The 144,179-nt window shown below is 35.8% G+C and overlaps 2 pseudogenes; one reads left to right on the top strand and one right to left on the bottom strand.

The window, feature by feature from the left end:
• Positions 1-13,321: 13,321 nt before the first annotated feature.
• Positions 13,322-13,789, top strand: LOC119533018 (annotated as a pseudogene).
• A 36,637-nt stretch (positions 13,790-50,426) lies between these two features.
• On the bottom strand, positions 50,427-114,074 carry LOC119533017 (annotated as a pseudogene).
• Positions 114,075-144,179: the final 30,105 nt, after the last annotated feature.

Raw genomic sequence — 144,179 nt, 5'->3', positions numbered from 1 at the left:
TGCCCCACCCAAATGTAGGTGATAACTCTGATGAGATAATTTCCATAGAGTTGTGGCCCCACTCATTCAGCATGGGCTTTGATTACTGAAGCAGTATATAAGTTGAGACAGCAGGAGCAAGTTGACACAGCCAAGAGGGACACTTCAAAGAAAGCACAGGAAGTAGATGAGAGACATTTTGAAGATGGTTGTTGAAAGCAGACTCTTGCTCCGGAGAAGTTAAGAGAGGACAAATACTCCAAGTGCAACTAAGAGTGACATTTTTGAGGAACTGTAGCCTGGAGAGGAACGTCCTGGAAGAAAGCCATTTTGAAACCAGAACTTTGGAGCAGACGCCAGCCACGTGCCTTCCCAGCTAACAGAGGTTTTCCAGACACCGTTGGCCATCCTCCAGTGAAGGTACCCGATTGCTGATATGTTACCCTGGACACTTTAAGGCCTTAAGACTGTAACCGTGTAACCAAATAAACCTCCTTTTATAAAAGCCAATCCATCTTTGGTGTTTTGCATTCTGGCAGCATTAGCAAACTAAAACAGCATCTTTTCAGACTCTGGACTTATAAACCAGGACAAGCACAACTCTGCTTTCAAATGTCCTTTATTCTTTTTTATATTCTTGATCAGAGTGACACTTTACTTGAAGATAGCTATTCTCTCTTGGGGAGTCCATGAGTTCAAAACAATTTTCATATTAATACAATGATATTTATGTTACCATGAAATGTGTTATCCAGGGATATCTTTAACTGTATCAATAAATACTTGTTTTCCAAAATTCTGAGTTTTGACTTCCAATACAGAGGATATCAGTAATTCAATTCACATAAACAGAGGCCCTTTGAGAATTTTACTCAATAAGTGCTTGAGTGTTAAAGGGACTCAAGCCTGAAAACCATGGCATTAGAACAAAACTTTTTATTAAAAAACATAAGCACATTTGCAATTTTATTTCGCAGTAAATGTTGCTCTTAGTATAGTCACAAACACCCACATTATTTACAACTTTTAAACAAAATAACTTCTATCTCACAGAGACAACTGTGGTACAGACAGTTGAGAAATCTTTTCCCAGCATTTTAGCAGACTCACAAAGCTGATGCTACAATTTTCTATTTCTACACAAATTACTTTTACATCTTTTTGTAAAAAGTGACAAAATGATCATGTTCATTAATATGACCTAAAGTCATGGCCTCTCTCTAGTATATAAAAACATAAAACTAAGAAGTAAAAGTAACTATGTTTTAAATTGTGCTTTGTAATCAATGTTTGAATGTTGCATCTTAGAAATTATCTAGATAACCAATAATTACTTGTTACATAAGTCATGTAATATTAAGTTTTAAACTACCTAAAAATTTTAGACTTTATTTTCAGGCTGATAATACTAAAAAACATAATTCCTGTGAAATAGTTTGCAAGAATAATGAGTCAATGTACTTGAACACATTATCTTAAACAAGATGTAGGAGTAATACTTGGTTAATTGATGAGTAAACCCAAATAAGTTTAGGAAAAACAAACAAGTAGAAAAAAGTACATGCTTAAATTACACCTAACAGTGATAAATCAGAGAAGATATAAATGTTTTTAATAACCAAAAGTATTAAACTAGTCTCTTATGCCCAAACTTACTTTTGGTATTGGATTCTTAAAATATTTTTAAATTTCCATAAATTATTTTTAAGTATGGCACATTTAAAATATTAGAAGTTCAGATTCTTCATTTCTTGGGAGCTTAGGAATGTTTTATTTATATAAGTCTTTATTGATCTTTATACAAAAATCAGAACAAATTTACTTAACTGAAGAAAATTTATAATATAATTTATAAATACCAGCAAGATATAAGATAATGTTTCAAGCTCACAATGACATGTAAAAGTATAGAAATATAAAACTTACAGTTTCAGATCTAAAACACTGGTCACAGAAGAAGAATAAGTTTAGAAAAAAAAATCTCATGGTTTCAGAGACCAAAGTGCTATTCTCTTTCCTGGAGGGGTGGGGGGTGGGGTGGAGGAGCAAAATTCATCATTAACTTGAGTTTTAAATGGGCAGACAGACAAACAAACAGTAGTCTAACAAAGTTATTTATTGTGTCTCATTCAATACAGAATGGATCTGTATTACTCATCCACAGAAATCATCAAATGGTCAGACCACAAAATCCAATTCCCACCAGTGGCAGTTGTAAATGAACAAAAACCAAAACACAAAATTATTAGAGATGGGAAAAAAACTAGAGAAAAAGAGAAAAGTTAAAGTTCCATCACTTCCTGGGATTCATTTCTTCAAGCAAAGAAAAGATGTTCCTTGCTTGAAGCCACCCATGAGGTATACTCCTCTGGCAAGGCTGTTTAGGTTCTTCTGGTTAGGGGAATCCATTGACCTTCTCTATGGATTTCCTCCAACCCTATTATAGGATCATTTTCAAAGGGGGAAAAATTGTGACCCTCATAAGAACATAAAATGAACACATGTCAGCTCAAAGGAGAATTCAAAAAGCAGAGAAATATCTAAGAAATAAGGAATTCTGAAATGAGGCTTAACAGGGCTGTCCACAAAGCAATAATCAATTGCATTAAACCAGATACAATGAATTTGCACTTCTACAGTGAAGAATAATTTGAATTATTACCAGTTTTCTTCAACTTACAGATTTTAAATTTACTCAAAGGTAATGAAAGGCCAAGACAATGCTAATGGATGATCTAGAGTAATCAATATATATTTATTTATTTATATGCCAATTTGAAGTTTTTATAATTTTTTCTGATAATTAAATAAAGGTTTATTTTGTGTATTTAATTGAAAAAATAAAGTCTTGTAAACCTACATATATTTTTAAATATTAAGTAAAGAAATAAAAATAAAGTAAATTTAGCCCTTTAGAAATAAATGCATTTTACACTTATTTTATATTTGAATTCTATTGATATTTCAATAAAAATAACTAAAATGAATGAGCATTGTGAACAAGATTCTATCTTAAATGTATTAAATGCATAAACACTTTTAATGTTTACAAAAACAACCCCCTGTGATAGATAGCAGTATTTTTATTTTACAGATGAGGGATCTGAGACACTTCCTGAAAGTCTGCAGAACTCATGTTGGAACTTAAGGATTTTGACACCAAAACTGTGAATTTTATCACTTTGTTATAGCTCCTTGACCTCCTTTGAGACACTAATTTTCTTAGAATAGGGAAAAATATTTATCATGCACAATATTTGCTTTCTTCTGGCACTCCACTAACTCATTTGCAACATGTTCACTACCTACTTTGCTGCTTACTTAGCTTTCTGACATTGACCAACTTTCCTAAACCTTTTGTGCCTCAGTTTCCTCACTAGCAAAGTGTTGATAATGTTCCCTACCTCACAATACTATTTTTATATGAGTTACTATATGGAAAGCTTTTAGAACATGTCTGGCAAAAATAAGTATCACATGTTTGCAATTGTTATTATGAATGTTATACTGTTGTTATTTGTGTGTGTGTCAGGGGTCAAAATATCCTTTTTTCAAACAACTTAGAGTGTTAGTTGTTAGTATCAACTTTGGAAAATCAGTCATTGACGGTCAGAATTTTTGACACAGATGATATATTTTACTATTTGTGAGAAAACTAGACCACAAAAATGAAATGAATGACTCATGTAATGATTTATTTATAAACCATACTTGCTCATTTTAGTTAACATGAAAATACATGATATAAAATTAGTTGAAAGCCTGAGATATAAATTCAGTCAGATTTGCTTTGAATCACAGCTTTGTCAGGTGTGTGTAAGGGAGTGTTAAGTACAATAATAACATGAGTAAAATATTTGCATACAGCCTTGCTCATAATGATATATCAATAAATATTAGTTAAATGTTGAATATAAAATTGTGTAGGTAAAACCAATGTGCTGGGAATAGACAGGCATTTAGAATCATAGCTTGAGAACAGAGAGATATTAACTATGGTATGATGCCCTAAACAATTAGTAATATAGTAGAAAATATCTTTAAATATATACCAAATGAAAAGTAAAAGAGTGTGAGTCACTTTTTAAAAAAAGTCTTGAAATATAGAGTAAGATTGCAATTCTAGTTCAATTTATCTTATGGACTTAAGTCTAAACTGGCTATTTTCAGAGCACATAAGTTAACTTTCCACCTGGTAATAAAAAAACCTCACAAGATATTCCCATTAAATAACTAATATAACCCCAGTAAACTTACCTCCCCCCAAAAGAACCATATTCACTCCCTAAAAATTTTATGCACTGATCAACTCTGTAGAGTTGTTGACTGTAAGTCAATTAAATTTTGGAAGACATGTACCAAAAATGATGATTTTGGTTTAAGAGTAAATGCTCTTAAATAATTCCTCCTGACAGAGATTATTAAATAGGGCCAATCCTTTATTAAGGCCATTTCTAAGTTAAAACAACAAACTCATGTCATTAACTGACAAGATATTTATCTTGCTATTGTCCATAGGAGGGAAGAAAGAAGGAATCATTCTGATCATCAAAATGTGGTTTAAAATTGATTAATGGTGAAAAGTATGACTTTGTTTTACACTACTTTGTGGTCAAGAAAATAATTTCTGCTGCTCATATTATAGTAAGCTAAATGTTTAGAGGAATAAAATATTGAAATCATTCTACCCACTATGAAAATTTTCTGTTTAGTACATTTATTGATGACATATGCCATTAGTTATTTTTTAATGGATTTTTAGAAATAAATCTGATTAAATTTTTCTGCTTTCACAAACTGTTCAACTTCTTACTAAGGTATTTCTACCTTCTCAAACTCTTAAAAGGAGCTAACCACTTTTTCTTAAATAAGTACACGCTATTGTCCTTATCAGAATTACCATCATCACTATCATCATCAGATTTTTTTTTTTTTTTTTTTTTACCACCATAATGACTTAGGTATTCCTTTCATATCTAAGTGCAGGATAGTCTCTTTAGTTTCAAATACACCTTCTGATTTCAAGAAACTAAATTTCTGAATCAAATATGAATTCATATAACACTTTGTGAAATGAATTTATATACAAATATTTTCAATATTTTCAATGTCTGCTTACATATATAGCCATACCATAATCTAATATTTTACTGAACTTAAGATGATATCTATAAATAACACTAAATGTTGGTGAATGTTCCTCTATATAAAATATATTTACTTAGTGTTAGAGTTTTACATCATGTTCCCTGATTACCCCTATACACATACAACCTACTTACTTCATAAAATGAATGTATTTTGAAAAGTGTCTGTAATGTAAATTTACTTTCAGATATGAAATTTCAAATACAGTTTGAGATTCATTAATTACATGGATATTAGAATGATTTTTTTGAGTGAAAAGAGTGGCCCTGCTGTAGACTAAAAAAAAAAAATTCAAACCATTGTTTAAGCTTTAAAAACTTATATTTCCAGATAAAGGGGGGAAAAAAAACAAAACAAAAAAAAAACCCAACACCTTATAGGTAACACTTATAATGTTTTTGAAAATCTGGCTTGGCCAAAATCTTAAGTATGATTTTTCAGGCCCCACCATAGGCAATAACAAAGGCTTTACTTGGCAGGCTTCCCAGGGGAAATTTGCCCATATCTGCATTCTTCTACTGGGACCTTTCTTTAAGCACCTTGCTGAGACCTCCTTATGAGGGAAAGGAGGGATAGAACTTGAAGACACTTTTCTCCACTCTCACTGGCTATTTAGTACTTTTTTACTCTTAGCCCCACTCAGCCCTTCTTCCAGCCCTCATAAAACTGTAAAACTGCAGACATATTCTGTTCAAAGGATCTCTTGGCAGTGAGGCATATCCCCAAATCTGTGCTGATCCATCTGAACCTCCCACAGTGGCACCATTTCATAGGAGCAAACAAGCATCAAGGAGCTGGTGCTTTTTCTGCAGGTCAATCTCTTGCATATACCATCATGGTAAGTGATTAAAGGCTCTACTGTTGTTTCCATTTTGGCTTTCATTGTTTTAATTGGCTACCTTCAACACCTATCAGCTCAGCTTTCAGCTTAACTATGGACAGTTCATTGATTGTAAGTTAGAAATCTTTAGAGATAGTACTAATGCTTTAAAGTAATTTACCATGTAAAGAAATTATTGTTGATTTAAGTCCTAAGTGGTTGCTATTTTAGTTTCCTAGGCTGCTTAAAGCAGATACCATGAAATGCATTGGCTTGTAAATGGGAATTTACTAGCTTATAGTTTGAGGCTCCGGATATGTTCAAATCAAGGCATCATCAAGGTGATGCTTTCTTCCCAAGGACTGGCTGCCCAAAATCCTTGGTTCCTTTGCCAAATGGCAAGGCACATGGCAGCATCTGCTGGTCTCTCCCTTCTCTTCTGAGTTTCCTTGCTTTCAGCTTCTTGCTTCAGTAGCTTTTTGTTTGTCCAAATTTGCATTTTCTTTTACAGGATTCCAGTAAGAGGATTAAGACCCATTCTGATTGAGGTGGGTCACACCTTAATTGAAATAGCCTTATCAAAAGACCCTACTTAGGATGGTCCCACACCCACAAGAATAGATTAATTTTAAGGATATGTTTTTCTGGGGTACATGCAGCTTAAAAACACCTTGGTTTCCAAAATCTATTTCTCTTAAGTACCTAGAACATAAACTCATCTAGGTGCAATAAAATGCTTGAGAAATGCTATATTTTTTTTACTAGAGAAGTTGTGGGTTTACAGAAAAATCATACATGAAACACAGAGTATGATTTATTTTGATCTACATTAACATTAAATAATATCTGTGATGATACATCATAATGTTTAGTAAGTGTTAACCATGACTTCCTTCTGCCTCTCTGAATATATATATATATTTATAGCGTATATAAATATGCATATATATGTGTATAAATATATATACATACATATGTGCATGTATATATATTTTCCAAGGTAAGCTAACTTTCAAAACTGGGTTTTAAAATTGAAACCAAGGGGAAATTAAATTTAAAAGATCCTTAATCAATAACATACCATTTGAACAATCTTCATTTTATATAAGCAAATCACCTCAATTCAGGAAATGGGGCAATACAGGAAAAGCAGTTTGGTTACTACAATCAAGTCTAAAATAATAAACAATGATATAATAATTGTGACATTAAGTGTATTTATGCTTTTGTAGGCCTTTAGAAAACTCTTTAAATATACTCAAGGAAAATAACATTACAAAAGCTACCAATTAAAGGTTCAATTTGCTGAGACAATTCTAATGGTTTTCAATTTCAGCTGTCAAAAGTCAGTAAACTGTGTCCCTTATTTAGAATCTCACATGGCTCTGGCCTTGCATGAGTGCTAGAGATTAATTGATTAATATAAGGATAATGTTAGACTACATCACATAGAAATTAAGGCTATTTTTCCCTTTTTCTTTCTTTTTGAAATAGAGAGGACTTTTGAAATCAGTCCTGGTGGTAAACTTTATATTTTCATCTATTTCACCTCTGCTGTTTTTAATCTTTGGAGATGGTACAATAGTGTGGTTAAATGTGCTAGCTTTTAAATTGAGCTACCTGGATCCTCATCGGAGGTATTTAGTTTATCAAGTGAGTAATCCTGGAGAATTTACTTTACTTCTTTAAACCTCAGTTTCCTCAGCTGTAAAAACAAAATGATAACAGTGCTTACTTTGTAAATTTTTTGTGAAGGTTAAATGTCATGCATTTAAATCTGCCAGTCTAGCACCTGCATATGCAAGTCCTCAATGAATATTATTTTTATTACTATTTGTTTCTCTTATTAGTTGTTATATGTAGTTGGTAATATGGACTCGTATATTTTCTACTTTTTTTTTCCTTAACAGAAATGAACAATTTGTAGAAAAACAGTTTTGTAATTTAAAATATTTGTCTAGGGGCTGAGAGTAACATTTGGGATGTCACTAAGTTAGAGGCCTTATGTTGATCAAGGAACAGAGACTGTTCATAAACAATCATGCTAACCCCTACAGAGAACATTTCTTAAACATTTTATTTTTAACCTTTCAATCTTGATTCTGTTTTCATAACTTTGTGTTTCTAGATAAACACAATAAATTAGTTGTTTGTACTGACTTGACTGTTCTGATTATTCAAATTAACTTCGCTATACATACATAGTTTTGCTAAAGTGACATAACCAAGACAGAATCTAAGGGTCCACTTTTTAGTGTATTACTTAAATAGAGAAGTATCATAGTATGAATGTAAAACAAAATGAGAAAAAGCAAACTGAGAAAACTTGTCCTTAAAAATGTTCCAGGGGCGGAGGCCAGCAGTTGTCTGGATTGGTGGCTGAATATCACATAACTTAGGGTTATGCATTTGCAGATGCTCTGGAGCAGGGATATAGAGTATGCAGACGTCTTCATTTTATGTAAGCAAATCACCCAAATTCAGTAAATGTTGGGGCAAAACAGGAAAAGACTACAATCAGATCGAAAATAATAATAATATAATAATTATGACATTAAGTGTATTTATTGCTTTTGTAGGCCTTTAGAAAACTATTTCCATACTCTGTACAAAAACATCTGCATGTGTGAAGAACTTCCTTTAATAATTTTCAAAGTCAAGTACTTTTCCTAAACTTTCCATCTTGTTTTATACTGAATATAGAATGACAAAATGCTTTGTGACATATTTGTAACCTAATGCTACAAGCAATTTATCAGTGAAGGGAAAGGAATAATATCTCGAACATTTCAGTCAAAATAAAAAAAAAAGTAAAAGCATTCTTTTTTTTTTGTTTCTGATGAAGTTTTGTGCAAGTTTGAAGAAAAACTAGAACTTATATCTGGAGTTTCCAATTACAAATATGCCAATTTACGAATAATAACTAGAATATTTCCATTCATCTGGGAACTGAGATGATGAAAGATAGCATTTATTTTCCCCTGAAAGAATAACAGAAAGAAAAAAACACTTCATAACATTCATCTCTGACTCGCTAGTAGGCAGAGTGATGGCCCCCCAAGATATGCTCCTCTTAGTCCTCAGAACCTCTACAAATGTTACCTTACATGGTAAAGAGACTTTGCAGATGTGAGTAAGTTAAGGATCTTTTGTTGGGGAGATTATCCTGGATTATTCAGTAGGACCCAATGTAATCACAGGGGTCCTTATAAAGGAAAAGGGTAGCAGGATAGTCATAGAAGGAGATTTGACGATGCAAGCCAAGCTTGAAGTGATGAAATTGCTGGCTGGAAGGGGTCCATGCAACAAGCGGACAGCCTTTAGATGTTGAAAAAGGCAAGGGAACAGATCCTCTAGAAGAAATACAGCCCTGCTGACACCTTGATTTTAGACCAAGGAGATTCATTTTGGACTTCTTACCTCCAAAAGTATAAGACAATAAATTTATGTTGTTTTAAGCCACCAAGTTTCTGGTAATTTGTTGCAGCAATACTCTTCTTGGTAGAACTATCTTGTTTTTCATTCAAGGAGTGGTTAAATTTATGTCTGAGAATTTATCATAGGTTTTGCTATATTTAGAATTATAGATTTCCTACCAGCCAGATATTTTTGAGCTACATTTGTTCCTCATCCTTTCCTATTTTCTCTTTGATAATTCGACATGTTTTTGATGAGAACTACAATACTTAAATGCTTTTCTGTTCCACATTTTTGCTAAGGCAGAGCCATTTCCACCTCAGGAGCCTGACATTACTATATATAGGGTGTCATCCATGCTTTCTTCTTACTGATTCCATGTTGTTTTTACTTTGTAGTTTGTTAGGGATGCAGTGAAGGAAGGATACAACATGAGGGCTTGGTAATATCAACCTAACCATTTTTTCCTAATGTTCTTCCTTGCTTCCATTTTATCTTCTTTATTTAAAGAGACAGAAAGTTGTGCACAACATACAGCCAATATACAAATTAGAGGGCAATTGCCAATTATCTTTATTAGATTATGTGGACATTTGAAGATGATTAAAGATGAATATGATTTGAAAGTAAAATATAGTAAACAATGGAAAAGACAAGGTGGATTTGTCCTGAGGGATTTCACAGGTACCAATATCTCACTGAACTATCCAAGGCTGGGGTTCTAGACATCAGCATTGCCAGCTGAATAAGTGAGTCGGCACTATAATTTCTCTAAAGGTTGGTTTTTGAGGAAGCAATATCTGGGGGACTGGTGAGATCCACAGGGCTTACCTTAAGCTTTGTTTTGCATAGCAAGGATACTGCCTTTGCTGAGATTTTATGATTATTGAAGTATTCAGATGAAAAGTTCTCAAGTCTAAGAAAAAGATAAACTCCTAGGTGTAAACACAGCTAAGAAACCTGAAACAGTTAAACTGAGAATGGGCTGCCTGCAAAGATGTAGATTCAGACTCAGCATCACGCAACTAATTAAAAACCAAAACACAAATCTGTTAGTTACCAGAGTTAGACAGAACTGAATAATTTGGTTTTAGTCAAATATTGGGGACTTGGGACCCTGCTGTCACTTCAAGGTGACTTAGTCCTCCCTTTTTTATGATAATTCCATATATTTTTTTGACTCTGAGAACAATTAAAGCAATCTTATTTCCTTTATTTTGAAGGAAACCACATGGTAGCTTTTACATACCAACTATAGCTTTCTTTTGGGTCACTAACATTAATAATAAATCTAACTGTTTATCTTTATTTAGTATTTAAAGCTAGCAGAAATTGCCTCAACCGTCTAAAGATCCAAGTAATAGGACATCTCAGATGCATTTTTTTTTTTTTTTTCCTAACAGGAATGGTTTAGGGAAGATGGTGTTGGCAATATCTAAAAGGCAAGCTGCTGGTAATCAAATCTGATATATCCAATTACTGGAAATACTTAAACATCTCTTCAAATTGTGCTTCTTTTCCATTCTCCACTGCCATGCCATAGTCAGACCTCATTATTTCTTATCAGGATTAAGACAGCAACCTCCTACTTGGTATTCCCTATAATCAATCTTGTGCTTCCTCTGATTTACCTTCCTGATGGTCATCAGAATGACCTTTCTTAAGCAGAAAATGCAATCAAGTCTCTGCTGAAAATTCTGCAATGCCTCTTACAGTCTTCAAGATAAAAGTCCAGACTCTAAGTCATATTATACAAGTCTTTGCTCACATAGTAACCCTAATGGCTCACTCCCGACTTCAAAGATCTTATCGTATACCATGATTGAAGTTACTTAGTTACTCTCAGTTTCTTGCTGAGTAAGCTCACTGTCTGGAATGCCCTTTAAATCCAAGCACTCCAGATTCATTTCTGACATCACCGTTCTGTTATTTCCAATTTTCCTCTTCCCTAAGATTTACTTTGTTTATCATAGCTTTATCACAATGCATTGCATTTACCTCTTTAATTACCTCTCTTCCTATTCAGTTTGATTAAAAGATCTTTGTCAGTGGAAGCTTTATCACCAGCTTCAAGAAAGAACTAGTCTCATTTTATTTATCTATTTTGGAATTAATGAAAAGATGTATGGATATTCAGATATTTTAAGAAATGTGTCAAAAACACAAAATCAAAGAAACTTCCTCTACATCAGAACAAATTCAAGACTGCACAATGCAGAATATTTCTTCTCTACTAACTAATTCTATAATATTTTGTGTTACAGTATTGTGATGGTTAGGTTCATGCGTCAACTTGGCCAGGTGATAGTACCCAGATGTCTGGTCAAGCAAGCACTGGCCTAACAATTGCTAGGAGGATGTTTGTGGCTGGTTAATAAACCAACAGGCTGGTTTATTAAATCATCAGTCAATTGGCTGCAGCTATGACTGATGACTCACCGAAGGGCACGTCTTCCACAATGAGGGAATGCAATTGGCTAGATTTAATCCAATTAATCAGTTGAAGACTTATAAGCGAGACAGATAGAGGACCTTCACTTCTTCTTTGGCTGACCAGCAAAGCATTTCCTGAGGAGTTTGTCAAAGTTGCCGGTTCGTTTCCTGAGGATTTCATCAGACATCTTCCTTGGAGTTGACAGTTTGCTGACTGCCTTACAGAATTTGGACTCCTGCATACCCACAGTTGCATGAGTCACTATTATAAATTTTACATTCATAGATACCTCTCATTGATTCTGTTTCCCTAGAGAACCCTAACACAGATGTGTACCCGGAATTGGATTTTTATAGGCATGTGTACTTCTTTGATCATCAGGATTAATTGTGCCATTCTTATGTATTTCTGTGGTATTGAAGATAACTCTCCATCAGGAATATTAAAGTAGGTTTTATATTCTTTAGGTAGAAAAACACATTTTAGTACTATTGTATATACTTAGAAGACAAGATTTTTCCCCCCACATTGTAAGAAAAGTACCTGAATCACAATGATGAGTAGCCTTAGAAAAATGTTGAAAATACCTTTCAAGTTACTCTCCCATGTCACCTTTTTCCATACTTATCACACTCCTTTATTCCTCCACTTTTATCTGGAAAATATCTGTGCATGTGGGAATGCATGGAAGTGTACACACATATATGTCTGTGGTGGGACAACTGCTCTGTCAATAACTATTATTTTAAGCAGTTAGTTTTGCTAGAGGCTATTCTGTGACACAGTGGTTAAAAGAAACTTCTGTCTAATTTGGTCTAAATCTTTTATGCTTTCTTTTTTATTCCTTTTTATTACATATGTCAGGTCTCCTATTGCCTGGGAGCTTCCTAATATCCTCATACTGGTTTGCTTTCTTCTCTCTCTCAGAACTTTTGTATTCCTCTCAATTTCTCTCTCTTTGGAGGCTGGGCAGAGCATAATTATTTAAGGAGTGAGCAAAATACATATTTGTTCCAATGATCATGGCTCTCACAGTTCTCTTTTATTCTTTTTCAGAGTTGCTGATATTTTCTGACTCTTCATTCAAGCATCAGAGATAAAATATGACTTAATTTGACTTCAGAGTATGAGTTATTAAACACATCTGAGTTCAAAAGCACATGTGTACATTTTTACATGGATGTACCCATAAACCTGAAGAAAAAAAAGATCAGATATAGGGGTTATTATTTTAAGCTTAATAATTTGAAATAATTTCCTCTTCCAACCCAAATTTTACTTTTGCAATTTAATCTTCACATTAAAGTGTGTTACAGTAAAAGTCATGTTTATGAAGTTTAAGAATTAATGGCATGGGCACTATTTTGTGGCAGTGAGACCCGCAAAGGGGAGAGCTGGGGCTACGGCAGAAGGAGCAGTGTGGTCGGTGGTGGCGAGTCGGCCTGAACCGACCGCTGGGAGCGCAGCCTCGGCCTCTGTGACCTGACGGCGCTGGCGGGGCCTCGGCCGGGAGAGGATTCAAGATGACCAACAAAGAACCTCTTCCCAAAAAGGTTTGACTGAGTGAAACAGACTTCAAAGTTATGGCACGAGATGAGTTAATTCTAAGATGGAAATATTATGCAGCATATGTGCAAGGTTTTGGAGGGCAAGTACGCAGCTCTTAACTCTAATGATGTAACTGGCTCAAGGGAATCTGAGGAAAAATTAAAGCAACAGCAGCAAGAGTTTGCACGCAGGGGAAACAGGCTAGCGACCAAGGAAGAAGAGATGCAAGAGAGTACTACTCAAATCCGGTACCTGAAGCAGGTCCAGCAGCCCAACTGAGATCAACAATGATGGACCTAGCCAACAACTTGGTTTTCCTAAAAATGAAAGGTGAACTGGAACAGACTAAAGACATACTGGAACAAACCCAAAATGAACCGAGTGCCTGCAGGTTTATTCCCGATAGGAAAACAAATCATACTCCCCAATCAAGACTTCCCTGACAGTCCACCTACGAGAAAGCTGTGGTGGGACAGCCAAGAACTCGTTTTCACAATAAGACTCAGACTTTTTGAGCCAAAAAACCCACATTCTTCAACTGTCCAGCTTGTAATGGTTAATGTAAAACTTACTGGATGAGAACTAGGCGGGGCAAAATGGCAGACTGGTGAGCTGTATGTTTTAGTTACTCCTCCAGGGAAGTAGGTAGAAAGCCAGGAACTGCGTGGACTGGACACCACAGAGCAATCTGACTTTGGGCATACTTCATACAACACTCATGAAAACGTGGAACTGCTGAGATCAGCGAAATCTGTAAGTTTTTGCGGCCAGGGGTCCTGCGCCCCTCCCTGCCAGGCTCAGTCCCGTGGGAGGAGGGGCTGTCAGCTCTGGGAAGGAGAAGGGAGAACTGCAGTGGCAGCCCTTATCGGAAACTCATTCTGCTGATCCAAACTCCAACCATAGATAGACAGAGACCAGACACCAGAGAATCTGAGAGCAGCCAGCCCAGCAGAGAGGAGACAGGCATAGAAAAAAAACAACACGAGAAACTCCAAAATAAAAGCGGAGGATTTTTGGAGTTCTGGTGAACATAGAAGGGGGAAGGGCAGAGCCCAGGCCCGAGCTCAGGCCCTGAGGCGCATATGCAAATCCCGAAGAAAAGCTGATCTCTCTGCCCTGTGGACCTTTCCTTAATGGCCCTGGTTGCTTTGTCTCTTAGCATTTCAATAACCCATTAGATCGCTGAGGAGGGCCCTTTTTTTTTTTTTTTTTTTTTAATCCTTTTTTCTTTTTCTAAAACAATTACTCTAAGAAGCCCAATACAGAAAGCTTCAAAGACCTGCAATTTGGGCACGTCAAGTCAAGAGCAGAACAAGGAGAGCTCTGAGACAAAACGCAATAATCCAGTGGCTGAGAAAATTCACTAAACATCACAACTTCCCAAGAAAAGGGGGGTGTCTGCTCACAGCCATCATCCTGGTGGACAGGAAACACTCCTGCCCATCGCCAGCCCCATAGCCCAGAACTGCCCCAGACAACCCAGTGTGACAGAAGCACTTCAAATAACAGGCACACACCACAAAACTGGGCGTGGACATTAGCCTTCCCTGCAACCTCAGCTGATTGTCCCAGAGTTGAGAAGGTAGAGCAGTGTGAATTAACAAAGCCCCATTCAGCCATCATTTCAGCAGACTGGGAGCCTCCCTACACAGCCCAGCAGCCCAGAACTGCCCTGGGGGGATGGCACTCACCTGTGACATAGCACAGTCGTCATCCCTCAACAGAGGACCAGGGGGTGCACGGCCTGGAAGAGGGGCCCACTTGAAGTCTCAGGAGCCATACGCCAATACCAAGGACTTGTGGGTCATTGGCAGAGACAAACTGTGGCAGGACTGAACTGAAGGATTAGACTATTGCAGCAGCCTTAAAACTCTAGGATCACCAGGGAGATTTGACTGTTAGAGCCACCCCCCCCTTCCTGACTGCCCAGAAATACGCCCCATATACAGGACAGGCAACACCAACTACACACGCAAGCTTGGTACACCAATTGGACCCCACAAGACTCACTCCCCCACTCACCAAAAAGGCTAAGCAGGGGAGAACTAGCTTGTGGAGAACAGGTGGCTCGTGGACACCACCTGCTGGTTAGTTAGAGAAAGTGTACTCCACGAAGCTGTAGATCTGATAAATTAGAGATAAGGACTTCAATTGGTCTACAAATCCTAAAAGAACCCTATCAAGTTCAGCAAATGCCACGAGGCCAAAAACAACAGAAAATTATAAAGCATATGAAAAAACCAGACGATATGGATAACCCAAGCCCAAGCACCCAAATCAAAAGATCAGAAGAGACACAGCACCTAGAGCAGCTACTCAAAGAACTAAAGATGAATAATGAGACCATAGTACGGGAGACAAAGGAAATCAAGAAGACCCTAGAAGAGCATAAAGAAGACATTGCAAGACTAAATAAAAAAATGGATGATCTTATGGAAATTAAAGAAACTGTTGACCAAATTAAAAAGATTCTGGACACTCATAGTACAAGACTAGAGGAAGTTGAACAACGAATCAGTGACCTCGAAGATGACAGAATGGAAAATGAAAGCATAAAAGAAAGAATGGGGAAAAAATTGAAAAAATTGAAATGGACCTCAGGGATATGATAGATGATACGAAACGTCCAAATATAAGACTCATTGGTGTCCCAGAAGGGGAAGAAAAGGGTAAAGGTCTAGGAAGAGTATTCAAAGAAATTGTTGGAGAAAACTTCCCAAATCTTCTAAACAACATAAATACACAAATCATAAATGCTCAGCGAACCCCAAATAGAATAAATCCAAATAAACCCACTCCGAGACATATACTGATCACACTGTCAAACACAGAAGAGAAGGAGCAAGTTCTGAAAGCAGCAAGAGAAAAGCAATTCACCACATACAAAGGAAACAGCATAAGACTAAGTAGTGACTACTCAGCAGCCACCATGGAGGCGAGAAGGCAGTGGCATGATATATTTAAAATTCTGAGTGAGAAAAATTTCCAGCCAAGAATACTTTATCCAGCAAAGCTCTCCTTCAAATTTGAGGGAGAGCTTAAATTTTTCATAGACAAACAAATGCTGAGAGAATTTGCTAACAAGAGACCTGCCCTATTGGAGATACTAAAGGGAGCCCTACAGACAGAGAAAAAAGAAAGGACAGAGAGACTTGGAGAAAGGTTCAGTACTAAAGAGATTCGGTATGGGTACAATAAAGGATATTAATAGAGAGAGGGGAAAAATATGACAAACATAAACCAAAGGATAAGATGGCTGATTCAAGAAATGCCTTCACGGTTATAACGTTGAATGTAAATGGATTAAACTCCCCAATTAAAAGATATAGATTCGCAGAATGGATCAAAAAAAATGAACCATCAATATGTTGCATACAAGAGACTCATCTTAGACACAGGGACACAAAGAAACTGAAAGTGAAAGGATGGAAAAAAATATTTCATGCAAGCTACAGCCAAAAGAAAGCAGGTGTAGCAATATTAATCTCAGGTAAAATAGACTTCAAATGCAGGGATGTTTTGAGAGACAAAGAAGGCGACTACATACTAATAAAAGGGGCAATTCAGCAAGAAGAAATAACAATCGTAAATGTCTATGCACCCAATCAAGGTGCCACAAAATACATGAGAGAAACACTGGCAAAACTAAAGGAAGCAATTGATGCTTCCACAATAATTGTGGGAGACTTCAACACATCACTCTCTCCTATAGATAGATCAACCAGACAGAAGACCAATAAGGAAATTGAAAACCTAAACAATCTGATAAATGAATTAGATTTATCAGACATATACAGGACATTACATCCCAAATCACCAGGATACACATACTTTTCTAGTGCTCACGGAACTTTCTCCAGAATAGATCATATGCTGGGACATAAAACAAGCCTCAATAAATTTAAAAATTTTTAAAAATCACTGCCCTCTCCCCTACGTGGGATCAGACACCCAGGGGAGTGAATCTCCCTGTCAACGTGGAATATGACTCCCGGGGAGGAATGTAGACCTGGCATTGTGGGACGGAGAACATCTTCTTGACCAAAAGGGGGATGTGAAAGGAATTGAAATAAACTTCAGTAGCAGAGAGATTCCAAAAGGAGCTGAGAGGTCACTCTGGTGGGCACTCTTACGCACACTTTAGACAACCCTTTTTAGGTTCTAAAGAATTGGGGTAGCTGGTGGTGGATACCTGAAACTATCAAACTACAACCCAGAACCCATGAATCTCGAAGACAGTTGTATAAAAATGTAGCTTATGAGGGGTGACAATGGGATCGGGAAAGCCATAAGGACCACACTCCACTTTGTCTAGTTTATGGATGGATGAGTAGAAAAATAGGGGGAGGAAACAAACAGACAAAGGTACCCAGTGTTCTTTTTTACTTCAATTGCTCTTTTTCACTCTAATTATTATTCTTGTTATTTTTGTGTGTGTGCTAATGAAGGTGTCAGGGATTGATTTAGGTGATGAATGTACAACTATGTAATGGTACTGTGAACAATCAAAAGTACGATTTGTTTTGTATGACTGTGTGGTATGTGAATATATCTCAATAAAATGAAGATTAAAAAAAAATAAATTAAAAAAAAAAAAAAAAAAGAGTAAATGGCCTAAAGTGGGATGGCAAGAGTGGAAATGTTACAGAGATGGAAAGATCCTAGAGTTTATAAAATACAACATAAGGTGTTTAGCAAATATTGGACACTGAGAAAAAAGGAAAGGATTAAGTAAAATACTAAGTAAAGTATTCATTTGGCTGAATACGAAAAGAACACACCATTAGGAAAAAATGGTTTGTTCTTTTTTATCTCCCAATTAAGACATCATAGACTTATCTATGAAAAATTCTGCATGCAGTTAGAAAAGTAGCTTTGGTATTCAAGGGAGATGCCATTCTGGATGCAAAAATTAGCATGGTACTGAAGCCAAGATGTTTCACAAATTGAAAGAATCCCCTAGAGAGTGTCTTAGCAAATACATTGAAGTTAGAATCCTGGAGGGTAAGTATATTTGTATATATAAAAAAATAGATGGAGACACAATAACAATACAGAAAAAGAGAATACAGCTTTAGCTAAGAAAAGAGAGACTTCCATGGAGAGTATGCTCAACAGAAATAAATGTTATAAAAGGATCAATGCATAGAGGGTTTGAAAAGCCTTTTGGTTTGAAAATTGAACAATATGGCATATCGTAGAGAACACTTCTTTTTCATTTATTCAAACCACAGCTACTGTAACTCTATGAGACTGGAGCATCAGCTCTTCCTGATGCATTATATTATCCACAACAGTTAGCACTTAGGCATGCAAAATATTCAATAAATACGGTACCTCCTATTTGAAAAACACAGTTGTCACTGGAAATAAAACAGGTTTATTGCCTTCAAGGGGTGTCCTAATTTGGTAGAAGCAGCTACTCCTATTTTAGGCAGAAATAATTAGAACCAACACACTAATATATTGAAGGTATTATGACAAATAATACAAGTCTTTACTGAGACATTGATAGTAGGCCTGAGTCTCAAAAATGAATAGAGTGTAGTTTAGGAGCAACTTAGGTATGGAATAGATAAGGCTAGATAGGTAGGTAGAAGCCAGAGAAGGAGAACTATATTGCAGAAAAACATTTTAAAATACTAATAATTTTCCCTATGTTTCTTTTCCCATTATCCTTGCCCCCATTCAAGCAGTAAGCCATTCTGTGCAAATTGCCAAAGTAAAGGAAGGTGAAATCATTTTCTAGACAGGAAACCAAGGAAATAGCAATATTCTAGAAACTGAAAATTATGCTTGGATATTAGAAGATAGTGCTTCAGACAGTCTCTCCTAGATTCTTTGTGCCCCTGCATAGATAAGGAACATCAGAATGGTTTCTGGACATGTAAGAATAGACCAGAACTTATAAACAGCTATGCAGTTAAGAGGACCATTTGGTCAGGGTCAAGACATCTCCAAAGACACCTGTCTGGGCAGATGAGGCAGAAGACAATCCTCCAGCTTTTGTCATTTTAAGGATACGTAAGTAATACCATCAAAGTCTGATTATCTACTTCCATTTTCATTCAAGTTTTAAACACCTCCCATTCTTTCACATGGTAAAATTTCAACAAGGGCAACTAAACCCTGTCTTTGACTCAATGTTTTCATGAAAAAGAAGGCTATGTTCACTTTCTTACCACTCTTTCAATTCACTAAGTGTTATGCTGATGCTACTTAGTAGTAGAAACAAGGAAATCTTTTGTAAAGAAGGAAATATTTCAGCAGTATAATTGAATAACTGTCCAAGTAAGACTGTTTTTGGCCTATCAAAAGGAAGAATGGCCTTTAAAATACCTAAGTTGATTGCATAGTATCTATTATTCTATACTTTTTCTCCATGCGATGAGAAAGTACTTATGTGAGTAATTATATATTACAAGATTTCACTGAATAAAAGTCAAATTAAACATCTCAGAGTTAAAGCTGAAGAGGCACTCTCTGTAAAAGATGGTCTAACATTAAAATAAAAATGTCTTTGGCACATTAGGAAAACTTTTGATCTCTCTTTTCTTTTTGTGCCTCCCTTCACATCTAATGATATACTGTAAGTTGATAATACATTATAAAATGACCTTCACAAATCTATAATAATGAGTGTCTAGAATGGATCATGGTATTATGGATTGCCCAATGAGTAAAGATCAGTTTTAATGAAAAGGCATAGTGAAACTTATTTGACCTGCCACTTCTGTATGTCCTTACAGAGAGTCACTGGAATGTCTCAAACCATCCATTGCCCATAACTTACCAATTTCTGATTTAGTACCTCTATACCTGCAGGGGAAAAAAAAAATCTGGAAATTTTAATCTTAGTTGTGGGAAATAAAGTTCGATGTAAGGCAAAGCAATAGAATTTCAGTGGCAATATATCAATTACAACCTGATTTATCAGTAATACCAAACAGATGGAAAGTAAGAGCATGCTTTTGTATTGTTCTAATTAAAACAACAAAACATCTTAAAGACAAAAAAAATTCCTCCTTACCAAAATAATTAAAATAACTTTACCAGGGGTGATGTCATCAACATGGCAATGTAAACAGCTTCTGAAAACTTCTTCCCAGATATTCAACAAAAAATGGGGATAACCCTGACTTGTTCAGACCTCTGAAGGAAGGTATAGACTGGAAAAGGAGCCTACAAATGTCAAAATGAAGAATAAGAAAAATATCAGAAATGGAAATGTCCCCATATAGGCTGTGGTGGTGGATGCATAACTGTGATTATACCAGGAGCCATTGATAATTTACTTAGGATTGATTGTATGGTGTGTTTGAATAAAACTGATTAAAAATAAACAGAAAGATACAAGTGCTGGAGAAAATGTGGAGAGAAGGATGTACCTATTCACTGTTGGTAGGGAAGTAGATAGGTGCAGCCCATCTGGAGGACAGTGGGGTGGTTGCAAGGAGGCTACGAATAGGGTTGCAATATGATCCTGCATCCCTGTTATTAAGTATATACTCAGAACAAATGAAAGTAGGGACACGAATGGACATTTTCACACTGGTGTTTATGGTGGCGGTATTCATGATTTGCCATGGATAAAAGTGGCCTAAGGGTACATAGACTGATGAATGGAAGGAAGAACTGTGATATATACATACAATGGTATACTGAATGGCTGCAAGAAGAAATGAAGTCGTGAGGCATGCAGTTAGGTGAATGAACCTCGAGGACAGTAAGCTGAGTGAAATAAGCCAGAAACAAAAAGACAAATATTATAATGCCCCACTAATATGAACTAAATATAATGTACAAATTTTGAGAATTAAATTTGAGAGCATAGCTTATCAGAGGAAGGCTTATTGTAAAGATTCCTAGATTGTAAGCTCTTATAGCAGTCACATGTATTCCTGAGTTGTTACAGTTATTTCTAAATTCTGAGATGTGAGATCTTTTTGTATAACCTGGTCATTCCCTGGAACTTTGGTTATCTGTGTGACACTTGAGATTCAGAACTAGAATTCCGCAGCTACAAAAGTCAGCATTACACCAAACAGCAACTGTTAAAAAAGCTGAAAAAGAGTTCAGACTTCAATTAGAGGTATGAATGAAGCTGATCTGGTTAGGACTAAGGCAAATTGAACTAAAGGGTGAAGGATGGTACTGACTATGTTTTAAAACTTCAACTTCAGTGTGATACCAAAGGAAGTGATGTTTATTTGGTGCAAAATTTATATTTTCTGCAGCACACCATCTAATTTAACTTGTATGGTCAGTTTATTCAAACACCATAATTACATGGAACCTTGAAAAGGGAGTGAGATCTTGTTGGTTTGTACAGGTTAGTATGATGTACCAATAACATGCCAGGGTATTTTGGGTGAATAATAAATAGTGTTTGCAAAGCACCCTTGAGGGACTGGGGAAAATGTGGAGATATTGAACTTCCACACCTGGGGAATTCCTGATATTCTCATAAGCATCAGGGACTACCAATCTAATGGGTCAAGCCCTTGATGTTGGGACTTGCCCTTATGAACCTACTCCTGCAAAGAATAAACTAAGCCTACTCATAATTTTGCCTAAGTGTCACACTGAGAGAACCTCTTATTGCTTAGATGTGGCTTTATCTCTCTCTAAGCCAAGTTGGCAGGTAAACTCACTGCCCTCTCCACTACGTGTGACATGACTCCCAGGGGCATAAATCTCCCTGGCAATGTAGGACATGACTCCCAAGGATGAGCTTGACCCTGGTAGAATGGGATTGAGAAAGTCTTATTTGGCCAAAAGGGAGAAGAGAAATGAAACAAAATAAAGTTTCAATGGCCGAGAGATTTCAAATACAGTTGAGAGGGCAAATCTGGAGGTTATTCTAATGCATTATATAGATATCCCTTTTTAGTTTTTAGTGCTTTAGAATAGTTAGAAGGAAAACCTGAAACTGTTGAGCAGAATCTTGTAGCCTTGATTCTTAAATATGATTGTATAACTGTTAGCTTTTAAGGTGAGACTGCGTAATCATGAAAACCTTGCAGCTGACATTCCATTTATCCAGTGTATGGACAGATGAGTGAGAAAATAAAGACAATAAATAAAAAAATAATATGGGGAGGGATGAGAGGTATTGGATGTTTTAGGTGATCTTTTTAATTTTAATTTTAATTTTTATTTATTTACTCTTTTTTTGGAGTAATGAAAATGTTCAAAAACAAATTGTGGTGATGATTGCAGAACTATATGATGATACCATGAACCACTGACTGTAAAATTTGGATGATTATCTGGTTTGTGAATATATCACAATAAAATTGCATTAAAAAAAGAAAGATAAAAGTGATGACTTCAGTTAGAACAGAGTACTTTCATCTCTACTTCAGCCAGCCAGCTTCTCCTGGAGAATTCATCAAAAATCATCATTGGAGTTGCCAGCTTGCAGCCTGTATGGAATTTGGACTTGTACATCCACAAAGTTACATGAGACATTTTTCAAAAATTTCATACTGTTTACGGATACCTCCTGTTGGTTCTGTTTCCCTAGAGAACTCTGACTAAAAAACAGACCAATAGGCCTCTCCTCCCTGCTCAGAGACATCAGAGCCAATCAGGAAGCACCCCCCCTCAAAGGTCTAAGTCGCAGTTCCACAGAGCCCATCCTCCAAGCCTCATTGCTGCAGTAACAAATGTACCACATCAATGCTAGGGGGCAAAATTGGTGGGGGGAGGAATAAGGGGTTTGGGATGTTCTGGGCTTCATGTGGTTATTCTTTTGGAGTAATGAAAATGTTCTAAAATTGATTGTGGTAATGAATGCACAAACATGCAATGAAACTGTGAGACTCATTGTATAGTTTGGATGAATTGTGGGGTGCATGAATATATCTCAGCCAAATTCTTTCAAAAAACTAAAATAAAATAATTTTATTTTCCCTAGAAAAAGTTTTTAAAATGTAATAAGCAAAGATAAGATGAGATACCTGCACAAAATTTAACCTGCTTGAAATAAATATATTTGCAGGAGTAAATAATCAATGGAAATTGTGTCAATTAACTAAACATCTATCTGAATGAATTAACTGTGGTTTGACATTGCGTGATAATATGGGTTTTGCTGAAATGGACTTTAATATTTTATCTATAATGCCATCAAAATAAAAATTAATAAATCAAAATCAGCATATTTCACAATAATACTTTTTATATAAAAATGTCCTAATAGTTAACTAACTGCATCAGACAAAATCCATGTGCATGATTTGCAATATCATACTCAATAAAGGTGCTAAAGTAGGCTGAGGCTGACTTTTCTCTCTGAAAGGAGTTAATATTTTTTTTTTCAATTTTGCTACTATGAAGAGTGATTCATATTTTAGCTTTCAATGTCATATTGCCAATACCCAGTTTTTATTGTCTTCTCTACTATAAAGGATGTCCTCTTCTTGTCAAGCTCAAAAGGGCACTGTGATGAACTTCACACGGTGTCAGCTCATGATCCTTTTTCTGTCAACATCTATCATGATACTGCAGAAAGTCTTTCCTACAGTTACCTCGATGAGGCTATTATATGATTAGCACTTACTCTGCGTGGACCTTACTGCTCAGACTTGCGTTTAACAGGAAAGTAAAAAAAAAAAAATAGAGACTTGCCTGTTCTGGTTAATGATATGCAGTAAGATATGTATGCCAAGTAATTATTTTTCAAAAGAATCCCACCTTTAAAAGTAAATTTGTTGAATTATTCAAAAGTATCAATAAATAGTGAGGATGGAACACAGTTGGTTCAGCTTCCAAACCTGAATTAAACTTTGCCTTACAGTGTCAAAATCCAGTGGAGTTTTGTCTTAAGAGGAAACTGATGTTCTTAATAACTTAGTGGGGAGATTGTTAGAGAAAAACTCATCAGGTTGTGAACTTCAGGTAGATAAGATGCACAAACTCAGTAAGGTGTAATTATTAAGAGAGTAAGGAAACTGAAAGACTAGTCTATGAAACAGTCTACTTTCCAAGTGAATATTCTGTGGCAGAGATATGGAAAATCAGGGTTATTACCTCTACTCCTCTCATTTTAGGAGACCTGAAAACACTCAGTTTTGAAATTAGATTGCCCTGGGTTCACTTTTGTGTTCTGCCACTTTCATACTATTGATGTGACACTGTGAGTAAAATTTAAAATGCTTGTCCTTTAGTTTCATCATTCTTCAAAAGATGGGTGGATTAGAGATATTTTTACAAAGTATATAGCATCTAGCCTAGTGATTTTTAACTTTATGATGATGATAATAATGGAAATGAAATTATTTTAAATAGTAATATTTATGAGGCTAGTTTAGCAATTCCAATCTCATGGCAGAGAGACCCTGTTGATCTTAAAGGCATATCGAAGTTTAAAGAACCATTTTTAGATGCTTGAGCTTATCATGGTGGTGAGCTTTCTAAATGACCTACTTAAAAATGAATTTTTGAGTATTAGATAAATAAGACCTTTCAAGTGATTGTAGAGAGGAATTTTTCTTTTTCAGCTTATGTAGAGATTGTTTCCCAGTTAAAAATCAGAGAAATTCCAGCTTCCTAAAGCAAAAAACAAACAAACAGACAAACAAACAAACAAACAAAAAGAGGTTAAGGAGAAACAATTTTAATTAAAGCAACAGGAGTTATTTTTTTCTTAAACACCTATACACCAACTTGGGTATTTACTTTTTGAAATACTCAGTACAGGGATACCTACCACTAAAGAGAGACAGACATGAATATTATCAGGCCCCCCTTTCTGTTTTTGTTTTGTGATCCAATACTTCTCTTAGAATGTCATTTTCATATTTTTAATTCAGTTTTCTCTATAGAACTAGAACCATATTCACAAAAGCCCTGGGAGAGAATATTTCTGGCAACACTACTCAGGAGAGATACCCACTTCCAGGTTGGAAACTCCTAAAGAGTTGCTTTTTAACTTGCATTGGATTATTTTGCAATCCTGGGACAATTATCTAGCCCAGGTATTTGAAACACCAGAATTGTGCCAGTCTTGGATCATTGCCTATTGCAGTGTTTAGGAACCTATGTTTTTCACCCTTCAATAGAAGTACTGTTTGGCCTGAAAGAGACCCAGTTCCCCTAGAAGAAGGGTAGTTATTAGTACTAATGATCAGGAAAAAATATATTCTACAATAAGAGCATAAAGTGTTTTATAGTTAGACGAAAATTACTTCTTAAGCTAGTGGCTAGGAATCTGCAGGTTCCTGTTCTTCAAACTCCATTCAGTGAAAAAAAATAAAATTTGTAAAAAATGATGATCGTGTAAGGGAAGACCAGAGGAGTAACGAAGAGAACAAAGTGAAAATGGGATAAGAAAGAGAAAAACAAGATGAAGGTATTGACTTTTTTTTTTTTTGGCTTAAACAATAGGAATTTATTGGCTCATGGTTTTGAGGCTAGGAGAGTCCAAATTTAAGGTGTCATCAAAGTGATGCTTTCTTCCAGAAGACTGTGGCATTCTGGAGCTGGCTGCTGCTGATACTTGGTTCTTGGCTTTATGTTCACTTGGCAACACACATAGTGGCCTCTCCTGGCTTCTTTGGTTCTCTCAACTTCCAGCTTCTTCCTGTGACTTTCTATCTGTGTATCAGAATTTCATTCTGCTTTTAAAGGGCTCCAGTAAAAAGATTAAGGCCCATTCTGATTGAGATGGGCCACACCTTAACTGAAGTAACCTCATCAAAAAGTACTATCTACAATGGATTCACACTTACATGAATGGATTAAGTTTAAGGACATGTTTTTCTGGGGTACATAGCTCCAAGCCACCACACTGGGTGACTCAATGAGGAGCTCATGCCTGGCTTCCTCCAGATTTCATCAAATGTGCTTTTCCTTTTGCTGATTTTGCTTTTGTATCTTTTTTTTTTTTTTTATTAAATTCAGTTTTATTGAAATACATTCACACACCATACCATCAACCATGGTGTACAATCCACTGTCCACAGTATGACAACATAGTTATGCATTCATCACCACAATCTGTCTCTGAACATTTTCCTTACATCAGAAAGAACCAGAGCAAGAATAAAAAATGAAAGTGAAAAAAGGACACCCAAATCATCCCCCCATCCCACCCCACTTGTCCTTTAGTTTTTATCCCCATTTTTCTACTCATCCATACACTAGATAAAGGGGGTGTGATCCACAAGGTCTTCACAATCACACTGTCACCCCTTGTAATCTACATTATTATATAATTGTCTTCAGGAGTCCAGACTGCTGGGTTGGAGTTTGGTAGTTTCAGGTATTTACTTCTAGCTATTCCAATACATTAAAACCTAAGAGGTGTTATCTATATAGTGCATAAGAATGTCCACCAGAGTGACCTCTCGACTCCATTTGAAATCTCTCAGCCACTGAAACTATTTCGTCTCATTTTGCATCCCCCTTTTGGTCAAGAAGATACTCTCAGTCCCACGATGCCGGGTCCATATTCATCCCCGGGAGTCATATTCTGCATTGCCAGGGAGATTTGGATGTATTGACTTTTAAGTCCAAAATCTATATATTTTTTCCCTGACAAACATTTATATCTTTATGCATTTGTGTGCGTACCAAATTTATACATTATTTAATTTACTTTAGATACATCTATGAATATAACCCATACATTACATTTAACTCATTCATTTCTAAAAGGCCAATTTAATAATCCTTTTGAGAAATTGCCTTAGAAGAAGGATTTTTGTATACATGCTTATTTGCATGTGGTAAAAGATGTATTACCTAGTCAGAGGATATAGTATATGAATGTTATTAGTTAAATTGTGTTCAGCCACAAATAACAAAAAAATGAGAAGCTGTAGCTTATAAACAATGAGTATATTTGCCTCACAAAAAATGAAGATCATAGGCAATCCATAGTGGTATGGAAGCTCATCAATGTCCTCAGTAACTCATGTTCTTTCCATTGTCCCAGTCTATTTTCCTTATCTTGAGGTTTTCATTACCAGGGTCACAAGATGTCAGTCACCTTTTTCCAGGTATCAAGAGTTCATTCCCAAAATGAAAAGGAGGAAAAGGGAAAGGGCAAAGAGCAAAAGCAGAGAAAGTACGCAAACTGCATTTCTTTTTATCAAATCTTTCCTGGAAGTCTGACCCAGCAAATTCATAAAGTCCGTTGGCTAAAACTGAATCATAATGTCCTCTGGCCTCATGTAAATCTGAGAAAATTGGTATTTTTAGTCAGCCATTTTCTCCCAAGGAAAATTAAAGCTATTTTTAGTAGCAAAGGAGAGAATGGAGATTGGATAGGCTATTACTTATATTGAGAGCACTATTATGACATAAATATATGATCTGTAATTTACATCCCACACAGACATTGAACTGACATCTGTTGTTTCAAGTGGAAGCAGTCATCAAAACTCATACTACCTATAGCAAGTTAAGCTGCTGTCTAAAGAACAGTTTTCAGTTTGCTATGTGTTCTATGTGATTTTTTTTTGAATTCCACGTAATTAATCTATGATGTAGGTTTATCTTTTTTATATATTTCAGAGTCAACTTTCATAGAATTTAAGTAACTTCCTCAAGTCACACAGCTAGAAAATGACAGGTTCAGGATTTTAACTCAGATATTTTTGAGTTCACATCTTCTTGTTTACCATGTTTCCCTTTCCATTCAGAACTTTCAGGCTGAACTATTTTGCCTTTTGTTTCTCCCTCAGGCTCACATTGATGTTCATGTCAATCAAACACAAACTTTTTCAAAAAGTACAGTTTAGACATAGCTTATTGTTAAATTGGTTTTTGACCTTGAGGTCTTTGGGAAATAAACCTGGAGAGACGTCAATACATTGATTATGGCTGAAAATAATGAATTAAAAAATAAAATAATTAACTAATTAACTAATAATTAAAGAAAAAATTTCTAGTGCATTAAATGTGACACAAGGATAGCAATATCTCTTGCAGGTATAGCTTTACAAAAATCAACCATGATTACTATAGTAAAAGATTGAGTTATAAATATGTAGTAGTCTGATTAATTCTGACAAGAAAATGTTTTTGAATGAGAATGAAATCTTTGAAGAAATTCTTGAAGCAAACTAAACACAGATATTTTTAAACTAAAATTCAATTTTGGTAATAGGTTTTTTTTTTTTTTTATATATGGCTATGACCATGAAATTCCTATGGAAATCCAAAAGTGTTAACATCATGCTTTCAATCAAAGAAATAATAAATAAGGGACTTTTGTAACTCATGAAATAATTAGAAAATGACAGAAATTGTTTTATTTAAAAATGAAAATAAGAAAATGCTCTATTTAGCATTCACTATAATCCATGTCCATTATGCAATTTGGGAACAAATTATCTGTGAACAATCTCAGCAAGAAATTTGGATATTATTTCCCTGCTGTATACAGTGGGAAACTGAGACTCAAAGAGGCTAAAGAACTTGTCCATGATTCCATAGGTAGAGTCAGAGCCAATATTGGAGAATGTGTATTTTGATTCCAAAGTCTGTAATAATTTCACCAAGCCATACTTAGAAGAGTAATTGCCTAGAGAGTTAAATGCAAAAATATCAGCTTATTGTATATATCTATATCTTTATACAAGTCATAAATACAGATTACAAGCAGATGATAAAGAACTTAAAGCCCTCGCTAAGAACTCTGCCTACTAGTTGAATACTTAACACTCTACCAATTATGAACAGACCTAATTATACTATTAGATCTTACTTCTCCACTATATCCATTCTGAAAGTAGAGGACTTGCATAAATGACATTCCCTGATTATTCATATTAGATGTTTCTCAAGTCATGATTCTGAATTGAAAAGAACAGTAACTTTTAAAACAATCTCAAGTAAAAAGAATATTTATTATAAGTGTGAATTGAAATGTTACAGATATAAAATAGAATCAGGCCACATTTAACTAAAAGCAAGAAACTGGAATGTCAAAAACAGAGATTATTCTCTCCATATCTCAGAAGATAACACTAATTTTTTTTAAAAATTAGTTTTACTGAGATATATTCACATACCATACAATCATCTGTGGTTCACAGTACCATCATATAGTTGTGCATTCATCACCCTAATCAATTTTTTGAACATTTTCCTAACTCCGAAAAGAATGAAAATAAGAATAAAAATAAAAGTTAAAAAAACACCTAAAGCATTCCACCCACCCCATACCACTCCATTTTTCATTTAGTGTCCCCATTTTTTGACTCATCTGTCCATACCCAGGATAAAGGGAGTGTGAGCCACAAGGTTTTCACAATTACAGTCACACCATGTGTTCCAGTTTGCTAATGCCACCATTATGCCAAATACCAGAAATGGATTGGCTTTTGTAAAGGGGGGTTATTTGGTTACAAAGTTATAGTCCTAAGGCCATAAAATTGTCCAAATAAAGGCATCAATAATAGGGTACCTTCATTGAAGAACACTGATGGCATCTGGAAAACTTCTGTCAGCTGGAAAGTCACAGGCATTGGCTTGCATCTGCTCTAGGGTCCTGGTTTCAAAATGACTTTCTCCCAGGACATTTCTCTCTGGGCATCTGGAGGTATTCTCTTAGTTTCTCCCAGGCAAATTCTGGGCTAGCAAAAGTGTGCTTTCAATGGCCATCTCTGAAATATCTCTCTTAGCTGCTCAGAGCTCCTTCTGTTTGTAAGCTCTTTTATAGGACTCCAGTGATTTAATGAAGACCCATGCTGAATGGGTGGAGACACAAATCCATGGAAGTAATTCAATCAGAGTTATCACCTACATTTGGGTGGGTCACATCTCCATGGAAACAATCCAAATATCCCAAAAGATTGAATTAAAAGATCATGGCTTTTTCTTGGGGGACATAATATAGCCAAACCAGCACACCATGTAAGCTACGTAGTTACGCAATTGTCTTCAAGAATCAAGGCTGCTGGGTTGCAGATCAGTATTTTCAGGTATTTCCTTCTAGCTATTCCAACACACTAGAAATTATAAAGGGATATCTATATAACGTGTAAGAATGCCCTCCAGAATGACCTCTCAATTCCGTTTGAGGTCTCTCAGCCACTGAAACTTCATTTTGTTTCGTTTTGATTCTTTTGATCAAGAAGATTTTCTCAATCTCATGATGCCAGGTCCAAGTTCATCGTCAGGAGTCATGCCCTGCATTGCCAGGGAGATTTACACCTCTGGGAGTCATGTCCCATGTAGTAGGGATGGCAGTGAGTTCACCTGCCAAGTGAGTTTAGAGAGAGAGGGGCCAAATCTGAACAAAAAAGGTTATCTGGGGAAGACTCTTAGGCACAATTATAAGTAGGCTTAGCCTTTCCTTTGCAGTAACAAGCTTCATAAGAGCAAGCCCCAAGATAAAGGGCTCAACCTACTAAATTGTTAGTCTATAATGTTTATGAGAATATCAGTAATAACCCAGGTGGGGAAGTCCAACATTTCCACATTTTCCCCCAGGTCCTAGGGGGGTAGGAGGGGCTGCAAATATATTTTTATTCTCTACCCACATTACTTTGGGATATGTTGGGATTTCACAGTGATCTGTACAAACCTACCAGATCTCACTTCCTATTCAAAGTTCCATGTAATTATGGTGTTTGAATAAACTGACCAGACAAGTTAAATTATTTAGTGTGCTGCAGAAAGTACAGATTCTACACCTTATAAAAATCTCTTCCCCTCATCTTGCACAGAAGTTGAAGTTTTAAAACACAGTATTTACCCTTTGGCCTGATTTGCCTTAGACCTTACCAGATCCACTTTATTCATATTTCTAACTGAAGTCTGGACTCTTTTTCAGCTTTTTGAATATTTGGTGTTTGAGGTAATATTGCCATTCAGAACTGCTGAGCTCTAGCTGTGGATTTCAGCTGTCACACAGATACCCAAAGTTCCAGAAACTGACCAGGTTATATACAAAGAGTTCAGCATCTTGGAATTATGAGATAACCATTACAACTCAGAAATAGATGTGAACACTGTAAGAACATACAATTTGGGGACCTTTACAATAAGCATTCCCCTGCTAACCTGTGCTCTGAGATTCAATTCTCAGAGCTTGCACGTTACAGTAGTCCATATTAGCTGAACTAATATGGATATCCAGTTCTCCAAGCCCCATTTGTTGAAGAGGCTGCTCTGTCCAAGTTGAGTTGACTTGACCGACTTACGAAAGATCAATTGTCCACAGATGAAAGGGTCTGTTTCTAAACACTCAATTTGATTTCATTGGTCTGAATACCACCACACTGCTTTGATCACTGTAGCTTATAAATATACTTCAAAGTCAGGCAGTGTAAGGCCATCCACTTCTTTTTTTTTTTCTGAAGATATTTTTAGCTATTCAGGGCACCCTGCTCTTCCACATAAATTTTATTTTATTTTTTCTATTTCTGCAAACTAAGTTTTTGGGATTTTAATTCATATTGAATTTTATGTATAAATGGATTTGGGTAGAATTTGTCATCTTAACTATATTTAGATTTTCAATCCATGAACACAGTATGTCCTTCCATTTAAGTAGGTCTTCCTTGATATTTTTTTGTTAGCTTTTTTTGCAGTTTTCTGTGTATAGGTTATTTTTATGTCCTTAGTTGAATTTATTCCTAAATATTGGATTCTTTTGGTTGCTATTGTAAATGGATTTTTTTATTGATTTCCTCCTCAGTTTGCTCCTTGCTAGTGTATATAAACAGTACTGATTTTGCATGTGGATCTTGTATGCTGTCACTTTGCTGTACTCATTTATTAGCTGTAATAGCTTTATAGATTTTCAGGATTTTCTGCATATAGAATCATGTTATCTACAAACAGTGAATGTTTTACTTTTTTCCTCTTCAGTTTGGATGCATTTTCTTTTTCTTGCCTAATTGCTCTAGCTAGAACTTACAGCACATGTTTAATTACGATGGTGACAGTGAGCATACTTGCCTTGTTCCAAATCTTAGAGGGAAAGCTTTGAGTCTTTCCCCACTGAGTATTATGTTAGCTCTGGGTTTTTCATATGCTGCCTTTGTTGAGGAAGTTTCCTTCTATTCCTGCCCTTTGAAATGTTTTCGTCAAGAAAATGTGTTGAATTTTTTCAAATGTCTTTTCTGCATCAATCAAGATGATCATTTGGTTTTTTCCCCTTTGATTTATTGATGTGGTTTATTGAATTAATTGATTTTCTTGTGTTGAATCTTTCTTGCATACCTGAAATACAACCCACTTGTTCATGTCCCATAATTCTTTCAGTGTGCTGCTGGATTTCATTTGCATGTATTTTGTTGAGGATTTTTGCATCTATATTTATAAAAGCGATTGATCTGTAATTTTCTTTTCCTGTAGTATGTATGTCTGGCTTCATTATTAGGGTGCTGTTGACTTCATAGAATGAGTTAGGTAGCTTTCCTTTGTTTTCAATTCTTTTGAAGATTTTGAGCAGGATTTGTACTAATTCTTTCTTGAGTTCTTGGTAGAATTCACATGTGATGTCATCTGATCCTGGACTTTTCTTTTTTGGGAGTTTTTATTGACTGAGTCAGTCTCTTTACTTGCACTTTGTTTGTTGAAGTCTTCTATTTCTCCTTGAGTCAATGTTGGTTGTTCATGTTTTTCTAGGAATTTGCATATTTCATCTAAGTTGTCTAGTTTGTTAGCATATAGTTGCTCATAGTACCCTCTCATTACTTCTTTTATCTCTTCAGGGTCATGTATGATTTTCTTTATTTGCATCCTCTCTCTTTTTTTCTTTGTCATCCCAGCTAAGGGTACATCAATTTTATTGATTTTCTCAGAGAACCAACTTCTGGTTTTGTTGAGTCTCTCTATTGTTTTCATGTTCTCAATTTCATTTATTTCTGCTCTAATCTTCATTATTTCTTTGCTTTGTTTGTTTTGGGGTTAGTTTATTGCTCTTTCTCTAGTACCTCCAGGTGAGAAATTAAGTCCTCTATTTTTGCTCCTTCTTCTTTGTTAATATAAGTGTTTAGGGCAATAAATTTCCCTCTCAGCACTGCCTTTGCTGCATACTATAAGTTTTGATAGGTTGTGTTCTCATTTTCATTTGCCTTGAGATATTTACTGATTTCTCTTGTGATTTCTTCCTTGACCCATTGGTTTTTTAAGAATATGTTTTTTAGCATCTACATATTTGTGAATTTTCCAGTCTTCCACCTGTTATTGATTTCCAACTTCATTCCATAAGTTCTGATAAAGTGTATTGTATAATTTCAAGCTTTTCAAATTTGTTGAGACTTGCTTTGTGGCATGACATGTAGTCTATCCTGGAGAATGATCCATGAGCACTTGAAAAAAATTTGTATCCTGCTGTTTTGGGATGCAATGTTCTGTAAATATCTGTTAAGTCTAGCTCATTTATCATACTATTCAAAATCTTTGTTTCTTTATCCTCTGTCTAGATGTTATTATCTATTAATGAAAGTGGTGTATTGAAGTCTCCAACTCTTGTTGTAGAGGTATCTACTTTCCCCTTCAGTGTTGTCCATGTTTGTCTCATGTATTTTGGGGCACTCTGGCTTGGTGCATAAATATTTATGATTGTTATGTCTTCTAGATGAATTGTTACTTTTATTAATATATAGTGTCCTTTTTTTGCGTCTTTTAATTGCTTTACATTTGAAGTCCAATTTGTCTGATATTAGTATAGCTACTCCCACTCTTTTCTGGCTATTTTTCCTGTGAAATATTTTTTTCCAGCTGTTAAATTTCAGTCTATTTTTTTATTTCCTTTGATAATTTAATAGAACACATTTTTCCTATTTGATTAAATTAAGTTTTTTAAATTCTTTTTAATTTTTTTATTGAGCTTGTTCACATATGATAAAAATATCCAAAGATCCAAAGTGTACAATCAATTGCCCATTGTACCATCATACAGGCTGTGCATCCATCACAATTTTTTTCAGTTTTTAAAACATTTTCATTACTCCAGAAAAGAAATAAAGACAAAAAAGGAAACTCCAATCCTCCAATACCCCTAACCATCCCCCCTCCATTACTGATTCATAGTTTTGGTATAGTATATTTGTTACTGTTGATGAAAGAATGTTAAAATACTACTAACTGTAGATACAGATTACAATAGGTGTATTTTTTTCCTATATGCCTCTCTATCATTACTTTCTACTTACAGTGTTACACATTTGTTCTAGCTCATGAGAGGGATTTCTAATATTTGTACATTTAATCACAGACATTGTCCACCAAAAGATTCACTGTTTTATCCATTCCCATCTTTTAACCTCCAACTTTCCTTCTGATGACATACATGACTCTGAGCTTACCCTTTCCACCACCCTCACATGCCATTCAGCACTGTTAATAATTGTCACAACATGCTACCATCACCTCTGTCCATTTCCAAATGTTTAAGTTCATCCTAATTGAGCATTCTGCTCATAATAACCAACTACTCCCCATTCTTTAGCCTCATTCTATATCCTGGTAACTTATATTTCATGTCTATGAGTTTACATTTATAATTAGTTCATATCAGTGAGACATTATAATTAGTTCATATCAGTGAGACACTACAATATTTGTCCTTATGTATCTGTCTTATTTCACTCAATATAGTGCCCTTAAGATTTCTTCATCAACACATTTTTCAAGACAGTTTTGTTCACACACCATACATTCCGTCCTAAGTAAACAATTGTTTGTTCCCTGTATTGTCACATATTTATGTATTCAGCACCATTGCCACTATCTATATAAGAACATCTCCATTTCTTCCACAAAGAAAGAGGAAGAGTCATGGAAGGTAGAGAGACAAAAAAAAAAGAAAAAAGAAAGAGAGAGAGAGAAAAAAAACATGACAGCTTGAAAGCAACAAAAGGAAAGACAGCATTAAACTAAAGATTCTAGAATAAAGAGTTAGACAGCGTCACCAATGCCAGGAGTCCTGTACCCTTCCCCTATGTCCCCCCTCCCCATATTCATTTAGCTTTGGTATATTGCCTTTGTTATATTAAAGAAATAATGATACAATGTTTCTGTTAATTATAGTCTCTAGTTTGCATTGACTGTATTTTCCCCCAATCCCACCCTATTTTTAACACCTTGCAATGTTGACATTCGTTTGTTCTACCTCATGTAAAAACATATTTGTACCTTTTATTGCAATTGTTGAGCACCTTAGTCTTGATCTTTTGTCTTTCATTCTGGTGTCCCAAAAGCTCCTAACCTTCCTCTTTCAACCATACTCACAGTCATGTTTGTTTAGTGTACTTACATTGCTGTGCTACTGTCTCCCAAAACTGTGTTCCAAACTTCTCACTCCTGTCTTTTTCTTTCTGTCTGCAGTGCTTCCTTTAGTGTTTCTTGTAGAGCAGGTATCTTGTTCGCAAATTCTGTCATTGTTTGTCAGAGAATATTTTAAGCTCTCCATCATATTTGAAGGACAGTTTTGCCAGATACAGGATTCCTCATTAGTGGTTTTTCTCTTTCAGTACCTTAAATATATCACCCCACTTCCTTCTTGCCTCCATGGTTTCTATTGAGAAATCCGCACATAGTCTTATCAAGCTTCCTTTGAATGTGATGGATTGCTTTTCTCTTGCTGCTTTCAGGATTGTCTTCATCTTTGACATTTGATAATCTGATTAAGTGTCTTGGCATAGACCTATTCAGATCTATTCTTTTGGGGGTATGCTGCACTTCTTGGATCTATAATTGTATGTCTTTCATAAGAGATGGGAAATTTTCACAGATTATGTACTCTATTATTGCTTCTGCCCCTTTTCCCTCTCTTCTCCTTCAGGGACACAAATGGCACATACATTTCTGCATTTTGTTTTGTCCTTAAGTTCCCAGAGGCATTGCTCATATTTTTCCATTCTTTTCTCTGTTCTTTTGTGTGTAGGCTTTCAGTTGCCTTGTTCTCCAGTTCCTGAGTGTTTTCTTCTGCCTCTTGAGATCTGCTGTTGTATGTTTCCATTGTGTCTTTCATTGTGTTGTGCCTTTCATTTCCATAGATTCTGCCAGTTATTTTTTGAATTTTCAATTTCTATCTTACGTACACCCAGTGTTTTCTTTATATATTTCAACTCTTGTCATTTCTTCTCTAAACTTTTTGAACTTATTTAGAATTATTTGTTTAAATTCCTCTATCTCAGTTGAAATGTAAGCTTGTTCCCTCTACTGGGCCATAACTTCATTTTTCTTAGTGTAGTTCATAGTTTTCTGTTGTCTATGCATCTGATTTCCTTGGTTACCCCAATCAGGTTTTCCCAGACCAGAACAGTCTCAGTTCTCAGAAGGAGGCAATATTATCATGTCTCCCTGAGTGAGTGTCTTAGAAGATTGTGAAGCCTCAAGTCACTGTGATTTTCCACTCAGCAGGTGGCACCTGTCACCCTTAGCTCCAGACTGGTGTAAGGAGGTGTGGCCCACAGCCGTTCTCCCTCAGGCTCTGGGGTCTGGCTCTGAATGGAAGGCAGGTAGTAGGGCTTGGCACCACTTTCTTCCTCTTAGGGAAAACACACTCCCTAGGGAAAGGTCATTTACATTTGAATAGTCCCCCTGCCCATGCTATCTCTACCCTTGTCTGGTTCAGAGCACTGGGAACTGAAAATGGCTGAGACTTTCTCCACTGAGTCAAAAAAGGGACAAAAAGCCCCCTTCAGGGCCAGTCTGTGCCCACTCTTTGGCTCTCCAAGGTCAGTCATCACCAAAAACCTCTGTCTGCTTGCTGGGTTTCATATCTTGTATTGAGCAGTCCACATTTGTTAATTAAAACCCCATTTGGAGCTCATCTGAGCTATATTCCCTTGCTGGGAGAGTGCTGCTCTCTAGTACTGGGAAACCTTGCAGTTCAGGCCATTGGGGAAGGGGGCTGCCAGCTTGAATCTGCAGTTTTTACTTACAGATTTTATGCTGCAATCTCAGACATTTCTCCAAATTCAGATTGTTGTATGATGAGTGGACAGTCACATATGTCCCCCCACAGTTATTCCAGATTATTTAATAGTTGTTCCTGGTTGTTTATTAGTTGTTCCAGGAGGACAAACTAGCTTCCACCCCTCTCTATGTTGCCATCTTCTTCCTTCTCCCAACTTTCAACCTATTTTTGCCCTTGTGTCTAAAGTGTGTCCCTTGTAGACAGCAGAAATATGTCCTGTTATTTAATCCATTCTGCCAATCTATGTCTTTTGATTGGGGAGTTTATTGACTAACATTTAATGTTATTACTCCAAAGGCAGTACTTTTATCTACCATTTTGTCTTTTGGATCTTTTATGTCATATCTCATTTTTTCTCTTTCTTTACCCTTACTGATAACCTTCATTTCTACACTCTTCTCCAGTCCTCTCTCTGCTTTATTTTTCTACCTGCTTGCAGCACTCCCTTTAGGATTTCTTGTAGAGGGAGTTTCTGGTTCACATACTCTCTCAGTGTCTGTTTGTCTGGAAATATTTTAAACTCTCCCTCATTTTTGAAGTAGAGTTTTGCCAGATTTAGAATTCTTGGTTGGCAGTTTTTCTCTTTCAGTATCTTAAATATGTCTGCTCACCTCCACAGTTTTTGCTAAGAAATCTGCACCTAGTCTTATTGAGCTTCCCTTGTAGGTGAGGGATTGCTTTTCTCTGGCTGCTTTCAGAATTCTCTCTTTGTCCTTGACATTTCACAGTCTCATTAGTAAGTGTCTTTGACTAGGTCTATTTGGATCTATTCTGTTTGGAGTATGCTGTGCTACATGAATCTGTAATTTAATGCTTTTTATAAGAGTTGGGAAATTTTCAGTGATTGTTTCCTCCATTATTCTTTCTGCCTTTTTTCCCTTATCTTCTCTTTCTTGGACACCCATAGCATGTATATTAATGTGCTTCATGTTGTTGTTCAGTTCCCTGTGACCATGCTCATATTTTTCCATTGTTTTTCCTATCTGTTGTTCTGTGTGTAGGATTTCAGGTGGCCTGTCTTATTATTTACTAATCCTTTCTTCTGCCTCTTGGAATCTGCTGCTGTATGTCTCCATTGTGTTTTTCATCTAGTCTATTTTGCCTTTAATTCCCATAAGCTCTGCCATTTGTTTTTTCACACTTTCAAGTTCTCCTGTATGGTCACCCTGTGTCGTCTTTATATCCTTCATCTCTTTTGCCACATTTTCCTTCAACTTGTTGATTTGACTTAGAAGATTTATTTGAACATTTTTAATTACATGTTTAAACTTCTGTTTCTCAGTTGAGGTGTTAGCTTGTTCCTTTGGCTGGGCCATATCTCTGTCCCTTCTGGTATGAGTCATGAGTTCTCTGGTGTTTAGGCATCTGATTTTTTTTGCTTGTTTATTCTGGAGTTCATTTTCTGTCTGTTGCCTAAAGTTTTCTTATTGTTTGGCTTTGTTCTCTATCTGTTCTTTGACATTCAGTTCAACTTATTCTAGACCTATAGCATAGCTTCTGTTTAACTGGTCAGAATTTTTTCAGCTTTTGTTTTCTGGTTCTTGCCCTGCTTATGGGTAAGTTTTTTTTGAGGAGGGTCTCCCCAGATAGAATCTCCCCTAATTAAATTTTCCCAGACAATACAGCCCCATGACTCAGGAAGAGGGTGTAATCAGTATCAAATTTCCTGGGGTAGATCCAGCAGGGTGCCAGCTTTTCCTGTGAAGCCTCTTGATTATGTAATTTTTTTGTACTGCCCAGCAGGTCTTGCTTGTCAGCCTGCAGATCCTCACCAGCATAAAGTGGTACTGCGCCTTTCATTCTCCACAGACTCTCTACCTGCCAAGTGCATGGTTGAGACAGAGGCTGAGGCAGATTCTGGGCTTAAATTGTTTCTGTTTTCCAGCTCCTGGTGTCTGAATTCTTTTGAATGAGAGCCCCATTTTGTGCTGGTCACTGCCCCCACTTTCTTAGGGAAGATATGCCCCTCCATGAATTATCTCCTTCATCTGACTAGTCACTCTTCTCTCAGACATTCCTTAACTCTGCCCTTGTCTGGAGTAGTGCTGACAACTGAAAAAGACTGCTGCTTTCTTTTTGCTAAAAAAGTAGAAAAAAAATCCTTTTGAGAGATAGGCCCCATCCCCCCAAGTTAGCCAATGAAGAGCCACGGTTGGTACCCAGCTCTATGTGCCCCTTTTCTTGGGGCACAGCCCTTTTCTAGTATCTGCACTCAGTCAACTCCAAACACCTCTGTTTTTGTTTTCTGTTTTTTGTTTTTTATTTTTTTTTTTTTTGCCATCAGCCCTGCCTCTCTCTGCCAGGGAGAGACCTCTTGGTTCCTTTTGTGCTTTCTCCAGGTTTATCTGTGCTCAGAACTTGTATTCAGCAGTCTGAATTTGTTAGTTAAATCAATAATTCTAGTTTGGTTGAGTTACCTTCCCTTGCTTCTAATAAAGACTGCCTTTTTTTCCCAAAGGTAAGTTATTCCAAACTAGCCTGCTATGCTAGTGGTGGAGGGACACTAGTCTCCACAGATTGGGAGACTTCACTTACAGTTCTGCACCGTGATCTTGGCCCTTCCATTCTTTCCAGATTGTTGTACCATGTATGTCTTGTCATGGAAGTCCCCAAAACAGTTGTTTCAGACTCTTTCTTGCTATTTACTACTTGCACTATAGGTGAAAAGAAATTCCACAATTCCCTACGCTGCCGTCTTGCCCCACCCAAAAGTGAGTTCTCTCTGAACAATACTTTTCAGTTCAAGAGCATTATCAGTGCAAAGTCTTTGCATCTCACTTTATAAATCATCAAGATGATCATTGTAACAGCACTTGTGTCAACACTATGATGAGAGCCTCCTCTGTATTACATGCCAAGTCTTTGGCATTAAAATGAGAAAATTATTCTCAATCTTTACCTACCCCATTGTTCCATTATCATATCTCTTATGAAGATTTTCTTGTCTGTGATCTTCCAGCCTCATTACTTCCAGGCACCTAACAAATCATTCAGGCCATTTGTCCTGGCTCAGGAATCCATGTATATCCATACTTCTGGCTACATCTCCATCCATTTGAGATGAACAACCAAGTGTACTACTTGCAAATCTGACTAATGAAAAGAATTCTCTTTGACACTATTCTTTAGGGCCAACCTTGTGTGAGATTGAAATGTGGAAGCATTGCATTTTATTTTTGGCTACTTCCAATAAGCACCATCAGTTGGTCAAAGGAAAACCCTTTCTAGAAGCCATAGAAGTTAGTTGAGGAATAAAGTGCTGGTACAAAAGATATAAGTGATGTTGGAATATGGACCTCCTGTTTATGTATCTTACTTGTGCCCTATGGCCTGCTCAGCTCTGATTCTTAATTTAATATGTCCATTTATAAAGACCTGAGTGGATTCCCCAAACATGAAATGACTGATCTCAAAATACGAAGTTTTGATGACAAGTACTGTCCATACAATCACTTGATGTTGCATGGATAGGTGCTCAATCTTTATCTGGTTCTAACGACATGCAAGGATGACATTTCAAATGGATAATTCTCTTCTGAAGACAGCATATCCTTACTTCATAACTTAAAAGGTCTTCACTAAGACTTTTTTCTTATATATCAAAGATATCTCCAGCACATTTGGATATGCTGCAGAGCAGCTTATACTTCAATAGGAACTTGTTGTGAATCCTCTTTTGCTTTGTGTTCCACACAAAGTCACCTGATAAATGGGTCAATGAAGCATTCCCCAATGCAGTATATACTGTTTCCAATATCCTGAACATCACTAACAAGCAATATATCACTTTCCTGGTAGTAGGTAATAAAAGTTGAAACAACTTGGCCATTCTTTTAGAGAGGAATGTTCTGACATAACCCTGAGTGCTGGACTGTTAAAATCTTTATTGATGTGGCAACTCTTAAATTATCATGCAGTTTATCTCCTACCTGAGGCAGCTAGGATATTTTTAGCATCCTGTTCATCATTTCCAATAAGAATAATGTCATTAATATAGTGGACAGGCATTTCATTCTTCAAAATATCAACACCTTTGTTATGACATAGCAGGAGTTAACATAGGGCCTAAGGCAGAACACTGATCATGTGCTGCTGTTCTTGACATAAATGCAAATTGTTTTTGATCCTCCCTACTTATGGATTTTGAGAAGAAATCATTTGCCATCTCAACAGCCATATATCAACAACCAGAAGTTTTGAGTTTTATGTGATTTACAGTGGCAATAATATCTGAATTCCTTCCTTTTTGCAATGCTGTTTCTGATTCTTTGCTGGCTGGGATAGAAATGGTCAGTTTCAGGAGTTTCTCTTTGGCCCTTCCTACCATAATTTCTCTTTATTCTTTTCCCATCTTGTAATGGTTTCCTGGAAATATGGCATATTAGATAGTCAAGCTCATCAATCCAAATATTCCTGTCTCTATTCTTGGGGATATACACTCAGCCTTTGTTTTCAGCTGTGCCAGCTTTATATGTTCATCTCTGGTCTGATTTTTCATAACACTCTCTCTTTCAAATATTATATTGAAGCCCACAGCTTTTATGAGTTCTTTCAGTTGACAGTTGACTCCCCTGAACCTACTATTTTCTTTTTTCCAAAACTTCTGTATTTATAATAGCAGCCATCCTGATTCATAGCATTATAATTATCATTGCACAAATACTTTCAGCTATCATGCCCATAACATTTTCTCACAACTCACCTCACACTTATACTGTTTCTCAGTTAACCTCAAGTTAAAACTTTTGTAATTCTAATGTCACTATATGCAAAGTGTTATTACTAACCCAGTTGCCTTCAGAGATAGGATCTTAATTGCCATGATGCTAGTGAAAATTCTGGCTCCACATCTTAATTTCAGGGAATTCTGTCTAGGGCTATTCCTGATACCAAGTGTCTTAGCCATAGTTCCCATATCAGCTGTCCCGAGGCAGAGGCTTTTGTTCTTCTGTCATGGTAGGGTTTGCCTTCACAGACATAGAGTGTGCTGCTATATGGTGTTTCATGGGATGCAGAATCAGATGCAACAGGTTTTCAGCAAATAAATGTCCACTTGTGATGGTTGGGTTCATGTGTCAACTAGGCCAGGTAATGGTGCCCAGTTGTCTGGCCAAGTAAGTACTGGCCTCTTACTATGAGGACATATTGTGGATTTAAATCATGAGTAAGTTGATTGCATCTATGGCTGATTAAATCTATAATCAACAAAGGGGACTGTCTTCTGCAATGAGAGACATTTAATTCTATTAGTTAAAGTCTTTCAAAGGAGAGGTGATGAATTCAGCAGTCAGAAGAGAGAATTTCCATCTCTATTTCAGCCATCCAGCCTTTCCTCAGGAATTCATTGAAAACCTTCATTGGAGTCACCAGCTTGCAGTTTGCCCTATGAAATTTGGACTTGTGCATCCCATGGTTGCATGAGACACTTTTATAAAACCTCATATATACAGATATCTCCTGTTGGTTCTGTTTCCCTAGAGGACCCTGACTAATATACTGCCTTATGCTTTACATGGTACTAAAGGTCCAAAAGAGCAGGGGAAAAGGATCCAGTATGGCTAGGCCCTCAGGAAGACCAACTAGCTAGGGTCAGGGTCAGTGGATGATGGCTTCACACACCCCACATCACACTGGAGAGGAGAGACCTTGTGTCACCTGAGTGCTGAGGTTTTATATACCCCAAGGATGGGGCCCTCCCATGAGCAAAAAAATGCATGCATCAGTCAATCTTTATGCAGAGTTCTTGCCCTCCTAAGAAGCTTGGGCTTCTTGTTCTTGGTTTTGAGATCAAGGTATGGTCAGGATTGTTCCATTAGACATGCCATCTTTCCCAAGGGTTGTAAAATGGATGTATCAAAACATCTGCACACAAACAAGCAAGAGGGAAAAAGGATTCTGATTATAATAAAATATAATCTTGCTTGAAAGCCTGGCTTTCCACCACAACATATTCACCACATTAGAAATTCCTGTCTTCTCCACAATTTTTCCATTCTCCCCTTACTAATTCCTCTTTTCTTATGCAGGAGATCCAAGCATGGTCTTTGCCAGTCCATTTCTCAGTGAACAAAGAGACTGAGAAATTCCTTTAGATGAACAACTTTCAACATAATCTAGATATCATTTTCTCTGTGCTCCTTTTCCAAAGAAAGCTAAATAATAACTTGCCAAAGATTACTAATTTAGGCCCATGAACTGTGTGAGAGAATGAAATCAGAGTGGGTATTTACAAAGCATGAGGTAATGAAAACCTGTTCAATGGTGAAACAGAGAAGAACAAAGAAAGATTTATTTTGTGAAAAACTGTTATCATTAGGGGTAAAATTACTTAAAGGTGATGAATCTGAGGAAAGAGTTAAAACACCGTGATTTCTGCTTTCAGATACATGGGACATAGTAATCTTGGCTTTTGATATGACGGCAAATTTTAGACTCTTAATATAATGTATATTCCTGTGCATACTACAAATATTTATTGAGCACAGCATATTGTTCTAAGACATGTGAAATACAATGATGTAGCAGACAGACAAGATCTGAGTTCTCATAGGTTTCAACCTTATAACATGCTTTATTATTAAATATGCAGAGCAGCAAAATAATGTAATAGTTAAAGTAGAACCAGCTTTGAATACTAAGTTTGTCATTTTTTAGCTTTGTAACCTTGAGCAAGTTATTCCATTTCTCTAAGCCTCATCTCTTTAGTTGCAAAATAGGGATAACAATATTTAGCTCACAGGGTTGTTGTGAGAATTAATTGATGTATATAAAGCAGTTCACACAGAATCTAGAACTTAACATTCACTAAATGGTAGCTTACTATTATTGAAATTTTATTATTATGATTTAATACATATTGTGATAACTGAACCTTTCTGTTCAAGCCAGAAACATTTAGGAATAATCCAAAGGTGAATAAAAGTACTTCCATTTATTGGTCTTTGTATTTCAACTGTGCTTTTGATTGAAAGACAGAGAAGTCTTGGGACTTATTTTTCTTTTTTTAGATGTCGTGTCACCTTTCAAATAAGCTAAAATTAACAGGAATTATGAGTCTATTATATCAGGAATTTGTTCATTTTTAGCAGCTGGTATTACATAGGTAATCACATATCCAAATCTTGTGTTTTGACTAAATTAAAAATACTTTGAAATATAATTTTGATTTGCTGAAATATAATAAATTGCCTGTGGTTGACAGTAAATATGAGTGTATATAGAATTCATTGAAGTTCAGTAGCAATATGATCATTGATTTGCTAGTATCATTAATGCTTTTTAAAAATACAAGAATTATGACACTTCATGTGAAATCCTGACTTATTGACTTAATTGAAGATATTGACAAATTCAAAAGTATTCAAACAGAAATTAAACTTTTGAGCATAAAATTGCATTTATTAGTTTATGTCTGAATCAAAAATGATCTAAAAACTTTCACTCTTCTCTCTGAGGACCTTGCACTTTCAAAGCATTAACTTGATATATAGAGCACTATTTTCTCCCTCTCTAATGAGACTAGTGCCTCAGGGTAAGTATAGAGGTCTGAGTCAGCTTTATCTACAGATCAATTACACTAACTACCTCCTTAGGAGCCTTTATTTGATTCCATTGCCCATTGCCTATCTTCAAAATTTGTTTTTAGTTTATTTTTAAGTTCTTGAATATGTGTAATTCTTGTTTAAAGTATACATACAAATAATTTTAATAAATTACCTTCTTATTCCCAGTGGAGACGTATTAATTTCCGTAAATTTTTCTCCATATTTTATACAAATAAATAAAGGAATTAATTTCAAAAGAGAAAAGAAATAATTGTCAATATTTATTTTATATTTATTGTTTTCTGTAATGTGGAACTTTAATAACTTCATGGAAATTATCTACCTAATTTATCATTAGCTAAGAAAATATCATAGAGACCTGAATATACCATATTTGAATGCCAAAAGTGAGGATTATAAAAATGGACAACTTGTCATTAATAACTTGATGTCACAAATCTTTGGGATAAATCTTCTCAGTAAGACCATACTAAGTAAAAAACAACATAAGCCAATATAAATTAATTTATTCATAGATGTAAATAAATAAGTGAGCAAACTAATTTTGAAATTAAAATGTTAGTATCATTTTGAAGAAGGTATCATAATCAGGCTCACTAACCTGAATTAGAAAAAAATTAAATTTCTATTCACGAGTATTTCACTCTACTTTGGAATAGATTAAACATTATATAGAATAAAATGCAGTTTAACTCTTAAAAAGCAATGTGTGCTAATAAAAGTGTATCTGATAAATTATAGGTTGATAAATTACTTAGAAGGTTCGGAACCACATATCTGATAAAGCGTTAGTGTCCAAATTGTAAAGAAATCTTTCAATATAACAACAAAAAGAAAACCAACCTAATTTAAAAAATGAGCAAAAGACTTGGATAGACATCTCTCCAAAGAAGATATACAAGCGGCCAACAAGCACATGAAAAGGGTGTTCAACATCAGTAGCCATAAGGGAAATGCAAATCAAACCACAATGAGATACAATTTCCCACTGATTTAGAATGGCTTCTATTTAAAAAAAGAAAAGAAAAGAAAATTAAAAGTATTGGGATGGATGCAGAGGAATAGGAACACTCATTCCTTTCTGGTGTCAATATAAAATGGTACAGATGCTGTGGAAGACAGTTTGGCAGTTTCACAGAAAGTGAAGTACAGAACTATACCATATGACCTGGCAATCCTATTATTGTGTATGTACACAGAAGAATTGGAAGTAGGGACTTGAACAGATATTTGCACTCCACTGTTCGTAGCAGCATTATACACCATCACCAAAAGATGGATGCAACCCAAATGTCCAGCAACCAATGAATGGATAAACAAAATGCTGTGTATGCATGGAACAAAATATTATTCAGCCAAAAAAAAAGGAATGAGACACACGGATGAGTTTTGAAGAGATCATGTTGAATGAAATAAGTCAGACAAAATGACAAATATTGTATGATCTCATTGATATGAAATAATTAGGATAAGCAAACTAAATTACCAAGTGAGAGGATGAGGATAGGGAATGGGAACTTAAGGCTTAAAATGTATAGATTTCCTATTGGGAAAGATATGGTAATGGATGGTGGTGATGGTAGTACAGCACTGTGAATGTAATTAATAGCACTGAAGTATATATCTCAATATGGTTAAAGAAGATATGTTAGATTGTATATATGGTAATAAAATAAAATATTTAAATAAATCCATGGAACTGCACTACACAAACAGCAAATCCTAAGTTAAACCATGGACTATAGTTAATAGCACGTTTATAAATATGTGCTTTCATCAATTGTTAGAAATGCTCCATACCAATGCAAGATATTAATAATAGGGTGGTATCTGGGATTTCTGTATTTTGTGCATGATTGTTCTGTAAACCCACAATTTCTCTAATAATAATAATAAAAAAAAACAGAGTGGTAAAAGGGGCAGAATGGACAAAAAATACATAGGCATTCCTTTTAGGCTAGTTTGCATGAAGTTTGGTATACTTAAATATAATTGAAAACAGAAGAATATTTTACTTTCCACTGCGTTCTTCAATTCAGTACAAAATTACAATGCTGAAACTCTTTGGGATATTCATTAAAATCAATCTTTTAGCTTGGTAAATAAAATTGTGAATATTAAATAAAATGTTTTCAAAGTTTAAATAGAAAAAGGTAATTTCAAATAGTATATGTGATCAATTTATATCACAAAACTGGACTTCAAGATTTTTGAATTTTAAAAATACTTAAATCAAATCATATTCTTATTCAAAGAAAAATATAAAAGAGCATAATGAAATCAGAATACTCTAGATCTAATTCTGCCATTTATTTTACATAAAATTGCGTATGTACTCTGTCATTATTTCCATGTGTATTTGAGAGCTTCAGGGACAGTTAGCTGTAAAACATAATCTATGTTCTGCCTCAGTTGTGTAGAATTGGCATTGTGAAGCAACTGAACAGCCATGGACTAAATTTTGCAGCCCCTACTTCATCTAAGTGGGACCATGTGGACAGGTCCTACAAATAGAATATGAATGAAATTCCTAAGGTGGCTTACAGGGATGTGTGCTTTCACCACCCTTGGATTACTTTGCTCCAGTTAGAATGAGATGACACTGAGATCCCAGGGGATGGAGGAACCACAAACGAAAAGAACTTGTGTTCCTTAATTACTGTGTGAAGAAAGCCATTCACAGACTAGGAGTAACTGCAAGGGACTGTTATGTGAACGAGAGATAAAGTTTCAAATTTTGAAGTCACTTATGTTCTGGGTTTATCTACAGTATTTAGCATTATTCTAACTAAAAAAATAAAAATGCACCATATTTTAAACACATTTTAATTAATAAATGGCTTATTAAAACATTACAAAATAATATTCTTTTCTGATCTAAAGATGGTATGTTCCTAAATATTATTAGGTAGCTAGTTAAAATGGTAATTCCCTGTAGGAAGTAGTGGTAAGTACTTATGTTCCTTTGCTTTTTTGTTTTATGTTTTTTATCTTTTGAAAGAAGAAAATAACATTTATATTGGATATCTTTCCAGAGAGACGAAATGAATGCATCTGAAAAGGCAGCAATCTATCCTAATTCTGTTAAGCATTGTATGGATAATATATGGTTACACCAAATTGTCTTGGCCTAAGTATCACAGTTCTAATACTTTCTTCTAACACTTACATATTCTTGTAAAGGCTAATAATATCCATCAGAAAAGGTCTTAAAGGCCTATTATTTGTCAGCCACTCTCTTTGATGCAAGGAGGGAGATCAAAATAGTCATTATTCTTACCCTCATGCTGCTCAGTTGATAGTGAGAAGAATCAGACATTAACCAAATAAAAACAAATCCATTATTAAGTGTTAAAGGAACATGATGAATACAACCTACATTCAAGTGTTCAGAAAATGGTTTGATAAATAGACCAATAGATAGATAGGTAGTAGAGAGATGGATAGATAGAATGGTATGGAAAATGTGGCAAAATGTTAAAATTGGTGGATCTGGGGTACCTGTAGGGATAAGGGTATGTTGTTCTCTGTATGGGGTTTGCATTATTTTCATAACTGTCCTGTAAATATGAAAGTATTTCAAAATAAAAAGTTTAAAACTAAAAGCAAGAACAAATGCACAGGAAGTTACAGAGAATAATATTCACACTGATGGATAAATATATTGCTTCATGAGACAATGTAACCAAAATACATAATTTTTATGGCAGAAACTAGGAAGGCTTGTTTGGGAAATTACATTGAACTAAGAGTTATGGGAAGAACATGTCAGGATCAGGAAGACCATATATAAAGGCTACAATGGGAATGTTTTTTATGGAGTTGAAGGAACAGAGAGTTCACATAGCGGGATCAAACTGAACAAGGGAAAATGGCAGGAGGTGAGAACAGAGGGATCTTAATAAATATTTAGGATTTTATCCCAAGCACAATAAGAAGCAAAAAGTTTTGGGGCATGTGAATGATATATTATTTTATATTTTTAAAAGAATATCCTGAATATTCTCTAAAGACCAGATGAAGATCTGGTCTTTAGATCTTCATCTGGTGTAGGTGGAGAGATGGATGTGATGGGTGAGAGTTGTTGATGCCTTGGGCTAGGGTCAGGGGCAATGGAAATGAAAAGAATTGGAATAATTAGAAATATATGTAAAAAAAAAAAAACTCTCCATCAAAAGGTTAAAAGAGATTAGATGCAAAAATAACAACTTGTGTAGTGTTCAAAATATGAGACAAAGTTTTAACATATATGCTTTTTTCTTCTGTGCAGCAATCATATGGGACTTGTATTAATACTGTGTCTTTTCACATATGACATAACAAAAGTTTCATAGATATGTGATCTCTTCAAGAAAGTTTTTCTGAACATACATTTTTTGAGGCAAAGCCGTTTCTTGGGCAGAATATTTAAATTTATTCTTTAATTCAAAGACAGCCTCTATGGTATCACACCCTAGGCTACATGCTGAATATACAAAACCAAACAGTCCAGACAGGGAGGTTTCTCTTTAGGAATGAAAGACAGAAATCTAAGTAATAAATATAATGAATATTATAACTATTTTTGTATAAGCAAATGGGGAGTATAATAGGGACAAAATTTCATGGTGGAGAGTTAGGTAAGCTGAGAAAAAATGAATAATTTGACTTTATATTTTAAAAGAGATGACTTAGTAAAGTGATACAATGAAAGAGGAATGCCAATATACAGAATTAAGCATTTTGGAGTGAGGAAAGTACACAGGTTTTGAAGAGAGAATGAACTAGCACTTTTTTCATGTGAAAAAAGAACCTTGTCATTGATCTTTCTTTGATCTCTTTTATGAAATGGGGGTGTGCGAGTTTGGATGCATTTTGTCCCCCAAAATGCCATGTTCTTTAATGTAATCTTATGGAGGTAGACATATTAGTGTTGATTAGGTTGGAATCCTTTGACTGAGTGTTTCCATGGAGTTGTGACTCAATCAACTGTGGGCAAGACCTTTGATTGGATAATTTCCATGGAGATGTTAGCCCACCCATTCAGGGTGGGTCTTAGTTGAATCACTGGAGTCCTATAAAAGAGTTCACAGACAGAAAGAGGAGCTGCAGCCAAGAGAGACACTTGGAAGAACACACAGGAACACAACCCGGGATCAGCAGATGCCAGCCACGTGCCTTCCCAGCTAACAGAGGTTTTCCAGATGCCATTGGCCTTCCTTGAGTGAAGGTATACTTGTGTTGATGCCTTCATTTGGATATTTGTATGGCCTTCAGACTGTAGCTTTGTAACCAAATAAACACCCTTTATAAAGGTCAACCATTTCTGTTATTCTGCATAACGATAGCATTAGCAAACTGGAACAGGGGTTATAAGCAGCTGCTTTAAAAGTACATTTTCATAATCACCAGTGAGTCTGTTTTGGGGGGAGGGTGCACTCTTCTGTGTGTTGACTATGTTAGTAGGAAAAAAGAGAAACAAGTTAGTTCAGGGTATAAAAGTTCAACACCATAAATGTGTGAGTGTTTGTGCATGTGGTGTACACATATGTGTATTTGTATGTGTGGTGTGTATGTGTACGCATGTTTATTAGGACATTGGTAGTGCATGCTATAGGTTAATAGAGAACTCTGTAGTTAGCTGAAAAGAGCCAGGGATTTACATCGGGAATCAGTTTCTAGATCCAATTTTGCTTTATCAGAAAGATTTTCGGCAAACTCCTTAAATTTTACAGATCCTAATTTCCTCACTGCATGGTCTGCTGTGACTTTGGTGCCCAAATCACTACTACTGTTAAGTCAAATAAGTAATAGTATTATTAGACTTTTCACAATTTTTCACGTTAGTCTGCTGTTCGTATTAATTGAAATTATCTTTTTTTTTTTAAAAATGAGCTGTTTGTGAATATGTCATTAAAAAAGGAAATGTTTTAAGAAGCACAAACCACATCATTCATTCAGTTTTAGCATAATTAGTTATAAATTATGAACTTTAATTTGAATATTGCTCTTAAACTATTATGTTCTATATACACCTTGAATAAATAATTTTGCCATTCCATATCTTGATTTCATCTTAAAAACAATAACTGCATTTATTTGGTTCTTACTATATGCTGAGTATTACTCTAGGAGATTTACATATATCCTCAAAACTATCCCAAGTTGGTATCATCATCCCCTTTTTATATATGAAAAACTGAGGACACAGAGGTTCACTAACATAGTCATAAATCTTATATGGTGAAGTCACTGTGAGAAGAAAATGAACTTAATTTAGGGAGAGATGTTAAATAAGCTCTAAATCACTCACAACCTTTAATACAATTTAAAATTTATTATTAGTAACATACTTCATGAATAGACCCTTCAAATTCCTTTTTTAATAAAGAAAATTTCTGTGTTGGTTAGCTACCTCTCCCTTTCATTACTTATCTCTGATGCAATTTTCAATAAAACATGAAGGTAGATAAGTATTGCATTGCATGAGTGGCTGCTCTATTTATTTTAGAAAAATATCTTCAAGTCATTTTTAAAATTTTGTTTATTTTGTTATGATTAAACAAGATTGTTCATATCTATGCAAAACAGAGTACTAGCTCCTGGACAAGTAAATTGGGGGTTATTCTTTCTTGAGGGCAGCACTCAAAATCATAATTATGATAATTAATTGAGCATCAAATATGCTCATGATGCTCATAAAGCATGAAGCAGGTGTTCGACTGTGTTTTCCTTTCAATGCATACCCATCTAAATCCTATGCTTTGCTCTAGGACTAAAAACCTGGTTTTTACTCTTTTCCCTGTGCACTCCAATTTACACCTGTGACCAATCTTTGTAATTGTCAGGAACGCTGCTGGTGACACAATTTTCTTCTATATGACAGTATCTATTATATTCTCTTGAAAAATTCCTGGTAAATGGCATTACCACAAGTGCCAGTCTACACGGATAATTAAAGTTGTCTATTCTTTGCCTTCAATTTTGGACACACATATTAGGAATGAGAATCATTTTGAGAAACATGAGCTCTGATATAATAAATGGTCAAATTATTAAAATGCTTTGTTCATTTTGTTCTACTTCCCTTAAAATGATATGATACTGTGTAGTGGAATTTGTTTACTATAATTCACTGAAATGGGAAACAGCAGGGCTGAGGAGTTGATTTTTGGGAGCATAGGTGAACACCTGAAATTTCAGCACTGACCACAAATAGAATCTTCTGCAGCTGGTGTGGTATTTTCTTCTCTACCTTTAGAAACAGACTGGCATAGATGCTGTATCAATACAAATAAATGGGGTCAGTATGAAACTGATTACAGCTGTTTCATCTTCAGTTGACTACTGCACTCATTGTAGTAATTACATTAGAATTCTGTGCATGAAGTTATGAATAGTTTTAAAACAAAAACTAATATGGCGAATGACTCTAAATAAAATTAAGAATGAAACTGTAATGAAATAATGTTTAACATATTTGCAAGGTCAAAAATGACATGGATAATATATTTCTCATGCATTAAACTGTAAGTATTTTTACCAACATGAGGTTAAACTAACCCCAAGTAGAATGTATGGATATATGTTATTTCATGTGAAAGAATGAAAATAGAATTTACTCTTCAATGAAAGAATATAATAATATTGAGTATGTTTTTGATCAAGAAATGTAGGCACAAAATTCTTTCCTTTGGCATATCCAGATTTGGACATAAAACAATATATTTAAAACTATTTCTACCTAGGAAATTGAAGTAAGGTTGTCCACCTCCATCCCTGATAGAACAACTGGGACAGGATTTACCAGGTGCCTATAAACAACTAAAGACTTGAAAAATATGAAACAAAGATTTTCATACATTGGGCAACATGTAGTGTGGTACAGTGATCTCTGAAAAAAGGATGGTGCATAAGGGAAGTCCTACAAGTATTGGATCTCACTGCCTGGAGAGAGTCTCTGCTAGCCTAAGCAGTCATGTGGCCTCCTCGGGAATATAAGACAGAAGTCGAAGTTCAGGAAGGCCAAAGCAGTTAGAATGTGTGGGGTAGATAACCATAGAGAAAGGGAGCTCTGGAGAATTTCAGAGGATTCTCCTGGAGTATTTGCCTAAGTACTGATTAACATATGCATATAAGCAACCTATAAATGCCAGAGAAAGAACCACAGGAAAGAGCAGAAGAAATCATTCATGGAACTCACACAGAACCACGAGTTTGAGTGGGAAGACCTTCTAAGATATAGGGCAGCTGATAGAATCCTCACAGGATGTTGCTTCAGTAATGGTGCTAATTAGCCATAGACTAAAGGCTCTTCAGGACTCACCTAACAAAATCTAAAAGACTTGAAAAGATGAATCTGTGTCTAATATCTTAACTGTGTCATAGAACAAAGTCCCAAATTATTTAAAGGAATAAAAGAAAATCTAGCACCTAATAATATAAATTCACATAGTCCTGCACCCAATAGAAAATTTCCAGGCATGCAAAGAAGCAGAAAATTGCAATGTATAATTCAGGAGAAAAATTAATCAAAAGAGAATTGATCTCAGGAATGGCAAAAATATTACCATTAATGGACAGCAATATTTAAAAAGTTCTTATAAATAATGTTCAGGTAGGTAGAGGAAAGTGTAAATATGACAGGGAGAGATTGAATGATGTAAAAAAGACAAAATTTGAACTTAAAAACTGAAATAGGGAAAAAATACAAATTTCCAGAAACAAATGTAGACTTGAGTTTAAAAATCTGTTACAGTTGGCTGAGTTGAAATTTAAAGCCTCAGTTACAAAATATGACTATGTAAAAAAAAAAAATAGCACACCAAAAGGTAATATATAGGAGCAGAAAAATGAGCATATTTTTAATTTCTCCTAACCAGCATTATAAATATTTCCATTTATTTGTGTCTATTCTATAAAATAAAATAAGAGTTTCTGTACACTTATGAATTTGTATTTATGTATATCACAGTTCATGGGTTAGAAGAAATAAGGGACTTATTAGAGATACATGTAAATGTAATTAAGATAAAGCAAGAATTTGGAAAGAAAAATTAGATTGCAGTGATGATAGTAATTGTTTGCTTATATTACCAAATTCATTTTCACTTTTTCAAGAAATTAATTGATAAATTAATGTCTGTTTATGAAATTTTTTTAAGATAATACAGAAGAAATGTAGTTTTATGAATAAAGCTGCAACAGTAGAGATCGTTTATTGAGAACCTATAATGTTCTGCCCACATAGCTACATTACTCATGGTGTCTCTAATTCTCACTACAATTCTAAACAGTAGGTGATAACCTCAGCGGGGAAGGAGAGAAGCCATGCAATTTACCTAATATGACATTGTAGTTCTTAAGTAGCAGATTATAGGTTCAAATTCAGATTTATTTCAAACCTCAAAGCCCTTTTATTTTCTCTATTACCTTTCCATTTCAATATATATGGACATTTTTAAATCTTAATTGTAATTTCCAGATTCATATTTTTATAATGAAAAGTATGCCCACTCCTAAAAAAAATACCATCAGGAATGTGAATAGAAGATAGCAGAAATCAGATACCAATTACTTTTCTTTTAAACAAAACCAGGATGCTACTTACGAGGAGACATAGCCAATAAAATTGTCAAATACTAGCTATAAAACTCATGATTTTAATTGAAAAATTTTTGAAATCCTGTAACATTTTTGGTCTACATCATACAATACATTAGTATATAAAGGTCAAGAAGTGAAAGGAAATATAAAATATGACAGCCATTTTTACCTCCTCCAGAATAAATATTAACACTTCTAAAATATCTGGATAATTTCTTCAGAATATGAGCATCACGTAATGTGCATATTTGAATGTTATGGAGAATACTACTAAGAAATTATTAATAATGTATGAGCAGTATACCCAGGATACATGAGGCTTTTTACATTTCATGTTATATTTAAACTGAAGGTGATATAAATAGAAAATAAAATCAGTTCATCAAGATGATCTAATATTTGTATGCTTTTTTAAATACATTTTTTTATTGTGAAATTTAACATATATACATAACAGTGATAAATTTCAAAGTACGATTTAACAAGTAGAGAGCAAATTTCAAAGAATGTTAACGGCTACTGTTCCACAATTACCTGTATAACTGCTCGTTAAATTGTACTTTGAAAGTTATCACTTTTCTGTATATGTATTATATTTCACAATAAGGAAATAACTGAAATTTGTATATTTTAAGAACATATTTTAAACCCTGAAGTTTTGGTTTAGTTAGTTTTTATAGCTAAATCTCTTTTATTTAATGCCACATTCTCTGATGATTCCTTTTAATAACCCAGAGTTATGTTCTGTTGTGAAGCCATTAACTAATGTTCTTTAGATATTTGGAAGAAGTAATGATTTTTCTTTTGTCCCAGATATTTTTATATGTAATCTCTAGTTAACTGAGCATTTCTTGAAACATCTGGATACTTAGATGTTTAACCAATGCCAGTCACGTGCCAGTAGGAAGAATATAATTATTACTGCCCTTAGTTTTGTGAAGTTATTGCACAGAAGTTTATGCAGATATACCCAGGATTCTATTTTCAAACAGAAACATACTCAAGAGCTGAATAGTTTAATTGGGTTTGTGCAAACCCCTTTAAATTATAATTTGGCACGAATGCTTTATTAAGGTAAATTGCAGAACTGGAATGAAACCATCAGAATGAAAAAAGCAGCTCATTAACTGATGTTACACTAAAACCGATAAAATTTTTTAAATGCATGAGCGTTATTCTCCTAACCATAACCTGAACCTGAATGATGCTGCATTGAATCCTATAGGATGAGTCCTTAGTGAATACCAGCCAGTTATTTTGAGTTAATTAAAGCAGTGTTTCCTGCTTAAATAAAAATAATGTTTAAGATAAATTATTTCCTTTATATGTTTAATACTGGAATTCAATTGCTGTGCTTTAGATATTAAGCTATTTTCTTCTTTGTAGGATGAAGAGTAGAGTCTTTCCCTGAAATAGGGAACATAAAAAGAGAAGCAGGTTTGCCAAAAAAAAGTAATGAGTGTCACAACCTGAGAAGGTTCTGAGATTTCACTCCATGTGGAAGCTAACAATTTAGCTTGCCACAATATGTGGATGATGACAGAAGAGAAGACATGAGACTCCTGAAGCAGAGACAAAAGATATTATTACACACAGCAAAGCAGGAACCAGTTTCAGTATATTTGCACCAGCTCCCTGACCCCCAGTTCCTGCTGGGAGGCACAGGACAGATGACACACATGCAGACGGTTGCCTTACAGGAGAGAAACCCAAGGCCAAGGGTCCAAAACTTTTGAGCCAGCAACAAACACTGTAGCAAACAATTCAGTTGCAGCAGCAGGTAAACTAGGCCACCTCCCTTCAGAGGGTGAGCATTTACCTGGTCTGTACTCTCTGTTAGTCTTGGCTTACTTAGTTTTCTGTGGGACTAGGTACAGAAAGTAGTATCAGGAGAAGAATAAACTTTGCAGTTTTGCACACTCAGCAGAAATGTGCAGACGCTCAGGGTCCATGATGCATGGACCTTCCCAGCCGTGAGTAAGCAACTTAATTTTTTGCTTACTCACTTAAACTGAAATCCTAATCTCAACCCCACAGATGTCTTCCTCCTTCAATAGAGCCTCCAATTCTTTCTTTGTAGGCTATGTTTAACTGTTACTGTTTACACAGGTCCCCACTTGCCTTGTGTTGGTCCAAGTGTTCCAGGAAGCAAAAAACAAGACAGGAATAATTGTGCAAAGATTTCATTAGGAAAATGCTCATGAGAGAAAATGGGGAGGAAGTTGGGAATCCTGGGCTAGTCATCAGATCACTATGCAAATCGGACCCCAAGTGAAGGACAAAGGAAAGGAAAGTTGGGTTGAAAAATCCTAGACCACAGTACAGACTAAGGCATAGTCTGCAAGTCTATTAAGGGGTCTTTGAACCAGAGCCACATTCAGAGGAGTCCAGTAACTCCCTGGAACTGATCTGCCTCAGAATCCTGCAGTGCCCCATCATTGACTGGGAGCAACCCATGAGAGGTGTGGTCTCTGCACAAACACAACAATGATTTCACAGCAGCGACTGGGGTCCTGGATCATTTAAACTCTACAGTTGGAGGTCTCTTTGTTTAATTAAATATCATTTCAGTGTTGTCCCTCCTGATGACAGAAAAGACCCTCATATCTCTTTAGGGTTTTACACTGTTGTTTGGACTTTCAAACCTCAGCTCCAACTTACATAGCTATTGGAAAGCCAGATAGATGGAACCTCTAATGGCTGAATTTGTTGAAATTCTTATTGAGGCAAAAAAAAAAAAAAAAAAAAAAAAAAAAAAATTCCTTATGAAATCCTCACAACATAAGAAAATAAAAGGTTTGAAATAGTTTACTGTAAGTCTATAGAATATTTTACAGAAATATGCTGTTAGCATTTTTTTATTGTAACAAAATAAACTTGATAGGAATTGAAGACAGAATAAACGTTTGTATGTTAGCTATGTTTACAAAGTGTCTCTTACAGTTTCTGTTATATGGACATTCAATATCTATTAGTTGACTAAATGACTGAATAAATCCATGTAATTTAAGTTATTCTCCTTTTAAATCAATAAACTCATGATTATGCTTGTCAGGGTTGAAGCACAATGCTGTGGATAAACAAATTTAAATGATTTAAAAATAAGTTGCATTGGACTCACTACACATTATTTACTAAATCTTTTTTAGTTTTTCATTTTCTTTTTTGAATTTTCACACAACTGAATTGCCTGTTTCAAGCAAGCATCTTAAGTTTGGTTTTAGGATGAGCTGTCAAAGATATACCTACATAATTGCAAAGTTTCATTTGTGGATTGATATATTACAGGAACCAGTGTGAAATTATTGTAAATCAATAAAATTTGTAGATTTTAGATGTTTTCTCTTTCCAAAATGATGAATGTTGTTCCAACTCTCTTCATTGGCTCAAAGCCCTTTATTGCTTCAGGGGAATGGCAGATACAGCATAGGGAATGGAAGTCAGTTCAAGTTCACTATTGTTTTAAAAACTCACAGGAGAACATTCTGGTCTGTAAATAAATCCAGACAGGAGGCTGAAGAGTTTCAGAGATGAAGCAGCTGTTAAGGCCTACTCGCTATACATTATACATGACTCCAAAATCTGGAAGTCTGGGAATAGAGGTCCTTGGATAGATTTGGGAATCCTGTAATAGGTGGCTTCTGCCCTGCTTCCCACTGGACGTAAGGTGACATGAGTAATTGGAAGAGTGTCATGACAAAGAATATCAAAGAAATAGGATTAATTGTGTGGTACATTTAATTAAGATAATCCTTCTACTCCCTTATCCTCATAGCCTGCTATGGTGTGAAGATCATTCAGAAATTCCATTGTGTCCCAGAAAGGTTACAAAGTCAGTGGTCTGGGATGGTTTTAAGATTGGGATGAAAAAGTTGAATAAGTGGATCTTTTATATATAGGTCATGGTGTTGGATGTAGATATGGACAACAGCAAGTGCCTGAATATGCCCTAAGCCAGGCAGGATGAAACACCTAAATGTAAAGTAGCCAATTGAGTCTCAGGAGCTTTATGTGGAACTCAAGCTTCATTCCAAAAATGTCATTATGATGTGTCAATTACCCCCATATACCCATGTGCTGCCAGAGGATAAAGCAAGGAGAAGGGACAAGAGAAAAACACTAAATGAAAAAATATTGATCCAGAAAAGGCTAACTTAATCTGAGAAAGATTGAGTTAGAACTAGAAATGCCCACATTACTTCCATGGATGGACAAATTCATATATGTTCAGAAAATAAGAAGATATTATTGCTCCAGAAGTAGATTGAGTTCATTTCAGAAACATAAAGAAAGTTGCATACGTGCATATTTATATTTGCTATTTGATTTTGTCTCTTGGAAAGTACTTTTTGTTTCTTTAATTTCTAATATATTTTTCAGTCTTCCTAATATTGTGTTTGGCAACCAAAATATGTTTAATAAATATTAATGATGATAGTATTTTGTATAAATTAGGTAAAATCTCTGTTCTCTGTAACAATAATCTTCCTTTCTTACCTCTTTTGAATATGCAATATAAGCTAGCATTGTCAGTGGAACTACTTGACATTGACTACTTGCTGTGGAGTTTCATAGATAGTGGCAGTAGTTTGTATATGTATTTGGACTGAGTTGCATGTGTGTGTATGTGTGTGTATGGGGGAGGGTTGGTGATGGCAGAAGTAGTATCTAGCTCTGCTGGTATGAATCTGTTATATACCCCACAAAAGTCATGTTCTTTTAATCCAGTCTTCTGGAGGCAGATCTATTGTGGGTGGGATCTTTTGATTAGGTTGTTTCCATGGAGATGTGACCCTACCCATTCAAGGTGGGTCTTAATCCTCTTTACTGGCATCCTCTATGAGAGGATAAGAGGCAAAGACAATTTGAAGATACCTGAGAGACACTTAGAGAGAAAACACCCAGAGACATCTTGGAGACAGCCATTGAAACCAGAACCAGCAGAGAAGTTAAGAGATGAAATCCAAAGTTTGCCCTGGAGAATCTAAGAGAGGACCCCCAGATGCTTAGAGAGAAATGCCCTGGGAGAAACAAGCAAGGACACATGGAACTGAGAGAGAGAGGCTAAGACAGAAGACTAGAGACATTTTGGAGAAAACAGTGGAAACCAGAAGCTAATCTTGGGAGAGGCCCAGCAGACCCTGACCATGTGCCTTCCCATGCGGCAGAGGAACCCCAGAAGCCACCAGCCTTTCTTCAGAGTAGGATCATCCTATTGATGCCTTAATTGTGACATTTTCATGGCCTTAGAACTGCAAATTTGTAAACTAATAAACTCCTATTGTAAAAGCCAATCCATTTCTGTTATTTTGCATTTCAGCCGCTTTAGCAAACCAGAACACTAGCCTTGTGAAAAGGTTTGGAAAACTCTGAGAATATCAATTTATAGCAAAAGATATGAGAAACATATTTTAATTTTAAAAATTGTAAAGTTAGTCCCATTTGATATTTCTGGGAGTCAACTTTTGCACTAATGCTACTTTTATCACTCAAATAGTGAAAATTGATGATTGCAACAAAGACAATGATTTTGGTAAAAGAGAGTGAATCTGGATTCCCAGAAGTTATTTGTGTTTGTGGGATACAGTGAAACTATATTATGGGTGAAGTTGAAGAGGCAAACTGTTTACAGTCTGTTTATAGATAAGGGATGATATTAAGTGCTTGTTAAAATATTTAGGAGAAAAAATAATATCATCTAAAAAAAGTTTTCTGAAAATGATAATTGTAATTTCCATGGAGATATCAGACAAAGCAGGTGTGTGCAAAGTGTTTTTAAATTTCCTATTTCAGATACTAAATTGCAAAAGAAGTCAGTGTCTTACTAAAGAAATTTGGAAAATAAGGTCAGATACAATCTTTGGCAATGTGTTTTTTTAGAACATACACCTGAGTCAGGGATCCAAGAAAGAAAGAAGTGATACTCAGCCTGCTGTGGAAATCACTAAAAACTAAAAATATGAGTTTACTTAAGGGATGGTGTCCCATTGCCAAAGAAGAAGACTATGACACACTACTGTTATTCTGCAAGAAGAGAGAAGTAGTTGAATAGAAGACCTCAAAAACCTGGCATTTTCAAGGCAAACACAATGCACCAAGAATTTTTATGGCTATTTTCAAACCACAGGATGGATTAGGTCAAGTGTCATACCACTTACTACATGGTAGGAAAAAGGTGTCATTCTAATATTAAGATTGAATATGCTAACATATAAGGTGGTAATAGAAAAAGGGAAAACAGATAATAGGATCTCCTTCAAGGGGAACTTGGAAGGAGTAATTGATAAAAAGAATATTTCGGTTCAAGCTCTAGCTGCCAGTCCAAGTTTCTTCCAAATCCCAAAACTGCTTTTAATGTGGTTGGAGAAAGAGGAGACAGTGAGCTAATCAATAAGAAAAGGAAGTGTAGGGAATTCACGGTAACCACAGAAACACTAGAAAGCATCATGGTGACAATATAGATGAGTGTTTGACACAATATAGGCCAGATTTGTCTTTTGGGAAAAGAAGATAGAGAACAAACCCTTAAAGAACAGACAGAAAAGGAAATTATCATCCTGAAGATAATGTATGAAATAAAGGAACTATATATACGAAAGAAAAAGTACCCAAGTGTAAGACCTATTGAAATGGGTTCTTAGGTTGAGGAACATTTGTTGCAAGTTGGGAATGATTTGAACGATCCAAGGAAGGTCTCTACAAAAAAACAAACAAACAAACAAACAAAAAACCTCATGACAGAGAAAGGCTATAACCTCATAGGGATTTGTGGGACATGGGAAAATGCCTGCACAAAGAATGGAAAGGAATTGGTGCTCAGTGATACTGTAGTATGGCTGACTGTTAATACTCTGTGGTTGCAGCAATAGAAATGCAATTGGGATGTAACAGAAATGTGCTTGGACTAGTTCTAAGCCCAGGAAATTTGGGTTAACTAAATTATTTGTTTATGAAACCAAATACAAAAAGGGCATACACAAAGTTGCTGTCAGTGATAATGGGTGTCATGTTGATGCTTTTAACAATAGTAGCAGTGATCATTACTGAACTTTTTTATTTTTCATTATTATCTCTCTCCACCTAATGGAATATAAACACTATTAGGTCAGAAGTCTTATCTGGACTGTTCATTGCTGCATCCATTGTATCTAGGATAGTGTGCAAATTATTCACTGAATAAATATTAGGTATATTAAATTAATGAATGCATGAATAAAATCACTATGCAAGAGTAATATTATATTTTGATCCTTTATAGGTCCTGTGTTAAGGGGGATCATTCTGTTACAAGAAAGATGAAGGGAAAATATCACAAGCAATGAAAATATCCAACATGATATTCAAAAGTTGAAAGTAGTTCAGTGAACAAAACTGACCTACTTTTTAAAGATCGAGTTTATCATTAAGTGTTTTGAGCATTGGTATTTATTACAGTACTAATTATGTGATTATAAAGCCTGAGATTTTTGAGATACGTGGAGTTCAGGACAGTAGTGTGAACTATGAAGACTAAGTATTTTTCACTGACCTTTGTGATTCTTTGTATGAATTTAATTCTATTTCTTAATATGCTTCTTGCTAAACCCAAATTGCCCAACGTACAGTTACTAAACCCTCATCCCAGTCTTTCAACCAGTAGATCTCATGTCATAACTACTGGAACCTCTCTTTCCCCATACTTTAAAAAATTGGAACAGTGAACCATTCTCAGAATAAGGTGAATTTCAACTGACCATTTCCTATAAATTCTTTAAGCTTCTTTCCCCTATAACTGTGACCTTAAAGTCACATTTGCAATGTTTTAATAAGGCCTGAGTTAATGGTTTTGGTTTGCTTTCTTTCTTCTATAGAGAAGACACAAAGAAAGTGATTGTGTTGATTGGTGCCAACTTTAATGTTTTCAAAGTATGTACTCAAAGTCACACCCAAAACACTTTAACAGTATCTTGACATCTTTTCTGTCTAGCGATCATATACAAAATCTTTCTAAAAAAACAGATGTAGACAAAAGAAATATTCTAATGCAGGGTTTTGTTCCTGAGGTTGTCCTAAATGGGTTCTTCAAACACATTTCACATTGCTTTGATTTGGGACATCCTCTAATAACTAAAAAATGAAAAGAGATGTTGAAAATATTCTAATCAGGATTGGTGAAATACCTCTGCATTCTCCCCCAGCTCTTCAGGGGGGGACTGAATATATATTTTTATTCTCCACCCAAATTACTTTAGGATGTGTTGCTATTTCATTCTAATCTATGCAGACCTACCATAGCTCACCTTCTATTCAAAGTTCCATGCAATTGTAGTGTTTGAACACACTGACTGTAGAAGTCATACTGTTTAGAAAATATAGATCCTACACCAAATAAACATCTCTTCCCTTGGTCTCACATGGATGTTGAAGTTTTAACACAGTCAGTTTCAACCTTTGCCCGATTACCCTTTGGTCTGATTTGCCCTAGTCTCAACTACATCTGATTCATTCATAGCTCTAATTGAAGTCTGGGATCTATTTCAGACTTTTTTTTTAACAGTTGCTGTATGCGTTAATACTGATATTCACATCTGCCAAGCTCTAGCTCTGAGTTTCATGTGTAACACAGATACTCAATGTTCCAGAGACCAGTCAGGTTATACATTAAGGGATCAACATCTCAGAGTTTGGAGACAGCCATTACAATTCAGGAATAGATGTGACTGCTGTAAGAGCTTACAATCTAGGGACCATTACAATAATCATTTCCCTGTTAAGCTGTGCTTTAAGATTCAATTCTGAGTTTACACACTGTAGTTAGTCCATATTGGTGAGGCATTATAGGCTTTGCCTTGGTTTCTGGCATACTTCACTCAACATGCAGTCTATAGGATCCATTCACCTCATTTTGTGTCTGACAGCTTCACTCCTTCTTGTAGTTGCTCAATATTCCACTGTATGCATACACCACAGTTCACCATTCTGTTCCTCAGTCAGTGCGCCCTTAGGCCACCTCCATCCATTGCAAATCATGAATACTGCCCCCCTAAACACCAGTATGCAATTGTCCATTCATGTCTCTACTCTCGGATCTTCCAAATACATACCCCATAATGAGGTTGTAGGACCTAATGGCCCCACATACTTAGCTTCTTGTGGAGCCACCACAGTGAACTCCAAAAAGGCTACACCATTCTGCCTCCTCATCAATAGTAAATAGGTACATCCCTCTCTCCATGTTTTCTCCAGCACTTTTACCTCTATTTATATTTTTTCCTACAATTTTATAAAGATATATTCACATAACATACAGCCATCCAAGTGTAAATCAGTTGTTCATGCCATCACCACATAGTTGTACATTTATCACCACACTCAGCACTTGAACATATTGATTATTATGAAAAAGTGTGGTTTTTTTTGGTGAATAATAAAAAAGATAATAAAAGGAAAAATAAAAATGTCATACAATACTATATAATAGTAAGGACAAAAAACAATACCGCTACCAAGAATCCCATATCCCCTTATATCCCCCTCATACTCATTTAGCTTTGATATATTGCCTTTGTTACATTTAATGGAAGCATATTGGAATGTTACTGTTGACCACAGACTCGTTTGCTTTGATTATGTTTTTTCCCAAATACCATCCCTTTTTCAACACTCTGCATGGTTGACATTCAGTTGTTCTTCCACATGTGAGAACATTTTTATATTTGTACATTTAGCAACAGTCATTGGCCACTCCAGTTTCTGCCAAGTTATACAGTCCCAATCTTCATCTATCTTTACCTCTGGTGTCATACATTCCCCTATCCCACCTCTTTCAGCTTTACTCACAGACATCTTTGTTCCATGTACTTACAATATTGTGCTACCATCACACAGTATTATGCTATCTCTTTCTGGATCTATACAATCAATCCTGCTAAACATTTCTTTAGTCATTCAGCATCAAATGCCTGATCTCTACTCTCTTTCTATCTCCTGGTAGCCTGTGTTATCAGCTTTTAACTCTCAAAGTTTGCTCATTAGTGTTATTTCCTATTAGTGAGACCATACACTATTTGTCCTTTTGTTTCTGGCTGACTTCACTTAACATTATGTCCTCAAGGTTCATCCACATTTTTATATGTTCCATGTCTTTGTTCTGTCTTATAGCTGCATAATATTCCATGATATGTGTATACCACAGTTTTTTTATCCACTCATCCATTGATGGACATTTAGTCTGCTTCCATCTCTTGGCAATCATAAATAATGCTGCAATGATTGTGGGTTTACAAATGTCCATTTGTGTCTTAGATTTCATTTCCTTTGAATATATACCTAGCAGTGGAATAGCTGAGTCATATGGCACATCTATATTTAGCTTCCTGAGGAACCTCTACACTGTCTTCCAGAGTGGTTGCACCATTCTACATTTCCATCAGCAATGAATAAGTGTGCCTCTTTCTCCACATCCTCTCCAGCACTTGTCATTTTATGTTTTTTGGATAATGGCTGTTCTGGTAGGTGTGACATGTTATCTCATTGTAGTTTTGATTTGCCTTTCCCTAATAGCCACTGAAGTTGAGCATTTTTTCATGTGTTTTTGAGCCATTTGTATTTCCTCTTTGGAAGAGTGTCTATCCATGTATTTTGCCCATTTTTTTAAAAATTGGATTACTTGTCTTTCTGTTGTTGAGTTGTAGGATCCTTTTATATATTCGGGATATTAAACCCTTATCTGATATGTGGTTTCCAAATATTGTCTTCCATTGTGTAGGCTGCCTTTTTACTTTTCTAACAAAGTCCTTTGGTGTACAAAAATGTTTGATTTTGAGGAGACCCATTTGTCTATGTGTTCTTTGGTTGCTCATGCTTTGTGCGCAAGGTCTAGGAAACCACCTCCTATCACAATATCTTTAAGATAGTGCCAATATCTTTAGGATACATTTTCTTCTAAGAGTTTTATGGTCTCAGCACTTATGTTTAGGTCTTTGATCCAATTAGAGTTAATTTTTCTATAAGGTGTGAGGTAGGAGTCCTCTTTCATTCTTTTGGAAATGAATATCCAGTTCTCCAAACACCATTTATTGAAGAGGCTGCTCTGTCCCAGTTGATTTGGCTTGACCACCTCATCAAAGATCAATTGTCTGTAGATGTGAAAGTCTGTTTCTGAACACTCAATTCAATTCCATTTGTCAGTATGTCTGTCCTTATGCCAGTACCATGCTGTTTTGAGCACTGTAGCTTTGTGATATGCTTCAGAGTCAGGTAGTGTGAGACCTCCTACTTTGTTCCTCTTTCTCAAGATATTTTTGGCTATTCAAGGCAACTTGCCCTTCCAAATAAATTTAGTTATTGGCTTTTCTATTTCTACAAAGTAAGTTGTTGGGTTAATAGACTTTTCACATTTGAAAATTATCAGTAATAAAATAACAACAGCCATTACTAAAGGTAGTTGTTGTTTTATTCTAATGCTCTCCTTAAGGCTCTACAACAGGCAAGATTTTTTTTTCTTTGACAAAGAAGAGTCTCAGAGCCTCTTGGAAATGAAGTACACCAGGTACCTCAAACTACTGATATTTCTAAGAATGGGCTACTGTGCACAAGCTTCTGAGCTGACAGTGCTTAGACAACTTATTAGGCGTCTCTAGGGAAACAGAACCAACAGGAGATGTCCATAAATATAATATTTTATGAAAGTCTTGCATGCAAACATGTGGATGCATGAGTCCAAATTCCATGGGGCAGGCTGCAATTCTGATGAAAGTTTTTGATGAACTCCTCAGGAAAGGCTGGCTGGCTGAAGAAGTGAAAGTTCTCTCTCTTCTCCCTTAAAAGTCTTCAACTGATTGGATTAAATCCAGCTGATTGAATTCTCTCATTGTGGAAGACACTTCCTTCATTGATGTAATAAGCCACAGATGCAATCAATTGACTGATAATTTAATAAACTAGCCTTCTGGTTTATTAAGCAGCCACAAATGTCCTTGCAGTAATCGTTAGGCCAGTGCTTGCATGACCAGACAAGTGGGCACTGTCACCTGGCCAAATTGACACATGAACCTAACCATCACAGTCCAACTCTTGTCAACTTGGAAGCCTTACACATCACCTTAAACCATGCTTAATCTCTAAATAGAACACAATAACATATGATTTGCCTAACAATATTCAGCTGTCCTGTGTACAACCAGAAACACACTAAAACTCTTCAGAATATGGTGCAAGTCCTTTGGTTTTATTCACTCTTAAACTTGATATTGTATAACTGCAATATATTGCAGTCTTCATTTCTGTAACTGGTCACATGGTCATAGTTCATATTTTTCGACTACCTTCTTGCACTACCCATTCCACATTCCCTTACCCTCAGCAAGCACCTCAGCTGGCTGTGGTTCTTTGCTTGGTAGGTGACCCAAATCTTCATTCCTGAAATTTCTGGGTCACTGGTAGTCCTGCCTGGATTGGGTTGTTGCAGTTTTCCATTGACTTTAATCAAGGGACATGGTAGTACTGAGAGACACACTAGGGGATATCCTGTATTCCAGGAAAACTCTTCTTTACCTCCATTGTGTAGTTGCAGTCCTATTTTGTGGAGAGCCGCTTCCCGGGTTGGGGCCTAGTGGACAGGCCGCGACCTGCTCTAGAGTTAGGGCCTGTTGGACACGCCGAGACCTGCTCTCGAGTTACCCCCGCCCATCGAGTGAGCCAAGATGGTGCCTGCATCCCGTTTCCGCATATGACGCTTAGGGCGGCGGTTGCCTGCTAGCCTATTGTACACGCTTACGTAGTGCCTGCACATTGGTTGTAACTATCGTATATAAGAAAGTGCCCGCGCTAGCCTCGGAGAGACAGCCCACAGGGAGCCGCGCCTGACGGCCGCATAGAGGTTGTTCTCCCACGGGGTGTAAAGCCTCGTGTGGAATATGTAACAGAGAAAGTTTTCTTCCTGGCTCCAGTAAAAGGCTTGCATTCACTGCCACTGTGTGCCTCAGGTGTCAGTTTGTCTGTGTCTCTCCCTCTTTCCCTCTGTTCTCCTTGCCGGCCGAGGACAGGACGCGTGGGACCGAGCGGGAGGGCGCCGGACAAGTGGTGGCCCGTACGGGGATTCGAACACTCGACCAAGCTCTGACCAGCTGAGCTGGTGGTGGACAGCGGACTTCCTGCGCCCGGCCAGCGCGAGAAGGTGAGTGCTCCTTTTACGTGAGAGTCAGGGCCCGTGGATTCTCAGGCGGTCCCGGGGACTCGGAAGAGCTCTCCGAGTGGTTGAAAGTACAGTGCCGACTGCAAGCATGGGGCAGTCTGAAAGTTTATCTTTGTTAGCTAAAAGTACAGTGCCGACTGCAAGCATGGGGCAGTCTGAAAGTTTACCCTTGTTAGCTCCTTTAAAAGCCCTCCTGAAGCAGAGGGGTATTTCAGTTAGGAAAAGCTCCCTACAGAAGTTTCTTTATGATGTTGAAATTTTTGCCCCCTGGTTTCCCTCCTCCGGCAGCCTCGGTCTGCCTTCTTGGCTGAAGTTTGGTCACGATATAGATTGGGCGCGTCGGACTAACGTTTGTCTGAATCCACCTTTAGTCCCTATATGGGAGACCGTTCGCGCGATCCTTGAACTGGGGGTTGGCCGCGAGCCACCCGGGAGGCGAGAGTGTGTGCAGCGGTCCAGGCACTTAGAGGAAGAGAGAGCCGGCGAGAAAGGGTGGACTGGATGCAGATGGGAGCTCCCACCTGGGCAATGTTTCCTTGACATTGAGAACACACTGCTAAGGGCAGCCACATTCTTAAAATTGTGTTCCATGTGTTACTTGAGAAACTCTCCTTTCTTACAGTAGGCATTTCAATGCTGTTGACTGAAATGAATACATTCATGTTATAGTACTGCTTTGAGGAAAGACTACATAATTTTATTCTCAGGGAAACATAGTTCATGATGACAACCATGTAGAAGAGGTGCTGAGTATATAAATTATATAAACAAAAATTTGATCTGGACAAAGGAGCCACGTCTTTCAGTTTGCTGTTGAATTGTACTATTAAGAAAATTTCCTATACTAGTAAATAAAACAGTATTTGTCTGCTCATACTTTTGACTCCATGTAAGACTGTCTATTTGCATAAGAGAAGGAAATGTCCTGATAAAGAGTTTGAGGTCTTGCTTTCCAGAGAGATGATTTAGAATTGTCTTTAAAACATAACATAAAACGAAACAAAAACCTCATTTTACTATCACAGTGCAAATCATTTCCATAACATGCACTGGAAAGTTTTTCCCTGATGGATTGTCTTTAGAGTTTAAAGGAATCTTATCATATAGCTGCATGCACTCTGTACTAAAATGGTGAACTCTTTTAATTTACAGATCTTTGTTTGCTGATAATTTTATTTTGCAGCGGCATAAAAATTTAAGATTGTGGATTAAAAGAAACTCTATAAGGTGGAAAAGGAAAAATTTGCTCTGAAATAATATTAATTTGATTTAGAAGCATTTAAAATCTTTAGGAGACATAACAATTCGAATCAGGGCTCTGGTTCAAATATGATTTTGATATAAAGCACATGGTGAGCTTTCTGTTTGAAAACAACCCTGTGTTGCTCCACCATTACTTAGGTTTTAAAGCTATAATTAAAGGCCTTAGCCATGCCCCAGATTTTACGCTAGCCATCTTGTAATTTCACAAGTATCCAAAATTAAGCTCCCCTTAATAATAACCTTTCCAGGGTAGAAGTCTCTCCCTGAGAAAAATGTTTTTCTTTTCTCTTCCAGCGCATCAATAACTCGTGCTATAACCCATCCGGAGACATCCAGTCCGCACACAACCGGAAGTGGAAAGCAGTCCTGCTTACAGGTTTATTCTATCACTAATCGTATGGAGTACCACTTAAATTACTTTTGGCTTTTCTTAATTGGTCTTCTGGCTTCGCTGTTTGCAGCCGGATTAGCAACAGTTGCCCCAAAAGATTGGAATCTGTTAGAAAGATCCCTGCTTGCTATAACATATTTGAGCATTGTAGGGCTTTTCACTTGGCTAGCTTGTCTCCCTTAACAGGGAAGAGCCTATAGCCTCTAGTATGGCCTTGTTGTACCTACTGCCATTTAAAGTTGCCACCTTACATTTTCTCCTGCAAAGTATGCTTAGTGAGCCAAGTATCGCTATCTTTGATCCTAATCCCCACCAACCTTGGAAATGGACCTTGGCGCGGTGGGAGGATTCCACAGTTGTACAAACCCAAGTTACGGCAGGACGACCTTCCTTTCTTGTCAACGCAACTGATCTGTTTCCCACTCCTTCCGTACGCCCCACTGGTTGGAATCAAGCCCAATATTACATGTGCCCATCCTCACACTCTGGAAGATCTTACTGTAATTCTCCCAACCAATATTACTGTGCATACTGGGGATGTGAAACATTATCCACTCATTGGAAGCCTTCCATCACTGATCATTACCTAACTCTAAAATGGGCCCCCTTGAACTGCGAACCACCTGAAGAACCCATTACCTGGGGTATCTATGGAGGCCATCACCACATTGCACCTACAGGTACCTGCTCACATTTAAATCTCAGTGTGCAACTTCCTAATGATCCCTCCTGGTTACTCGGTCGAACCTGGGGCTTTAGGATTTATTGGAAAGGAGTCGACCCAGGTTCCCTTATTCTTGTAAAAAAGGAGGCTGTACTAAAAAACCCCTCTGCCATTGGTCCCAATAAGGTCATTAACCGAAATTCACAGCCAACCACCCGCACCTCAGCTCCAATCACCCGTACCTCAGCTCGAGCCAGCCACGCCTCAGCCGCAAGCAACGCGACGCCAAAACCACCACCCAAACCTTCTCTGCCCCCCTCTCATTACTCCTCTCCCCTCCTCAGCCTTATCCAGGCAGCCTTCACCTCACTAAATGTCTCCTACCCCAATTTTACTTCCTCCTGTTGGCTCTGCCTCTCCACCACTTCCTCACTGTATGAGCCCATCGCCTCCAACTTCTCCTTTTCAGAAAGTGCAGGAGACAACCCCTCGGAGTGCAATTGGAATACCTCTACTGTCCCCCTAACTTTCCATTCAGTCTCCTATACAGGAAAGTGCATCCGCCCTCGTTCAAGTAACTCTCCCAATCTCACAGCCTGTGCCAGCTATTCGTCTCCCAGTAGCTCTGCCAAGTTTCTTATTCCCCACAACTCCTCCCAATGGCTCTGCTCCTCTACAGGACTTACCCCCTGTCTCAGCACGAATGTCATCAATGAATATAAAGAAACTTGCCTCCTAGTTGTCCTTCTCCCTAGGGTCTTATACCATAGTGAGGAAGACTTCTTCCTCCGCCTGGAAACAACTGCAGTTCCTGCCAAGCTGCAAAAGCGAGAACCCATCACCGCCCTCACGGTTGCCACCCTCCTAGGTCTTGCAGGCGCTGGTACCGGGATTGCTGCATTAGCCAGTCACAGTCTCGCCCTAACTCATCTCCGGGCTGCTGTCGACGAGGACATCCGTCACCTACAAGACGCTATTTCCCATCTTAAAACTTCTATTAATTCCCTCTCTGAGGTGGTGCTCCAAAACCGCCGAGGCCTCGATCTTCTGCTCCTCAAAGAGGGAGGCCTCTGTGCCGCCCTAGGGGAAGAGTGTTGTGTGTATGCCAATACCACAGGTCTTGCAGAGAACAGTCTAAAGAAGGTCCGGGAAGGACTCGAAAAACGTAAAAGAGATCGTGAGGCTGCCAGTTATTGGTCCAGTTTTTTCGCTCCCGTCCTCCCATATATCCTTCCCTTTCTTGGCCCCCTAATAATAATTATTCTAGCTCTTGCTTTAGGACCATGCATCATTCGCAGAATCGTCCAACTTGTGAGGAAGCAGACCGGTGCTATCTTTTACCAGCAACTCGCCACCTCTGATGACCACTGCTCCGGAGGATCAGCCAATCCTCCGCGACCCCGTCGCCATCGGTCGGCTCGACGGCCACGAGGCTTTTCTCGGTCGCAAAAGCATCGCACCGACGCCGCGCTCCGGCTTCTCTGAACTGTTGGACTTTGAACCTCCCTCCGCCTGTGACTCCTTCACCTAGCCCGCAGCAGCTAAGCCATCGACATTCGACAAGACGCCTTGTCACTGCTGAGCCCCCGACTCGCTGAACTATCGTTGATTCCCTTTACTCCTCCCTCATATTGAACAGCAGGCTCTCGACTGATCGATCCCCTTCGGGGTGGGGCACTCTGGGGCAGGGTTCGCGGCAGAGTCCATAGCCATATCCCGGATTCAGCTGATAGTTCCAGCAGTCTCAAATTTTGTCTCAGGCGAGTCTCGTAGGCGGGAGCCCGGTGACGGCCGCACGGGGCTCTGGCCATTGCACAGAGACGCCTAGTGACGCCTTTGACGCTGGATGCCACTCTCCTGTCCCAACTATCACTACCCAGTTACAAGGCAAAGTCCGGTAGGGAGAGTCACGTCGTTTCCAGCTCACGGGCTCTCCGGTCTCTATATGAGGTAAGCATTCTGGTCGGTGCCAGAGGTTCTGCCGTGAAATGGCAGGGGCCTAGTCCAGACTCCCCAAAGCACCAAAACATGTAGTGGGTCACTCAAGCCCACGGGAGTACACTCATCAATGGAGACACTGGGTGAAATATATAAAAAAGGGGGAGATGTGGAGAGCCGCTTCCCGGGTTGGGGCCTAGTGGACAGGCCGCGACCTGCTCTAGAGTTAGGGCCTGTTGGACACGCCGAGACCTGCTCTCGAGTTACCCCCGCCCATCGAGTGAGCCAAGATGGCGCCTGCATCCCGTTTCCGCATATGACGCTTAGGGCGGCGGTTGCCTGCTAGCCTATTGTACACGCTTACGTAGTGCCTGCACATTGGTTGTAACTATCGTATATAAGAAAGTGCCCGCGCTAGCCTCGGAGAGACAGCCCACAGGGAGCCGCGCCTGACGGCCGCATAGAGGTTGTTCTCCCACGGGGTGTAAAGCCTCGTGTGGAATATGTAACAGAGAAAGTTTTCTTCCTGGCTCCAGTAAAAGGCTTGCATTCACTGCCACTGTGTGCCTCAGGTGTCAGTTTGTCTGTGTCTCTCCCTCTTTCCCTCTGTTCTCCTTGCCGGCCGAGGACAGGACGCGTGGGACCGAGCGGGAGGGCGCCGGACACTATTTCTCCTTTATAGCCAGGATCAATCACCCCAGCTATTACAGTAATCCACCTCCTTGCCTGTTGATTCAGGGGCATGGAAAGCCCAATGTGGCCAGTTGTCAGTCTTAAATTCCACTTCAATGGAATTACTATTGTGTGTCCTGCTGGGAGCACTCGTCCTTTGGAAGCTAAGACATGTAGGGCAGCATTGCTTAAGATTTCAGGGACAGGAAACAAGAATTTTCCTAGTGGATCACTCATATTTACCCCCCATTGTCAGGATAAATCACTCCAGCCAGTACAGTAATTCCCTTCCTTTCCGGTTGATTCAGAGGCATGAGAAGTCCGAAATGGCCAGGTGACAGTCTTAACTTCCAGTTCAATGGAATTATTGTTGTGCCTCCTGATGGGAGACCTCCTCTTTTTTGGAACTAAGACCTGTAGACCAACAGAGCTTTAGGGGCATGAAGCAAAATTTTTCCTTGATTCCATTGGTCAGTATCTCTGTCCTTATGCCAGTACCATGCTGTTTTGAGCACTGCTGCTTTGTAATATGCTTCAAAGTCAGGTAGTGTGAGACCTCCCACTTTGTTCCTTTCTCTCAAGATATTTTTGGCTATTCAGGGCACCTTGCCCTTCCAAATAAATTTAATTATTGGTTTTTCTATTTCTCCAAAGTAAATTGGGATCTTAATTGGTATTGCATTGAATCTATAAATCAGTTTAGTTAGAGTTGACATCTTAATTGTATTTAGTCTTCCAATCCATGAACAAGGTATGTTCTTACATTTTTTTAAGCTCCTGTTTGATTTCTTTTAGCAGTTTCTTGTAATTATCTTTGTATAATTCTTTTGTGGCCTTCATTAAGTTTTTTCCTAAATACTTGATTCTTTTGGCTGCTATTGTAAACAGAATTTTTGTTTTTAATTTCTTCCTCTTGTAGCACATTACCTGTGGATAAGAACACTATAGATTTTTATGTTTTGATCTTGTAGCCTGCCACTTTGCTGTACTAATTGATTAGCTCAAATAGCTTTGCTGTGGATTTTTCTGCATTTTCTACGTATATAATGATGTCATCTGCAAAGAGTGACAGTTTTACTTCTTCCTCTCCAATTTGGATACCTTTATTTCTTTTTCTTGCCTAATTGCTCTAGCTGGAACTTCCAGCAAAATGTTGAATAACAATGGTGACAGTGGGCATCCCTGTCTTGTTCCTGATCTTAGAGGGAAAGCTCTCAGTCTCTCCCCTTGAGTACAAGTTAGCTGTGGTTTTTCCATACGTTGCCTTTATCATATTGAGAAAATTCCCTTCTATTCCTATCCTTTGAAGTGTTTTCATCAGGAAAGTTGTTGAATTTTGTCAAATGCCTTTTCTGCATTGATCAAGATGATTATGTGGTTCTTTTGCTTTGATTTATTGATGTGGTGTATTACATTAATTGATTTTCTTATGTTGAACCAGCCTTGCATACCTGGATTAAACCCCACTTGGCTGTGGTGTATAATTCTTTTAATGTACTGCTGGATTTGATTTGTGTATATTTTGTTGAGGATTTTTACATCTATATTCATTAAAGAGATTGGTCTATAATTTTCTTTTTTTGTATTATCTTTGTCTGATTTTTGTATTAGGGTGATGTTGGCTTCATAGAATGAGTTGGGTAGTTTTCCCTCCTCTTCAGTTTTTTTTGAAGAGTTTGAGCAGGATTGGTATTAATTCTTTCTTGAATGCTTGGTAGAATTCACATGTGAAGACATCTGGTCCTGGGCTTTTCTTTTTTGGGGGCTTTTTGATGACTTAATCAATCTCTTTGCTTGTGATTGGTTTGTTGAGCTCCTCTATTTCTTCTTGGGTCAATGTTGGTTGTTTATGCTTTTCTAGGAAGTTCTCCATTTCATGTAAGTTGTCCAGTTTATTAGCATATAGTCGCTCATAGTATCTTCTCATTATCTCCTTTATTTCTGCAGGGTCAGTAGTTATGTTTCTTTTCCTTTCCCATTTCTGATTGCATTTATTTGCATCTGTCTTTTTTTTTTTATTAGCCTAGCTAGGGGTCCATCAATTTTGTTGATTTTCTCAAAGAACCAGCTTCTGGTTTTGTTGACTCTCTCTATTGTTTTCCTGTTCTCAGTTTAATTTATTTCTGCTCTAATCTTTGTTATTTTTTTCCTTCTCTTTTCTTTGGGGTTTATTTGCTGTTCTTTCTCTAGTTCTTCCATGAGTGCTTGAGAAGAATGTGTATCCTGCTGTTGTAGGGTATAGTGTTCTGTAAGTGTCTGTCAAGTCTAGTTCATTTGTGATACAATTCAACATCTCTGTTTCCTTGTTGATTCTCTGTCTAGATGTTCTGTCCTTTGATGAGAGTTACATATTGAAGTCTCCAACTGTTATCGTGGATTATCTACTTCTCCTTTCAGTATTCTGAGTGTCTGCCTCATGAATTTTGGGGCACTCTGGCTTGGTTCATAAATGTTTATGTTTGTTATGTTTTCTTCATGAATTGACCCCTTTATTAATATATAGTGCCTTTCTTTGTCTCTTTTAATTGTTTTACTTTTGAAGTCTACTTTGTCTGATATTAATATAGCTACTCCCACTTTTTTCTGGTTGCTGTTTGCATGAAATATCTTTTTCCAACCTTTCACTTTCAGCATATTTTTGTCCTTCTGTCTAAGATGAGTTTCTTGTAGACAGCATATAGATGGATCCTGTTTTATAATCCATTCTGCCAGTCTGTGTCTTTTTATTGGGGAGTTTAATTCATTAACATTTAGTGTTACTAGTGTAAGGCAGTATTTTCTTCTATTATTTTGTCTTTTGGATTTTATATGTCATGTCTTACTTTTTCCTCTCTATCTTTTTACCCTTCCTAGTAATCTTCATTTCTACACTCTTCTCCAAACCTCTTTCTCCTGTCTTTCCTTATCAGACTATAGCACTCCCTTTAGTGTTTCCTGTAGTGCTGATCTTGTACTCATGGACTCTCTCAGTGTCTGTTTGTCTGAAAATATTTTACTCTCCCTCATTTTTGAAGGACTGTTTTGCTGGATACAGGTACTTGGTTGGCAATTCTTCTCTCTCAGTATGTTAAATATATCATACCACTGTCTTCTCACCCCCCATGGAGGAAAATGAAGAATCTCAGGCTCCAGATCTAAAATATCAGAATCTACATTTTAACCATATTCTCAAGTGATTCATATGCATATTAGTATTTGAGAAGCACTGGTCTAGGGTACTGGCTCTCAAAGATTAGCACACATCAGAATCATATAGAAAGCTTGTTAGATGCAGATAGCTGGTTTCAAACCATGTGTTGGTATAGAGTAAAGCCCACACTCCTAAGTGACGCTGATGTTACTGGTCTGGAGACCACATTTTGGGAATGACTAGAGCATTAGTGTCTCTCAACTCTGTAAGAAGAACAGTGCTGGTCTGTGTAGCTTAGAGTTACTTTAAGAGCTTGTTGAAACACAGATTCTTAGGCCTTAACCTTATAGATTCTGATTCATTAGACTTGGTATGGGACTTAAGAATCTGTATTTCTGATAAAAATCCAGTTTTTAATGATGAACAAGTGGATTTGGTAACCATTATCATAAGTCTCTCATTTAAGCATAGTATTTTCAGTGCTGGATTTTAGAAATGTTTATTATCAAATCCCTGTGGTTAAAGAGGACAGAGAAAATATGGTAGTCAATGTTAAGATGACATGTTATCATTTGCAAAGTTTTCACCCTGGAGGTTAATGATCCTCCAATTTTCAAAGACTTAGTGATTGAAAATATGTGCTTTCTACAATGACTAATTTATGCATGATATTTTGAGTTTGTCAAAGAAAAAAAATTGCATCTGACAATGTCAAGCAGGCACTTTATGCCATAAGGAAAGCTGTATGAAATAAGGAAGAGAGAGTGACCAGAAGGCAATTGTAACAGAGAGAGAGAGAGAGAGAGAGAGAGAGAGAGAGAGAGAAAGAAAGAGAGAGAGAATCTTAAGGCTATCACAACTGGGGAGAGAGACTGGGAGTTGAGCCACTCTGAGCCAGTTTTATTCACATACCATACAATCCATCCTAAGTGTAAAATCAATGATTCTTGGTATTATCACATAGTTATGCATTCACCACTACAGTCAATATGACAACATTCTCATTTCTTCCAAAGGAAAAAAAAATCCCATCCCCCTTATATGTCCCTATATTGATATTTAGCTTTGGTATAGTGCCTTTGTTACACTCAATGAAAGAATATTACTTGCGAACTATAGACCTTAGTTTACAATAATTGTTTTTTCCCATATAACACCCTATTATTAATACCTTGTAATGGTAATGTATGTTGTTCTAGTTCATTTGAGAACTTTCTCATATTTATACAATTAACCACCATAATTATCTTCTTTAGGTTTCACTAAGTTATACAGCCCCCCTAGCTTTCTTTCTGGTGACATCCATGACTCTAGCCTCACCATTTTCAATCATTCTCACACTCAGCTTTATAAATTGCACTTACAGTATTGTGCTTCCATCAGACAGTATCGTGTTGTCCATTTCCAGACCTTTACAATCAACCTTATTGAACATTCTGTTCTTCTTAATCATTAATTGACCAATCTTTGCTCTCTTTCTATTTCCTGATAACCTATGCTCTCAAATTTAACTCTCAGAGTTTGTTCGTTATAGTTGGTTCATATTAGTGAGATGATACAATATTTGTCCTTTTGTTTCCGGCTTATTTTGCTCAACATAATGTCCTCAGGATTCATTCACATCCTTGCCTGCCTCATGACATCATTCCTTTCTTCAGCTGCACAGTATTCTATCATGTGTATATACCACATTTCACCCTTCTGCTCATCAGTTGATGGACCCTTGCTACCATCCATTGGCAATTGTGAATAATGTCACCATAAACATCAGTGTGCAAATGTCTATTTGTGTCCCTGCTTTCAGTTCCTCCAAATATAGAACTAATAATGGACTGCTGGATCATATGGCAATTTTATACTTAGCTTTATGAGGAACCATCCACTGTCCTCCAGAGGGGCTGCACAATTCTACTTCCCTATGAGCAATGAATAGGTATAATTCTTTTGGCAGGAGAATTTTTAAATATTGCATTGAGCTAATTGGAATGTACTGCTGGGGAAGGTCAAACAATGAGTTGTGACAATTACATGGAATTATCTCCTGAGTTTACTATTAAGGCTAGGTGGAACATGTTGTATCTAGATTCTTTAAGGGCCAGGGTGAGGGAGGTCAGGGACTGAGATTCCAGAAGTCTATAAACTCTGATTTAATCAAGGTAAGGAGAAGTTAAGACCATCTTGGTCAGTAACACAAAAGGTAGGGAATCACAGTGTTCAGGTAAAATTCAACATTGTCAAGTTCTATGAATAATGACAACACAAAATCCTCAAAAGAAAAACTTAGGCATGAAACATCACTAAAATAATTGAGATATGTATTGTCAAAATTAGATAAGTATAAACCCTGAAATATTTCCTCTCATTAGTGTGTGATTCTTGGCAGATTATTTAACTTCTCAGTACATTAGAGTCTTAGATGGTAAAATGTGCATAATAGTAGAACCTGCCTCTCAGTGTACTGTGATTAAATGAGATACTGTAATTATCATTGCCATTGATTAAACAAATTAAGCCAAGTACAAGGAAAGGAAACTATTATGATGGTTTGATGTGTACTATAGGTGTTTTTTTTTTTTTTTAATGAGTCAAAGAACCAAAATATCTCTTATCCATCCAATCCTGCATTATCAAAACTAAAGCAAAAATAATAAATAAGCAGTACCAAGATCACAGAGAAAAAAGGTAGTCTGGGTTCCCTTGTCTTGTTTCCTTTCACCTTTTACAATTCAATGGGTAGAAGTCTGTAACTTGCACTCAAGCCTTATTGGATTGTTTATTTCTGACTTCTGGCCTAGTAGAAAAGTTTACTTTATGCACTGATGGCACTGGAGGAATTTAGAATTAATCAGGATGGTGCTAGTCAGAAGCAAGTAGGAGTTTATCAGCTAGTGAGATGCTATACTCTTCACAAATGATGTATCTTGACTTATTGGGAAACACTATATACCACAATACTAAGGAATCTTCTTGTCATTTCTGGAATTGCATTTTTGCTTAACCTTTATGAGCCACAGTTTCCTCTTCTGAATATCAGGGTAATATCAGTATCTTCCTCCTAGGTTTGATATGAGAAATGAGTCAAAATCTGAAATTCAAAGAAAACAGTTCCTGGAACATAAACAATCAATATTACCTATATTATTTTTGTTATTAGGGTTTCATATTGATATCTACATATCCACACCTTTTAAGAGACATAGGCTCCAGCAGTGGTCCACTGGTAAGATTCCTGTCATTTTGCTGTTAGTTTGGCTGTATACTGGGAGGGGTCCTCCAAAAGTACATTCTTTGACCTTCCAAATATCTGAAATTAATGGGGCCTTGGAGTTTCCATCTAAACTTTCATTCTTGGTCACATGAAATAGCCACGTGAATCAGTAACAGAAAGTTACTCTATTGCCTCTTTTATTCCAGTCTTAAGATTGTCAGTATGTTCAATGAATGGGATTGAATATCTCAGGTTGAAGGAAACACTGGGGGAAGGGAGAAGGTGATTTTTGACCTTATTCATACAAACATAACAACCAAACAACATAAGAAAGTTTGTTTTTCCTAGTACCTGGAGGTCTTTCCATTCTTTCCCACTCTTCTTTTGTACTAGGACCTGTTTTTTTTTTCTCTAGTGAAAGTTTTATAAATTGGAATTGTTGAGATGGGAGCAGGCAATGAGATTCATTTAGCATACATTCAAGATATAGATGGTCTGGTTATTTCTAAGAGGGATGTGGCAGCTAATTGTTTGGCTTTGGGTATTTATAAGAGATAGAGATTGTATGGGTTAAAAAACAGTGATTTTAGAGATGAAAAATGAAATTGACATGGAGGTGAGTGACTGGCACTAAATGAGCAATCTTTGGGGAGGAGAGCTATATTTAAAGAGAAATGTAAGGTTTGTTGCTTAGCATGTGATGCAAATCCTCTTACCCATCTTCTTGCTTAATTTCTACCACATTTGCATCAGAAGAGGTAGGGTTGCCACATCTGGGATTTTCCAAACATTGAAAAAAGATCACATAGTAAGTAGCTATGAAAATCCCTCTCTTGATCCTAGTGAACTTCAAAGAAATTCTGTATTCTAAGGAGTTTCTCTTGACAATATGTAGGCAAATGTGACAACTTATAGTCTATGAAGGGAGAAAAATGCAACTTTTTTTTCTGTGAAGTTGCAGACCTCCAAGTTTGGAATTATTGCATTGTAATATATGTGTAATAGTTTTAGGGCAATGACTTGAATAAACTGGGAACTTTTAAAAATCCCAAAGTCAAGATTACACCCCAAAACATGAAGCCAGAATCTCTGGGCATAGGACCCAGGTGATTTCATTGTGGAGCCAAGAAAAAATATCACTGCTAGATATTTTGTCATTGTCCGCGGTTTCCAAGTAAGCTACCTGATTTGAAAGCCTTCTAGGGAATAAAATGGATATGCGTTCTATTGGAACTTTATCACCTCACCTATGTTAGTCAAAAACTGCAATTTTCCTTTATTTTAGTTGTACCAAGGAATTGATATGAGAAACCTATTATAATAAAGTAGCACATTTTATTATTTTGTATTTTTTCCTACATATTAAAATAAACCAAGTTGAAATCTGTGATATATAAAGTCCTTATTAGCTAACAAGCTACTGATCCAAAGCACTGTGAAATTTATATGCAAATTTACATTCTAATTTCTAATATAAACTCTAATCAAATATTTATATTCAGAATCGATCCGAGTTAGCACCCTTTTCTATTTTCGGGGGAGTCAGTGTATTGTTTCAATTCTCTTTAATGGAGATGCATAATCTACTTAATTCTTCAACATCAATGACTGGAAATACAAGACATCAATATGTTAAGTATTTATAGTACATCTGGAAGGAGCAGCCAGTATCTGAAAACCACTTCTTGATTATTAATCCCATGCAACATAATAAGCTAGGATTTTAGTGAAGTGGAGATATTTATACTATATATATTATAATATATATATATATATATATAAATATATAATATATTTATATATATATTATTCCATTTATACTAAATGGAAGCCAAATAATATGTAAATTTTTGGATGGGAACTGTTCAGCCCTAGTACAGATTACACCAAAGAACAAATTAAGAACTCCCTCTCAAACTGCTCACCAACAACCTCTTGTACCACAACTGATCCATTCAGGCCTTTCAGTTCTTAATCTTGATAGCACATTGGAATTATCTAAGGACTTTTAATAAATACTCATGCCTGGGTCTCATCCCCAGAGATTCTTATTTAATTGGTCTGCAGCTCTACTGATTCTTGGGTTCCGTTCCCAAATACTGTTGTTTCATAGCTTTTTTTTTTAATTTTAATTTTTTTGAGATTGTTCAGATACTGTACAATTATCCAAAGATCCAGAGTGTACAATCAATTGCCCCTGGTACCCTCATACAGCTGGGCATCCATCACCATAATTAATTTTTGTTCAATTTTTAGAACTTTTTCATTACTCCAGACAAGAAATAAAGACAAAGAAGTGGAAAAAAAAGAAAAAGGAAAAAAAAGAAAAGGAAACTCAAATCCTCCCATATCCCTAACCACCCCTACTCCATTGTTGACTTGTGGTATTGGTATAGTACATTTGTTACTATTTATGGGAGAATGTTGAAGTACTGCTGACAGTAGTATATAGTTTTCAATAGATACATATTTTTTCCCTATATGTCCCTCTATTATTAACTTCTAGTTGTATTGTCATACATTTGTTCTGGTTCATGGAAGAGATTTCTAATATTTGTACTGTTAATCATGGACATTGCCCACCATAAGATTCAGTTTTATACATTCCCATCTTTTGACCTCCAACTTTCCTTCTGGTGACATATATGACTCTGAGTTTCCCCTTTCCACCTCATTCACACACCATTCAGCACTGTTAGTTATTCTCACATCTTGCTACCGACACTTCTGTTCATTTCCAAACTTTTAAGTTCATCCTAGTTGAACATTCTGCTCATACTAAGCAAACACTTCCCATTCTTTAGCCTTGTTCTATATCTTGGTAACTTATATTTCATGTCTATGAGTTTACATTTTATAATTAGTTCCTATCCGTGAGACCCTATAATATTTGTCTTATGTGTCTGGCTTATTTCACTCAGTATATTGCTCTCAAGGTTTTGTCATTAACCCACTTTATTTTTTTAAGATGGTTTTGTTCACATGCCATGCATTCCATCCTAGGTAAATAACTGATGGTTCCCTGTATAGTCACATATTTATGCATTCACCACCCTCACCACTATCTATATAAGGGCATTTACATTTCTTCCACAAAGCAGGAGGAAGAGTCAAAGAAGGTAGAGAGGCAAAAGAAAAAGACAAAAGAAAGAGGAAAAAAAAATGACAGCTAGGAAGCAGCAAAAGGAAAGATAACCTTAAATCAAAGTAGAATGAAGAGTCAGACAGCACCACCAATGTCAAGTGTCTCACATACCTCCCCATCCTCCCCTCTTATCTGCATTTACCTTGGTATATTGCCTTTGTTACATTAAAGGGAGCATAATACAATGATTCTGTTAATTATAGTCTCTAGTTTACATTGATTGCATCCCTCCCCCAATGCCTCCTCATTTTTAACACCCTGCAAAGTTGACATTCACTTGTTCTGCCTCATGAAAGAACATATTTGTATAGTTTATCACAATTGTTGAACACTCGAGGTTTCACAGAGTTACACAGTCCCAGTCTTTATCTTTCCTCCTTTCTTCTGGTGTCCCACATGATCCCAACCCTCCTCTCTCAACCATATTCATAGATATATTTGTTCAGTATACTTACATTTCTGTGCTACCATCTCCCAAAATTGTGTTCCAAACCTCTCACTCTTATCTTCTCCTATCACTCTGTATTGCTCCCTTTAGTATTTCCTATAGGGCAGGTGTCTTGTTCACAAAGTCTCTCATTGTCTATTTGCCGGAAAATATTTTGAGGTCTCCTTCATATTTGAAGGACAGCTTTGCTGGATATAGGATTCTTGGTTGGCAGTTTTTCTCTTTCAGTACCTTAAATATATCACACCACTTCCTTCTTGCCTTCATGGATTCTGCTGAGAGATACACACATAGTCTTATCAAGCTTCCTTTGTATGTGATGGATCACTTTTCTCTTGCTGCTTTCAGGATTCTCTGTCTTTGACATTTGATAATCTGATTATTAAGTGTCTTGGTGTAGGCCTATTCAGATCTATTCTGTTTGGAGTGCATTGCACTTCTTGGATCTGTAATTTTATGTCTTTCATAAGAGATGGGAAATTTTCATTGATTATTTCCCCTATTATTGCTTCTGCCCCTTTTCCCTTCTCTTCTCCTTCTGGGACACCAATGAACATGATACCTACTCTACAGGAAATACTAAACAGAGTACTGCATACAGAATAGAAAAGACAGGAGTGCATGGTTTGGAATACAATTTTGGGTGATGATAGCACAACAATGTAAGTACACTGAACATAGATGACTGTGAGTATGGTTGAAAGAGGGAGGTTATGAGCATATGGGACACCAGAAAGAAAGAGGAAAGATAAAGACTGTGACGTTATAACTCAGTAAAACCTAGAGTATTCAACAATTGTGATAAAATGTACAAATATGTTTTTACATGAGGGGAAACAAATGACTGTCAATCTTGTAAGGTGTTAAAATGGGGTGATACTGGGGAAAAAGTACAATCAATGCAAACTAGAAACTATAGTTAACAGAAAAACTGTATTATGCTTCCTTTAATGTAACAAATGCAATATACCAAAGCTAAATGTCTATAAGAGGGGGATAAAAGGGAGGGATATGGGACTCTTGGCGTTGATGATATTGTCTGACTCTTATTCTACTTTAGTTTAATTCTATCTTTCTGTGCCAGTTTGAGTATATTGTGTCCCCCAAATGCCATTGTCTTTGTGGTCTTGTGTGGGGCAGAAATTTTGGTGATGGTTGGATTTGCTTGTAATGTGCCCTACCCAGCTGTGCGTAATGATTCTGATGAGATGTTCCCATGGAGGCGTGGCCCCGCCCATTCGGGGTGGGCCTTGATCAGTGGAGCTATATAAATGAGCTGACTCGGGGGGAGGAAATGGAGTGCAGCTGGGAGTGATGTTTTGAAGAGGAGCAAGCTTGCTAGAGAGGAACGTCCTTGGAGAAAGCCGTTTTGAGGCCGGAGCTTTGGAGCAGATGCCAGCTGCCTTCCTAGCTAACAGAGGTTTTCCGGACGCCATTGGCCATCCTCCAGTGAAGGTACCCAATTGCTGAGGTGTTACCTTGGACGTTTTGTGGCCTTAAGACTGTAACTATGTAGCAAAATAAACCCCCATTTTATAAAACCCTATCCATCTCTGGTGTTTTGCATTCTGCAGCATTAGCAAACTAGAACAGATTTTGGTACCGAGAGTGGGGTGCTTTTGCTGCTGAGTTTGCATATACCAAACATGTTGGAACGGCTTTTTAAATGGATAAGGGGAAGATTCTGGAAGAATTGTGAGGAGCTTGATAGAAAAGGCCAAAACTGCTTTAAAGAGACTGTTTGTGGAAATATGGGCTCTAAAGATACTTCTGAGGAGGCCTTGAACAGAAATGATGAATATATTGTTGTAAACTGGAAGAAAGGTGATCCTTGTTTTAAAGTGGCACAGAATTTGGCAAAATTAAGCCCTGGTGTCAGATGGAAGGAAGAATTTGAAAGCGACAACCTGGAATACTTAGCTGAGGAGATCTCCAGACTACGTGTGGAGGATGTACCCTGGCTTCTCCTTGCAGCTTATAGTAAAATGTGAGGGGAGAGAGATAAACTTAGAACTGAACTCTTGGGTTCAAAGAGACCAGAAGCTGATTGCTTGGAAAATTATGAGCTTCCAGGGGTGGAATCCCTGAAGCTATAGCCCAACATGAGTATGTAACCAAACACAGAAACCAGCCGCCATTTCAGTACAAGCCAAAATTGGAGATGGAACTATCCAGACAGGATTTGTGGAAAGTCCTATTGTCTGATGGCTTTGACCCCTGTGTGCTTCATGCAAAGCCAACAGAATTTTTGCAAGATCTTTATAGACAGAGCCATTGCTGGTCTGGACTGGAGGAGACAGACAGGGGAAAAATTAAAGGAATAATCTCTTCAAAGACAGAGCCATGGAGGTTGAGGTCTGGAGTCAGGAGGTCTCGGGCTGGGAGAGCGGAGCAACCCACATGCATGGAAAGGATGAGTTTGCCCTGGAGGTCGAGGGCGGGCTTTCCGCCTGGATGCTCTGGAAGAGTTTTGCCATCTGAGGTCCCAAAGAGGGTGGAGCACATTCCCAGGGAATTGGGGAGAGCCTGGCTGCCACCACACTGTCCTGAAGGGGTTGAGCGTGTGCCCCGGAGATGGAAGGGAATCCGGGGGCTGCCCTGAAGTTTAAGGAGGGTGGGGCCAAGAAGGTGGTCTCCCCAGTGTGTGGCTATGTTGGAGCACTCACCCAAGTGTTTGGAGAGGAAAGGCCTGCTGCAAAGGCCCTTAGGAAGGGTTAGACTTCCGCTCTCTCAAGCCCCAAGGATGCAACATTGTTCTGTTAATGACTCTCAGACTTTGAAATCTAATAGAGTTTGTCCTGCAGGTTTTAGGAACTGTTTTGGTCCTGTTAACCCTGTTTTCCTTACTCTTTCTCCTTATGGCAATGGGAATGTTTATCCTATGAATGTCCCTCCTTTGTATATTGGGAGCACATAACTTGTTCTAAGTCCACAGATCCAAAGCTAAAGGAAAAGTATGCCTTAGGACTGACCACGCCTATATTTGATTTTGATGGGATCTTGTACTTAACTATTGTTACTGAAATGATTTAAGTTTCCGTGGTATTGTGGGATGAATGTATTTTGTATTTGGAAAGAATATGTTTTCCTGGGGTCCAGGGGGTGGAATGTGCCAGTTTGAATGTATTATGTCCCCCAGAAAAAGCCATATCCTTTGATGCAATCTTGTGGGGCAGACAGAATAGTGGGGATTAAGCTGGAACATTTGAATTAGGTTGTTTGCATGGAGATGCGCCCCACCCAACTGTAGATGATAACTGATGGTATATTTCTATGGAGGCGTGGCCCCACTCATTCAGGGTGGGCCTTAATCAGTGGAGCCATATAAATGTGCTGACTCAAAGAGATGGAACTCAGTGCAGCTATGAGTGACGTTTTGAAGAGGAGCAAGCTTGCTAGAGAGGAACATCCTGGAAGAAAGACATTTTGAAACCAGAACTTTGGAGCAGATGCTAGCCACATGCCTTCCCAGCTAACAGAGGTTTTCTGGATGCCATTGGCCATCCTCCAGTGAAGGTACTCGATTACTGATGTGTTACCTTGGACACTTTATGGCCTTAAGACTGTAACTGTATAGCCAAATAAACCCCCTTTTTATAAAAGCCAATCCATCTCTGGTGTTTTGCATTCCACAGCATTAGCAAACTAGAACACTTTCCTTTCACTGCCTTTTAGCTGTCATTTTTTTCTTTCTTTTTCTTTTCCTTTTGTCTCTCTACTTTCTTTGACTCTTCCTCCTTCTTTGTGGAAGAAATGGAGATGTCCTTATATAGATAGTGGTGATGGTGGTGAATGCATACATACACAATTATACAGGGAACCATTGATTGTTTACTCTGGATGGAATATATGGTGGGTGAACAAAACTGTCTTTAAAAAGGGGTTAATGAAGAAAACTTGAGGGCACTATATTGAATGAAATAAGTCAGGCACATAAGGACAAATATTGTATGGTCTCACTGATATGAACTAATTATAATATGTAAACTCTTAGATATGAAATATAAGTTACCAGGTGATCTAGTTTGCTAATACTGCTAGAATGCAAAACACCAGAAATGGATTGGCTTTTATAAAGGGGGTTTATTTGGTTACACAGTTACAGTCTTAAGGCCATAAAATGTCCAAGGTAATGCATCAACAATTGGGTACCTTCACTGGAGGATGTCCAATGGTGTCCAGAAAACCTCTGTTAGCTGGGAAGGCATGTGGCTGGCGTCTGCTCCAAGTTCTGGTTTCAAAATGGCTTTGTCCCAGGATGTTCCTCTCTAGGCCATAGCTCCTCTTCAAAATGTCACTCTCAGTTGCTCTTGGGGTGTTTGTCCTCTCTTAGCTTCTCTGGAGCAAGAGTCTGCTTTCAACAGCCGTCTTCAAACAGTCTCTCATCTGCAGTTCCTCTCTCAGCTCCTGGGCATTCTTCAGAGTGTCCCTCTTGGCTGTAGCAAGCTCACTCCTTCTGTCTGAGCTTATATATTGCTCCAGTAAAGAATGGGTGGGGCCACACCTCCATGGAAAGTATCCAATCAGAGTTATCATGTACATTTGGGTGGGGCACATCCCCATGGAAACACTCAAAGAATTATAATCTAATCAACACTGATACGCCTGCCCACGCAAGATTACATCAAAGATAGTGGTGTTTCGGGGGACAAAATACATTCAAACCAGTACACCAGGATATAGAAAGAGATTAAAGAATGGGGAGCTGTTGCTTATTATGAACAGAATGTTTAAGTAGGTTGAACTTAAGTGTTTGGAAATGAACACATTATTGTGAGAATAACTAACAGTGCTGAATGGTGTGTGAACTTGGTGGAAAGGGGAAGCTTAAAGTTATGTATGTCACCAGAAGGAAAGTTGGAGGTTAAAATATGGGAATGTATAAAACAGTGACTCTTCTAGTGGACAATGTCCGTGATAAACTGTACAAATATTAGAAATCTCTTTCATGAACTGGAACAAATGTATGGCAGTATAACTAGAAGATAATAATAGAGGGGTATGTAAGGAAAAATATACCTATTGCAAACTATGTACTAGAGTTAGTAGTATTTTAGCATTCTTTCATCAACAGTAACAAATGTACTATACCAATACTATGAATCAATAATGGAGGAGAGTAGTTAGGGGTATGGGAGGATTTGAGTTTTCTTTTTTGTCTCTCTTTTCTGGAGCAATGAAAATGTTCTAAAGGTTGAAGAAAAAATTAATTGTGGTGATGGATGCACAGCTGTATGATGGTACTGTGGGCAACTGATTGTGCACTTTGGATCTTTGGATGATTGTATGGCATGTGAACAATCTCAATAAAATTAAAAAATATATATATTGATGTGTGAATTTGCCATAATTTTGTATTTTATAAGGCAATTTGTCTAAATTGTAATAAAAGAAATCACATATAGACATAATATGTAAAATCACTGAGCAACTGAGAATTTTTCTCTATTTTCAGTCTTACCCTCTTGCTGCCGAGTAAAAGAATTTAATGTCATTATATCATGTAAAACTTGTATGAGATTATGATCCATCAAAGCTTTGTCTTACGATATGATATCAAGTTCAAAATACAATTACACATGGGAAAGAAAATTAATAAAAATGCTAGCAACCACCAAAGAAAATGAATAGAATTTTTAAAAATATTGCAAGGTAGAAACAAGCATATTATTCTGTATATACAGACAAATCTATGGGTTCTCTCTCTTTGTGTGTGTGTGTTCATGTGTGTGTGAGTATGTATGAATTTGCAGAGTTTTTCCATATATATCTGATAGCTAAGGAGAAGAAGTAATTGAGTAAATTACTTATTTTGATTTTTTTAGTTATGTATATCATATATTTTATGAAGATTAAAATTCTAACAAAAGAATAGTTTCTGAATCTTTAAAAACAGAATTTCAACAGTTTTATCTATTTCAAGTAAGAAGTCATATTTTTCTTAAAACCTTAGTAGGCACTCAATAAATGTTTATTGGCTGTTTGATAGATTGAAGAGTAGTGGGTTTTTTCCCCTCTCTTTCTTACCTGCGTCAATAAAATTAATTGATGCCTAAGCAAGACATTTAAAATGAAACCCATTTACTTTCTTCTAAAACCAGGTTTCATTTCATACTTGCTCATTGTGTCAGTGATAGTCTTATTTTATAACCTTCCTGTAATCCTTGACTCCTCAGTTCACTTTTACCATAACCTCTATTCCGTCTTCAAATTTTCTTGAATTTTCCTATCTCCTTCATAAATTCAACTTGTTCTATCGTATTATTTCAGAATTTTTTCAGTTCACAATTGTTATAACCTTCTTACCTATCTGGTCTCTCGCATCCCATCTATCATGGCCAGATTAATTTTCTTAACAATGTCAAGGAAAAAAACTATCCTAGGCAAATGGGCAAGAATGAGGATGTTCAGGGGCCGCTAGATCAGGGGAGGGAGAGGCGAACTCAACTCCGTTGAAACAAAGGACAGCAAACATTTTAAGAGCCGGGAGTAGTTGGAGAAAAAGCCGTGGAAGACAGAAAGGGGGTTTGAGCATTTACTGGGGTTGTTATTAGGACCACTTGGTTCAGAATGTTTTCTTTTTCTGTAGTTAGGCCACCTGCGTTCCGGAAGGGCTGGGAAAGAGCAGGAAGGAGATAAGGAATTATTTAGTTAGGAGTCTCACAGGCACCCGGGTACCAGCAGGGAGGAGAAAGGGGGGAGGTGGAGGTCAGGGGTGAGATTGATATTTGCAGTAATAAGGGTCTGAAGTTGTCCTTTTTTCCATTTGTTTATCTCTTTCTTTTCCTTGAAGCCCCACAGCCGGAAGATTAGTTTCAAAATGGTTAGGACAGGGGAGGGCGTGGGTAGAGGGGCGCCAAGAGTAGTAAGGCTGGCAGCTAGATCAAGAGAAACAAAACAGTTGTGGTCAACAGAGATACAAAGAACAAACTTTAGGAGGTGCATTTAGGTGCATTTTACCTTTTATTCATTGATGAAAATAAAATAACTACTGCTCTCCTGCTGTGTCCCCTCTTACTACTTCTTTAACGCATGCTGGAAAAGACAAGATATGCTTAATGGTAAATGCTCTATATTTTTCAGCACACATTTTTTTTGCACATCACGTAGCTTAGCATATTTTGCTATTATACATCTGTGTGACTATCTGATTGTCTGGTTTTCCTTTAATTGAATAATGTGTGTAAACTCCAATGAAGCAGAGTATTTTCTTTGTTTACTATTATAAATTTAACATTTAGTACTGTGTGCAGGTAAAGTATATGCTCAATAAATATTCTTATCTGCTAAACAAATGGATTATGAAATAATAGGGTATAAAATAACAAGCAGTTTATTAAAATGCTGATCACTGATATATATATGTATAATTTTTAAATGAGCTGTACAAATAAAATATCAAATAAAATATGTAATAATAATCATGAGCACTTACTATTTACTGGACATAGTTTGGGATATATTAGAGATTGCAGACTTAATTTAAAGAACAAGATAAGAAATATTTTAGGCTTTGTGGATAATACAGTCCTTGCTGCAACAACTCAAACCAGGCATTGTAGAGTAAAAGCTGTCATAAACAATATAAAGAATGGATGGGGCTGTATTCCAATAAATCTTAATTTACTAAAACAGATTATTGGCTGGATTTGGCCAGTGGGCTATTTTGCAAACCCCTGGAATACATCCTCCCAGATCTTACTATATGCATTCACATTATTACTAATGTGCCAATGAACACGTGTATGAAAACATATATGGAGTATTTGTGTATTATTATTAGACTTGATTTGTTAGTTATTTTAATAATGCATCTTAGCACCATGTCTGCAATTACAACAGCATGAAGGATGTCCATGGTAAAGTGGGAAAGAAAACCTGTGTCCCTTTTGTATGCTATACTCTTTTAAATGGGTACCAGTCATTGTTAGTTGCTTCTGAATGATTTAAATTTTTTTTAGTGGATGTGCTTTTTCAGTTTATACTCATAACTCTCTTTGCCTTCAATTCGTTTAGGATTTCAGGAACCTAGGCAAAAGAAAAAGAAGAGGTTACTGTGACATATTCTTTCTCTCAGGTTTTGAGGCTTTTTTGAAGTGGTCACATATATTGGTGCTTGACTTCATTTTTCCCTCATGTAAATATGATACATCCCTCTTAGGAGACTCTTGGTCCCAGAAACCAAAATAATTCTGTAAATTCCTTCCCACTAGTTTAACAGACATACTAAACTATGGATCCTGAAAAAGAAGAAAATGAAGACATTGACATAAAATAATGACTGTTTAATTTTGTATATTTATTTTGTGTTTGGTACCATTATGCCATTATTGGTACCACTACTAAATCTGAAAATATTTTCAGTAGGTTTGTTTAGGAATTTATGTATGTAAACCTATTGTGTAGTACTTGTTCAAATCTCTTTATTCAATGTGTTAATGTATTAGTCAGAATTTTAAGAACCACGTGAAATAGCAAGTGATGAGAAGTGATGAGGGGTTGCTAAGAAAATATCTCAATGATCTCTAAGATTTCATCATTAGTTGTGCATTGCTTTTTATTCTGATATCCTTTATCATGTCATTGTATCACATTGTCTTCAAATTTTTTTAATAGATCTTTTTGGATTCCTTTTCATCATAAATTGAGATTATGCAATATTTTTTGTCAAAATAATATAAATTTTATTTTGAACTATCATTCTAAAATATATTTTCAGTATTGATATAAACTTACATAAAAGTTTTTCAAATATGTGTTAAAGTTTGACTTGCAGCTTTGGCTTAGGTTATTGACATCCCTCTTCATTGAGTAATGTGAGTTTGGGGATACATAATACTTGCTCACCTTAGAATCAGAGATATTCTGAAATCATGGATTAGATTAGGGAGATTGTATTCTCTTCTAGTCTATAAAATTATAATTTTAAAGCTTGAAATAATTAAAAAAAATATGTTTCCTAGGGAAATGTGATAAATATTTTGACAATATTTCCCTAAAATTTCCCATGTGATTGATTCAGATTTTTTTTTTTTTTAGGTTTTCCAAGTTAGTATAGATAATTTATATTTTTTTCTATGTATTTTCAATTTCATCTAATTTCAAATACATTGTATCTGAAATGTATTATTACCTTATGTATAGATTTTTCATTCCGTACTGTCTTAGTATCCCAGCTGTTAAAACAAATACCGTGCAACCGTGTGGCTTACAAACAGGAATTTACTGGCTCATGATTTCAGAGGCTAGGAGGCTTGCTTCCTCCCAGGGTTGACAGTGTTGTCTGTCTGGCAATCCTTGGTTCCTTGGCTTTAGCATCACATGTTGATCTCCTTTCTCTTCCTGGGTCCCTTGACTTCTGCATAATTTCTCTTCATAAAGCCACCAGTTGTAGGATTAAAGCCCAACTTCTTTTGGTTGAGTCATACATTTACTGAAAATAAAATCTTCAAAAGGGGCTATTTCCAATGGGTTCACACTTTTCATCTCCATATTTTGCTTATTTATGATTTGGGTCATTTATTTGGACACAGAATTGAAAAAAATTAAACTTTAAAAATTTTATCCCCAAAGTAATCTATTATGAATGGAAAATACTGTATTTTTGTCTTTTCATTTATTACTCTTTTTTATTATTGTTTATTCTATTTTCTTTGATTACCATTTCTTTTTTTCTCTAAATATTAAGTTGAAAATTTAATTCATTTACTTAATTTGCTTCTTTTGCTTTGGATGCTCAAGAATTTTTAATTATAGAAATTTAGAGAATATAGATATGCCAAAATGGCCTGCAAAAATTCCCTCCACCCACAAGTAATAACATGTACTAGAATAAAAGCATGCAAATTATTATGAAATCTGTATCTGTGGCTATGTTCCCACGTTTATTGCTATTTTAACTGTATAATTTTATTTTTCCTGATTTTTAAAATTTTCTTCACTTTTTGAAGAAAATACTTCTTCCATTTATTATTCCCTACATATTAGTAAATTTTCTTTTCTTTTTTCTAAAGATTTTAGTTATTGCTTCATTCCTATTTTAATCTTTCTCTTTTGAGGATCTTACTGTGTATCGCTCTCTTATTTTGATTAATTTTTCTTCATCCTTCTTAGTCAAAATCTTTGCTCATTTTTTTTTTTCGTCTATTCTTCCCCTGATTCTAGGAGGACTTATCAAATTTACTTACCATATCATTACTATTATTTACAGCTGGTTAGTTATTTACTTTATTGAATTTAATACCAGTTTTAATTATTCTAGTGAATTACAGTATATTTTTTGTAGACCTTCCTATTTGATTACCACCCTCCTTTTTTTTTCTTGTTAACTTTTCCTTACATTTCATATTATATTCACTTTCTAATATTTAGACATTTAAGAAAAAAAGTCTTTTTAAATTTTAAGGAGTCCCTCTCTTATTTTAAAAATTTCCTTTTGGACCTTTGAATGAGTAATTTTCAAAATCACAGTTGTTCTCTCTATCTTTAGGATAATTATTTATTTCCTTTTGCTTCACTATTTTCTCATGGGTTCCAAATTTTATCTATTCATTTATTTTGTGCTTCTTAAGTACTGTTTTATTTACATGTCCTTCTACTCAGAAAACATTATGACTTCTTATTTTATTGGGGAAAAATGTATTTTCTTTTTATCTTAACTTCTAAGAATCTTCATAATTTGATCACTCTACCTACTTCTCAAATTTAATTTCCTTACAATTTTCTATGCTATCAAACAAGTTTATTTAATTATTCATGTATTAACCTCTTTGTGTTTGCTTCCAAAATTGGCCTTCCCTTGATTGCCATTTTTACTTTTTCAATAATTATATAATTCCTTAAATTTTCTCCAAGCCCAAGCTCAAGTTATACTCTTTTGTGAAAGTTTTCCTTAAAGCTTTAGCCATTGTTAATGCTCTTGATTTCCTGAAGCAACTGTTTTATATTACTTTTCTTCTAAAACACCTGCTGATGCTGCATCTTCAAAGAGCCTGTATTTTTTCAAGGCCTGGTGAACACAACACTGAATCCAAAACCTATTCTCCTTATCCTCTTAGAATATGATGCCTATCACTTACTGGAAGCATATTCTGCATATATTTTATTTTATTTCCATTTAATCCAATTTTTATAAATATGCAACTACAGAATTTGTGAAATTAAGAAGTTATCCTCACCAAATAAAGGATTCAATGGAAGTTTTCAGATTCCATATTCCTGTGCTACCTATCTTTCTAGGAATTAGTTATTTTCCTCTAATTCATCCAATCATCCATCCATCTGATTTTTGCATCTATCCTGTGTCATACTCATTTTTGAAAACAGCAGCTGTATCTGCATTATATCTAATGGAATTTGCAGCACATATCAAACACAGTAACTGTTTGCTGTTGAGAATGAAAACAATCTATGTTTACGGAAATATGTTGATGAAAAGTATACATCACTTAAATTATGTAATCTTCTTGGAAACAAAGCAAGAGAACATCTGTTCCAGTGTGGGAATTATTTATTCATAGATCATGCTTCAAGTTGACTGGTTTCTTTACATTTTCATTTGAAAACTTGCTAAATTGCAGGCCACTTCCTTGTAAGAGTAAGAGCTATTGTTATCAAAAACACTGTTCATTCATTTTCTCAGAAACTCATGTTTAAGCAATATATAACAAGGCATATCTGGCAGCTGCAAAGACACAAATGCGAGTATCTCCCAACAATAATGCTTAGCAATATGCACTGAGGAGAGGTGCATTTCACCACATGGATATCCATGCTGAGTGATTAAACTGAATCAGCTGTGATAAAAGGATTTATTTATAACTTCAAGCTCATCAGTCTGTCCTAAAAGTGTGTCTTCAATCAAAATATGCACACAAGCCCAATATAAAAGAAATTCCTTTCTACTACAAAGTGCTGGCTATGGTAACTAATAATCAGCAGTATTTTAATGAAATATAAAAAGTAAAAATGACGCATAAACATTTTAGGGTCAGTTAAAATTTAGAATGACATGACTGTGCATTTTGAGAAAATGCTTTCAGAGACATCAGTTCTACTGCCAACTTTGTTTTTAAAAAGTGTCTTTTTAGGTTCTTCAGGTTTGGATATTGTGTTTTGTTACTATTTTAATAAATGATTTTTGATTTTTGAGAAAAGCCCATTTTAATATTCAGCAAATAATGAGCAGTTAATTCAAGAAAAGCAGATAACATTCATATGGTCATTATAAAAAGGAGCATAAAAAAGTAGTTAGTGGTACAGATTATAAAATCCCAGATCCACCATTTACTGAACGCCCTTGGGTAGGTTACTTAGGATTCCCATCAGTTTCCCCATATGTTAAACAAGCATGATAATAGAACTTGCTTCAGTAGGGTTGTTATGAGTGTTAAATGAGTTAATTTTTTAAATTTAAATGTTTTTAAATATTAAAGGTGCCTAGCATAGAAAAAATTATATGTATTATTAAAATTATTTGTATATATAATCCCCCAACACATACACTTTAAAAATAATTTGAAGACATAAAAATGGAAGCATAATTCTGTTTATCATTATTTAATATATTCTGGGTAAAATTTTTCAAAGTGTTTTAATTATGAATGATAAGTATTTATTCTTTTCTTTTCTTATCTTTTTCTTTTTTTTTTTTTTTTAATTTGCAACAAAAGCATTTATTTGGGATCTTAGAATTGCAATTCAGGTAGCAACCCAAACTGTGTCCCCTATTTAGGCTTCCAAGTAAAGGTTTGGGAAAAAAAAAAATTGCTTAAGTTGTCTGCAGAGAATTGTAATTGGATATTTAGGACTTGTTAATTGTTCATCAGTTTAGACAGTTTGCTGATTTCTTTATCTTGCATGTTTCATAGCATCCAGATGCTTTCAGGAACTTTGTAGCTTTTGGTTTTCCATACCTTTGCAACTTGTGATATCTGGCTGATAGATAACTTCCTGAATTGCCTCTTGACTCCACTTTAAATCCTTTAGCCATATTAACTCCATTTTGTTTTATTTATTTTCTCACTAGTCAGCAAAATTTTTGAAATACACTTAATTGAGCTTTTTCTATATACATTTATATATGCCACTTCCAAATTAGGAAGTTTGCACAAAGTAAAATTCATGCATTAAGAGCAATCAGTTTCTGAAGAGAAAACACTATGTTGATTTTTAGTACCTACTATCACATTCTGCTTAAAGCTATTTAGGATGAAATTTCTCACAGACTTTAATTGTTAGTAAAGTTAAAAGCCAAGTCAAGACTGCTTTTCATATATTAGTTGTATTAATTAAAACTAAATTTCTCTTGTTAAAAATTCCAAATCTAAAAGCGCTTAGTTTAATGTTGTATAACTCCATTTGAATGGCAGCATCTCCACATCTATAATCCCCATTTTTATATGACTCCATAATAATCAATATTTTCCTTTGGTAATGAACCATTTTCAAATTATTTTCTTGTTTCCCTATTTTCAAATTTGAAAATAGAGAAAATTTTCTAAATTTTACCTGGTTGTATTCACTAATCCTTACTTCAATGACTTCTGCACCTAAAGGGTTCTCTCTGAGACAGAAATCTAATCATGTCACAGTCCCACTTTAACTTTTTAGATGGATTTCCACTGGCCCTAGAACAAGGACCATAGGAATTAATGAGCATCCACCAGACTCCTGATGCTCCTTTCTACTGTCCTTTCTAGTCCAGTCTGTTACCAAACAGATGTGCTCACTGCCCAATGCACACATGAACTAATTCTGTGACACAAGGGTTTCAAAGAGAGGAAGAGATTTGTTGGACAGCTGCTGTTAAGGAGAAAGAAACAAGCTTAAGTCTATCTCACCAACAGGATTTTTAAAGCTAATTTGGTGTCTTCTGTAAGGTGGAACTTATCTAGGTGTGCCTACTGCTAATTGGCTACTTTGTTGAGGAGTAGGCTGTGACATTGCTGAAATTTCTGTTTGTCACACCTCTTGTTTCTCTTTGGGATCCAACATTTCTTCTCCTGGTTGGCTCTGCATACTTTGGTTCCATGTATGGGAGGCTTTATGTTCTGGGGTTACCATTGGTCATGGTTACTAGGGGGATGCATAATCACAAGCTCAGGGACCCCTGAGAGGTGAGAGCTAATACTTGAAGGTCAAGGGAAGTGCCTGGTTACAGTAGAATTACAAATCATTCACAAGATGAATTTCGGGTCTTGTAATGGCTCACAATGGAACTTGATCACCAGTGGCTTTTCAAATTCTTCTTGATCCTCATTATATTTAAAGAACTAGTTTCATGTAGTATTCCTACAAAAGACTGTGCCCATGACCCAACTTGTCCCAGAGCAATTGGTGCCTCCCAAGTGGGTCCTGGGGTTTTTTCTTACTAGATCTTGAGCTATATTTATTATTGAGAAAACAAAATACAAAGCAATTCCAGAGAAAGCTCAAAGAAATCATCCTTGATTCTCTAGTAGAGATAATCACTTCATAATATTTTTGTGTTATTTTTATTTTTTTTCTGAATATTTTATTATATATGTTTTTGTTTCTTAGTTTGCCCAAAGCAGATAGCATGAAAAAGGTTGGCTTTAAACAACAGGAATTCATTAGATCACAGTTTGAAGCCATGAAAATGTCCAAATCAAGGCATCATCAAGTTGATGCTTTCTTCTCAAAGACTGACTGCCAGTGATCCTTGGCTCCTCTGCCACATGGCAAGGCACAGGGCAGTGCCTGTTGGTCTCCCCTTTCTCTTCCAGGTTTAGTTGCTTTCATCGTCTTGCTTCCATGACTGTGTCTCTCTATATATATTCATTCTGTTTAAAAATTAATCCAGTAATTTTTCATTAATTACCCTTTCTCTCTATTCATTCTGTTTAAAAATGAATCGAGTGAGAAGATTAAGAACCATCCTGAATGAGGTGGGTCACACTTTACCTGAAGTAGCCTCATCACAAGATCCTAGTTAAAATAAGTTCATACCCACAGGAATGGATTAGATCTAAGAACATGTTTTGCTGGGGTACATACAGCTTCAAACCATCAAAATATATTTGAGGTCACATTTGATATGCTATTTTGTGTCCTTTTGTTTTTCTTAACACTATATCAAAAGTATTTTATGTCTTTTAAATATCTTCCATCTTTGTCTAATCAACCTTTCAATGAAAGAATACATTTCACAATAAGGATGCATAATAATTTAATGACCATTCCTATTTTGGGACATATGAAGATTTTTTTTCAATATGTTATATATTGATAATAAAATATTTGTGTCTATATCTTTTAAACATCAGATTAGTACATTACAATAGATTATATGTGATCATTACTCAATATCTTAGACCGAAGTGTGCTTCTACTGGTAGGTCTATTTATACTGCTCATCTGGCCTACAAATGTGACAAAAATCCTAAGAGTATCATTGAATTTGAGAAGGGAGCTACTAAAATGGTAAAGTGATGTGCTAATTGGATATATTATGTCCCTCCAAAAGCCATATTCTTTGATGCAATCTTGTGGGGGCAGATGTATTAGTGTTGATTAGATTGGAATCCTTTGAGTGTTTCCATGGAGATGTGACTCAGTCAACTATGAGTGAAACATTTGATTGGATAATTTCCATGGAGGTGTTACCCCGCCCATTCAGGGTGGGTGTCAATTGGATCACTGGAGGAATTCACAGACAGAAGGACCTCAGAGCAACTGAGAGTGATATTTTGAAGAGGAGCTGCAGCTAAGAGAGGACAAAAATGCCCCAAGAGCAACATTTTGGAAAACGTCATTTTGAAACACAACCTAGGAGCCAGCAGATGCCAACCACGTGCCTTCAGAGCTAACAGAGGTTTTCTAGACATCAATGGGCTTCCTTTAGTGAAGCTACCTGTTGTTGATGCCTTACCTTAGCCTTAAGACTATGACTGTGTAACAAAATAAACCTCCTTTATAAAAGCCAATCCATCTCTGGTGTTTTGCAAAATGGCAGCATTAGCAAATTGGAACAAGTAACTCTTCAAATGTGCTTGATTAATTGAAAAACTGATGGCCAGAAGTAAACTTCTTGTCTCTATTGGTATCTTACTATAGTAGTTTGGGACCAGAAGGTACTATAGAGCCCAACAAAATAACAGCTTCATTATAACCATGATAAAATAACATTTTGTAATTGATTGCATCGTCCTGATTTTAAGCCTAGGTTGTTGAATTTAAAAGCAGGGTTCTCAAAGAATTGGCAGTTATATTCACAAGGCCCTTTTGGCATACACTGGAAGCAAAATATCTGATTGTTTGTATTATCAAAATAAATTGCTCATTTTATAGTCATAAAAGATGTAGGGAAACTATTAAATAACCAACACCATCATTAAGGATATTTTTACAGCCTGACAAAATTGTAACAGCTTGTTGGAGTTATTCCAAGTAATTATGAGGCTTCAATGTCAAGAACACATAATGCACCATGGCAGTGCAACTGGTGACAACAATACTTAACCCAACAATGGGAGTGCTGGATGCTTCACATAGTCCATCATTCCAAACCATCCAGGACATGTAATTGCTGGTTTGGCATCTGTGCTGGGCTCTCAGACTTTCTGCATTGCTTACAAATGTACCAAACTGAAGTTCAAGATTCATCATCATTTTAATGAAGTCTAGAAGATAGTCTCTGATTCTTGAAATCTGTCGTTTTGCATCTCTGACATTGTGCTTTTAAGTTCCAGCTTGTGGAATGCCTCTCAGGTTGTTTTATTCATATTGCTTGTCTATTTATGATATGAGGTAAGCTGGTGCTTTGTGTGATATTAAGCAGGGCAGAAGCCTGGTGGGTGGGGAGAGGTCAAAAGGTCTTTTCAAGGAGCAAACTGAACATGATGTGTATACCTTTCACATCAGTGTAAATCAGTTGTGAAAGAATTGTCTTAGAACTTGATTTCAATAGGACATTTAAGCCTAAAAATAAATTTCTTGTTAATGTATTACCTCTGCTTTCAGCTAGGTTATCACATTGTAAATCTGTTTCTCATGATTAAAATAAAAATATTTTGAAGAGGAAAGGGCTACCACTTTTTTTTTTTATTTATTTAAGAGATACATTATTAAATCAGGGCTCCCTTGTGAACTGTCATTGTGGTAAAGAAGATTTGAAGAATTACAAAATTAAAAGAAATATACTACTTTTAACTCTGCTAATATAAAAGATATCTGGCTTAATATGAGATGAATTTGTAAGAATAATTAAACGTATTAGCTTAAAAAGTTATTCAACCAGTGAGACTTCCCTTTTTGATGCAACAACCTCTCAGACCATGAAAATTTTCAGCATGACTGCTGTGAGATAAAGAATCCCATTGATGAGATTGTATTTCATATAAAGCTTCAATATATAAGCATATTTGGGTCAGGATAGCCTAGGCCAGCATAAATAGCCTGCATAATTCAGGATAACGGGATCCCATTCACATATCCCAAGGCATTAATAATAACCACGTAAGATGTGTAGTGCAACTTTTGTATCACTGTATATGGTAATGCTAATAACTCAGCAAGAATGCTCTTAATTTTGCCTCAGAGTGAGAGTTTTTTCTATTCCAAAAAACTACAAGGGCTCTGATGATAACACTTTATTCTCCTCCTCAGATCAGTACAATTCAATTCACCTTGACTGATCATCACAGGTAATATGTTAACCTTTGGGGGCACAAAGATGGGATAGACACCATACCTTCATTGAAGAACTATAGTCTAGTAGAATAATTTTCATAACGTGCTAATGCAGTGATAGTCTTATGAGCACAGAGGAGGTGCTCTTTGCCTGGCACAGGGAATATAGGAGTTTTTCTGTAGGACTGAATTTCTCAGATAATTCTTTAAGGATGACCCAGAAGAAGAAGGGAAGGACATTTGAAGCAGAAGAAACAACATAGACAAAAGGAAAGATACACAGGACTTGATGTAGTATTATGACACTACAGTCAGTTTGGTGGTACTAGAAACCTTGAGCGGTAGAAGTGGAAACAGATGATGCTCATAAGTAAGAAGGAAAAAAGTGATGGAAGTTGTTGAAGGACCAAACGTGGAGTTTGGGCTCCATTCTGTATGACAAAGAATCATGGAAAGAATTTAATAGTTGAGTGAGATTCTCCTAGTGGCCTGAGAAAGAAATTTTAGAAGAGCAAGCTTGGAAAGAAGATAGCATTTGAACAGGATGCAATAGACCATGGGTGGCTGGTGATGGCCAGCCTGCTAGTGTGAGGGAAAGTCGGCAGAAGATGAGCCTGTAATATACGGAGATTTGTTTTTGATCGATTGCAATGTTTTATAGGGCAAATATAACAAAATGCAAATTAAAGGATTTAAAGAAGTAAAAATGCTCTAGTAAGACAATTTTAATGTCTTAATTTACACTCAGAGTGAGGGGTTTTTCTACTCTAATGTTTCTAAATAAATGAGTCTCAAACCAGGCTGCACATAGGGATCACATGCAGAAATAAAAAAAAAATAATGCTTTATTCTCTCCCAACACTAATTATATAAGAATCCCTGATGAGGGGATTCAGTCATCTGTATTTTTCAAAAGCTTCCCTAGTGGTTATCATGTGTATGCAGTATTGAACACCACTGTAGTATAAATTATTCTCCAGATGTGCTTTTACTTATAAAACAAAAGTCAAGTAAATGGGAAATGAAAATGATATTAAGAACTAGTTTGTATCATGTAGTTGTAATAGGCAGGATATGAATTGCATTCTTGAGATCACAATAATCCTATGAGGATGAAATTATTAACCAAATTCTATAGTTAAAGAAACTGAAGTCTGGGATGTTTAGGTAAAGTTTCTAAGTCATCCTGTACAGGCTGGACTTGAACCAGAATCTGTCTAACCGCACACTCTATGCACTGAAACTGCCTCCCTACAATATTTAAAGCCAAATCATTGCTTTGTTCTGCTTTTTATTCCCTGTAATTACTTTTTAAAAGTATATATTTTTGAAGTATTATTCCCTTCTCCCTGTAGTATATTGGAAATTTCATGTAAATATTTAATGACTTGTTCCAGCATATTTAGAATAAACAGAAAAGTAGTCTGGGGAAGAAAAAAGTTTGCTTGGTAAGGGAGTTAGTAAAAGAGAATGCCAGCTCATGGATTTAAAATAATTTTTCCCCACAACCTTAGCAGTATAGAGAAGTTCTAAGAAGAGCATTAGAAAGTGTCTTGTTCAAATCTTGAGAATTAATTCTTCCACTGGCTTGGCACGTGGCATGCCATTTTTTCCAATAATATGCTATATTTCGTGCTGTTTCTAATAGTTCTGGGAAATGGATTTTTTTCTGTTTTGTTTACTGATTTCGTTATAGTCAAGGAACAATAACGTGTGTACAATATGTTTTATACTGAACATTCTGTATGAAATGTCCCTAAAGCAGAGTGCATGTTATTAAAACTCACACTTAGTTTTTCCCTCCCACTCATTTAATGCAAATTCCTTTGGAGTATATACTGTTAAAAAAATCTTTTCTTACCATCTGTTGACTCCTCTGCTTCAGTAATATTGATTACATTTTATAGACTTCCACATATATTTCTTTATAACTGCTTAATCAATTTGTCTTTTTCAGTTTTATTTACCGTGATTTTTCAATCCCTTAATTATCATAATTCATTTTTCTGTACTATTGATACAAATAACTTCCTGTTTCCAATTCTTATTAAATCTTTAAGGATATCGCCTTCCTTGGTTTTTCAATATGTTTAGAATTTTACTTTTCTTATTATTTTTTGTTTTATCATCTCATTGCTAAGAATTCAGATGTTTATTTCATTGCTGTATAGCATTTCCTTGAGTTCCTTAATTTTGTTTTCCTGTTAGGGTGAGTTTTTTGGGTATCTTTTCCTTCTTTCTTCTTTTATTGTATTCTGTAGTTTTAAAATATTTTCTATTTTATTTCATTTCATTTTGCTATTGCTTGGGTGGTTATGTGCATACATGCTTTTTCATGTTTTGATTCTCTTTTCATTTCGTCTTATACCAGTTTGATATCCCCTCCAATATACTGTTTGGGCTAGGAAATTTGTGTTCTATGACATTTCTGTAGCTAAAGAAAATGGCAAGGTAGGAGGGGAATTGCCTATCAAGAAAGTGTGTAAGCTTTATTAGTATCCTGGGAATCTGCTTTCCCCTCTTATTTGGGTTAAATTTTCTATAAGGTTGTGGAGACCGCAAATGTATGGTTATATACCATAACCTTAGGGTTTGTATTGTTTTTCCATGAAGACTTCATTTCCCTTTTAGAGACTCAAGCTCATTATCTTCTTTCCTGATTGCACCATTTTGTCCCCAGCAGCCAGTTTCAACACTCCAAATAATATATATAGACTCCCATCTAATTGGTTTAACTTACCACTTTGGCATATTACTAAAACTTCACAGATTTAGTCATTTCATGAGGATTCTGAGCAATTGATGCATGTAGAGGTGAAGTCACTCTCTGACCCTCTGTGCAAAAATACAAAATCATTATTTTGGGGGGGTATCTGTTGAATAGGTATTTTTCAATTCTTTGTGCCTTTTTTTTTTTTTTTACTCACTTTTGTTTCTATTTTGGGGAAAGGAAATTCTTTAAGATATTTGCACTTTTAGTTTCCTTTTTGTTTGGAAGAAAGAACCAGTTTTAAGAGAAAGAACTAATTGAGACTGAGAGGTTAAAGTTGTTGAAGGCTATTGGAAGCTACCAAAATCCTGAGCAGGAAAAATTTAGAATAAATATAGATGAGTTAGCTTCCTAACAGATGTGGATGTAGGTGAATTTCTAGGAGGTAGTGATAAATATGAGGGATTTTATGCTTCATTACTTTTTAAAAATAAGATAAAGAATTTGATGGGGAAAGAAATCAGATTGTAATGGGTGGTAGAACGAAGGAAACAGAGAAATGAGTGCAAGCTTTACTCTCTCCAGAAACTCTGTTCATATAGCTCTTTCCTTTCCTTCCCACCCCATCTATGCAAGCTACAAAACATTTTTTTTTCCAGTTTTGCTGACTCTCCCTCCCCCCGCCCATTCTCTATTAGCATGTACTGTGCTGTTTGAGGGTCCAGACAATCAACAGGGACTTTGCAAGTTGAGATAATCTTAAGTGACGCTGAGGTATTGCACCATAACTCAATTATTCAACTAAGTGGAGGGGAAACATAACGTGTAGTTATGAAAAAAATAATTTGTTTGCTTTTTGCAAGTGTCTAGGATGCTGCTGGGTGAAATATTTACTCTTCAAATTATGATTTTCTTAGATGATTATAAAAATTATTTGTCATTAGGTTCAATAATGTTGAAGAGGAAGTAAAAATAAACATTATTTGCTTAAAATAAGAAAGTCAATTATAATATATTTTCACCTAAAATACAAATTAAGGAAATGTTGAAAAGTAGGTATAATTAGCTTTACACATTAGAAAACATGGTCTTCAAAACTTAAAAAGTTTTGCTAATATTTATATAAAAATGATTTTTAATATCAATAGCAAATGGTGCTTATGACTGGGAATATTTAATATTTCTTGTATTCTTAATCAGAAGAAAAACTAATATAAAATCCCTTGCTTTTAGTGCTAATGCCTGTGGAAAAATAAGAATCAAATTTATCTCAACTATATATGTCAAAATTCAGATATTTGAAATATGATCAAGTGCATTCATTTGTTCTTATTTACTCTCATCTGAATTCAGACTTGATCCACAATTTTCTGATGATTGAAATTACAACGCAGAAGAGTGAAGCATCATTGCTTGGCATAGTGGCTCTGCGTTTTCTTATACCCTGCAGTGGAATGGATCTTTGCTCTTAGATTTGTAAAGGGCTGATTTCCACAAGGGAATATTTGTTTTCCACATTTTTTATTTTAGCATTTGGATAAACTGCAAGGCATTTAATGTGATCTCCAAGCCATTCATCCATTGAAACCCCCTACTGTGGCAAACAGTGAGAATACGGAGCTGTGTTTTAAGCTTGAGGCACATGTATAGACTACTGCTCCTATAATTTTTATTTGTGCACAATGTGAATGATCCATTTAAACTATTTGGCAATTAAATTAATTCCCTGAACCAGATGTAAGTGGAGTCCACTTTAGAAAACTGTACTCCGCAAACTATGTCTGCACACTCTGTATAAACACATAACAAATGAAAACAAAAACAGAAGAAAAAATTGTCCTGATGTTCATGTTTGTATAGGCAGTATGAAAATATATTTCTGAAATCTTTTTAGATGTACAGTGGGAATAGATTAGTTATTTGCAGTTGGGGTTATTCTGCATTGTGTCAGGCACTATCAGAACTTAGCTTCATTTTTCTGATACTGTATACATCAGTGGCATGAAAAACAAACAAACAAACATAATTAAAACAGCTTTGCCAAAGATTAGAGTTAAAAAAGCTTTTTCAGATAAATATGGAGGGAACACAATCTTTCAATGTATTTGTGTATTTTGTTACCATATTTCTGGCATACTTGCATATGATATGTGTTTTATGGTAAAGGAATATTCTGCAAGAAAAAGTGATCAAAAATTTTTGTGCATAGGATAATGAGGGAAGTAGAAAATTACATCAGAGAGTAAGCTAGAGAAGGTCATGAAGAGCCCAGAATTACGTGCTGCAAAATTTGATCATATATTTGAGCAAACATAGATACACTGAAGTGTTTAAAGAGAGAAGAGGCACTTATATAGTCAAATTTATATTAGATTGATCTCTTAGATTATATGGTTGAAGTTGATGTGCATGCAGTGAGTCTGAAGGCACAGAAACTAAGACATGTTTGTAACAACCCAAGTGAGAAAATGAGGAGCATGGAAAAGAGAAGCTCTAATCAAGCAAAGCTGAAGAAATGGAATCAAATGGACTTGACCATTAATTGAAAGAAAGAAGTGTCAGGGGTAACTTCCAGGTTTTTGGCCTATAAAGTGGAAAAATACTATTACCATTAACACAGATAAAATATTGGTAGTGTCCATGGAATTTCACAGAGATATTTAGTGGTTGAATATACAGAACTGACACTTGAGAGATTTTGAAGTAGGAAAATAGATTTGGGAACCACACACTTTTAGGTAGTAATAGTTCATCTTGCGTATGATCAAAAGGGCATATGGAGCAAGAAAATATTAAAACTAAGTATAGACTCCATTAATAAATGAATCCCAAATAGGAATACACAACTGGATACATTAAACCTATAGAATTATTCTTTTTCCAAATCCATATATCAGTTTCCATTTAATTTTCACCTGTCATACTTAGTGATTTCTAAGACACCAGTCCTTTTCTTTGCTCTCTATCAAGAGCCACATTGCTTGGGTATGATTTGCAAAAGCATTTGTTTCCTTTAGTTTTGCACATACTGCTTTCCTGGAGCCTCTACATATTTCTGTAAGAAAAGGTACATGTCAGAATGTACTGACCATTCTTTTCTTTGAAGTTATTTTCTCTTATTCATGAGGTAAGCTGTAGTGCAGGAGGGAATCCTTTTCAGAAAAGTGCTGTTCAGCAAAATGTGATATACAATGTTCAATAGACTAAATTATGTTGCTGTAACAACCCCCAAATCTCTGTAACTTAAAGCAAATACTTTCTTGTTTATGTTACATGCTGATGCTCTGCCCCACATTATATTCACAGCAAAACTTATTATGGTTCTCACACCTAACTCTGTTCAATTTATTCTCCAAAAGAAGTCAGAAGATAAGCTTGATGTCAGTAGCCCAGGAACATAGAATCCTTCCACAGGGAGAGAGGCAGCAAATACTTTAAACAAAAACACAATCTGTCACATATGCTCTATGCTTACTTCTGTTATTACACTGTTAAAATACCCTAATCATACTTCTTTCTTTATCTGTTTTGTCCCTCTTTGACAAAGTTCCTCTCTTTTCAAAAACAACAATATCCAATGACTTGGGGGGATTTTGCTATTTATCACTTTTCTAACTATAACTCTGTTATGGCTTTACATAGAGCTAATTTCTTCTTTCTAAATAGCAGGAAAGTTTAGAGGCACCGCCTCATGGTAGACATAGAATCACATCACAAGTTAAGTCATTAGTCTGAGTTTCATTAGTGATTCACTCTATTAAGTCTTACTGCAAAAAAGGAAAAAAAAATACCCTAAGCCAGGGTCTGCTTAACCTTTTGAAAGATTATAGTCATAATTCTGGTTCAATTCTTCCATGGCTTGGCTTTCCCATGAGACAGCTTTTTCCACATACAGGATAGCTAAAAGCCTGGCTAGGTTTAGAATTCAAGTAAGATTGCCTTTTTATTATTTATCACTTCTGAATGTGAGTGTAACTATCCCTTCCACTTCATAGTCTCCTCTTAATAATTAGAATCACCTCAATGTTCACTTACTAAATAACAAAGAATAACACTGGCAAATCAATCATACTATGAAAATTTCTAGTAGATAAAAAATGCTGATGATTATTTCTCAAGATAGAAACAATTCATATTAGTTGCAAAATATTTTTTAAAATATCATGGGCCCAGTCTTTCATTGATTAAACACATTGTCTAATTAAGTAGGCATCTGTGCTGGTTTGAAACTGTAATGGACCCCAGAAGTGCCATGATCTTTTAACCCAATCTTGTTGGGTAGACACATTTGATTGAGTGTTTCTGTGGAGATGTGACTCACCCAACTGTGGCAAGACCTTTTTATTAAATTATTTCTATGGAGGTGTGGACCTGCCCACTCAGAGTGGGTCTTGATTGGTTCACTGGAGGGCTTAAGAGAGCTTAAGAGCTGACATAGGCACCGATGCTGACACTTGGAGATGTTTGGAGATGCAGACAGAAGGAGGTTTGGAGTTGCTAAAAAAAGAGATAAAGCTCAGAATTTGTCACAGAGAAGCTAAGAGATGACCCCCAGATGCTTAGAAAGAAATGCCCTAGGGGAAAGAAGCAAGGACAGACAAGAGATGAGAGAAAGGAGCAAAGACAGAACCCCAGAGACATTTTGGAGAAAGCCATTTTGAAACCCAAACCTGGGAGCAGAGGACCAGGAAACACCAGCCACGTGCCTTGCCAGCTGACAGAGGTGTTCTGGATGCCATTGACTGTTCTTCAGAGAAGGTGTCTGTACCAGTTTGTATATATTATATCCCCCAGAAAAAGCCATGTTCTTTGATGAAATCTTGTGGGGGCAGACATATTAGTGTTGACTAGAATGGAAACTATTGGTTTAGTGTTTCCATGGAGATGTGATTCAATCAACTGTGGGCGATTCCTTTCATTGGATTATTTCCATGAAGGTGTTGCCCCATCCATTCAGGGTGGGTCTTTATTGGATCACTGGAGTACTTTAAAAAGAGCCACACAGGCCCAGATGCAGCTGCAACTTAGCGAGACATTTTGAAGAACACCATTGAAAGCAGACTTTTGCTCCAGAGAAGCTAAGAGAGGGCAAAACACCCCAGGAACAACACTCTGAAGAATGCGTAGGAGCTGAGATAGGAGCTGGAACACAACCTGGGATCAGCAGATGCCAACCATGTGCCTTCCCAGCTAACAGAGGTTTTCTGGACACCATTGGCCATCTTTCAGTGAGGTACCCTATTGTTGATGCCTTGCTTTGGCCACTTTATGGCCTTAAGACTCTAACTTTGTAACCAAATAACCTCCCTTTATAAAAGCCAATCAATTACTGGTATTTTGCATTCTGGCAGCATTAGCAAATCAGAACAGTGTCCTTTTGTTGATGCCTTAGTATGAGCACTTTTATGGCCTTAGAACTATAAATTTGTAGCCTAATAAATCCCCTTTATAAAAGCCAATCCATTTCTGGCATTTTGCAAAATGACAGCTCTAGCAAACTGGAATAGCATCCATTCAAATATTACCCAAAAAATAATTTTGGAGTCTTGTTACCTTAAATCCTGATACCGCTTCTTGACCTAATTCAGATTTTTTCTACTGGCAACTACATGGCATGTTCCTGATCCAGCCCATTCTCCCTTATAATTTACTTTAAACTGCTTACGTTTCTGTATCAAGTCTCCATCTGGCATCTCTTCTCTTTTTCTAAACTTGCCTCTAAATAGTGATTTCCAATTTGATGGGCTGGAAGAACCATTTGCTTTCAAAGCACTGAAATAGTTTTTTATTTACATCTAATCTCATTTCCTTCAGTCTCAGGGCGCAAAGTATTTTTATTCCTCTCTAAAGCTTTTATTTTGTGCCCTGATCTCAGCTCTTCTGACTCTTAAACTATTCAACCCTGTTCCTCTCTCAGTTCCTTTCTGCTACCTCTCTCAGTTCCCCTTTCATCACTCTTATTTATATGCAAACCCGCTATTTCTGATGATCCTTTGTTTTATAATCATTCCCGTGTCCTCACCTTCACCTCCAGAAATCCATGAATTTGAGTCAAATAATCAGAATTGGAAGTTGATAGAAAAATACATGGTTCAGACAATTGCCAGTATTGCCTTTTAATATAAAGAGGAGAACATGGTAATAAATACTGTATTACAGGGAAAACTAATACAAAGATTTTTTTTTATTCTATTCACATATACTTCATAAAAACTACAAACAACATACTTCTTAAAATATGTATATAGCCATTAAATACATTCTTTAAAAATATCCCATTAAACTTTTAGCAATGAAGTATTATCCTACTAGGCAAGGCAATTTGGATATAGCAATGGTTCCAAATATTCTCTAATATTACAAAGAATTATGAGTGTTATAAAACTTAATAAATGCTCTTGTAAGTTAAGAGCAACTCATATTCTAGCTTCAGCTGGCAGGGATTTTATAGGGCTTCCTATGTGAGTTCATTTTAAATAAGGATTTATAATTCAAAATACATTATTATCAAAGAAATGATTATTTCAATTTTTATAAAAAGAGAATACTTTATTAAGAAAACTGAGTCATTGTTCTGTATATAACTATTTAAGCTCAAATTCTTTCTCCAGATGCCATGAAAATATTGAATCAAAATTTTCAAGAGATTATGGATGGAGTGGTAACTTACTGTTCATCATAATTCCAATTATTAGAACAAAAGGGCCTTGTTGGATGGGTAAAAAGAGCTGTTTTATATTCATAAGAGGCGTAACATTACTTTGACAGAGTGTGGTTAAAGATCCGTTCACTAACTAACTATTACTAAGTGCGTCAGATGTTACCAAGTGTCAGTAATTGAACACAAAGATAGCATTGGGTTAGTAATTCTGGCCATTAATAGAGATAAACCACAAACTAAGTTACTTAACACAATAGAAGTTAATTTTTCTCTAATGAGAAGTCCAAAACTATGTTCTCAATCTGCAGGAGGCACCACTCACAATGGTGATTTGGCAATCTGCCTTCTTCCAGGTTTGAAGTATCATTGTTAAATTATCAAGCCAGGGGAAAGAGAAACATCATATAGGATAAAGTGGGAAATTTTATGGTCAAGGACTTGAAAGTACATGTTTTAGCTTCCTGACTGCTAACTCAAACACCATGTAATGGGTTGGCTTAAACAATGGGAATGTGTCAGCTCATGGCTTTGAGGCTAGGAGAAGTCCAAAATCAAAGCATCATTCCAGAAGACTGTGGAATTCTGGGGCTGGCTTCTAGTGATCCTTTCTCCTTGGCTTTTCTGTCACATAGCAGTGCACATGGTAGCCCCTCCTGGCTTCTCAGTTACATTAACTTCCATCTTCTGGTTGCAGCCGGTGGCTTTCTCTCTATGTGTGAATTTCGTTCTGCTTATGATTAACTCCAGTAATAGGATTAAGATCCATCCAGAGCCAGTTAAGTCACACCTTAAATGAAGTAACCTCATTAAAAGTCCTCATTTACAATGGATTCACATTCACACAAATAGATTAAATTTAAGATCATGTCTTTCTGCAGTAAATATCTCCAAGCCACCAACGTGTACAAACGACTTCTTTTCACATTCTATTGGTTAGAACTTATGGCTACATGATACATATGAATATAAGAAAGACTGAGAAATATTGTTTAGTTGTATGCCCAGGAAGAAGAGAAAATAGGTTTGGTTGAGGGCTAGCTTTCTGTGTCACAAATATGAGTAAGACCTGGTATCTTAACTTTATGGAACTCAAACTATTTGGTAAGTTTGCAGATAAATATTGAACAGAGTGATAGAACTTTACTAAATTTATGTAGATGGTACAAAAAAGAACATGTTCAATTTGTTAAATTGGGGAGTTTGGAAGGTTTGGTAAGTGTGGATTGCCTTATAAGAGAGACTTTATAAAGAAGATGAATTTTAGTGAAAAATAGATTTTCACTAATCAGATGGGGCCAGGGAGAAGAGAATTCCGAATCTATAGTGAACTAAGAAAAAATTGTGTGTGTGGGGGGAGAAGGAGTGTGGACATGAAATTGTACATTTGGATATATAAACCTGTTTGTATGTTTGGAATAACATGACTTCAGCTCACTGCCCTAAATTAATTTTGATCTGCAATTAATAATGTTCCTGTTTGATTTTGAGTTGAATTTACTTGACATATATTTGCCAGCTCTTTTTTAGAAGTATTCTGAGCTATTTTAAGTGAGTCATTAGTAAACAGGATATAGTTGGATTTTATTGTTTTAACTCAGCCTCAGAAATTTATGTCATATGAAATAAAATTAATTTCTATAACTTAAATATTTGTAACTAGTATGCTGTCTTGTTTTGCATTTTATGCATTCTGATCATTTCAATTTTATGTTGACTTTTCTTTTATATTTTCTAGTGATTTGAAAAGTAGTGATTATCCATAAATAACAACATTAATTTTTGATTATACATATATAAATATTTAGTTCTCAAAGGATGGAAAAATTATAAAATTTGTCTTACCCTTATATGAGATAAAAATCCTTTCTCATTTCTATAACCTGCAACTGAGGATTCACTAAATTAAAATGGGGTTAAATGATCAGATATTTTTACATACCATTCCTTTATCAATATGGTATTTTTCAAAAACCCTCTTAGACTTTTACATTTGATTGAAATTCATAATAATTTTATACAATTAGTTTTGTTTCAACATATTATTTTTTTCCATATATAATTCAGCTGTTTTACACTTTTATTTCCCCATCTTCTAGTACTAACTTTAATTTTCTCCATTTGATATTTTATTTTAGAACAGAAATAACATTAAAATTTATGTTTTGGGGTATAAATATAAAAAGCAAAATGATCCCACCCCCAAATCTCAACATTCAGTTTTCCAGCTGTAATATACTTTCCTTAAATATCTTAGTTCTTTGCTCAGTTTTACATAGCTGATGCTCAATGTCTTCTCCAAGATCTGTGTTATATTGTATCCAATAAAATAACTTTCATTATCTGAATCATCACTTTGTTTTTGGATAACCATCATGAATTCATAAACAGAGCATAGAAAAGCAGATGACAATGCATGGACTAGGGTAGAAAGAAGTGTACTAATTACAGGTATTCTGTCTCTTAAGGATAGTTTAACCAGTCATTACTAAAAGCCTTACCTTTTCATCTTTTGATTTTCTGAGCTTTTGCACATGAAATAAAGTGGGGCCTCTGGGTTACTTTCTTCTATTAGCCGTTTGTTTTGGGGTGTGGGTTTCTATTTTGGAGACTTGGACAGAATGTTAACAAACTGTGATTTTTATAAGTAAAGCTGTGAGTAAAACTGTGATACATTTGCCCCTGGTAAGCTTCTGGGGTAAATGATTCAGAGATACCTCAAGGAACAAACATTCCCAGTGAACTTTTTCTCTGGAGATACTCTTTTAAATACAAAATGGCCTTAGTTCACTGGGTTAAATAAAAACAAACTTGAATATTTTGAAGACCAAGAGATTGTAGTAATATTCTCAGAATTAGGATCAAATTCCACCACTCTAACATTTAATTTTGCACTCCAGTCCAATGCACAAATGAACAAACTCCAACAGAAAAGAATGCCATTTTCAGAAGCACCAAGAAGATATTTAGACATATCAATTGCCGAAAGCCAAAGTTCCTAATTTTCTTGGCTCATTGACAGAATGTAAAATTAAATTCCCATGTCTCTAAATGCCATAATGTAATTTTTTCCTCAAAACTAACAGCAAGCAAAGGACCAACTTCCCAGAAACAACAGTTAGTTACCTGTTGTTTATGGTAACTGCCCACAAAGTCACAGTTTCTATCAACAGGTGTTTTTGTGGACACATCAGAATCTCCTGTTTATATCCACATTTCGAAGTGGTAATCTATACTAGCTGACACTAAAGTGGAGTTTTAAGAATTTTTTCTGGAATACAGAAACAGGATGTGTTATGATCTTCATGTAGCATATTGAGTTTTATGCTAAGAAGAGACAGAACACTCTTATTATATGTCCCTGGTTTCATACGCAATTCAAGGTCCATTTTCATTTCTTGCTGTTGTTACAATATTGCTAGAAATTATGTTGCCAGCCAAAACCAGACTTTGTTAGCTCAATTGGGATCAGACTAAAACCACTGATGTATTCTTGCTGTATATATATTTTGTATAACTACTTGACACTCTGTAGAGAATAAAGCTGCAGGTGACAGGTGTTCTGTTCATCATTAAAGCTTTAATTCTTGAAGCGATTATAAAACTAATAAAGATATTGCTGATTCCACTATCAGAGTGAGAAATATAGAACAAATCTTTTGCAGATGAGACTGAGAGATGGTCAACAGTATCTTTTAAGTGGAGAAGGAACGCTCTCTTTCCCTGCAAGATCTTGCTCCTCTACAAGTAAAGCTCGACAATGGCCACTTGGCAGACTGGTGTCTGCTGTGGACATATCATACTGTCCAGGTAAACACATGTGTGTGCAATTCTTAATGTCATTGACATTCCTTCCAAGATGAAAGTTGACATTTATGTGATCCACTGTTATGCACTCTCCCTTTGGATGAAATGATTCACATGTGAAGAAAGTCTTGATATGGTTTTCTTCGTGGATCAATAAAAATCTGGCACAGGGGCAACATATTCTCCTCATTTCCAAAGGTGATGCAATTGTGTCACTGGTTTATGTAACCCAAAAATAAGGGATAGCTCCTTTTATTATATTTATTGGCTTGATGATTTTGTCAGTTGCACTACAATAGCTGAAAGATACCTGTTTTTTCCTAATTAATCATAAAAAAATATAGAAGCCTCTGCATAGGCAGGAGCAAAGAAGGCATAAAGTCTTTGTTCAAATATGAAAGTCTAACACAATGCCATCCAGTCACCATAGTACTGCGTCTGTGCAATATGTGTACTTACTCTTCTGTAGCTGTGTCTTGATAAGGGACCTAGGAGATATAACTGGATATTAGCCTTAGTGCCACCACAAAGAACCACTTGAAGGCTGTCATCCTAAATCACCTTTGTTGAGATACAGGAATTTCAAACTTTAACTTGGATTTCATTAATCCTTTTGTCCACTGGAGAATATAAGTGCTCAATATTTTATTTGGGGGAAATACTCACTATTAGTGTTTCTTTTCCCTAAACACATGCTTATTCATCATTCTTTTTCTTCTATCTTCTCATAGAAACATTTTATTTACGTCCTTGGGACATTATCTTTTCCACTATAAATACTGTAGATACTTTTGATGCTATTCGAATATCTTCTGGCATTTAATGATGTCAGTGAAAATTATGAAACCATTATCATTCTGCTTCTGTGCTGTACATAACACATTTTGAGATTCGATGAGATTTCCTTTACTCTTGAAATCATAATCATCCAATACAGGAAGATTTTCTTCTATTTTAGCTTTGATTATCCATTTTGTTGAAATTATTCTGGCTTTTTTTTTGAAAAATTATGTTTCAAAGTTTGAATATTTCTCTAATTTTGTCTGTTATCCCTCCAGATATGTTCACTTCTTTTTGCTACTTTTCTTATATTCTTAGAAGTGTTCTCATATTTTGTATTAGAAAAACAACTTTAATAAGTAATTCAGTTTTCATTTGGAAACATTTTCTAAAAGCAGACTTCAATTTTGCTATTGTGATTGTAGTTTTTGGATTTTATTTCAACCCATTTCTACATTTTCTCCTTTATCTTATCATGTTCCTGTTTTATAAAGGCCATTGCTACTTGCATTTTTTTTTTTTTGAGAGTATAGGAGAATAAGATAAAATAAATTTCTTTCAACCTCTACTGCTTTATATTCAGAGTTATGATTTTCTTAAAATTTTTTTGAGTTATTTCAGTTTGGTTTCAGCTCTAATTTTCTCTTTGTTTTTGTATAGGTCTCATTCTTCAACTCTTTTCCCCATCAATGGAGAATAATAATTTTAGATTAATGTGCCAAAAGACAGAGTCAATGGAAAATGACCAGCTCACTGTCTACATATGTGTGTAGATTTGCCAACTTGGATATAAAGCTGGAGGACAAATTAATGGCCATAAACACTAGACTTTATCCAAAGACAAATCATCTTCAGTTAGAGCTGCCTATTTTTCTGTGTGTGTTTACTGGACAAAATAGCATTGTCTACAATTATTCTGTGTCCAAGGGTGGTATATAAAAGACAGTACTATCCCAAAGTCTGTAACAGTAAGTCTGTCTCAGTAATCTTTCCTTTGTCCCAGGCCATACTCTTCTTATACTCTTCTATCCTTTACTGCAGCATGTGCAATTACACGTATTAGGATGTAATGTTTACCCACCCATCACCCTTTACATGATTTATGTTGTGTCTTGAGAGCTGCAGTTTCTGAATATATATTAAATGTGAAAGCATAATTGATAGTGGGGAAGGAGAAAAATGGCTCTGGACATCTTGTAGAAGGGCCTCTATGTAAAAAGGAAGGCTACTTAACTGTCAATTATTGGAATCTCCCATTTTTAGGGATAGATAGTGCAATTAGTCTAAATCGTTTGTTGTTGTTTTCTTCCTTGGTCTTCAGTTCTGTACTAAATTCAGAGGGCATTATTGTACCCCTCATTCAGCTGTTTCACAAATGCAGATTAACAGCTGAGTGGACATTGTCTTTTGTCTCCAAACCATAATCTTCTACATTCTTTATATGAAGTGTTATTTAATCTAAAATATTTATGAGTTTTAAAAATAGAAACCTTGTACAATGATGATAAGCCTTTTATAGTTTCTGCTATAAAGATCAAGGTAAGCTAAATATTTTGTATGATTTGTGGGTGCAAATAGTTCTACAGGATACTTCAAGGCAAACTTGAAGCTCCTCTTACACTCTGCTGAGCACTTCCATATTTAGGTCAGAGTTGCTTTCAGGGACCTAGCTCTGTCCCTTGGCATAGCTAGAAAGGAATCTCCTATGAGCATTTGGTAACCAGTTCTCCGTTAGTTGGGAAGAAGCCAACTCCTCAAAAGTCATCTGCTAAACACAATTACCTGAATGGCTGCTTCACCTTTGACAAAAACCTGTTTGCTAAGTTTACCTGAATTACATATTTACCAATAACATACCATTAAAAATTTATGTGGCAATTTGGATATAGAACAACTCTCAGTTTCTCCTCTCTTGCCCTTTGGTCTCCTCTTTCTTTTGAATTAATAGCCAGGCTACGCAATGTGCTGATCCTTCCCTTGTCCCATTTTCTCTGCACTGGAACTATCCAGTTTCAGCAGCAGGAAGTTGAGGCAGAGACAAAGGATTTCTCCTTGAAAGGGTATTAAGAGAAAAACAAAAAAATAAGGTAAACTTAAACATCACAGAATCACAGAACTCTTCAGTGTCCCATTGAATTACTGTATTAATTAATATAAATTATTACATATTTTAATTAATATGAATTACAGTATACCTTAAACATAATTAAATGTAACAAGTAAATAATGGAGTTTCTATTTGGCATTTGGAGTTTTTATGACTTGGTTTTTGGCTAATAGGGTTTTCCTAAATTAACTAGATTAAAGAATGACTCAACTCATTAATCCTGGATCCCAATCATGTTCTGCTGGCTTCTGTTCTCTCTTAGGTAAGACTCACATTAGCCTAATTGCCAAACAGATCCAAGTTAGGGAATTTTGCTGGTTTTAATTGAGACCAAATGGTACTTACACATCAGTTATACATCTCTGGTTTAACATATAAATTTTAAGGCCAGCTCTGTTCTGTTTCTAAATATTTTCCTGTTCTTGAAGAAGTTTGTAAAATCCTCTTTTGAACACAGGAATAGTCACAATTCTTATGACTAACTGAGTTTTTTGCATATTTTTTTCTATTTTTATAGTATCATGGACATATTAATGAAAAATAAAGAAAGGGAATGTTTATATTTTAGGATATTATTTCTATTTAATTTTTTATTTTAAATTAACTCATTTTTAACATGCTGTAATATTTGCATTTCTCTTAATTTTTCTTCATGTTTGTCATCATGTTTTGTTAAATAGCATGCATTCTTTCTCTGAGGAATGCTCAGACAAAACAAAACATATATTCATATTTTGAACATAAAGGCATGCACTAAAATTTAATGATAATGTAAAATTTGCCCAAAATAAATTATATTTGAATAAATTTTAGTTGACAGATTTGCTGTAAAAAAATAGTTGGCTTAAGTTTCTCATTGATGATAGGTGATTGTCATTTTAGACCAATGAAAACATTAAAACATTTTGAAAGACTGCCTCATATTTATTATCACTAGCAAGACAACCTGCCAGTATATATGGTCCCTAGAGTTGACAGGTTAACTTAATGAAGGCAAAAATCAGAATGACTTGTTGAAACTTGTGAGATCACATAATCTCCATAAACCAGTGAGCGTCATGGAAAGCATGCTCCCTGATTTCTTATGCTTATCTCATAAACCTGCATTTATTTTTAAAGGAACATCATACACACATACACAAACATACACAATTCCTTCTAAATTTGATACATTTTAAGCTAAATTCTGAAAATATTTTTTGGAATTCCCCTATGCCTTCTAACATAAGAGTTACATCATTACCTGGCATTGTGTGCTCCTCAAAATCTAACTTTAAGTGATGCAATATTTAAGTTGGATATGAATAGTCAAATGCTAGTCTTATATAATCATTGGCCAATAGAACTTATATGATAATAGGAATGTTTTATAATAGCATTGTCTAGAAGAATAGTCACCAGCTATATGTGGCTTTTGAACATATGAGATGGGCCTAAGAAATTTATTTTGATTTTGTGAAATTTAAATTTAAATGGAAGTGGTCTCATGTGGCTAGTTACCCTACTGGATAATGCAGCCTTAGATCATCTACTGACCAATATCAATATATCACCTATATAGATATAGACATAGATGAATCTTACATATAGACAAGGCAATATATTAAAAAGTAATATATAAAAAGATATTTAACATTGTATGATGAATTAAAAGAAGATGACTAAGAATAGTTAATCATGAAAAAAAGGGTCATAGTAGCAATAGGGTAAACAGTCAATGTAAATATGAATTTTAAAAATATAATTTAAGAAATGTTTATAGGATAGCAAAAATTAAAATATAATTGATAGATACCTAAAAATATATTTTACAAAGCATGAGAACAATGTCCAACAACTGCAATTATTTTCACTAGTTGTTCATATGTGTGTGTGTGTGTGTGTGTGTGTGTGTGTAGACCCATGTTCCTTTGTGATTAAATATAAAACAGCTAAAATGCCAACTCATATTATACAAGAATGGTGATATTGATACATTTTGGAAAGCAACTCTTTGAGATAACTTCATTTCAAATCTTTCAGTTCAAAGATCACTAAATTTGAACCATTTTGTATGCATTTTGTGCTAAGTAAATCATTTTGTAAATATAGGTTAAGATAAATTTCAAGCATAGCATTCTCTCCTTAGAATGTGGCAATGAATAAGACCTACTCCTGGGCTTCAAATACCTCATAGTCTAGCAGAGGAAATAACACATAAAGAAAGAATTAAGAAATATAGAATTGTGAGTGAAACAATAAAGCTATACCTACAGTCTAGGGGTGGTACAGATGAGGAAGGAGTAGAATATTCTAGGTGTGAGGTATGGGGATGCTTTACAGGAAAAGATGTGCCCAGGTCATCAAGAGAATACTTAGCAGAGGTGTCCACTACAAAAAAGTAAAGAAATACAAATCACCGTCATTCCTAGACTAGAAATAATTTGGTGAACCTTGAGTGAAAGTAGATTGTTAGATGGTGAGAATATTGTGGACAAAACTGAAATACTAAGCAGGAGTCACGTTTAAGCTTTAAATTGAATGATTTCTGCTTTTATCCCCATTTAAAAAAAAAAACTGAATCTCTTTAAACAGTAGAAGAAATATTTGATTGTATTTTGCTTGTTTCAGCATTTGGAAAGTTTAATATTATAAGACTCGATTTTTTGTTAGGAGTTGTGATTTTGATGTCCAGCAAATAACCTGGGGAGGTTGTAAGAAATGAGTACTTTGGTAATATTTTTCCATCATATGTTTTATATTTACTCTATATGTCACTGCTGTGGATCACTGTTTTCACATTTGTGATGAATACATACACACACACACAGATTGTGTGGCTATAAAGCAAAGAGGAGAGAATATATTTTGTGCTTTATGTCAATTTTAAATGATTTTAGAAGGATTGCAAGTAGAATTTTCATTTGATCATGTTTTTACCCTATGATGTGTCACATAATATTCTCAATCTCCAGAAATAAATATTGTGTTTATTCAGTATTTGCTTTGAAGGGACATAACATGTTATATATTGCCATATATTATACAACAATAATAAAAAATATTTTGTTCAGAACTGGTTAGTTATATGTAAAAATAAATTCATATTTTAAAGTAATGGCTGGATTTAGATAACAAAATCTTTTTTTTTTTTATTTCTATTACCTAACATATCATTTTTCTTGGGAAAAAAAATGTGCTTTCTTGTTCTACCATCCAAGCCTCTCTGTTAATTACACTGCCTGTCTGTATTTTTCTGAATTCCTTTTTGTATTACTAAGGACTCCATATTACTGTAAACCTCAGGGAATAATTTTCATTTTATTAAAGCTTATCTGAAAACCTTAGATTTTAGCCAAATATTGTGACTCTCCATATTCAGAGATTAGCCATATAGTCATTTACTAAAATTCTGACCAACAAAGTCAAATACTGTGTAACTAACAAAATCCTTAGAAATTTACTTGTTCTGATGTACACACTTACAATAGTTCATTTCAACATATATTTTTTGCATTTCTTTTTTTCCTATAGCATTGAGTAACAGAAGACATGGTCACAAATAATGTGTTCATATTCTGGCTCTGCATCATACTGACTGTGACCTTGGGAAAATTATTTTCCCACATCTCACTTTCATTAACTGTGATGTGAAGACCATAATATGCCATCATGTGAAAATTAAAATAAATACTTAGCAAAGTACATAGCAGAGGGCCTGGCACATATTAAGTGCTTAGAGCCTGTGTTTATCATACAGTCTCATATTTGTATTCTGAATTTTTCTAGCTGTGTAAACCTTGGGAAGTTACTTCTTGATTCTTCATTCATATTGTTAAACATGTGATGGCATTCAAATACTTCATTAGTAAAATCCTTGACTGTGTATTTCCAATCCTCAAACTACATTTATAAATCCATCTCTTATTCTACGTCATGTGATTAATGAGCAATGATAATACATGATTTAAATTTGTAATTGTACACCTTTTTTCAGAGTAAAGATAGTATAATGCTGCTTATCTTTCTAGTCACAGATCAAGTGTTATTTCTATACCTCTATAATTTAATCATACACTTAGTATAATAGTTTTCATTCTGTGCTATATTTTACTAATGGTCTGCTTTCTTTCTTCTGTAATAAATTCCTTCATGGACTACAGCATTTTCTTTTCCATTTATTTTTGTATAACACTTAAGATTGTTGAAAAGTGCCAGGTTTGATACATATATGTAACACTATATGTCCAATATTCAGGTAAAGAATATATATGCATGGATGCAGCTTGGATGCTTAGTAAAATCTATATTTATATTATAGCTTCACAAAAACTCAGTAATTTAGAAAAATTAAAAGACTGCAAAGTATTGAAATATGGCTCATGAAAAATTAAATCTTTTAGATTTGTTGATTTACATTCAATTATTACTTACAGTTTTCCAAAGCAGTATGAGATTTACTATAGTACGATTAATCAAGCTTTATTAGACTATATTCTGGGAATAATACTTTTATTCTATTCTCTATGTAAAATAAACGTTTTTTACGCTTTCATAAAATAAATGCCTAAATAGACATTTATTATTTCATAACAGATTTTGAAATTATTTGAAATAAGGAAGAATGTTCTGCACCAAACATAAACCTAATCCAGTTCTACAGATGAGAATATATTTATTAGAAGCATTATATATACAGATAAATTGTTGGAAAAAATGCAATAACCACCTAAAACAAACAAAACAATTCCTTTTAGAAACTTTAAGAAATAACCTAGCACCACGCATAGAAATAAACACAATAGTTTTATTTGCAGTAAAGTTGTATTCAGTGAAAGCATCTTGTCCTCTCAAGGTAGGCACTTCAATATTAGCATAAAGTTTAAAATTAGTACTAAGAATTTAAAAGATGTATTCTTACATATATACTTGCTTAGTCTTCAGTTCTCACTTAAATCAGTACTCAGAAGTAATAAGAAAACTCTGAGGCCTTCTTAACTGAGGTGAAAAAGGTACAAAAATTATCTGGGAAATTACCCATGAAATAATAAATATCCATAATTAAGAGTGTGTATGTAAACTGATTTTATTCAGCTACTGCACATAAGCAATTGACCATTTTAAATCTCAATATTTCAGCATTTTAATTTTTGTCTTTTTATAGACTCACGTATAGCACGTTCTATTATTGGCTAACTGCCTGAACAATTTTAGCATTGTTCATTTTGAGTTATAGGCACATAAAATACACATCAGCTAACAGTACAGGAGCTCAAAATGTAAATATGAAAAGATCCTTAAATGTAAAGTTAACACAGCTGACTATAAATACCTTTTTATACCACCTTTCTTCAAGGTAATCAGTCCTTCCTATCCCATGTGCTATGGCAATAAAAAATTTAATTGGTAGTCCTTGTCTAGGTTCCTAAGAAAACTACAGCTGTTCATCAAGAGCGTTTTAGTTTTTACCAGAGCTCAGCTGTAACTCATATAATTCATGTAGTGCATTGGAGCTGTCCATCTGGGTGCTGAATTCATGGCTGACTAATCATCTGTAGTAGAATTCCTGTCTAGTTGTTTGTGCATAATACCATATTCTAATGACTGCAGATCATTTATCCTGCATGGATTTAGAGCAAAACATCATGCTATTTCCCCTGGAGAAATGGTCTGAAAATATTAGAAATAATATTACAAGCAGAAACAAAACTCCAGACATTTCAAATCATTTATCTTAGCAGTATCGATCAATTTATCAAACTACTAACATGGTTCCATAGAACTTTATATCATGATGAAATTATACTGTTCCAGTGGTCTTTCAATGCCTCTTAATTTGGTTGATAATCATGAATGGTAATTCTAACATTTATTGAGTTCCTGTTTTGGATCAGGAGCATTCTATGACTATTATCAATATTAATCTATGTAAGTCTTACAATAAATCTAGTTGTTCAGTGGTAGTATTATATTGATTATAATAATAATGTTAATTAAGAGTATTAATACAATTATCCTAAATAATATGCTATTAGTATTGCTACTTAAGAAGAAAATGTGACTGGAAAAGAAATACAATTATTTGCCCAGTCTAATGATTCATTCATTCAACAAGTACTTAATTTTAGTTCACAGATTCTATTTTCCACCCACTTTGATGTTTGCTTGGGAAGCAACAATGGACAAGTTTGGCTTGTGTCCTTTTGCTCCTGTATAGTGAGGCAATTAAAACATAATGTGAAAGCATAAGTAGAGGGTATGATGCAAGTACACAAAAAGAAACTAACACACTATACTGGAAATTGTTTGCTTGTTTTTGCTGACTCAGTGTATATTTCCATTTTTCTGGTAAAAAAAATCTTACTTTGTTTAGGGAAACACCTGTTTACCACTCTCAACTTACATGGCTTGAAAGCAAACACTATTATCCTTCAAATATCAGGCATGACCAGGTAAGCTATGCCTGTACAATTAGGACATTCTATCCTGGTCACAGTGACTACTTCAGATGGGTAAGCCAAATCAAGCCAATATGACAAAACTTGGATGGTGTTAAAATCAGGAAGAAAGCAAAGTGGATTTTTACTTTAGACCAGAAACTAAGAGGATACTAAGCTGGAATTGCTGGAGTCCTTAATACAGTAAGAACTTCTAAGGAGCAGACAGCGCAGAAGAAAGAGATGAGAATAAGAGGGGAAAAGAGGCTGTGTCCTTTTAACATCACTGAAGGATTGGATCCAGCTGTGCCTTAAGCCAGCTCTGGGCCTGAAGTTTTCCCCTATATTAGGAAAAAAATATATATATTTTTGCCTCAATCAGTTTAATCTGGTACCTGACCACTTGCAACTAAAATCCCTGATAATTATACAGGGATTATAACTAGGCTTGTAAAATCAGGAAAGTCATCAAAGCTTAGATGTGAAAACACATATAATGAGCAGATGAAAAAGGAAGGGACTAGTTAGGTGGAAATGAAGAGGGTACTCAAACCTCAAATATGAGAAAGAGAATAATACTCATCAGTCAAATCTTTCATTAAATAGCAATGCAGTGCCATTTATTTGCCAAGTTAGGTGCTGACTAAGGGGCACTAATCGGGAAAAAGTTCCTACTCTCATGGAGTTCACAGTTTATTAGTTGAGCTTGAAAGCATGGAATACCTTATAAAGGTTCAAATAATCTAAAATTCATTATCACTCTGGTTTATAATTTGAACTAATAATGGGAAGAAATTCAACTGGACACATTTCAAATCCTGCAATAACAGGTAAGTCCTGTTTAGGGGGTAAAATGTATGGCTCTGACGTTCAGAAGAGAGTTGTTACTCAAAAATATACTCCATGGCTTAGCAGAGGCAGAAACTAATCCTCCTGATCCCTAGTTCTGTTTTCTTTCCACAACACCCTCTGTGCCAGTTTGAATGTATTGTGTCCCCACAAACACCATTATCTTTGATGTAATCTTGTGTGGGCAGACTTATCGGTGTTAATTAGATTGTAATTCTTTGAGTGTTTCCATGGAGATGTGCCCCACCCAACTGTAGGTGATAACTCTGATGAGATATTTCCATGGAGGTGTGGCCCCATCCATTCAGGGTGGGCCTTGATCAGTGGAGCCATATAAATGAGCTGACAGGCAGAGGGAACTCAGTGCAGCTGTGAGTGATGTTTTGAAGAGGAGATACAGCCAAGAGGGACACTTTGAAGAAAGCACAGAAGCTGCAGATGAGAGACAGTGTGAAGATGGCTGTTGAAAGCACACTCGTGCTCTGGAGAAGCTGAAAAAGGACAAATATCCCAAGTGCAATTAAGAGTGACATTTTTGAGGAACTGCAGCCTAGAGAGGAATGTCCTGGGAGAAAGCCATTTTGAAACCACAACTTTGGAGCAGATGCCAGCCACATGCCTTCCCAGCTAACAGAGGTTTTCCAGACACCATTGGCCATCCTCCAGTGAAGATACCCGATTGCTGATGTGTTACCTTGGACACTATGGCCTTAAGACTGTAACTGTGTTACCAAATAAACCCCCTTTTATAAAAGTCAGTCCAGCTCTGGTGTTTTGCATCCGAGCAGCATTAGCAAACTAGAACACCCTCCTTGAGCATATCAGAATTAATGTGTATAATTGACCCAAGCAAGTTTCAAAAAATGTCAGCCATAATTTAGAACCTCAGATGTTTCATTTTTTTAATGAAAATAACCTGAAATCTCTGCATTAAATGAACAAAAATGTGAATCCACTCTTTATTTCTCTCTCTCTCTCTCTGTCTTTCAGCTCTCATGCAAGTATTTCTTCCATATAAGCCTCCATTTCCCCAATATTTATTCAAATAGCTTAATTTTTTTAATTTGTAAAAAAAAAAAAGTAATCCATCTTGCTTTGAGGTAAACTTTGAAGTATCCATTGAAGTTATCCATGGGATTATGAAACTAGGCATAATAATATAAAATTGCATTTCCTCTTCAGTTGATCTGGATTGCCTGATCATATTCAAATCTGAGTAGTTTTAATAGATGACAAAATGACTGAAAGTCAGGTAAAAATCTAAAATAAAATTTAGGAATCTGATAAAACCTATACTCACAGCAATTTCATATTATGTTATTAAACAAGAGCATAATTTTGCCCCAATCAGTAAGAAATAACTAGGACTTTCAAAAAAACATTAAAATTTTAATTAAATGTGTGAGAAACTCCCCCACCCCCAATCATTGTTTATGATAATTCTAAATTATTCCTTAGATTACCAATCAAAATGCTGATTTCTGGAAAACAAAATTTTGTTTAAAATTTAAACAAATTCGCTTTTAACACCAGTTTTCTGGAGATATTAAAATAGCACTAATAGAAACAAATCTCGCCTATATATTTTTCTCAAGCTTTGCAGGATCTCATTAAGAGGTTTTCATATCTTAGATATGGAAGACAGTTTAGGCTTCCTTAACTGATTTATAACAGTGAACCAGTTTACTGCAAAGTGGTAGCTGGATTCTATTATAACAAAATGTTATAGAGAGAGTAGCAAGCATAGATGAAGAGAGAAAGATGACGAATTGAGGAGGGAAAAGTAGAAGCAGAAAGTAGGGGTCAGAGAGAAAAATGAATTAAATATTTATAGTGAGAGAATAGTTATTGGCCACAAACACATTTGAGAAAGAGAATTAAATGCATTGTTGTGGTTCTAGCTGGAAGCTTTCCTCCAGGCTGATAACCTAAGGAAACTGTAGAAGGCAGCAAAGCCCTTGCTGGGACTGGGAGAAATAAAAAAAAATCCTTATGAGATATAGAGTCCATTTGTTTACACTTCGGGGGTTTTCTAATGCAGAATATCTCTTTCCTTTTCCAACTTCATTCTGCCAATAGTGAACAGGGAAAAATCACTAACCTTATTTTTTTATCCTGTGAAAAATTTTACAAATGGCCAATGCTCAACAGAAAAACATTTGTCTAGAGAATATCAGGGTTATTAGAAAGGCAGAGAAGTGGTGGACCAGAAGGAGATTGGTTGAGTACAATATATCAGTGGTTAATAGGGTGATGACTGGGGTTGATAATGGTAAACAAAGGCAAGGCCAGGAAATAGAATGTGCTATGTTTAATGCACGCTTTGAGGAATTTCACTGAGAAATACTCATGCTAACTATCTGAGCATCTTGACTCAAGGTTGGAAAATATAATTTTACATAATTTTAATTATAATTTAAAATACAATTTAAAAATTTAAATATTACATATCAAAAAGCAACATGACATCAAAACTTCTGATATGAGAATACAGTTAATCAGCTAAAATAACATATGTGAGCCACATTTTTCTACTATATTCAATTTAAAACTTAATTGTAAATAAAATAAATTAAATATCTCCCATTTGGTAATGACAGGCTAGGTTATTCTACTCACTTGTAGGAAACAGCAAATATTCTGAAACAAATATAAAGATCATTCTTCTTTCTTTCTTTCAACAAATATTGATTAAGCACTTATTAAGTCCCAAGCACTGATGCAGGTATATGGAATACCAATTAAAAATTCATACCCTTGTAGATTTTACATTCTAGCAGGATAAAGCAGACAATATCCAATAGGTACAGTAAAATGAATAAACTCTTTAGTATGTTAGAAAGATGAAATATGCCATGGACAAAAGCAAAAGTTGAGAAGCATAAGAAGAATCTAGAGTGCCAGAAGGTGTAATGCAGATGTGCAATTTTAAATAAATTGGTCAGGGTAGCCTTCTTTGTGGTAGGAGATAATAGACACATCAATTTGTCTTCTAATTTGGAGGGAATATCCTCTCATATTTCTGACCATTATACCCCTAAGATTTCATAGAAATTCAAGTCTCTAAATCACCATAAACTTATTTTCTCATTTATGGAGAGTGTGTGTTTTGCCAAAGCCTCCAGTGTAATAACCACTTCTTGCTCATCCCGTCCAATCAGAATGATGTCATTGACGTGATCTTCTGTGGGAGGTTCAAATGATCCACATCTCTGCAAACTAAATTATCACAGAGACAGAAGATATACCTCCAAAAATAAAAATGTAAAGTAAAATTTTTACTGTTCAATATATATACAAGCTATTCTGGTACTCTTTTCTAATTGGAATGGAAAAGAATAAAATCACCAAATAAATGACCACATACCAAGTACCTAAGGCCTTACTAATCTGCTTTAGAAGCAGTTATCAATTCCAGCACAGAATCTGTGATCATGGCCATTACCTGGTTGAGACTGAAAGTTTGTTACAGTCATTCTACAGGATCCATCCAGTTTCTGCAGGGACCAGGCTGGTGAGTTAAAAGGAGATATGAGGGATCTCCAACTCTACATCCTTTAGCTTTTCAGAGATGGCAGTATTCTTTACTATTCATTCCTTAGCAATCAATATTATTGTTGATTTACTGTTTTGGCTAGTGATGGGTGGGGACAAGAAGTTTCAGAGATCATGGTCATCAAGGAATATATAATCTGCCACAGTAACTGAAAAACTAACACCATAGAGGTCTGCCCAAATTCAATCAGAGGAAACATGGATACTACTTCAGGCTAAGAGGAATATACATCACATTGTAAGAAGCATATTTGTTTAACATGCATATATTAAAACACACAATACATGCATAGAACAATATACTATAACATTCAATGCACACTTTTTATTGTGCACTTTTAACTCAACATTCTTTTTAAGTGGTAATAAATTTCATCATGATTTTAATTGATCTTCATTATCCATTTAATGCATAAAATTTATTGTATATTTAAATTGGTTTTAATTTATCTATATAATATTTGCCTATATGAAAGAGTGATAACATATGAATTATTTTATTCATATATCTTTGCACACTTTTCAATTTTTTCCTAAGAATATATTTATAGTAAATGCATTGATGTTAAGTTTTCAGCCATGACATTGCCATGAAAATAAGCAAAAAAGGATGATAAAATCACCGAAATAATTTTCTTTGGCCAAATTAGTAGTGCAAATGATCTAAACAGATTTTTTTTATTATATGAAGCAAATGTTATGAAAGGTGATCTTATATTTGCCATCAAATGGAAGTTGTTCAGAAAAGTTTGTTCTTAAGTCACCCAAGAATTGATATAATATGATTTAGCTGTGCATTTAGTAACATAAACTAAACATCCAACTAGAATTGATGATATAAAACAAAACCTGTAAAACCAAAGGAGTTGTATTGTATCAGGTACAGGTATGAGATATGGCAATTGACAGCATCTTTTGTATAAGATTAGAATCTGTAATATGTAAAACAGAATATTTACAGTCATAATGCTATTGTGTTAGAGTTAAAATTTTACTAGCAGTTTCTTCTCTTACCACAGAAATGTGCTATTCTAAAGAAAGGTGATATAGATGGCATATAAACTAATAAATGCAAATATGATCATAAAACACCAAAAATGAAACCAGTCTCTTGCAGTGAGCAAAACTCAGTGATCTTGCATGATAAATGGCCACATATTTTCTCCATATTTGCAAGACATCTATGAACTTACTTCAGAGGTTTTATATGTAAAACACTGGGGCACTTACTACTTTTTGTCCTACACCCCACTGTCTTAATTTCTGTTTCGTGTTGCTCTGAAATACCTCACTAGAAATAATTCATATTAGCAGCAAATCATTCAGTGATCTCTGAATCCGTACTCTATTTGGGTGTGTAATATAAATGAAGACAGGAACACATCCATATAAATAAAATCCGTTCATTGCTTTATGAATCAACAGTCCCCAAGGATGTATCACTAAACTGTATATTCCTGGACCTGCTTTTCCATTTAAGATTCAGAATTGGATGAAAGATGGGTACAATTACATGGAGCCAGATGTCTCTCTTGTGACTACATATTTACAGAAGCTTTTGCAGGTTGTTTATTCCAACAAATTTTGGAATAATTCAAACTCTTTTGATTTCTTTCTGTATTTTTAAACTGAAAAACAAAGGAAGAAGTATTTTGTTTATTTGAAATAAGGTATTTGTGAGCATAGAACATGTATATTTGTAATAATTATACATAAAATGCTTTCTGGAAAATTTTGTCAGACTATATTTTTGATATATTGATTATTTCTACTTTTATTGATAAATCAATTGCTAAGCACTTAATGAGTTTGTACTGGGAAACTAAACTGGAATATGAATCCTTTAATAGGTCAAAATCTCTTGAATGTGTCAAGTTAAAAGGCATTCATGCTGAGACCAATTTATATATATTATGCTTAAATCTCAATTACTTTTAGTATTGTCATACATAATTTTAAAAGTATTCTAAATAATTTGTATTTTATTTTCTAATATATCTTGTTTGATTGGAGTTTGGGGGTTATTCTTTTTAATTAGATAAGAGATTTACTGAAAAATCATACAGAAAGTACAGAATCCACAAATACTCCTATCACACATGCAGTTTCCCTAATATTACATATTTCATTAGTGTGGTAGCTTTGTTACAATTGATGAAACAATTTTATTATAATTATACAATTATCTTTATTGCATAGCTTACATTAGGGCTCATTGTGTTGTAGAGTTCTATATTTTTTTAAATTTTTATTCTGATAACATATACAATCTAAAATTTACCTTCTAACAACTTTCAAATACATACTACAGTTTTGTTAATTACATTTACACTGTTGTGCTCTGATACTGATCAAAAGTGGTGAATTCTCGGCCCACTGCTCTCAAATGAACAATTCCTGAGACACTGGGGTTTCAAAGAGAGAAAGAATTCACTGCTAAGCATGAACCAGGAGATTAGATGGCCTATCGGTCTAAAAATCTGTCTCCCTGAACTTCAGTAAATCTGATGATTTTATAATATCAAAAGATGGGCAGGTTTTGGGATAATGAGCACAATGGCTTAAGATGATGAGGTTAGAGATGATTTAATTATTGAGTATGCACGAACTGATTACATGCTTAGTCACAGAACATATGTCAGAAAATGGCAGCCTTAACATGATGACAGGTGTGATTTTTAGTATTATGGTGAGGTATAGGTCACTCACAGGTTAAACTTTAAGATACTGTACATGCCAGGTGGGCCAATTTTGGTTAGATCCGCTTTGTCTACCAAAATGGTTTTGGAATTGGTGTGAGTTAGTTCTGGGCTGACTCAAGGCTCTTCATTAATAAACATTAGAGGCTGTCTTTAGTAATATAAGACTCTACAGCTGAAAAACCGGGGTACAAGTGAGGATCATCAACAAGAATTTTACAATCACAAGATAAAGGCTGTATACTTATACAATCATTATTAGAGATCAAGGAAGCTGGATTACAGATTAGAAATTTCAGGTATTTCCCTCTGGCTATTCTAATATACTAGAAAGTAAAAAGAAATATCAATATAATGATTCAGTAATCATAATCATTTGTTAAATCCTAACTTCTTGATTGCACTACCATCACCAATATCCATTATTAAAAATTTTCCTTCACCCTAAACACAAATTCTGCATCAGTTTAGCATTAACCCCCACATTCCCTAACCCTTCCCCAACTCCCGGAATTCTAGTTTCTGACTTTTAATTTACATATTACGATTATTTCATGTAAGTAAGGTCATACAATATTTGTCCTTTTGTGTCCTGGCTTATTTCACCCAATGGGATGTTTTCAAGATTCATCTGTGTTGCCACATGTATGAGAAATTCATTCCTTTTATGGCTGAATAATATTTCATTGTATGTATATAGTACCTTCTGTTTTTCCATTCATCTGTTGACAGACACTTGAATTGCTTCTGTCTTTTGGCAGTTGTGAATAATGCCACTATAAATGCCAGTGTGCACTTGAAACCCTGCTTTCAATATTTTGGGTATATAACTAGAAGTGTGTTTGAGTCATATGGTAATTCCATACTTTGCTTTCTGAGATACCACCAAACCATTTTCACAGCAGCTGAACCATTTTACATTGACACCAACAATGAATGAGTATTCCTATTCTCCATAATCTCTCCAACACTTGTTATTTTCTGTTTTTTTTTTTCTTTTATTTTTAATGCAATTCTAATGGGTGCAAAATGGTATCTCAATGTGGTTTTGTTTTGTATTTCCCTAATGGCTAATGATGTTGAAACTCATTTCATATTCTTACCGACTACTTGTATATCTTCTTTGGAGAAATGTCTATTCCAATCTTTTGCCCATTTTTAAATTGGGTTGTTTCTCTTTTTGTTGACTTGTTTGGATTCTTTATATATCCTAGTTATTAAACCCTTATCAGAGATGTTGTTTCCAAACATTTTCTTCCATTCTGTAGTTTTCTTTTTACTTTCATGATAAAATCATTTGAAACACTAAAGTTTTTAATTTGATGATGTTCTACTTATCTGTTTTTTTTTTCTTTTGCTGTTCATTCTTTGAATGTAAAGGCTAAGAAACCATTGCCTCTTACAAAGTCCTAAAGATACTTCAGGGAGTTTTTTTTAGTTTTGTTTCTTATATTTCAGTTTTTGGTGCATTGGAGTTTATTTCTGTTCATGTGTGACATAGAAGTACATGTTCATTATTTTGCAAATGGATATCCAGTTATCTCAGCACTATTTGTTGAAGACACTATTCTTTCTCTATTGGGTAGACTTGGCACCTTTGTCAAAAATCAATTGACCATTGATGTAAGGGTATATTTCTGAGCTCTCAATTAGATTTCATTGGTCTGTATGTCTGTCTTTGTGCCTGCACCATGTTATTCTGATCACTATAGTTTTGTAATAAGTTTTAAATTTGGAAAGTGTGAGTATTCCAACCTTCCTTTTTTCAAGATGGTTTGGCTATTCAAGTTTGAATAAACTTGATGACTGGCTATTCCATTTCTGCAAAGAAGGTTGTTGGAATTTGGTTTGGGATTACATTGAATCTGTAAATCATTTTGGGTATAAATGGCAATATTTTCTTCATATATTATGGGGCTCAGCTTTAGGTTCATATACATTTATAATTGTTATGCCTTCTTGTTGAATTGACTACTTTATCAGGATATAGTATGAGAATTTTATTTTGTATCACCAAATAATCTGCATTCTCTCTCCATATTTCTTTTCAATGGGAAGAAATACTGACTTTTTAAAAGAGGAACTGGAATGTGACAGTTCATATCAATCTCAGTGGCTCTTTTCATTACCCCTATTTCAGTCCTATACCAGGGACTTTCAACTCACCTTCAACTCACTTTCAACTCAGTCCAATACAAGCTTAACTCATAAGTTAAGTCTTATGTAAGAACAGTCTTTTCAATATTACTCATTAATAGAAGAAATTCAGTCTTCTTACTTTGATTAATTTACATGGGACCAGTGGGAGAAAAATAAAAATGCAGTAATCCAAACAATCTCTTAACATCAGTGGTTGAATTTATGTATCACTAAAAATCACTTCAGTCCTTTCTTTAGTCCTTCTTACTTATTTATTTATATTTTAATTTCCACTCAGTACCTCTGCCTCAACACTTCTCTGACATACCTCAATGTTGCCAACCACCATACCCATATTAAGACTGTGGCTCTATAATTTGAATAAAGTTGCTGTTATAATTTGTAGTAAAGTAAGTTGATTCCCCAGATTACCTTTTTATGTACCCTCTTAATTATTGCTTTTGTGTATATTCATAGACATAGTCAATTTTACCAAAAATAAAGGAAAACTGTATTTTGCTTTAGTAATCCAAACTACATAAGAATAAATCACTACTTTCTATTAGGGCTTAAGCAAAATAATTAGTGTTATTTTGGCCTATCAGTAATTTTTTTCCCCACTTTCCATGTGATTAACATCCTTATTTGGAGCAAGCCTGTTTTACTCAGTGATGACTATATTTTTTTAAATTATCCCTACTTCATAACTTATCTACTCTCTAATACATACCAGACTTTTACTAATTTGACACTTTTTCAGCATTTTTAAGACTTATAACTGGAATGGATTATATTCGATGATTGATTTATGACTTATTTTTAATTCAGTTTTATTGAGATATATTCACATACTGTACAATCATACAAAGTATGCAATCAATTGCTCACAGTATCATTGTATAGTTGTGCATTCATTACCCCAATCTATTTTTTGAACATTTTCGCTGTACCAGAAAAAGTGAAAATAAGAATAAAGAATAAAAGTAAAGAAGAAACCCAAAACAACCCTGCTCCCACCCTATTTTTCATTTAGTTTTTGTCCTCATTTTTCTACTCATCCATCCATACACTGGACAAAGGGAGTGTGATCCACAAGGTTTTCACAATCACACTGTCACCCCTTATAAGATACATTGCTATACAATCATCTTCAGGAGTCAAGGCTATGGGGTTGCAGTTTGATAGTTTCAGGTATTTACTTCTAACTATTTTAATGCATTAAGACCTAAAAAGGGTTATTTATATAGTGCATAAGAAGGCCCACCAGAGTGACCTCTCAACTCCATCTGGAATCCCTCAGCCACTAAAACTTCATTTCATTTCATTTTGTATCCCCCTTTTGGTCAAGAAGATGTTCTGAATCCCACAATGTTGGGTCCAGATTCATCCCCAGGAGTCATATCCTGTGTTGCCAGGGAGATTTACACCCCTGGGAGACAGATCGCATGTAGCGGGGAAGGCAGTGAGTCCACCTGCCAAATTGGCTTAGCTAGAGAGAGAGGGACACATCTGAACAACAAAAAGGCACTCGGGGAGACACTGAGGCACAATTAAAAGTAGGTTTAGTCTCTCCTTTGCAGTGATGCGCTTCATAAAGGCAAGTCCTGTGATAGAGGGCTTGGCTCATCAAACCACCAGTCCTCAATATTTGTGAGAAAATCAGCAACAATCCAGGTGAGGAAGCCCAGCAACTCTGCATTTTCCCCCAACTCTTCAGGGAGGCCCTGAATAGATATTTTTATCCTCTGTCTAAATTGCTTTGAGATGTGTCACTATTTCACACTAACCTATGCAAACCTACCAGGTCTCACTTCCTATTAAAAGTTACATGTAATTATGGTATTTGAACAAACTCTGTGAGTTAAATTGTTTAGGAAATATAGATCTTGCACCAACTAAACATCTCTTCCCTTGGTCTCACATGGAATTTAAAGTTTTAAAATGCAGTCAGTATTGTCCTTTACCCTTTGGCCTGATTTGCCCTAGTCCTAACCACATCTGCTTCATTCATATCTCTAGTTGAAGTCTGGACTCTTTTTCAGCTTTTTTAACAGTTGCTATATGTGCTAATATTGACATTCATATCTGCCAAGTTCTAGATCTGAGTTTCAGGTGTCACACAGATACCCAAAGTTCCAGGGATCAATCAGGTTATACACAAAGGGATCAGCATCTCAGCATCTGGAGATAGCCATTACAGTTCAGGAATAGATGTGACTGCTGTAAGAGCTTGCAGTCTAAGGACTGTTACAATAAGCATTCCCCTGATACGCTGTGCTCTGAGGTTCAATTCTGAGTTTACACATTGTAGTTAGTCCATATTGGTGAGGCATTATAGTGTTTGCCTTTGTTTCTGGTGTAGTACACTCAAAATACTGTCTACAGTTTCCATTCACCTCATTGCATGTCTCACAACTTCACTCCTTCTCACAGTAGCTCAGTATTTCGTTGTATAACCACCACAGTTCATCCTTCTCTTCCTCAGTCGATGTACCCTTAAGCACCTTCACTCATTGCAAATCACACATACTGTCTCCATAAACACCAATGTGCAAATATCCATTCATGTCCCTGCTCTCAGATCCAAGTAAATGCCCCCTAATAAGGTTACAGGACCTTATGGCACACACATGCTTAGCTTACTATGGAACCACCCCACTGTCCTCCAGAAAGGCTACACCATTTTGCTTCCTAACCAACAGTAAAAATCTACATCACTTTCTCTGTGTTTTCTCCGGCACTTTTATCCCTGTTTATATTTTCCATACAATTTTATGGAGCTATATTCATGTACTACATAATTATCCACAGTATACAATCAGTTGTTCATGGAATCACCATACTGTTGTACATTTATCACCACAGTCAGCACTTGAACATATTGATTACTATGAAAAAAAAGTTTTTTAATGAATAATAAAAAAGATAATAAAAAGAAAAATAAAGTATCATACAATACCACATAATTGTAGGGTCTGACAACAACACCATGACCAAGAATTCCATATCCCTCCCTTATATCCTGCTCTTTTGTTTATTTAGATTTAGTATAATGACTTTGTCATGTTTAATGGTAGGGTATTACAGTGTTACTATTGACCATATACTCCAGTTTTCTTTGATTATACTTTTTCCCCACTACCATCCCCTTTCCAACACTCTGCATGGTTGGCATACATTTGTTCTCCCACTTGCAAGAACAGTTTTATATTTGTACATTTAGTAATAGTCATAGACCACTCTAGCTTTTGCTTAGGTAAACAGTCCCAGTCTTTAACTTCTGTCTTTACCTCTGGTGTCATACTTGCTCCTAGGATGTAGACAAAGAGGCACACTTATTCACTGTTGGGGGGAATGTATAAAGGAACAACCACTCTGGAAGACAGTGTGGCAGCTCCTCAGGAAGCTAAGTATAGATTTGCCATAGTATACAATCAGTTGTTCGTGGAATCATTATAAGTTGTACATTTGTCACCACAGTCAGCACTTGAACATATTGATTACTATGAAAAAAAAGTTTTTTTAAATGAATAATAAAAAAAATATAATAGAAAATAAAGTATTATACAATATCATATAATGCCTTTCAGCTTTACTCAGGTACATCTTAGTTTAGTGTAGTTAAAATATTGTGCTACCATCACACAGTATTATGCTATTAATTTCTGGGTCTATACTATCAAGCCTGCTGAACATTCTGTAGTCTTTCAGCATCAAATGCCTGATATATACCCTCTTTCTCTCTCCTGGTAGCTGTGTTATCAGCTTTTAACTCTCAAAGTTTGCTCACTAATGTTAGTTCGTATTAGTGAGACCAAACAGTATTTGTCCTTTTGTTTCTGGCTAACTTCATTCAACTTAAAGTCCTCAAGATTCATCCACATTATTATATGTTCTGTGTCTTTGTTCTGTCTTACAGCTGTGTAATATTCCATTGTGTGTATGTACCACAGTTTCTTTTTCCACACGTCCACTGATGGACACTTGGGCTGTTTCCATCCCTTGACTACTGTGACTAATGCCACAATAAACATCAGTTTACAAATGTCCATTTGTGTCTTAAGTTTCAGTTCCTCTGAGTATATACCTAATAATGGAATAGCTGGGTCATATGGCAAATCTATACTTAGCTTCCTGAGGAACTGCCACACTGTCTTCCAGAGTGGTTGCACCATTCTACATTCTCACCAGCAGTGAATAAGTGTGCCTCTTCCTCCACATCCTCTCCATCACTTGTAATTTTCTGTTTTTTTGGATAAAGGACATTCTGGAGGATTTGAGATGATATCTCATTGTGGTTTTGATTTGTATTTCACTAATAGCCAGTGAAGTTGAGCATCTTTTCATATGTTTTTTGAGCCATTTGTATTACCTCTTCAGAAAAGTGTCTGTCCATGTCTTTTCCCATTTATGTATGTATGTATGTATGTATTTATTTATTTATTTATTTTAAATTCAGTTTTGTTGCGATATATTCACATATCATATACTCACCTATAGTTCACAGTACCATCATATAGTTATGCATTCATCGCCCTAATCTATTTTTGAACATTTTCCTTACACCAGAGAGAATCAGAATCAGAATAAAAAATAAAAGTAAAAAAGAACACCCAAATCATTCCCCCCATCCCACCCTATTTTTCATTTAGTTTTTGCCCCCATTTTTCTACTCATCCATCCATACACTGGATAAAGGGAGTGTGATCTACAAGTTTTTCATGATTACACCGTCATCCCTTGTAAGCTACATTGTTATACAATCGTCCTCAAGAGTCAAGGCTACTGGATTGGAGTTTGATAGTTTCAGGTATTTACTTCTATCTATTCCAATACATTAAAACCTAAAAAATGTTATCTATATAGTGTATCCACCAGAATGACCTTTCGACTCCATTTGAAATCTCTCAGCCACTGAAGCTTTATTTCATTTCATTTTGCATCCCCTTTTGGTCAAGAAGATATTCTCATTTCCACAATACTGGGTCAGGATCCATCCCCAGGAGTCATATCCTGCATTGCCAGGGAGATTTACACCCCTGGGAGTCAGGTCCCATGTAGGGGGGAGGGCAGTGAGTTCACCTGCTGAGGTGGCTTAGTTAGAGAGAGAGGGCCACATGTGAGGAACAAAGAGGTACTCAGGGGGAGACTCAGGCACAATTATAAGGAGGTTTAGCCTCTCTTTTGCAGTAACAAGCTTCATAGGGGCAAGCCCCAAGACAGGGCTCAGCACATCAAGCCATCAGTCCCCAGTGTTTGTGAGAATATCAGCAACAATCCAGGTGAGGAAGTCCAACACCTCTGCATCCTCCCCCAGCTCCTCGGGGGGTGGGCCCACATATATACCTTTATTCTCCACTGCAATTACTTTGGGATGTGTTGCTATTTCACTCTAACCTATACAGACCTACTGTATCTCACTTCCTATTCAAAGTTCCATGTAATTATAGTGTTTGAACAAACTGACTGTAGAAGTTATATTGTTTAAAAAATACAGATCCTGCACCAACTAAACATCTCTTCCCTTGGTCTCACATGGAAGTTGAAGTTTTAACACACAGTCAGTTTCAACCATCACCCTTTGGCCTGATTTGCCCTAGTCTTAACTAGATCTGCTTCATTCATATCTCTAATTGAAGACTGGGCACTTTTTACCATACTTTTTTAACAGTTGCTGTATGCATTAATACTGACATTCATATCTGCCGAGCTCTAGCTCTGTGTTTCAGATGTCACACAGATACCCAATGTTCCAGAGACCAAGCAGGTTATACACAAAGGGATCAACATCTCAGAGTTTGGAGATAGCCATTACAATTCAGGAATAGATTTGACTCCTGTAGGAGCTTACAATCTAAGGACTATTACAAGAATTGTTTACCTGTTAGGCTGTGCTCTAAGATTCAATTCTGAGCTTACACATTTTAGTTAGGCCATTTTGGTGAGGCATTGTAGTGTTTGCCTTTGTTTCTGGTGTACTTCACTCAAAATGCTGTCTACAGGATCCATTCACCTCTTTGTGTGTCTCACAACTTCACTCCTTCTCATAGTTGCTCAGTATTCCATTGTAGGCATTCACCACAGTTCACCATTCTGTTCCTCAATCAGTGAATCCTTAGTCCACCTCCACCTATTGCAAATCATGAATACAGCCCCCATAAACAGCATTGTGCAAATGTCCATTCATGTCTCTGCTCTCAGATCTTCCAAGTACATACCCCATAATGAGTTTTCAGGACCTTATGGCCTCCACATACTTAGGTTCTTATGGAACCACCACACTGACCCCCAGAAAGACTACACCATTCTGTCTCCTCATCAACAGTAACTAGGTGCATCCCTCTCTCCATGTTTTCTCCTGCACTTTTACCAATTAATATTTTTCCTACAATTTTAGAGATACGTTCACAGACCACACAATTATCCACTGTATACAATCAGTTCATGATATCATCATATAGTTGTATATTTATCACTATAGTCAGCACTTGAACATATTAATTACTATGAGAAAGTTTTTTTTTTTGGCAAATAATAAAAAAAGATAATAAAAAGAAAAATAAAATGCCATTCAATACAATATAATAGTAAGGACAGAAAACAGCACCACTACCAAAAATCCCATATTCCTCCCTTATATCCCCCTCTCATACACATTTTTTTTTTTATTTTTTTTTTTACAAAACAAATCATACTTTTGATTGTTTACAGTACCATTACATAGTTGTACATTCATCACCTAAATCAATCCCTGACACCTTCATTAGCACACACACAAAATAACAAGAATAATAATTAGAGTGAAAAAGAGCAATTGAAGTAAAAAAGAACGCTGGTTACCTTTGTCTGTTTGTTTCCTTCCCCTATTTTTCTACTCATCCATCCATAAACTAGACAAAGTGGAGTGTGGTCCTTATGGCTTTCCCAATCCCATTGACACCCCTCATAAGCTACATTTTTATACAACTGTCTTCGAGATTCATGGGTTCTGGGTTGTAGTTTGATAGTTTCAGGTATCCACCACCAGCTACCCCAATTCTTTAGAACCTAAAAAGGGTTGTCTAAAGTGTGCGTAAGAGTGCCCAACAGAGTGACCTCTCGGCTCGTTTTGGAATCTCTCTGCCACTGAAGCTTATTTCATTTCCTTTCACATCCCCCTTTTGGTCAAGAAGATGTTCTCCGTCCCATGATGCTGGGTCTACATTCCTCCCCGGGAGTCATATTCCACGTTGCCAGGGAGATTCACTCCCCTGGGTGTCTGATCCCACGTAGGGGGGAGGGCAGTGATTTCACCTTTCAAGTTGGCTTAGCCAGAGAGAGAGGGCCACATCTGAGCAACAAAGAGGCATTCAGGAGGAGACTCTTAGGCACAAATATAGGGAGGCCTAGCCTCTCCTTTGCAGCAACCGTCTTCCCAAGGGTAAAACTTATGGTAGAGGGCTCAACCCATCAAACCACCAGTCCCCTATGTCTGTGGTCATGTTAGCAACCATGGAGGTGGGGTAGGCGAATACCCCTGCATTCTCCACAGGCTCCTCAAGGGGGCACTACATCTTTTTTTTTCCTTGTTTTTCTTTCTTTCTTTTTTTTTTTTTTAACTTTCCCTTCTTTTTTAAATCAACTGTATGAAAAAAAAAGTTAAAAAGAAAACAAACATACAATAAAAGAACATTTCAAAGAGACCATAACAAGGGAGTAAGAAAAAGACAACTAACCTAAGATAACTGCTTAACTTCCAACATGTTCCTACTTTACCCCAAGAAAGTTACCTAATATAGCAACATTTCTGTGAACTTGTTCCTACTATATCCATCAGAAATTAACAGACCATAGTCATTTTTGGGCATCCCCAGAACGTTAAATAGCTTATCTGTTCTTCTTGGATTATTGTTCCCCCTTCCTTAATTTCTCTCTACTGCTAGTTCCCCTACATTCTACATTATAAACCATTTGTTTTACAGTTTTCAAAGTTCACATTAGTGGTAGCATATAATATTTCTCTTTTGTGCCTGGCTTATTTCACTCAGCATTATGTCTTCAAGGTTCATCCATGTTGTCATATGTTTCACGAGATCGTTCCTTCTTACTGCCGCGTAGTATTCCATCGTGTGTATATACCACATTTTATTTATCCACTCATCTGTTGAAGGACATTTGGGTTGTTTCCATCTCTTGGCAATTGTGAATAATGCTGCTGTGAACATTGGCGTGCAGATATCTGTTCGTGTCACTGCTTTCCGATCTTCCGGGTGTATACCGAGAAGTGCAATCGCTGGATCGAATGGTAGCTCTATATCTAGTTTTCTAAGGAACTGCCAGACTGACTTCCAGAGTGGCTGAACCATTATACAGTCCCACCAACAATGAATAAGACTTCCAATTTCTCCACATCCCCTCCAGCATTTGTAGTTTCCTGTTTGTTTAATGGCAGCCATTCTAACCGGTGTTAGACGGTATCTCATTGTGGTTTTAATTTGCATCTCTCTAATAGCTAGTGAAGCTGAACATTTTTTCATGTGTTTCTTGGCCATTTGTATTTCCTCTTCAGAGAACTGTCTTTTCATATCTTTTGCCCATTTTATAATTGGGCTGTCTGTACTATTGTCATTGAGTTGTAGGATTTCTTTGTATATGCAAGATATCAGTCTTTTGTCAGATACATGGTTTCCAAAAATTTTTTCCCATTGAGTTGGCTGCCTCTTTACCTTTTTGAGAAATTCCTTTGAGGTGAAGAAACTTCTAAGCTTGAGGAGTTCCCATTTATCTATTTTCTCTTTTGTTGCTTGTGCTTTGGGTGTAAAGTCTAGGAAGTGGCCACCTAATACAAGGTCTTGAAGATGTTTTCCTACATTATCTTCTAGGAGTTTTATGGTACTTTCTTTTATATTGAGATCTTTGGTCCATTTTAAGTTAATTTTTGTGTAGGGGGTGAGGTAGGGGTCCTCTTTCATTCTTTTGGATATGGATATCCAACTCTCCCAGCCCCATTTTTTGAAAAGACCATTATGACTCAGTTCAGTGACTTTGGGGGCCTTATCAAAGATCAGTCGGCCATAGATCTGAGGATCTATCTCTGAATTCTCAATTTGATTCCATTGATCTATATGTCTATCTTTGTGCCAGTACCATGCTGTTTTGGCAACTGTGGCTTTATAATAAGCTTCAAAGTCAGGGAGTGTAAGTCCTCCCACTTCGTTTTTCTTTTTTAGAGTGTCTTTAGCAATTCGAGGCATCTTCCCTTTCCAAATAAATTTGATAACTAGCTTTTCCAAGTCTGCAAAGTAGGTTGTTGGAATTTTGATTGGGATTGCATTGAATCTGTAGATGAGTTTGGGTAGAATTGACATCTTAATGACATTTAGCCTTCCTATCCATGAACATGGAATATTTTTCCATCTTTTAAGGTCCCCTTCTATTTCTTTTAGTAGAGTTATGTAGTTTTCTTTGTATAGGTCTTTTACATCTTTGGTTAAGTTTATTCCTAGGTACTTGATTTTTTTAGTTGCTATTGAAAATGGTATCTTTTTCTTGAGTGTCTCTTCAGTTTGTTCATTTCTAGCATATAGAAACATTACTGACTTATGTGCATTAATCTTGTATCCCGCTACTTTGCTAAATTTGTTTATTAGCTCTAGTAGCTGTATCGTCGATTTCTCAGGGTCTTCTAGATATAAGATCATATCATCTGCAAACAATGAGAGTTTTACTTCTTCTTTTCCAATTTGGATGCCTTTTATTTCTTTGTCTTGCCGGATTGCCCTGGCTAGCACTTCCAGCACAATGTTGAATAACAGTGGTGACAGCGGGCATCCTCGTCTTGTTCCTGATCTTAGAGGGAAGGCTTTCCGTCTCTCACCATTGAGTACTATGCTGGCTGTGGGTTTTTCATATATGCTCTTTATCATGTTGTGGAAGTTTCCTTCAATTCCTACCTTTTGAAGTGTTTTTATCAAAAAGGGGTGTTGGATTTTGTCAAATGTTTTTTCAGCATCTATTGAGATGATGAATTGATTTTTCCCTTTTGAGTTTTTAATGTGCTGTAATACATTGATTGTTTTTCTTATGTTGAACCATCCTTGCATGCCTGGAATGAACCCCACTTGGTCATGGTGTATGATATTTTTAATGTGTCTTTGGATTCGATTTGCAAGTATTTTGTTGAGGATTTTTGCATCTATATTCATTAGGGAGATTGGCCGGTAGTTTTCCTTTTTTGTAGCATCTTTGCCTGGTTTTGGTATTAGATTGATGTTAGCTTCATAAAATGAGTTAGGTAGTGTTCCATTTTCTTCAATGTTTTGAAAGAGTTTGAGTAAGATTGGTGTCAGTTCTTTCTGGAAAGTTTGGTAGAACTCCCCTGTGAAGCCATCTGGCCCTGGGCATTTATTTGTGGGAAGATTTTTGATGACTGATTGGATCTCTTTGCTTGTGATGGGTTGGTTGAGGTCTTCTATTTCTTCTCTGGTCAGTCTAGGTTGTTCATATGTTTCCAGGAAATTGTCCATTTCCTCTACATTATCCAGTTTGTTGCCATACAGTTGTTCATAGTATCCTCTTATAATTTTTTTAATTTCTTCAGGATCTGCAGTTATGTCACCTTTTTCATTCATTATTTTGTTTATATGGGTCTTCTCTCTTTTTGATTTTGTCAGTCTAGCTAGGGGCTTGTCAATCTTGTTGATCTTCTCAAAGAACCAACTTTTGGTGATATTTATCCTCTCTATTGTTTTTTTGTTCTCTATGTCATTTATTTCTGCTTTAATCCTTGTTATTTCTTTTCTTGTACTTGGTTTAGGATTGGTTTGCTGTTCATTTTCTAGCTTCTTCAGTTGATCCATTAGCTTTGATTTTGGCTCTTTCTTCCTTTTTAATATATGCGTTTAGTGCTATAAATTTCCCCCTTAGCACTGCTTTTGCTGCATCCCATAGGTTTTGGTATGTTGTGTTCTCATTTTCATTCGTCTCTATATATTTAGCAATTTCTCTTGCTATTTCTTCTTTAACCCACTGATTGTTTAGGAGTGTGTTGTTTAACCTCCAGATATTTGTGAATTTTCTAAGTCTCTGATGGTTATTGACTTCTAATTGTATTCCATTGTGGTCAGAGAATGTGCTTTGAATAATTTCAATCTTTTTAAATTTATTGAGGCTTGTTTTATGTCCCAGCATATGATCTATTCTGGAGAAAGTTCCGTGAGCACTAGAAAAGTATGTGTATCCTGGTGATTTGGGATGTAATGTCCTGTATATGTCTGTTAAATCTAATTCATTTATCAGATTGTTTAGGTTTTCAGTTTCCTTATTGGTCTTCTGTCTGGTTGATCTATCTATAGGAGAGAGTGCTGTGTTGAAGTCTCCCACAATTATTGTGGAAACATCAATTGCTTCCTTTAGTTTTGTCAGTGTTTCTCTCATGTATTTTGTGGCACCTTGACTGGGTACATAGACATTTATGATTGTTATTTCTTCTTGCTGAATTGCCCCTTTTATTAGTATGTAGTGGCCTTCTTTGTCTCTCAAAACATCCCTGCATTTGAAGTCTATTTTACCTGAGATTAATATTGCTACACCTGCTTTCTTTTGGCTGTAGCTTGCATGAAATATTTTTTTCCATCCTTTCACTTTGAGTTTCTTTGTTTCCCTGTGTCTAAGATGAGTCTCTTGTATGCAACATATTGATGGTTCATTTTTTTTTATCCATTCTGCGAATCTATATCTTTTAATTGGGGAGTTTAATCCATTTACATTCAACGTTATAACCGTGAAGGCATTTCTTGAATCGGCCATCTTATCCTTTGGTTTATGTTTCCCATATTTTTCCCCTCTCTCTATTAATATCCTTTATTGTACCCATACCGAACCTCTTTAGTACTGAACCTTTCTCCAAGTCTCTCTGTCCTGTCTTTGTTTCTCTGTCTGTAGGGCTCCCTTGAGTATCTCCAGTAGGGCAGGTCTCTTGTTAGCAAATTCTCTCAGCATTTGTTTGTCTGTGAAAAATTTAAGCTCTCCCTCAAATTTGAAGGAGAGCTTTGCTGGATAAAGTATTCTTGGCTGGAAATTTTTGTCACTCAGAATTTTAAATATATCGTGCCACTGCCTTCTTGCCTCCATGGTGGCTGCTGAGTAGTCACTACTTAGTCTTATGCTGTTTCCTTTGTATGTGGTGAATTGCTTTTCTCTTGGTGCTTTCAGAATTTGCTCCTTCTCTTCTGTGTTTGACAGTGTGATCAGTATATGTCTCAGAGTGGGTTTATTTGGATTTATTCTATTTGGAGTTCGCTGAGCATTTATGATTTGTGTATTTATGTTGTTTAGAAGATTTGGGAAGTTTTCCCCAACAATTTCTTTGAATACTCTTCCTAGACCTTTACCCTTTTCT

The sequence above is a fragment of the Choloepus didactylus genome, chromosome 4 (assembly GCF_015220235.1).
Source record: "Choloepus didactylus isolate mChoDid1 chromosome 4, mChoDid1.pri, whole genome shotgun sequence".
In the NCBI taxonomy this organism is placed as follows: domain Eukaryota; kingdom Metazoa; phylum Chordata; class Mammalia; order Pilosa; family Megalonychidae; genus Choloepus; species Choloepus didactylus.
This window is presented reverse-complemented; position numbering and strand designations above follow the sequence as displayed.